General features: G+C 38.0%; 2 protein-coding genes and 1 non-coding gene across 8 annotated transcripts; 1 reads left to right on the forward strand and 2 right to left on the reverse strand.

The window, feature by feature from the left end:
- The first annotated feature begins 9,844 nt into the window (after positions 1 to 9,844).
- DNAJC19 (DnaJ heat shock protein family (Hsp40) member C19) lies at positions 9,845 to 21,801 on the forward strand. Its single transcript, XM_061415080.1, has 7 exons — positions 9,845 to 10,082; positions 10,847 to 10,898; positions 10,978 to 11,051; positions 12,992 to 13,071; positions 13,729 to 13,799; positions 15,118 to 18,328; positions 18,375 to 21,801. The coding sequence occupies exons 1-6, from the start codon at positions 10,080 to 10,082 to the stop codon at positions 15,186 to 15,188; spliced, it is 351 nt and encodes a 116-aa protein (XP_061271064.1). The 5' UTR covers positions 9,845 to 10,079; the 3' UTR covers positions 15,189 to 18,328; positions 18,375 to 21,801.
- Positions 18,667 to 95,767, reverse strand: FXR1 (FMR1 autosomal homolog 1). Of its 6 annotated transcripts, XM_061415036.1 has the most exons (18): positions 95,527 to 95,742; positions 73,188 to 73,240; positions 71,576 to 71,669; positions 51,049 to 51,120; positions 50,473 to 50,621; positions 50,147 to 50,240; positions 49,357 to 49,473; positions 47,886 to 48,056; positions 46,346 to 46,424; positions 42,588 to 42,697; positions 36,193 to 36,279; positions 34,872 to 34,929; positions 34,722 to 34,784; positions 29,749 to 29,952; positions 27,836 to 28,036; positions 27,071 to 27,151; positions 23,485 to 23,576; positions 18,667 to 22,745 (listed from the first exon to the last, which is right to left on the reverse strand). In XM_061415036.1, exons 1-18 carry the CDS (start codon positions 95,575 to 95,577, stop codon positions 22,575 to 22,577), a joined length of 1,947 nt encoding a protein of 648 aa, XP_061271020.1. In that variant the 5' UTR covers positions 95,578 to 95,742; the 3' UTR covers positions 18,667 to 22,574. The 6 variants fall into 6 exon arrangements, with proteins under 6 accessions (XP_061271020.1, XP_061271029.1, XP_061271001.1 ...); XM_061415045.1 differs by lacking the exon at positions 27,071 to 27,151 and having other exon boundaries at positions 95,527 to 95,767; XM_061415017.1 differs by having other exon boundaries at positions 34,722 to 34,929; positions 95,527 to 95,743.
- Positions 95,768 to 109,170: 13,403 nt separating this feature from the next.
- On the reverse strand, positions 109,171 to 109,242 carry TRNAC-ACA (transfer RNA cysteine (anticodon ACA)). The gene has a single exon. It is a non-coding gene; the product is annotated as a tRNA-Cys (tRNA).
- Positions 109,243 to 144,179: the final 34,937 nt, after the last annotated feature.

The following is a 144,179-nucleotide window of genomic DNA, read 5'->3' on the forward strand; positions in this document are numbered from 1 at the left end:
TGTTTTCTATTGTATTAATATAATAAGTTACCACAAATGTATTGGATTATTGCAACATGTGTTATCTCACTAGGTCAGAAGTCTAGGTATATTGTATCTAAATTCTAGTCCCAGGGTCTTGCAAGACTGAAATCAAGGTGTCAGGCAGGGCTGCAATCTCATCTGAGGGTTCAGGGTCTCCTCCAATCTCACTGAAGTTGGGAGAATTCAGTTCTTGCAGTCATAGAACCAAAGCTATCAGCTCTCTGCTGTCAGCTCCTAGGGGCCACCTTTAGGTCCTAGCCACAAGGCTTTTTAAAATATGACAGCTTACTTCCTCAAAGCAAGCAGGAGACTCTTACTCCAGTCTGCTACAATGGTGTCTTACATAAAGTAGTGTAACAACAGATGTGAACTATCACATCACCTTTGCCACTTTGATGTAATCAACCGAGAGGGCCATATTCCCACCATATTCGCAGGTCCAGCCCATACTTGAGGGGACAAAATCATACAGGGGGTGTACACTAGTGCTTGGGAATCTTGGCAGCTATCTAAGCATCTGACCTACCACAGTGTACACTGCAGAAAGGGAGAGAATATAAAAGAATGGGAAAACCTTGAATGGGCAGAGAGTAACTGGACAAGAGGATCGAATTGATTGAGGAGTGAAGGAAAGAGGATAAAGAGCTGGGCAAACAGTACTGGGGGAGAATTGGAGAGTAAAGAGTTTTGTCTGGCAATGGACTTGACGTGAGGCAGACAGAAAGATACAATAAAGAAAGAGGGCTGTAAGGAATTTCTTCTATTAAAAACTTACTCTGCTTATTGATATTTTCTTTAGAGATTGCCATAAAATATCTTAATTTCTTTAATATTTTTTGTAAGTTGTTTTTCTTACATATTTTTAATTTTTTGCTTTGCTGTCATTCAGTTGTTTTTCTTACATATTTTTAATTTTTTGCTTTGCTGTCATTCAGTCCAAAGCAAATTCATGCTCAGAATGAAACTCAACATGATCCAACAATATTTTTATTACATTGTAAAAGATAAGGCTTAAGATACAAACAAAACTTAAGTCAAATCTGCTGCTGCTAAGTCACTTCAGTCGTGTCTGACTCTGTGTGATCCCACAGACGGCAGCCACCAGGCTCCCCGTCCCTGGGATTCTCCAGGCAAGAACACTGGAGTGGGTTGCCATTTCCTTCTTCAATGCATGGAAGTGAAAAGTGAAAGGGAAGTCGCTCAGTCATGTCCACCTCTTAGCGACCCCATGGACTGCAGCCTACCAGGCTCCTCCATCCATGGGATTTTCCAGGCAAAGTACTGGAGTGGGGTGCCATTATCTTTATTTACTAAGTCAGTTATTTTTTTAAACCATGACCAATTATTGGCAGCTTCCCTGGTGGCTCAGATAGTAAAGAATCTGCCTGCAATGCAGGAGACCCAGGTTTGATCCCTGGATCAGGAAGATCCCCTGGAGAAGAGCATGGCAACCCCCTCCAGTATTCTTGCCTGGAGAAGTCCATGGATAGAGGAATATGGAGGGCTACAATCCATGGGGTCACAAAGAGTTGGACATGACTGAGTGACTGAGCACCTGTAAGAAAACAATTATTCAGCATTATATGCCTAGTCTAAATGATGTTGCTTACTTTAGCTTGTGATCAAGATATTGCCTCTAGTTGACTGACTTGTGTCCTTTTATCTGGTTAATTGACAACTGTGATCACCAGTTTATCCAGATTAACAACAAAATAAATAACTGCAGTTAGTTGCTTTATTAATTTCCTTAAGTGGTTGTACATATTAAAATGGATACCTATAACTATCTAAGGTAAACAATCAATGTCAGCTTCTGCTATTATAATTTTATTGTTCCTTGCACCCTGGCAAACCAAGTAGCACAATAATATTATTATTAAGTAAACGATCTGAAAAACCAGGAAAGTAAAATTGAGATATATCAGGAGAAGAGCTAGTATTAAGATCATGCTTCTCAGCCTAGACTGCAAAGTGCCACAGGAGCTATCTTATCCACTGATGTTTTCCCAGAGATTTGCATGTAAAAAGTGCTGAGTGATTCAGTTCAGTTCAGTCACTAAGTTGTATCCTACTCTTTACAACCCCATGGACTGCAGCATGCCAGGCTTCCCTGTCCATCACCAGCTCCTGGAGTTTACTCACACTCATGTCCATTGAGTCGGTGATGCTATCCAACCATCTCATGCTCTGTTGCCTCCTTCTCCTCCCCCTTCAATCTTTCCTAGCATCAGGGTCTTTTCCAATGAGTCAGTTCTTTGCATCAGGTGGCCAAAGTATTGGAGTTTCAGCTTCAGCATCAGTCCTTCCAATGAATATTCAGGACTGATTTCCTTTAGGATGGACTGGTTGGATCCTCCCAGTCCAAGGGACTCTCAAGAGTCTTCTCCAACACCACAGTTCAAAAGCATAAATTCTTCAGTGCTCAGCTTTCTTTATAGTCCAACTCTTACATCCATACATGACTACTGGAAAAACCATGGCTTTAACTAGATGGACCTTTGTTGGTACGAAATGTCTCTGCTTTTTAAAATGCTGTCTAGGTTGGTCATAGCTTTTCTTCCAAGGAGCAAGCGTCTTTTAATTTCATGGCTGCAGAGACCATCTATACTGATTTTGGAGCCCAAGAAAATAAAGTCTCTCACTGTTTCCATTGTTTCCCCATCTATTTGCCATGAAATGATGGGACTGGATGCCATGATTTTAGTTTTCTGAATGTTGAGTTTTAAGCCAACTTTTTCACTCTTCTTTTTCACTTTCATCAAGAGGCTCTTTAGTTTTTCTTTGCTTTCTGCCATAAGTGTGGTGTCATCTGTGTATCTGAGGTTATTGATATTTCTCCCAGCTACAATGTTTAATAAATGAAAACAATATTCTATGTCTAATTACCAGTTCCACTTATGGTGCTCATGGCCATATTAATGGTTCAGGATCTGAGTAGAGGTAGAAGACCTACCTATCAGAAAATTAAGGGCTTGGAAGAGTTGTTGGGAAATAAGCTATGTTCTTGCTGGGAGATCATTTAAATAATTTATGCATTCATTTAATAAATACCGTTTGAGTACTCTCTGTGTTCAGATACCGTAATATATGTTGCAGGGGATAAAGTACACAAGATATGATTTATACTCTCAAGAATCTTTAGTTCAATAGAGAAGATACTTGTATACCAACAATTTCTATACAAGGCTAGGCATGGTAAGTGGTATACATAACACAAATGAAATTGTACAGAACTTTAGAGAGAGCAGAGACCACTCTAGACCACAGATTGGCTAACTATGGTCCATGAACCAGATTTACCCTGAGGCCTATTTTTAAATGGACAGTGAGCTAAGGATAGTTTTCACATTTCAATAAAACAGGAAAGAATACAGAAGCTGTATATGACAAAGCCTAGAATTCTACCGTTACTTTACATAAAAAGTTTGTGGATGCCTATTGCAGACAAATGAACAAAGAAAACTTCACGGAAGGCACATTTAGTCTGGGCTTTCAACTGACAGACACAGCTGGGATGGGGGAAGGGCACTCGGAATGGAGGGAATTACTTTTACTCAAGTCCAAGGGGCAGTGGACTGCAGGACATATCTGGAGAATAATGGTGACAAGTCCATTTGGCAGGACTGTGAGTTTTATAAATGAAGAAGTGGAGGAGTCTGGAAGGGTTGTTTGTGATGAGTGGACTTTGGTACCTGACTATTCATTTACTGAGGACATCACAGTAGCCAGAAGAATTTTATGCAGTTTTTGCAATGGCCTCTTTTCAAGAATTTTAATGATGGAAATGATTATTTTTCATAGTAGAGCACTACCATAATGTAACTTCTATGACAGTTAACCAGAGTGGAATCTCATTTTTCACTCCAGCTACCAAAGAACTCATGACAGCAATGCATATTCTCTGAACTATAGCCAAGGTCACACTGAAACTCCCAACTAGTTGCTTAAAGACACCTTGCTTTATTATTTCTCATCTCCTCCACCAGCTAGCTCCCTGCAAGTGTAATTTAAAATGGGATTTCAGAAAGACCCAGTGTAGCTTTGTTTCACATGACACTATGCTATTAATGCATGACACTATATTATTAATAATATTCACCAACAAGTCTCAGACCCACTATTTCACCCTCATTTAGTGGCAATCTCCAGCAATCAAATAATTGCACTTGTCTGTCTGGCCCAAGCACAAGATGCGCTTACACAGACTGTTCTGTTGGTCAGTTCCATTTGCTGACAGCTCAGCAGGAAGGGTTCGCTTTATTCAACACATAAAGCTGCTGCATACAAGTGGAAATCTGGATAGGGAAGGGAGTAAAGAACTGAGAAAGGCAATGGAAAAAGATGTGCAACAATGGAATGAAATAGAGGGTTGGCTGGGAAATCTCCATTATCTAGTTTTTACCCCAATTTCCAACTTTCCCCTGAAATCCTGAGTGCCTCAATTTTCTTCCCTACAGCCTGAGAAGATAGCAGAGTCTTTATCCAGAAATACATGCCATTACTCCAGTCAAACATATTGCAATTCTTCAGTCCTCCCCTCCACTTACATTCTCTGGACTTTATTAATTAGGACAATGGTTCATGTAATTAGAAAGGAAAGTAGGAAGTCAGACTAAAACAGAAGCAGTGAGGAAAAAATAAAGCAAGATAAAGAAAAAGGAAAGAAAATCACAGGAGAAATAGTTATAAATTATTTTATAACAGGCACAAGGGAGGGTGGGATCACCTAACTTGGATGCAGATGAATCCAACAGGAGGAAAGGGTGGCTGGACTTCAGCCTTCTGATTTTCCAGCATCCCCTCCACTTCCCACTGCCCTAGGCCCTCACATTCCTACCCAGACCTGTCCTCCATCTCACTTACTCTAAACTATCTCCTTTCTTCCATCCATTCTGTACCAGCATTAGAACATTCCTTTTACTAGTTACAACAGCAAAAGAGACTCTTAAAACACTTCATGAAGGAGTCTGTTGATCACAGCTCAGTATGATAATTATACTAAGAATATTGACTTCCAAACAGGGGAAAACAGGAGGAATTCCCAGTGGTATATTGTCAGATCATGGTAGGATCACTGGAGATAAACAGGAAGAGGATAAAAAGGGATAGAATGAAGGAGAAGGGAAAGGAACTAAATATTTACTGAGTGCTATTTAGTTTTACATACAGCAATGTATGAGCAGCTGTCTACAAGAGAAATTGAAAGTGAGGCTCTCAGTCGCGTCCTACTCTTTGTGACCCTATGGACTATACCATCCATGGAATTCTCCAGGCCAGAAGGAGTGGGTAGCCTTTCCCTTCTCCAGGGGATCTGCTCAACCCAGGGTTCGAATCCAGGTCTCCCACATTGCAGGCGGATTCTTTACCAGATGAGCCACGAGGGAAGCCCATCTACAAGAGAATCATGGGTTAAATGGCTGCTAGTCAGGAACTTGGACTTCATTGACCCAGATGTGAGTAAACTCCTAAAGGGTGGTAAGGAAATACAGGAAAAGGCAATTCTATGACCCTCTTATGACCCCAACATTATATACATCTGGAAAGCGGACAATAAGGGTATGCAATTACTGGACACTATCAGGGCTTTGGAAAAGTTAGTCTACCATTTTGAAGCTCAGTTTCTTCATTTATAAAACAAAGCTGTTGTGGGGAAAATGATCTCTATATTTTCTTCTCATTCTTAAATTAGATGATTCAATGAATTTGGTCCAATTTTTTCCCTCTGTAAGATCATTTCTATAGCAGGTAAACATGCTTTTATTTCTTCCATCTGAAAAAAAAACAAAAGCAGAGAAGCATGCTTCTCTCTCTGAGTACTGTCATATTTCTCTAATTCCCTTTTCAGCAAAAATCCTTGGAAGAGATGTCTTATGATCCATATCTCCACTCTTTCTCTTTCCATCCTCTCTTGAATCCACTCCAGTCAGACTTTTGTCCCCATCATGTTGCAGAAACTCGTCTCATAAGTATCACCAATGATGTCTAGTAGTCAATTCTCAGTTGTTTTTTATTGTGGCTATTAGCAGCATTGCAATGGCAACCCACCCCAGTACTCTTGCCTGGAAAATTGCATGGGAGGAGCTTCATAGGCTGCAGTCCATGGGGTCGCTAAGAGTTGGACATGACTGAGTGGCTTCACTTTCACTTTTCACTTTCATGCAATGGAGAAGGAAATGGCAACCCACTCCAGTGTTCCTGCCTGGAGAATCCCAGAGATGGGGGAGCCTGGTGGGCTGCCGTCTATGGGGTCGCACAGAGTTGGACACGACTGAAGTGACTTAGCAGCAGCAGCAGCATTTTATACAGTTCCTCCAATGAATAATGTCTTCACTAGGCTTCCAGGACACCACACTCACCTGTTTCTGGTTAACCATTTTCAGTCTAATTTTCTGGCTTTTCCTCATCTCCCAAAATTTCAAATATGAAAGATATCAAAACAGCGCTTATCCCTCTTCTTTTCTCTCCACTCATCCAATGGATGATTTCATTTGTTTCATGGTCTTAAAGATCATCTATGGACTGATGACTCTCAGATCTCTCTCCTGACACAGGACTTGCATATCCAAATGCCTACCTAAAACTTTTTGGATATCTAGTTGATATTTCAAACTTAACACAACAAAATCTCCCACCCCCTACTTGCTCTTCCTGAAGTGTCTCCAGTCCCATTAAGTGGCAACTTCAGCCTTCCAACAACCCAAGCCTACTGCTTGGGAATCATTCTTGAATCCTTTATTTCTCTCACATACTACATCTCATTCATCAGAAAATCCTATCAGTTCTTCCTTCAAAATATCAGCAGGAGTCCAGCCACTTTCTTCCACTTCCACTGCTACTATCATTTCCTGCTTGACTGTAGCAATCTCTTATAACAGTCACCATTCATGCTGGAAAGAGATGGCATCCCCCAATGGAGTAACTAAAGAAATTTTAATTAGGGACTGTTAACCAGGATACAGACAGGATTAAGGGAAATTAGCAAATAATGATCAAGTGCATAGTGTCCAGCATGGCTTTGGGGGCCAATGGAATCATTATTACCCTTAGCCATACCTGAAAGAAGAAGGAGTGGGAGTAATTACCTAAAGACACACACAACAGGAACTGTACTCTTCAGTGGACAAACTCAGCCAGCCTTTGGCAACCACCAGAAAGGAAGAGGGAGAAATGAAGACCATGAACTCACTCTCCTCCTGCTTTCTGATCTGCTGATCAGACATAACTAAACCCCAAGCTAGAAGACAAGGGAGTCCATTGATGTAGTTCATTAACTTCAGCCTCCTAGCCTCCTATGCTTCTCTGGGAAACAGAGCAGAACAGAAAACAATAGAGAGAGGTCTTGGGGGGTGGGGAACAAATGTATTTGGCAAAATATCCTCATCTGCAAAACAGAAATAAATATTACTGTTATGAAGTGAAATAATCAACACGAAGCATTTAGCACAATGTCTGGCACATGGTTTTTGGGAAAGAAGAAATTTTATATGCCTGGCATTAATTTCCAAAGGTGGATTTTCATGGAGGGATGTTTCCCAAACTTCAGATTATGACCAATTAGTGGACTGCAAACTTAATGGGTTTTCTGGACTTTTTTTTTTTTTTGAATAGGAAAGACAAGCATACATCTCAGGAAGCAAATGCAAGTACTATCTCAAAAACATCAATTTCCATTAAGTTCAATTTAAATTCACATTAAATTCAATGTGTGTGTGTGCACATGCACATTCAAGTAGGTATTTGTTTCCTAGAGTCACAAGCTAAAATATATTTCTTACTATTAATAAGAGTTATGGTCAAAAAGTGTTTGAAAGTCACAATTCAAGACTACTTCTAGATACTCCCTCTAATCTCTCACTTATTCCTCCCCCAAAAGTGACTTACTTGGTCAACAAATTTGAGAGGAGAAATTGAGTAGATGTGCTTGAGACTTTTCTCACTATCTGGTCATTCCAAGCCCCCTCTACTGTCTTCTCTTATTCTCTATGGTAGCCTAAATAATAACCCCCAAAGATACCAAGTCCTAAAACCTGGAACCTGTGAATATTACCTTATATGACAAAATCTTTGCAGCTATGATTAACTTAAGGATCTTAAAATGGGGATATCATCCTGAATTTATACAGGTGGGGCCTACATGCAATTATATATATACTTTAAAGGGGAGGCTGTGAAGATTCAGAGAGGAGAAAGGCAACATAAAGACAGAATATAAAGGGATTTCAAGATACAGACCTTTCTTGAAGTTATGCAGTCACAAGTCAAGGTATACTAGCAGATACCACAGGCTAGAAGAAACAAACAGTGATTACTCATTTATTTATCAGTCAGTAGACTTTTTAAAAAATTGCTTTTAAGGGTTCTTCCCATGCCCTTAGTGTGCTTGCACTCATGAGTGAAGTGTCATGAGAATTGGGAAGAACTTTGCACTCTGACTTCCCTCTGACCTTCTTTAGTAATAATAATAGCTACACACTGAGCAATAAGTATGTATAGAATACACAATATACATCTCTATCCTTACAGAAATTTGGCAAGATAGCCATCATACTCTTGTTTTACAAATGAGAAAAATGAAGAATCAGGAATAACTAGCCCAAATGCACATAAATAGTAAGTGACAAAGACAGATTGTGCCTCTAGTTTGATTTGCATCCAAAAACAGCTATCTGCACTTCAAGTGTCTCCCTATGTTGTCCACCCATGGTTTCCTAAGTCTAGGCTTGTGTTCCTCAAGCAAGCTACATATCATAGCTTGTATATACCAAAACCATATGTTAACAGGAAGTTTTAAACATAGGAACTTTAAACTTTTTTCAGGCCAATTTGATCCCAAGGTCTTATGTCTTACTTATCTTTTGTAGTTGTTGGGTTAAGAACTAGACTTTAAAAAGGCAAAAAAGGAAGATGTACACTTAACACTAGGATCTCAGTTTTGGATAGTTTGTTAACAATAAATTTCATTACAGTTTAGGGTTGCCTTGGGGATCCAAATACAGAATCTTTTTACAGAGGAGGAAAACAAAGCCAACAAATTCACATATTTGTCTAATAACCAAAGAGCTCATCAAAGCAGAATTTTATTGCAATGTAAACAGACTTCTGATACTTTCTAAGTGAGAATTCCAAATTTATTTTCATTATACAAACAACACACTGCAAAATTTTCATTATTGTCTCCATTGTTTTTCTCTTCTCCTTTTATGTATAGATATATGATACCCTGTAAGGCAAAACCAAACATTACTTTTTATTTTGAAAAAGGGAGTAATCTTAAATAGCATTTTTCAGTTGAGGTGATCCTGAGATCCCATGATCAGAATATTAACTGTCCTTAAGTGGTAATTCCATTCCACAAAACCAAACCCCAAACATTCACACAAGTTCCCGTCAAGTCACGTATTTAAATAAAATTATTAAAAAAAAAAAAAAAAAGAATGTCACAGAACAACCCCCAAAACAATATGGCTTGCTCCTTTGATTTTCTAGAACATCTTTTTGCTATACTGTATCGCCACATTTATTTGGCTTTATGGTGGAATCGTAATGGCAGGAATACGGATATTCATTACTTTTGACAGTTACAAAATAAATGCCAAGTGGAGGTGCTAAGATGTAAAGAAAGAAAAACGTTCAGAGTGAAGCTACACAGTATTTGCTCATGCTCTTCTATACCAAAACCCTTCCCTTAGGAATTCCCAAATACTCTAGGCCCAGGGGCAAAGAACAAAACGGGGCCAGACTTGAAGGACAAAACGCCGAGAAGCCCCACCTTTGAACCCAATAAGGAGGTGACCCGCCCACCCACCAACCAATCCAAAGTCGCGTTCTCCACCGCCCACTGCATGAGCGACCTTTTGCTTCCCGTCCGCTGGCCCACTTTTACGACAGTTTTCCGACCTAGTTTACGGCCGCCACTGCCGTATTTCCTGGGGCGCCCTTGCCTAGGTGGTTTGTAAGTGCTGGTAGTGGCTGAATCACTTTGTGATTAAGGCATAAACTTGGTAGGCTGGGATGAACCGCGCTCCTGGTGGAAGCAGGGGAACCGAGCAGGTGCCATGGTGAGTTCGGCCTTCCGGCCTCTTGGGCGATCTCAGGCCCAGTTCTCAACCTCTGCTCAAGGTCTGGGAGGAGAGGAGCCGTTGTCTCCCTAATGCGACTCCGAGCTGGGGGTGTAGCGCCTGGGGGAGTCACCCTCTCTAGGACACAAAGCTGTTGGCTCACCGCTCTCGGGCCTTTGTGCCTGCCGTCCCTAGGGCTCGGAGATAAATGGAAACGCATTTGATTATACCTGCTGTTCCCCTCCATCTCCTCGCAGTCGTTTATCTACATTGCAGTGTCTTCCCCCTTTTCTCTTGCTGACTGACATACTTCTCGATTCCTATACATATTTGGCCGAAGGCGCTATGAAAAGCTAATCTCTTTGTTAAGCTCACGTTTAACGTTGAATCAGAATTTACGGGAACCCTCTGTAAAGTTCTTTCTCTGGCAGAAACTTTATTTCCATTCCTCTTGATAGAATTTAAATGTGACTTAACTTTCCCTGTGGTGAAGTAGAAGTTTTCAAGGGGAAGGAAATCATCCATTGTTGTAAAAGTAAATAAGCAAATCGACTTGCTTTTTTTTCCTCCCGTAGTGAAAGCCGCATACCTTTACAATGCATTGGATGTAAAATTTGCAGGATCCTTGGGCAGAGTATTTTCATCCTCACAGTTGTTTGTCCCGTTGAAATAAAACTTGTAGTGAGTTGAAATCGGAGAATGGGCATGATAGGATAAGGGTGAGAATGAGAGAAATAAATACTTATTCTGCTTCCCTTTACCAGGCCAGTACAGTGGTAGCAGTTGGACTGACCATTGCTGCTGCAGGATTTGCAGGTTTGTTTATGGTTTGGGGATAGAACTGAAGTAGGAGACGTTGAGGACTTTTTAATTATTTTTTTGCTTTTGCTTTTAGGTCGTTATGCTTTGCAAGCCATGAAGCATATGGAGCCTCAAGTAAAACAAGTTTTTCAAAGTCTACCAAAAACTGTAAGACTTATTTAGCACTTTTGCTAATTCTTTGCTGTGTATGAAGCCTAGAGCCAGACATCCATGGCATTCTAAGTGATTGCTTTAGACCCCCTCTCTTGCTTCCTACAGGAGAGGTTTAGAAGTTCTGAGCTTTGTAATGGGGCTAAAGAATCAAATGTTATATATGATGAATTTGGGGAAGAGATGTTAACAGTTCTAGTATCATGAAAGGTAAAGTCACTTTATTGTTCATATATGATTACCTTCAGCATCATCTGCTCTGATCACAAACACAGAAGGATCTAGGAATCTGAAGTGACCCATGGTTACTGTGTGGACGTAGCACTCCATAACAGCTTACTTGGATAACACAGCAGTTAATTGGGCTCTGGGGTATGACTGAATGTGATAATACCCTCTGTGGTCAAAATTCAGAGTGAATATGATTTTGACAGTCTGTAGAGAATTGCCTTTTATTGTTGTGATTGAGTTACATAATGGGTAGGCTTTACCAATATAATTTCTGGTGCATCGAGGTCAATGGACCCAGTAGCCTGATTTTCTTAGTACTATCTTAAAGTCTTGTTTTAGTAGCTGCCTTGAACCTCAAAATATCCTTGAACAACTTGCTCAAAAGATCTCCAGATCCTATAAAGCACTTATTCTAAAACATTTAGTCAGTCTGAGATCAGGTTTTTATTTGAACATGGCTAGCTTGGAATACCTATATGCAGGTCAGGAAGCAACAGTTAGAACTGTAAATGGTACAACAGACTGGTTCCAAATAGGAAAAGGAGTACCTCAAGGCTGTATATTGTCACCCTGCTTATTTAACTTATATGCAGAGTACATCATGAGAAACGCTGGGCTGGAAGAAGCACAAGCTGGAATCAAGATTGCCAGGAAAAATATCAATAACCTCAGATATGCAGATGACACCACCCTTATGGCAGAAAGTGAAGAGGAACTCAAAAGCCTCTTGATGAAAGTGAAAAGTGGAGAGTGAAAAAGTTGGCTTAAAGCTCAGCATTCACAAAACTAAGATCATGGCATCTGGTCTTGTCACTTCATAGCAAATAGATGGGGAAACAGTGGAGACAGTGTCAGACTTTATTTTTCTAGGCTCCAAAATCACTGCAGATGGTGATTGCAGCCATGAAATTAAAAGAGGCTTACTCCTTGGAAGGAAAGTTATGACCAACCTAGACAGCATTTAAAAAGCCAGAGACATTACTTTGCCAACAAAGGTGTGTCTAGTCAAGGCTGTGGTTTTTCCCGTGGTCATGTATGGATGTGAGAGTTGGACTGTGAAGGAAGCTGAGCACCAAAGAATTGATGCTTTTGAACTGTGGTGTTGGAGAAGACTCTTTTGAGAGTCCCTTGGACTGCAAGGAGATCCAACCAGTCCATCCTAAAGATCAGTCCTGGGTGTTCATTGGAAGGGCTGAAACTCCAATACTTCGGCCACCCCATGTGAAGAGTTGACTCATTTGAAAAGACCCTGATGCTGGGAGGGATTGGGGGCAGGAGAAGGGGATGACAGAGGATGAGATGGCTGGATGGCATCACCAACTCGATGGACATGAGTTTGGGTGAACTCCGGGAGTTGGTGATGGACAGGGAGGCCTGGCGTGCTGCAATTAATTTAATTCATGGGGTCGCAGAGTCGGACACGACTGAGCAACTGAACTGAACTGAGCTTGGAATAATCTTCCCTTCACTCCCAGAAGAACTGGGTTTGCGGCACTGTTATTTTGTCTTCTTTGACCTTTTAGGTTGTCTGGCGAGGTGGGAGGTTGGAAATGGATGTTCATTAAAATACCTGTTGCTGCTTATAAGCTAAAATACCATAGAAATTACTCTTAAAAGTTTTCTGCTGGTTCTGTGAACATTTACAGACATTTTTAAGCAACTTTCAGTTTGATAATCTTTTCCTACAAATGCATTTCCTCTTTCAGGCCTTCAGTGGTGGCTATTACAGAGGTGGGTTTGAACCCAAAATGACAAAACGGGAAGCAGCATTAATACTAGGTGTAAGGTAAAATAATTTCTTACATTTTTAATATTTTTCTTTCAAATTTAGAGCTGTAAGCAAATGTAAGAAAGATCTCTCTTTTATTAGGAGTTATTATTTTTGGCCACACTGTGTGGTATGTGGGATCTTAAGTTTCTTAACTAGGGATCAAACCCATGCCCCCTGCAGTGGAAGCACGGTCTTAAACACTGGACTGCCAGGGACTTCCATCTATTATATACATTTTTTAAACCTTAACATTCCCTACAAAAGTCCAAAGAGAAGGCCCACTGACACAGAAGTACTTTTTAACTCACTGGAGGTAGGTTTTTCAACAGATCATCAGTACTCAATGTTGTTCTGTATAACTGAGTGACAAATTTTGTGGTGAAAATTCTTTCATTTCCAGATACTTAAACATGCTTTCCAATAACAGGATTGTTGTCATAAATAAGTTTCAAGTTCAACTCAATTTTTGAGAATATCTTATTTTTCTAAGCTCTGTTTAGTTCTGTGATTCAGAATAGTCATCTTCCTTGTGATAAAGAGGAGGCTCCTAAGTAGCTTTTCATACTGTTTTATTGACTTAATCCAGTTGCACAGTTTTCAACTTACCTTTATAGTTTAATGTGACCCAGAACTAGTCTAAAGTAAACAATACCTTTTACTTTTTTAAATTAGCCCTACTGCCAATAAAGCCAAAATAAGAGATGCTCATCGACGAATAATGCTTTTAAATCACCCAGACAAGGGTAAGTATCATTAGAGTTGTTAAAACATTTTGTTGGGGTGACTAATTGTTATTAATGGGATAATTTTATAGCTAAATCTTGGTTGTTGTAAGGAAAATGCTTCGGTTTGTGAGCAGTCTCCCAAGCTGGGTCTACTTGCTGTTTTGGTATCTTAAAAGAATAAATACTGAGTAGAAAATTTACTTATAGACTGATAAGCAGATTTAGTAACTACTGTCATTTGGAAGTAGTGATAAGCATTAACCATGTTTTCAGACCAGCAGTTGTGATATGTCTTAAACACTGCTAATTACTTTTTGGGGTGGGGCGTGAGGGGTGTCTACATTCTTAGGGAAAATGTTGAATTTCAGTTAATGAAACTAACAACCCCTCCCCCCCTGCCCCCATCCATTTAGACTTCTTAAACTAGTGGTTACCTAGAGAACTATAGGATATATTTATTAGTTTCTGATACACTTCTAAGCAGCCTAGGCTCTGTTGAAAGATCAAATGGAATACCAAAATATAGACCACAAAATCCATTACTCAGTGTTTAAGTCCTTTTACTTTCATGTGAGAGGTCTCTCATTAAGTTTTGGCTTCAATTGGGGTGGTAAATATTTGTATTTGACTTCATAACATCTTCTACAAAACTTAGCTGGTATTAACTGTATACTTGCCTGGAAAATCCCCATGGACAGAGGGGCCTGGAGGGCTATAATCCATGGGATCACGGAGTCAGACACGACTGAGTGACTAAGGGCACACCAGAGAGCTTCTGATTGCTTAGGGTCTAGGATGGAACCCATATATTTTGCCTCTTAACTAAGCTTACTGATTGCTTGATGGTTTGGGTCCACACTTTTTTGAGACTTACTCAAATCACAGCTCCAGTTTAGTGGGAAAGCAGCTGTAGGTGATACCATGAAGGGATTGTTGATAACTGGAAAAAGAACTAGAGGTCTTCCAACAAAGCTCAGAAGTCTCTGACAATTTCATGATTTTATAACAACACAATAAATCAGTGTTCATTTATGAAAAAGGTAACTTACAAACTATTTCAAAGTCACATGAGAATTTTTAAAAATCTCATTTAAGCTTTTTCAAAAGGTGCCATTGTATGTGTGTATAAATCTCCCTCATCATTTCCCACTGATCAAATATATTAACTGTGTTTTTAGTCATCTGGTTCCAATGCCATAGCTATTTTTTAAAAAAATCAAAACTTCATTTCTGCTCATTTCATCTTAGAGTTCTTGAAACAAGGTAATAGCTTTTCACCAGGCAGAAATTGAAAAATCCAGTATTATAACTATTCCTTTTTTCTTTCTTCCTATAGGAGGATCTCCTTATATAGCAGCCAAAATCAATGAAGCTAAAGATTTGCTAGAAGGTCAAGCTAAAAAATGAAGTAAATGTATGATGACTTAAGTTCTTATTCTCTTATGCGTTCCAGCTTTTTATAATAAAATGCCTCAAACCTACAAATTTTAGAAGTTATTTAGCACAAGCTAAGTCAAAGCGTTAGTATAAATCTGTTTATACTTGAGGATTTTAAATCAGATTATAGATTACTTGTAGATTATGGCTAAATACATACCATTTAAGTGTTGTTCACTACTCATTTGACAAATAATTTGGTACCTATTTCAAGACAAAGTGAACAGTCTCTGCCCTAAAGGAATCCCCAATCTAATGGAAGACTGATAATTAAAATGTGATAAATACGATGGTATTAGCACAGGTTATTGGAGAAGGAAATAGCAACCCACTCCAGAGTTCTTGCCTGGAGAATGCCAGGGTCGGGGGAGCCTGGTGGGCTGCCGTCTATGGGGTCGCACAGCGTCGGACACGACTGAAGCGACTTAGCAGCAGCAGCAGCACAGGTTGTTTTAGTAGGGACTCGTCTCACTGGGAGGGAAGGCTGTTCAAGGTACAGAGGACTCCCTACTCACTTAGAGCCCTGAATTTTAAAGTGAGTTTAGCCACAACTTTAACCTAAGAAACTGATACAAGGTATGTTATTTACCTCTTTGTCAGTGATAAATCTGAATTGTTTCAGATTTCATACATTAAAAACCATAACAGCATGATAAAAGATTTGAGTACATGTTTTGTTTTTAATGAAGTATGTGCATTTTATTTAGGTAGCCCCTTAAAGAGACTATTTATAAATTGGTTATTTACATCATCAAGTTAAACATTTGTTAAAACACAGTAGGCAGAGCACTACTTTGTAGATACCAGGTGACTCATTTTTCACAGCCTACTGGGAAATCACAGGTGATTTTGGAGGTATGAACTTGAAAGTAAGAAATCTGCTAATAATGAGATTACTAGCCTTTTATTTCAATCTTCCGGACTAATCAAAAATTGTTTATGAACAAGAGTTTAGTATCAACTAAAAAGCAAATTTTTCAGATACAGAAAATACGCCCAAAGGCAATCACGCATTAAGTTTAAAAGGGAAAAATTCATATGGTAGGTATCCTTGAGTGTTTAATGCAAAAAATAGCATACCTGTTTTAAGAGAGGTATTAAGACAATGGAATCCACTTTAAAATCTACTAAGGAGCACAACAGAGCACATTTTTCTTTGACAATGATCAGTTTTTCTCTAGGCTTAACTTTTAAGCATCTATTCATTTAAAGCTGTTAGACTTACCATTTTTCTTGGGTAAAAAAGTCATGAATTTGAGGGCTCTAGGTCATGATAATTTTTACAAAATACTGTGTATCGTTACTATTTATTGACTATGATGTGCTAGCACTGTGCTAAGCATTTCCCCTCTATCTCCACAGTAGATACTATTAACGTACATTTTACAAGTTCAGCGAGGTTAAGAAACTTGCCCAAAGCAACATGCTGGGTCAAGAAAGCTGATCTTTTGCAAACCCAAAGATCTACGCTGTTAACCTCTACACTGTACCTTTCACAAATATGATAACCCAGGGATGTTTTCCTTGGTGGTCTGGTACTTGTCATTACACTTAAACCTTGGGGCCTTTTATCGGTTGCTCCTTTCAGATGTAGACACTTAAAAGGGAGAAGATTATGGTTGAATATAGGACTAGGGAATAGGAGATACAGGTTTCAAGTCAAAACTTCTGCTATCAATACAGGCAACTTTGAGCAAGGAATCTATATGCCTAGAGCTCTGCTTCCTTATGTGTTGGCGGCTGGGGGGGATGACAAATTGTGACGATTTCTCCACATTTTGTGGAAGGGAAAATGAGAAACTCTGCTGAGTTGCACAGCTACTCAAACTATAAGCCCAGAATATGTTCTCCAGCTTACTATGTTTACTTATAATTTAGTTCTCTATGTATTAGTCCTTAAAAGATGCCTATTTACAGCCATAATATTTAGAACTAGCATACCAGAGGTTGTTTTCCTACTGAGCCCCTTCCCTTTTGCCTTCACTGGGCCTCTGGGTTGTATTAAGATGAGTCCTAACTGCTTCATAAGCTTTATAAACCTGCCTTGCTGGTGATGAAAGTAGGCTATAATGGGTGGTCCTGAAGTTAAATCTATTCCAACCCATAAGAGTTTTAAACAAATTCTCTTGCTTTCAAGTATTTTACAAATGATGGGAACCCCTATGGAAGCATTTAATACAAGTCATGCAGACCAAAACCATTCAAGAAATAATTGATAACCTGTGGGAAAATAGATGGAACACAAGTCCGTATCTATATACTGTGATGTTTGGTTTTATATTTTTCTCTGCAGTTCTTAATTTCTTCTGCTCTAAATTACAACAAGAAGGGTAAAAGGCAACTAGATGTAAAATGAGAAGTGGAAGAAACTACCATCTTAACACAAGGGTAAAAACCTAAACATGTTGGACTATTACACATTATAAAGCTTTATAATATTCAGCACACTAGAAATTTTATGTCCTACTTTAAAGACCTTGTATCAGAAGTCATTTAAATTAATCCAGACAGAATGCCTTCATTTAAGAGATAAGTTTAAACATTTTAGGCTAAAATACTGAGTTTAACTGTTTCAATGAGAATTTATAAGGCATCTTTCTATTGGTAACAACCTGTTAACAGTTTTTTTGCACTTCAGAAGTGTGTCTTGCAGTCATATTTTACTCAGCATAAATGATTCCCCCCAAACATGTTAATTCCAAAGAAAATTAAGCAACTCGCTCCAAAACTTCAAAGGACATAACATGATAGAAAAAAAAATCTATACATCTGAGGTTAAAATTAAAATGCTAGAATACATTTTTAGTTAAAGGATCCTGGACTGAGAGAACCTTCAGTACCGGGAAACTTAACCTTAAGCTCTGCTATTTGTTGTTGGCACTGTTGTTCAGTGCTGTGTATCTGCTGAGTCAGCTGTTGCCTTAGCAACAGGATATAGGAAGAGCTTCTCTCCACCTAATATTCCTGGCCCGATGACAAGGTCACATAGTCCAGTATTAAGATATAATCTTGAACAAGTTAACACTTGCTGTGGCCTTAGTGGTGTTTTAGTTAATGGAATTTCAAGTGAAGTGTTTACGTGACTTTCTTTACAGCCTGCAAACAGCAAGGTGAAAAATGTTTACGTGACTTTCTTTACAGCCTGCAAACAGCAAGGTGAAAAATGAAGCTCAAAGACGTTGCCATACGAGCTCCAGGCAACAGTGAAGCATAAATTAGTTCATCTAGAAAAACTATGGAATAATTTTTATAACGAGAATTGTCTCTAACCTAGAAAATGAGTAGCTACATTTGATAATCCAAGTAAAATAAGGTACAAAATACCAAAACATCCAGAAAATACCCCTGTAATTTCACTCTCCACCCCCCACAAAATACCACTCATTAAAACACAAACTTGAGAAACTGCTAACTAGTATACTTAATAGTGGAGCTTTGACATTAAGAATATTAGTAAAAAATAATTTTGCCCTTTATTTTTAGATTGCATACAACATAGCTGGAAATGCCTGGGATAGATACATATATAAAAACAAACACATTTTAATTCAGCATACTCTTTTAGAGTACATAGGACTATAGTTAAGTGTCACACAGTATCTGACATATGACTAGAACCAAGTTATATTAGAAAGGCCCTTATAGGATCTAGTTGGATAAAACAGAATATAGAAAAGGGTAGTACAACTAAGATAGTCACTCCCAATTCTGTACTTCAGTACCTGAAACATTAATATAGAAGATACAGATGAATCTGAATCTAAAGTGATCCACTGATAAACCATTTTTTATAAAACTGTATCTCCCTTATAGAGTATGCACCTCCCTCATCCAGTAATTAGGGGTTTTCTGGATGATTAGACTCAGAAAAGATTCACTGCTTGGATGTCCAGAGTAAATGATTATACCTTAAAATGTATTATTATTAGGCTGAACCATAAGAAACTTGCTTTTGTGGGTCAGAAGTCAGCTCTTGGCAATTTCCTATGTTTCAGCATAACCGACATTTTCAACTAGCAGCTGAATACAGTTTCAAATTACCACCACTTGCAAAAAGTTTTACTATAGCAGACTGCAGTTATTGCTTTATTCCAACAGTCCTCTGAAATTAAACCCAAATGTTATCATAGGTTAATCATGGGTTATAATGACTATTACACATTCAAGCATCCTTAATAAGAAACTAAAACTTAAAAATAAGGGGTCAGAAAATTCAGTATATCAGATATCCTTATAAAGGGTACAAGGGATCCAAACTGTAAATAGCAAAGATAGGAAGACTGAATGAGACTTTACAATGAACACTCTACTTGCTACCTTCTGGAATATTGCTTAAACGCATAGATCCAGTTCAAATCAAAGTTCCTGGAAACTTAGAAAACATAAGTAATTTTCCTTTGCTCATTTCCAGTAACAATCATTTGACGTAGGACTTACTGCATTATATAACTAGTTTTCCATCCACCTGTCTTTAGTTAATTAATGTCACTGTAGGCACAGCCTATAAGAATACTGACTAGTTGGTTTCAACCTCAAAAGTCAATCTGTTTATAGCAATATTAAATTAACATACCAACTTTGCAGACCATTCTCAGGTTAAACACCAAACTTATAGCAAACAGCAGCTACAAAAATACTTCCAAGGTGATGGGTCCTAGCCACAAAAAAATGGCTGACCAGAAAAAAAGAGTAAAACACCAGCTTAGTGTTTTCCTGTTTAATTTTTTTGCTTACCTGTATATATCTATACTTGCTTTTTAAAGAGTATTTACTTAAGCAATCTCCCTCAGCCTTGTCCTAAGCAGTGTCTCAGTGGTTTGAACTCACTATAATATTCTTTCTCTCATCTTCACATCAAAATACAGTAACTACTTAAGAGTTTTATGTATCCCTACTATAATTTTACCAACGATGACTGACCTGTCAACAGAAACTCCAATACCATTTTGCAAAACAGTTTTAGGCCTAAGGCATCCCAAGTTTCATGAAATGATCATTTTTACCCCCCATGTAATCTCTCCTTTTGATTTTGTGTTTTAGTTCAAATATCATATACAATTTTGTATATATATGCTAGAACAGTATTTAACCTGCAGAGAACCTTTAGAATTGGTGGGGGGATGGGAGGGGGTCATGGCAGCTGGCAAGTTCTCCCATAGCAACATTTCAGGTAACTAATAGCCAAAAAAGATGCACCTCTCTCAAAGTTTGGAAGGCTACCTCTATAAAGAATAGTTACCTTTGGGGACTGGGCTTTTCACTTCTAAATCTGAGCATATGCTATTTAAAAAAAAAAAAAAGCCTATCATGATGCTGTAGTATGTATTCTTAAAGGATACTGGGATTAGTCATTTGTAAAAAATGAAATCTTAATATTTATATCCTAGAATATGGTTGTCAGTTCTAAAAAAACTCCTTGGGCTAACCCCACTTTTAAGATGATTTTGTGTTTCCAGAACAAGGAGGATTTTCATGAATATATTCTACTACCTGGAAGAAAATGAAAAATCATTTTCTTTTTGCCATATTTACCAATTTGGAGATTACTGAAAATTCCCATACCTTATAGTTAATTTATAATTCTATTCTCTTCTATTAAAGAGAAGAATAATAAAGCCAAAATGTTACTTGTTTTTCAAGTCCAAAGACTGCACTGTTCACACTACACCTTACTTTAAAATTTTCCATTATTAGGGTTTTAGGAAAAAGCATTTGATATTTTCACAGCTTAACCTCACCAGTAATAAATTTGAGGGCTAAGGTTTATATACACTGACCTAGCAAATATTTTTAGCTACACCCTGAATTATCCTTCAGTTGTAAAATCACTGAAGTTTTTTTTTATGCACATAACAAATTAACATAAGTTATGCACATAAAAATACTTCTCAGATCCCAAGTGAACAAAAGGGCTCCCTCTTCTTGCTCAGTAGTCTTTATATAATATTGTGGAGCAAAACCCTCCCACAAATCCGCAATTATTATCAGCTTGCAAACTTTTACTTTGTGTAAAAGTTTGTATAGTCCTAACATTAAGCCATCTGGACAAAATATTTACAAAAAATCCAATCATTAATATGAGAACCTTTAAAATTATTTCCTTGAAAGCCAAAAATCAGTGACATTCCTTAAAAACTAACAAAGAATCAAAGGCAAAAGTAAAACTCTGGATTTTACCCCAATGCCTTCCAAAAGTTGCCTATGACTAGAATTTTGTTACAAAGACTTTCCTAATATCAAATCTCTGAGACCAATTCCCTAAACCATTCTATTCTAACATACTAAATTTTTAAGTGCTAAGACTTCAGAGGACTCATTACAAAATGACCAACTAATATTTTAATACTACTTATGAACAAGTATAAATGCATCTTAAAAAGCAATCAGAATACTACTCTAGGCCTTTAGGTAGGTCCAACTACTTTTCAACAGTTGGTTTAAAAAGTAGAAAGTTAAAAATCAGCAAATGGAAGATCAAAAGTTTATTTACTACCTGCATACAAAAACATATTGCACATCAAACAATCAAAACCAAAAAGAAAAAAAAAAGAGAAAAAAAAAAGAAAAAGGAGAAAAAAGAAAAGATACTCTACTGAAGACTAACATGTAGTTTATACAGAATAAACCTTCTGGAAATTGATCTTTTCAGTAGTTCAGGTTATGTCTGAATGGACATGACTAATTCAGCTTAGTGTTTTAACTAAAGCTATGTTTGATTTTTTAAATACTGTACACTTTAATAAATAAACCAAACAAAGCCTCAATGTAGAACAGTCACTGCCAATAACACCCAGTGTCCCTGCAGATGAGTGTTTAACAAATGTATTCCAGTGGTCTGCAGATTTTCCTCTACAATACAGCATTTTAAAAACACATTAAAACAGACCAGTTTCCAGACTAAAACTAATGAAGAAATTACAATTCAGTGCAAAATATCTTAGACTGCATTTCATTCTAGTTTTCCTCAGGTGAAGAAGTGGTTGCATATTATTAAAAATGTAACAAAAGCAGCTAATGCTTTCATAAAGAATATTAGGTTAGGGATCCCACCCCACCCACCTCCCCCCCAATCTCTGCCATATTTTGAAAACAAAATAACATTTCCTATAGCCAGCAACTTTTTTTAATGTTACATATACTATTCTCAAGGCACATCTGATGATATATAACACAGTAGGTGTCAAAGTATGTTTAACATATGATTTCTTCAGGATCCCTCCCCTTTCTGAATTCCAAATGGAGGAACTGAAAGTGCGATGGAAAGACTGGCGATCCATATTCTATCTTTGGCAAGCTTGTACAAGCACTATTGTAAAATGTAATGTAAAAGAACTGTAAACTAGGAACTTCTTCAGTTTATGAAACACCATTCAGGACTGCTGCGTCTTGAGTATTTTCTTCTTTTAAGGTATTAATCTTTTCTTCTCCTGGAGTACGCTGTAGCTTAGAAATTTCATCGCCAGAAGCACTAGTTGGGCCATTTATTGCCTTTTCTGAAGGACCATGCTCTTCAATCACATCTTTTGCCTGCCAAAGGGAGACAACTTTTTCAACTTCTTTATAAATAAAATCTATAACTGAGGAGGAAAATAACTACATAAACATCAATTAGCTAATAAATAATTTTAGTTTCACATACCACAATGATCTGAATTAAAACATTCTTAAAATTAAAAAAGAAAAAAAAAAACCAAACCCCAATGTATTCCACCTCTCTGGGTCTTTCAACTCTTTATCTCTAGTAGCTAGCAGTACATAAGCCACAGGAAGAATCTGTACCTGTTTATTGAAAACTTGCACCTAATTTCATTTTAACCACTGGAAAACTCACCATATAAAAAGACATAAACAGTTAATACCCTAAGTAAGGCAAACAACCACCTATTTACTCACCTTTTTTGGAAACTCAAATTTACGTATCAAATCCCTTAAAATATTTCAAAGAATTAAAACAAAGGTCTTTATCCACCACTTGAAGAGGGTCTATTCAGCCTGTTGCTTCCCAAATTAAGGTTAACATTCTCTATGCCCAATATCTTTTACAAATGCTATTTCTAGTTCTAACTGAAAAATATTTCAGGCTCAAGCATGCATATCTTCAGTTACCTGGGGCCAAAAACAAAATCAAGAGTAGTCTTTAACTAAAATATTACTGGTCTAGTTGGGGAAACAATTGATCATACAAGTTAAGAAGTAAAAAATAAAACTAAACCATAACAAAAACAAAACCAAAAAAGCCAAAACCTACAGGTTAAATTCTCCTTACCATTTCTTTCTTGTTTTTAGCCAAAGTTTCCCTTGGGAGGTTTCTTTGTCTGCTCTGAGACTCAGCTCTAGAAATATAATCTGCAACTGTGACTGTTGAAGATGAGAAAAAAATTACAGGTGTTGAAAAAATATTTCTAAAGTTTATTTATGGATAAAGAGTAATTTTACTTTTAAAATAGACTAATGGTGGGTTACCCAATTTCAAAATTTTCTTAAGATGGGTACCACCTCCAACCAAAAATGAAATTTGAAAAATATGCCTGTGGTTTGGTGCTGACTATAGAATATTTCAAGCTGGATATAGAGGACGCCTAGATTAAAGTCCTCTTTCACAAGAATCCAGCCATTTGCTTCTGGTTAGTCTATAGTTGTGGGATAAGTTTGATATAAAATTCCACAACTAAGAATAGGAAATGCCACATTCTAAGCCCAGATAGTGTTTGCACTTATCAGTGGGGGGAGGAGGGGGAGAGAAAGGGTAAATTGGGTGCAGATCATAGTGTAGCATGCGTCAATATGAAATTTTCATCAAACATGTAATATTTAATAGTTCTTTTTTTTTTTTAAAGCATAGTAAGATTTCCAAGTGTGTTTTATGGTTCCTTTTTAGTATTTCACACTAGAAACTGTTCTGAGTAATATAAAAAAATTCAAGCAAACTAAAGATTTGTCCACCATCTTAAAATGTGGACAATGATCATGGTGGAAAATGTCCACCACTAATTCAGTAACTATCCCCTTTTCACATTTTGCCAATCTTTTAAGGGACTGGCCTATTTGCAATGGTGGTAGGGATTGGGGAAAAGAAGGGAAAGGACTAACCAAAACTAACACCCTACCAGCAACCCAATGGCAACAAACTACCTCTGGTCTGCTGGGACTGGCCTCATTTTAAACCTCAGAACTTTCTCTTCAAGGACTTGCAACTTAGAATTCACTGATTTGAAGAAATATCAAAATAATCAGTCTCTTCCTTTCAAAGAATTTGTTTTCTCTCAGAAACTGATGAAGAAAAATCCCTGATTATGTAAAATATGGTATAAATTATGGGAGCAATAAATTATGTAAGAATTAAAACTTCGATAAACTTAATATAAGTCACTACATACACTGGAGAACTAATCCGTCAAGTTCAAATTATATAAATCATTTTAATATAAGACTGTATTTACATTTCTCTTAGTTATGCATTAAAATGCTAACACCTTTATAAGATTCACGAGTTTCTAGAATTATTATATGCATCTTTTTAAATCTCAAGGAAACAACTTAATTCAGAACTAATAAACATCTTTAGAAACACCACTAAAAGATGTTTCATGTCTTAGACTGTTTCCCTCTATAAGAAACTCAATATGCTCATTTTGGAGTTTTATAAATCATTATTTAAATTCACTGTAAATGAATCTATGAATAAATTTAACAGTTTCCGAAATTGGGGAGAGGGATCAAACCCACTTCTTTATTATGTCTACATATATGGAAGCACAAGCATCCTAGAAAGTATTGTAGTTTGGAGAGCACCATAATGAATTCATACTGTTTCCATGGTTCAGGCTTCAGTGACACCAGGAAGAACTCAGCTACCTGGAAACCTTGATGCACAGGCGCGCACACTGCTAAATCTGAACTTATGGTAATTCTTAGAACGTTCACCCACTATGCAGACACAGAACTTTGATACAGTTTATCAATTAATAGGCACTTAGCTGGAAAGGTAAAAACCAGTGCCCATCCTCCACCAAACAGAGGTAAATTAAAAATAACCTTAGTTGATACAGAGAAAAACCTGTTTATAGCCAGATAATAGTCTGTTTATATGCCTCATAATGCAAGCCACTTAAAAGTTCAAAACAGATAAGCACTTATATAGGAAAAAAAATTGAAGCAATTTGTGTGGCATAATTTGGTCTCCAAAATTTCCTCTAAGGGATCCAAAATTAATCAGTTGTATACCAGTACACTGTTGCACTTTGGTAAGTATAGTAAATACTCACTGCTTAATACTAAAGGCAACAAGAAATTTTAAGTAAATAAGAACAAATTAAATAACTATTTATTTCCAAGAATGCTGACATTAACTTTTAGATACCCTAGAACTGCTGCCAGAGCCAAAGGAGAAAATGACGTGTTTGTTCCACCTATCCTATTTTTTGGGTGTGTGGGTATGTGTGTGTGTTGGGGCAGGCTGAGAAAGGCAATGAGTTCTAAAGAGGAAATCAGTACTTCCAAAGAACAGAGGAAAAACAGGAATAAATGCAGTAGAGAAGACAAATCACTGTCAAATTATTTAAAACTCCAATTACTCAAGTTCTGATTAATACCATGCAGAAATCTCTTCCTCTTCTTTATCAAAGCCTTTTATGTTATTCTCTTTATATCCTTTGACTTAGAAATGAACCACCATCTACCTAGTTACTAAATTATGTTTTAATTTATCCTATCTCAAGCCCATACTAGTAACTTAAATTTCTTTATTTATAAAGTATGGCCAGAAACTGGTATTCAAATACTGCTATGCCAGCTTCAAAAACACAAACTAAATACAATCTCTTCATCCCAAAGATATTTCTAACACTAAAGAGAGAGAAAAGAAGATAAAAATAAGAAACATTTCCTCAAAACCTATTGTGACAGTATTTAATTTCTTTTAAATTTACAACTATCGCTAAAACATGAACTTTTTTTTCCCCTAAGAATGGGAACTAATCCCCTTAATCAGTTTTCTCACATGTCTCAATAACCACTAAATTTAAAATACTAAATAAAGATACTAGAATTTATATTCTTTATTTGGGGGAAAACACAAGAATTTGCTTTGGAAAGAATGCAAAATTGATTAGTTTAACAAAAGGGATTTATTTCTGGTGCACACAATTTCTCCACTGTGAATATACATGTGATTCTCTGTACACAAGAAATGGAATTATGTTCAAGATAGTATAGACACAGCAAACACGTTTCTTTTAAGTTACTAAAAACTGTATCTACTTAAATTAACATTCTAAAACTAAGTAAGTACTATTAATTTGAATAGTTAGTAGGTGTAAGGGAAAAGGCATCACACTACAATAAACAAAAACATAACATGCATTCCTCTTAATAGGAAAAAGACACTTTCAAGTATTTTTCTCATTTATACTTTTTAAACTGTGGGTACTAGAACCCCCACAAAAATGAGGTGCTGAATCCAGATACAGTAGCAGGCACCATGCAAAAGCTGTCCAGTTTTGCCAATCATCCAAAATCACAAGCTACAACATAGTCCCTGGGATGGCAGGTCCCAACTCAAATGTGCAGAATCTGCCAAGTGGACAAAATAATGGTCTTTTCAACAGTATTTTCATGTAAAAAAATTGAGACACAACATTAGTTCAATTAGACAGGTTACATTACGGTGTGAAGGAAGAATGCATTTTCTTAATAGTAGTCTTATTAGTTGAGAAAACAATTTATGCAATGCACATCTTGAATGTATATACACACATGTGTACATGTAAGTATAATATATTTAGAAAGCAGACACATGACATTTTTTTTTCATGCTTATGACCTGGTGGTGTCAACAGGTCCACTCAAGTTACCTGGCTGTCTATCTTCTGCCTGACCCCTGAAACGACGCCTGCGGCTACGATTGCGTCGCTGGGGTTTTTTTTCACTATCATCTGTAATTGCAAAGTTCACCATGAAACTATTCTGACAAAAACAATGCAAAAAACAAAGCAAAAAAAAAAAATTTCTTGCCTTCAAAGATTTAAGGGGAAAGAACTTTTTAATTAAACAGGAAAGATAAAACAATACATGCTATTCACAGGAAAAACACTTTTGTAGTTTTAAACATTCCTACTAGATCAACAGATGGAATTATCATCCAGAAATTAAGAGGGTTTTTGACTCTTGATAAACAAACTCTAAGACTTAATTTATCATTCAGGAATAAAATTTTCCTCTCCAACAGAGTTTAGTTTTTACCAAAGTTAATGACATTTTAGCACTTTGGAAATCAATGCCTACAAAGTATACACACTTTCATTAGTGTCATTTATAATACTTAAAGAGGCAAGACGAAAGCCCAATTCTGGCTTAGAAGATTGAGAGTATTAAGTGCCCTGCAGTTTGAATATCTGTATTGTTTTAATGGCATCAAAGGGCACTTTAATAAACCCTCCCAGTTTCAAACAGTTTGGCTATACAAATCTGAAAACTAGACATTTAAGACAGACACAAAGCCATCTACCTACTTGAACACTAGGAAAAATTCAATTTGTGAATTGCATATTTTTTTAAAGGCATCATATATTAACAATAGTATACAGTAATATAAATCTTTTCCCTAAATGCTTACATACCTAGCCCATTTTCATTAACTGAAGCTGTATCGGATTCAGTCATCCCATCCATCAGAACAGCATCTTCATCAGTCCTTCGTCTACGAGACCGCCTACGACGGTTAGTACTGTGATGAGATTCGCTGGCATCAGTGTCTGCAGTCTGATCTGATTCTGTATTATCAAGTAAGCTGTATGGATTGCTGTCTGGATCTTTGAGCACTAAATGCATGTCAGAGGCAAGAAATATTTGTTTAAGAGAGCTGCAGTTATTAGGAATGTTTTGACCTACATTGAACTATATCAATTAATAATAAACTTCAATTTTCCCCCAATAAAAATACATCCTCTGTCTTCAGACAAAATGTTTTCTGTATCACTATTTTACCTGAAAAATAACAAATATGAAAAAACTTTAAATGGTGATGAAAAATTATAACAGAAAATGAGTGAACACCTTGGCTTTCTACCATTTCTCTTTGACTTGTCTTAAAAACATATTAGGAACTAGTATACATGTTACTTTTTACATTCACATACCTAGCTAATTCTGTACAGAGGCTAAAGAAATAAAAATGAAAACAAATATTCAGCTAATATATTTCCAAATAATACTCAACATCTGCACTCTATAATAGAAATTTATTATTACAAACTGAAGCAAGCAAAAGTCTATACAAAAAAAGGCAAACTAAAAAGTTTGAAATTCTAACTGGTTATAGGAAAATGTGGGAATGAATGCTGACTAGTACTCCCATCTCCAGAAAGAAAGAGTACAGGTGGGATATGGTAGGGTAAGAGTGGGAAAGGAAAGGTTTGTAAGACATAAATTATAGGGGAAAAAAATACCCATCTTACCTATGTGCATTATTGCTTCCAGCAATCAAATTATAGAAGAAATTCACCTAATCACGATTTTTCCTAAGTTTCCTTTGGTAACAGCTAGCAAGCTAGCATCTTTGCAAAAGACACTAAGTTTATCCATTAATCATAAACACTAGGTAAAGTACATTTACTTTGAAATTCAGCAAACTGTAATGTTAAACCTTGGTAACAGTGAGCAATGTTCTAAAATATAAAAACTATTTCCCTAAAAGTCTATAAAATGAACTTAGGACTTAAAGATTATCACTAGAACTAAAGAGTACTTTTTTACAAGTTCTTTTAAAAATGTGATTTGATTCACTTTTTAAAAAAAATTAAGAGTGGTTTTCCTACAAATGCCATGCAATAACTGTTATGGTTATATCCCTGATATAATCTAATCCTTGACAATCTTTCCCCAACTCATTATGCTAAGCAAGAACATTCTGTCAACTCCTACACCACCACTTAAGTTATAGCATTTAAATTTTCAATGAGTAAAAGGTTTCTTATAGTATCTCAAATCTCAGTCTTCTAGACACTCTTTACAGGTGAATTCCTCAAACAATAAAACATTTTTAAAAAAGGTGATTTCACAGTTTTTTCCTGTTCCAAAGTGGTGGAGTAGCAACAAATGCTTTTCAGTTGTATACAAAAGGTATTTAGATCTCTCTATACATTAGAATTATCTGGGTCTCTCTGGGAAACAGAAATATATAACCCAAAAAATTCTAGAGGGGGAAAAAAATTCTAATTACCTAAGTGTCCAAAGTCTGAACATCTGACCAATGAAGCAGAGAAATCAGCTCCAACTAAAATTACTCTGATCTGAATATTCTGGCTAAACTTTCACTAATAGACACTCTATAGTGCCTTTCCTTATGTTGTAGTTGCGTGTGTGTGTGTGTGCATGCATATATATATATATATTCTACTGTTTTCCTGAGACAGTTAAGCAAAAAGAGAAACTTCCAAAAACGGGGGGGTGGGGATCCTGGGAAATGAATTAACTTTTATGAAATTATACTGTTTACAAAGAAAAGATTCTGACAGAGTATATAAAAGACTACCAGAACTGATGGAAGATTTGCCACCACGTGGTCCACCACGACCTCGACCCCCTGAAACACTTCTGCCTCTTCCTCCTGGGCGTCTCCTGCTGTCACGCTGATGCCGACTCTCTCGGTCATCTTCTCCCGCCAGAGACCAATCACTCAGCTCATCTTTACGCTCAGATTCAGTTTCGGATGGGTTAGACAGCTCAGAGTTTGTACCTTGGGAAAGAAGAGAACATAAGCATACTATATTTCTATTTTAAAAAAGGAGTGAAATTTTTCAAAGAATTTCTTGCAAATCATTGTTTAAATAACACTGATATATGAAAATGCATTTAATACAGAAAATATGTTTAAAAAATTTTTCCCACTTTTATGTCTTTAACAAATTGCTAGTATAATAAAAAAAAAAAACACTATCCAAGTATTTAAAAGCCAATTTAATGATATTTAGAAAAATAAGTAACAATTGTATATTCTATTATATCACTTGATTCTAAGGAGCATTTTTTTCCCCACATTTAACAGCTCTGAAATCAGGATATTTCTTACAATTGATTATCTCATAAACTGGGAGTGCATTTTTAGTGACTGTACATAAAATTTATCTCTTTTGCAAAATAATGTCTTAAGTTAGAACAACACAATGTTTCAAATCACTGAACAAATTTTAGGTTGCTCTGGGTAAAGAAAACTTCAACATGACAATAAGAGATGAAGCCATTACCAGTGAGACAAAAATTCAGCATAACTTTGAAAGTTAACTACAGACTACTTCTAACATCCCAATGACTGAATTTAATACTTTTGAAAAATGTAAACACCACAAAGATTCTATAAAAGCCTACAATATCATATAATATCACAATTTATGTGTCAGATTTATATGACCCAATCACTAACATACTCATTTCCACTTCTCTGTTAGTTCTGGGATGGCACTTTTTTATCCTTTCATCGTAGAGATATCCTATGCTTTTCAGAAGTTCATTTTACACCACTTGGCTTTTACAAAAGACTTACACTAGTATCTGTTTTCACAAACCAAAAGAAATCCAAAGAGGATTTTCACTTTTAAGGGAAAAAAGGGCACGAAGAGAAAATAGCCTTCAGTATTCGCTTTGCAGCAAGCCACTGCAATTAAAAGAGGCAGCAAGCAGAGCAAGCAGTGAGAGCAGCATCTCCCAGCTCCTGCTTCAAGAACTAAACTCAGCATCTCAGCATCAAGCCGACATAGCTTTGAACCATACTGGTGAGCATCTATGCTTTATTTTATTTCCTGCATCTATTAGCAAGATGTGTCCTAAAGTAATTGCTTCTTCACTTTATGCCATTTCAGCTTACAAAAGGTCCTCCAGGAAAACTACTTTCTGATAATGTGGGAAACTATATGTGCAAATCTATCTCCATAAAATTAAAAGCCCAGTTCAATGTCTGTAGCTTCAGACCAATTTAACGGAAAACAGACATCTCCCCTCATTTCCTTAAAATTAATGTAAAATTAATAAAGTATTGTCATGTGTTGTTTTCTTTTTCCAATGTGGATTTACTTCCACATTGCTTTACAGTAAAGGGGAGCTCTCTTATACCTCTAAATGCCCACGGAAGCCTAGGAATGCACATACCAATTTTCTCCTGATAAATTAATTTACCACATGATTATGAAGTTCTTATGCTAAACTCTCAAATATGAACAATTTCAAGATAAACTAAAAATACCCTATATTTAACTCCATAGTCATTTAATGATAAAAGCAAAATACAAGAGCTCTTCAAGGACTAAAATGTAAAGTTGAACAAAGCCTACCAACTTCCTTTCTCCTTTAAAGAGGACTCTTCTATCCGTCTTTTTTTTCCATATACCATATAGATGTAGCTAGTAATGAATGGATTAATTTAAGAAAAATGTAGCAAGTTTCTAGTACCGACATTTGCATCTTTGTTAAGATGAGTCTCATATTAGAAAATGAATCAAAACACTTATTCTTCCAAAGGATAAGAAAGAATTTTGTTAACTGATGTCATGGTTTGGAGGAATAAGGGTAATGTATCATTTCATGAGTAGTTTAAAACAAAACAAACAAAAAAGCCTTGGGAATTATAAAAACTTCTGTTGAATTTATTTACAAACCTACATACCCTGCCTGAAAACATTACCAAATTTTGAGGTTAGATGAGTATCTCATTTTAAAAGGTTTTAACAAAAGTTCCTATCAAATTATCTTTAAAAATACAGTGTAGTATTTAACTCAATATCATGAGCAAAAAAATTTTCATAGTTTTAATTTAAATCTAGCATTCAAGATACTTATAGAAGGTATCTAAAATCATAAATAGGTTTCAGGAGATAAACACAACTATTAATGTCAAAAAAAAAAAAAAAAGGCTAATGAACTGCTAAGTTCTCCATTTTCTTCATACTAAACATTTCTGAGATGGCAAAAGGAACTTTGCAAATGCAATTAAGGTTAAGGAAACAGGTTTGGGGATTATTCTAGACTATTCAGGTAAGGCCAATTTAATCACATGAATATTAAAAAAAGAGAACCATTCTCAACTATGGAGAACCAGAGAGGTGGCTGAATAAGGACTCTTTGTAATCTGTTGTTGTTTAGTTGTTAAGTCAAGTCCGGTTCTTTTGTGACCCCATGGACTGTAGCCCACCAGGCTCCTCTGTCCATGGGATTTCTTAGGCAAGAACAATGGAGTGAGTTGGCACTTCCTTCTCCAGGGGATGTTCCTGACCAAAGGATTGAACCCATGTCTCCTGACCTGGCAGGAGAATTCTTCACCACTGAGCCACCAGGAAAGCCCATCTACCTGTAATTATTGGCTTTTTAAGATGGAGGAAGGAGGACCTAAGCCGAGGCTGGAAGTATCAAGCGAACAGATTTTTTCCTAGAGCCTCCAAAAGGGAATATAGACATGCCAACACAGATTTCAGCCCAGTGACATCAGATTTCTGACCTATAGAACCATAAGACAACAGTACTGTTAAAGGCTTTGAATTTTTAATTTGCTGTATAATCAACAGAAAACTAATAATCTGTTGAAGTCATCACAATCATTCCAATCTCAATTTTGTAAAATATAAATTCTTGAATCCAGAAATTAGGGAGGGGGCTACAAGAAATAATGATCCATAAAACCAATCCAATTCGTAATGGCTCCAACAAATGAAAATTGTTTTCAACAGAATATTAAATCAGATTTCCCTAAAACTTCTAAAATCACCTTATGAAAATGGTTCACATTCTTTTAAATGAACATGTATGCTGAACTTAACATTAACAGCTAAAGTACCACATTTTATCAAATCTGCCATGCCATCCATTGTAAGTCACAATATTTTTTGTGCCACTTAAGAAAATCCTGCCAATTACAGTTCTAAGACAGCATCCATTATAAAACACATTGTAAGTTCAGAGATGTTAAATTCAGAAAATGTTTCTTATATAGATTATATATATATGCACCACCTAAAAAATCTTCTGCCATTAAGTAGACAAGAACATCTATAACCAAATTCAAATAATTTTTATTTCTCTGGAGCCCATTTAAGTTCAACAGCTATTTCAGAAAATACAATGTTACTAGTTCAAAAAGACTCAGAGGTAAGAGTGCCATCTACTGAACAATTTGCATAGCGTTCTTTAATCCAAATGTTATTCCTCTACCTTCTCATTTAAATTTATTATCTACTGTCAACAAAAGCATTTTGCCAAAGAGGGAGCTCTCATCAATAAGCTGACTTCCCAGAGGCTTATAAAATTCTTGGATGAATTCATCAACCAAAAAAACAAATCTGATTATTTGCACTAGTAATGTGTACATCTAAAATCATTCAGTGTGTACTTAATCTCTATTTAATTACTATTTTGTATTAAATGTTTTGAGGACCGCAATTCTCAATCCTTCACATACCAAACACATTAACTGGAATTTTTCTTTTCAGGTTTCAATACAAGGTTAACTTTAAAATAATGAAAAAGCAGGAAGGGAAAATTACCATTCAACTCTACAACAAATGAAATATAGTACCAAACTGACTCTGACATCGTTAGATGATCCTTCAAACATGAAATATGGATGTGGAATCTGTACACTATAAGCTTTCATGTATTTCTGTTTTCCCTAAATGCCTTCTATTCTGGAAAAGGCTTATGAAATATTTTCCCAAAGCAGTTTGGATGAGCATAGGGGAGTAGAGAAGAGAGAAGAGGAGAGAGAAGGGAACGCAAAAATCAGGTCACTGCTAAGATCCAAGTCCAAATGCAGAAAAATGGAACAACTCCAAAGCTGAAGAAGAAGTAAGAAATTTAGGATTAGAAAATTGTTGACCATCACCATCCACTGGCCCCTTCCTACATGGGTTAAGTCCGATCTTCAAAGTGAAATGTATTTTAGAAAAATAATGTTCATTTATGTTAATTAAGTTCTAACTTTTAAAGCCCTCATATTATTGAAATCCTGTATTTCACAAAATAACTGCAGATGTGAGATATTAATATTCAAAACTACTAAGTGAACCAATATAGTATATTTTAAAAACTAGTACAGATTTGCTACATATAAACACAGCACAGTGACTAGTGTATTTTTTACTTTTCCTTTTCCTAAAGGGTAAGCAAAAGGTAAATCCTAGTAGTATTACCACCATCACCAGGTTTTTACTGGAAAATGTATATAATTGTACAAGGTAACTATCTGAGAAAACCAGTTGTATATATATTTAAATATTTAGAATAAACATGATTATGAGCTATAAATTTAACAAAAACATGTTTCATTTCATTACATAGCTACTTGAACACTACAAATCTTGTACAGTCATTAATATAAAATACAGTCACTACTATTAAAACGTGTACCTTAGAACTGTCTCCTACCCTCAAAACCAAGATAAAGTGATGAACTGAACAACAATAACCAAAATGTACTGGAGCACCTAAACTACAACTACTACCAAAAAGAAAAAATTTTTTTACCATAACCGGAGGTGTAATTAGGGCCCCGACGACCTCTGCCTCTTCCACTATAAGACCTAGAACCTTGTACAGAAGAGACGGTACTTTCATCAGTGGCATATCCTTTCTCTTTTTCAGGCCCTCTGGTGGAAGAAGGTCTGAAACCCATACCAATCTGTCGAAGTTGTTCATCAATCTGTAGTCGTTCCATTCTTAGCTGTTCTACTTCCTATAATGAAAATGAAAAAGGATAAATCTTACATGTATTTCTTTTTTCTTCTTAAAGCCTAGAGTTGAGCTATAGTCTGGTCCTACCACTGAACGCAGCTGTGATCTTGGGCAGTTATTTGGCAATGTAGACTGTATTCCTAGTGAACATAATTTACAAGGTCAATTCAACAAGCATTTACTAAATGCCTTAGCATCATGTGCCAACCATGCTAAGTACTACAGGTATACATATAAAAAAGACAAGGACTCTTCTCCTTCAGGGGAATGTTTACAGATGAGCATTAAAATAACCTAGGGGATGGTTAACAGACAACTGCTGAAATAATAGCTAATTATCAGACCTAGTCTTTAAGGAGTATCAAACTCTGCTAAATGAGGTAAAGTACCACCTATGACAGGTATTACTAATAAACTACTTCCCTATCAAAATAGTGACAACTGAGTTGTGGCCTAGCTGAACTGGTAGACTTGGTCATTCAGAGATTGAGGTCATTACAGAATGTGAAAGTAAGGTGTCTATGGAGAAAGCTCTTGGCTAAAAAGCAGTAGAGGACTGCAAAGACAAGTTTTTCAAAGAAAGGAAGGACTTAATCAAGGGTGCTTTGAAAATATTAACATAACAATGATCTGAGTGACTAAAAGGAAAACATAACTAGAGACAGCAGTTCAAGTACCATAAACAACAAAAACACAGCAGGAATAAAAAGAATAAAAAATGACAATTCCAGCTTATAATAATTTATAGGGCATTTCTTTTCCAAAACCTTTTCTCTTTATTAACCCAGATAGACTAAACAACAATGGTTAAGAGTTATCAAATGATATATATGGAGGTAGTTCATGTGATTCAGAGAGTACCAGTAACCATCAGGTGTCAACTCTGCTAAGTGCTACAGGTATACAATATAAAAAAGACATGGACTCATCTCCTTCAAGGGAACGTTTATAGATGAGCATTAGTAACCAAGAAAGTCCACATCATTCCCGGTTCTCTCCCCTATTTGCAACAAATTTTAAGAGTGGCCATGTCTTAAACAGAAGGAAAGAAATATAAACGTTCAGCGGGAAAGAGAAAAATGTACATGAGGCCAATCATTTTACAATGGCAAAGGACCTTTTAATATTCTCACACAGAAAGGAAAAAAAAGGGAAATATGAAGCTGAAATAACAAAGATTAAGATTTAAAAATTTACAATACTAATATAAAATTAAAGTTTAATGTGAGAAGGAACAGGATATAAATATGAACACTATACAAACCTTTAGATAAGCAATATGATACTCTAAAAGCACTTGCACATTTCCAATGCTTTCTTTAGTGCCAACAAATACAAATGGAACCATTCCCTGTAAGAAAACACAACATCCCAGTATTTAGTATTTATGTCCTCTAATTCAAGCAAATCTTTTAAATAAATAAACCAACTTTCAAAGAAAATTTTCCATCAAACTGGAATGAATTTACAGATTAGATGTATTTTTAGTAGTGCTTGCCTTAAAAACATAATAAAACACATTGGGCAGGTTATCCCTGTAATATATGCTCATATAGCAAAACTTTCAACATCTGTAGGTTGGAAGTACTTCGTGACCATTAACAGAAGTATCATGTACAAACTTTCACAGTGTAAAATAAAGAAATTACTGATATGGGCAAATAGTCACCTTAAGTTATTAAACCAAATGAAAGGATTAACCCTGACCTGTTTTACTTAGTTGAATTTCAAAAGGTGGTTTTAAAAAGTGAGAAGGAAGGGAAGTAAGATACCTAAATGATATGTTTTTTTTTTTTTCTTTAAAGAAATAAACTTTCAGCTTCCTACTAGCTAAAGAAAATGAACAGTCTAAGGAAACTCACCCAATCACTTTCAATGTCCTTCACTTTCTTGATTTTATAGAATCATTCCTAACAGTTATTTAAATAACCTGGCTTAAGAACTTTGGGTTCTAAATACAGAAATAAGTGTGGCTTAACTTTTTATTCTATATAGGAAACCACTATGTGACTTATTTTCAAAATAATTTTTAAAAAATTTAATTAGTGAATTTTAGTATGGGAAATTAAAAAGAAGAAAGGCACTAGGGCAGGTGCTAAAGCTACAGTACAGAGTACAGCTATCATGGAGCTGAAAGCTGCAGGGACTCTAGAAGAAGTAATTCCAACTAGGAAGGTATGAACAAGGGACTCTACCTTAAGCTTAGGAAGTGAGAAAGCCTTGAGCTATCTTCAAGAATTCATATGCAGAAAACACAGGATGCAAAGTGAACAAAAGATAGGAGGGGAAAAAAAAGAGCTAGAAAGTTTTAATTCATAATGTAATTCTGGGACTATATTACTTACAGTCATTTTAAAGAAATATCCCAATTCTACAGTTGAGAAAAAAATGTGCTCAAAGTCATAAAATCAGCAATTAACCCAACACATTTCGTATCCAGTTACTTAATTCCAAATAATATCCACTTGTTAACTGCCATAATCTATGTTAAAGAAAAAGGTAAAAAGAATCACAATCTCAGAAAAGATATCAAACGCTCCTGTAATAATTTCACTGTAAAGTATTTGTGGAGGTGATGGAATTCCAGCTGAGCTATTTCAAATCCTAAAAGATGATGCTGTTAAATATGCCAGCAAAATTTGGAAAACTCAGCAGTGGCCACAGGACTGGCAAATGTCAATTCTCATTTCTATCCCAAAGAAAGGCAATGCCAAAGAATGTTCAAACTATCGCACAATACGAAAGGCAGAGGAACCAGAGATCAAATTGCCAGCATGCGCTGGATCATTGAAAAAGCAAGAGAGTTCCAGAAAAACATCTATTTCTGCTTTATTGACTATGCCAAAGCCTTTGACTGTGTGGATCACAATAAACTGTGGAAAATTCTGAAAAAGATGGGAATACCAGACCACCTGACCAGCCTCTTGAGAAACCTATATACAGGTCAGGAAGCAACAGTTAGAACTGGACATGGAACAACAGACTGGTTCCAAATAGGAAAAGGAGTATGTCAAGGCTGTATATTGTCACCCTGCTTATTTAACTTATATGCAGAGTACATCATGAGAAACGCTGGGCTGGAAGAAGCACAAGCTGGAATCAAGATTGCCAGGAGAAATATCAATAACCTCAGATATGCAGATGACACCACCCTTATGGCAGAAAGTGAAGAGGAACTAAAAAGCCTCTTGATGAAAGTGAAAGTGGAGAGTGAAAAAGTTGGCTTAAAGCTCAACATTCAGAAAACAAACATCATGGCATCCAGTCCCATCACTTCATGGGAAATAGATGGGGAAACAGTGTCAGACTTTATTTTTCTGGGCTCCAAAATCACTGCAGATGGTGACTGCAGCCATGAAATTACAAGACGCTTACTCCTTGGAAGGAAAGTTATGACCAACCTAGATAGATAGCACATTCAAAAGCAGAGACATTACTTTGCCAACAAAGGTCTGTCTAGTCAAGGCTATGGTTTTTCCTATGATCATGTATGGATGTGAGCTGGACTGTGAAGAAGGCTGAGTGCCGAAGAATTGATGCTTTTGAACTCTGGTGTTGGAGAAGACTCTTGAGAGTCCCTTGGACTGCAAGGAGATCCAACCAGTCCATTCTGAAGGAGACCAGCCCTGGGATTTCTTTAGAAGGAATGATGCTAAAGCTGAAACTCCAGTACTTTGGCCACCTCATGTGAAGAGTTGACTCATTGGAAAAGACTCTGATGCTGGGAGGGATTGGGGGCAGGAGGAGAAGGGGACGACAGAGGATGAGATGGCTGGATGGCATCACTGACTCGATGGACGTGAGTCTGGGTGAACTCCAGGAGTTGGTGATGGACAGAGAGGCCTGGTGTGCTGCGATTCATGGGGTCGCAAAGAGTCGGACACGACTGAGCGACTGAACTGAACTGAACACATTAGCAAAGTAATGCTCGAAATCCTCCAAGCAAGGCTTAAACAGTACGTGAAACCAAGAACTACCAAATAGATGTTCAAACTGGATTTAGAAAAAGGCAGAAGAACCAGAGATCAAATTGCCAACATCTATTGGGTCACTAAAAAAAGCAAGAGAATTCCAGAAAAACATCTACTGCTTCACTGACTACTCTAAAGCCTTTGACTGTGTGGGTCACAATAAACTGTGGAAAATTCTTCAAGAGATGGGAATACCAGGCCACCTGACCTGCCTCCTGATAAATCTGTATGCAGGTCAAAAAGCAAGTTAGAACCAGACATGGAACAATGGACTGGTTCAAAATTGGTAAAGGAATACGTCAAGGCTGTGTACTGTCACCCTGCTTATTTAACTTATATGCAGAATACATCGTGTGAAATGCCGGGCTGGATGAAGTATAAGCTGGAATCAAGATTGCCAGGAGAAGTATCAATAACCTCATATATGCAGATAACACCACTCTTACGGCAGAAAGTGAAGAGGAACTTTCAGAAAGTGAAGAGCCTCCTGATGAAAGTGAAAGACGAGAGTGAAAAAGCTGGCTTAAAACTCAATATTCAAAAAACTAAAATCATGGCATCTGGTCCCATCACTTCATGGCAAATAGATGGGGAAACGATTTTAACAGCAAGAGATTTTATTTCTTGGGCTGCAAAATCAATGCAGATGGTGACTGCAGCCATGAAATTGAAAGATGCTTGCTCCTTGGAAGAAAAGCTATGACCAACCTAGACAGCATATTAAAAAGCAGAGACATTACTTTGTCAACAAAGGTCCGTCTTGTCAAAGCTATGGTTTTTCCAGTAGTCATGTATGGATCTGAGAGTTGGACTATAAAGAAAACTGGCACTGAAGAATTGATGCTTTTAAAATGTGGTGTTGGAGAAGACTCTTGACAGTCCCTTAGACTGCAAGGAGATCCAATCAGTCCATCCTGAAGGAAATCAGACCTGAATATTCATTGAAAGGATTGATGCTGAATGTAAAACTCCAATACTTTGGCCACCTGATGCGAAGAACTGACTCATCGGAAAATATGCTGATGCTGGGAAAGACTGAAGGCAGGAGAAGGGGAGGAACAGAAGATGAGATGGTTGGATGGCATCACCAACTCAGTGGACATGAGTCTGAGCAAGCTCTGGGAGTTGGTGATGGATGGACAGGGAAGCCTGGCATGCTGCAGTCCATGGGGTCGCAAAGAGTCAGACGCAACTAGTCGAACTGACCCCACATAAGCTCTATCAACTTTGAGATTTATTTTCACGTTCAATGCTTTGAAAATTAAAATGTTCTGTTTATTTAGGCTTTTGACTTTTCTTTAAAATATTAAAAGATACAGCAAAACAATACATGCATACCTACACAGCGACCAGATTAAAACTGAGCAGCATTGGTTTCTTTTATAGAAAGGCACAGTGTGCCCTCCCCTTCCTCTTTTTTAATCCCAGTCTGTTTGATAATTTACATAATCTACTTGGTGTCTTTTAGCATTTAAATTTCTTAATTCTGGCACAGAAATGGGAGGTAAAAATGACCAAAACTACAAAGTAAAGTGTACTAATTTATGAAGGACATCCTGAAAGAATCAGCTTGCAACAAGGTGGTAAATACTGGAAAGCAGCTAGGAATAAGTCAAGCTAAGGGAAGACTAGATATTACTACCAAGCTAAGATATTTATAATTGAGTCATTTAATGACCTTGCTCAGTAAACACCTTAATATTCAGACCAATTTTATCTAGGACTTATAAGCCAAACTGTTATTGTTGTTTAGTTGTTAAGTCATGTCCAACTGTTCTGCAACCCCATGGGCTGTAGTCCACCGGGCTCCTCTGTCCATTAGGATTTCCCAGGCAAAACTACTGGAATTGTTTGTCATTTCCTCCTCTGGGGCTTTTCCCAACCCAGGAATCAAACCTGCATATCCTGCACTGGCAGGCAGGTTCTTTACGACTGAATCACCAGGGAAGCCTTGTATGCCAAATGGGTCACCATTATTTTACACGTTAAATATATCAACAGAGATGGTGTCAATAGTATGACACCCTTGATTTTAATGGGGTCGTCACCAACCCTCCAGGTGGGTATGGTGTTTGCTTAATACGAAGTTAAAATTACTTAAGGTTTACATCAATTTTTAAAGCTGTGTAGGATGTAATCACGAAGGCAATGGCACCCCACTCCAGTACTTTTGCCTAGAAAATCCCATGGATGGAGGAGCCTGGTAGGCTGTAGTCCATGGGGTCGCTAGAGTCGGACACGACTGAGCAACTTCACTTTCACTTTTCACTTTCACGCACTGGAGAACGAAATGGCAACCTACTCCAGGACAATCCCAGGAACGGGGAAGCCTGGTGGGCTACAGTCCACGGGGTCGCTGGAGTCGGACACGACTGAGCGACTTCACTTTCACTTTTCACTTTCATGCATTGGAGAAGGAAATGGCAACCCACTCCAGTGTTCTTGCCTGGAGAATCCCAGGGACGGGGAAGCCTAGTGGGCTGCTGTCTATGGGGTCCCACAGAGTCAGACATGACTGAAGCGACTTAGCAGCAGCAGCAGGATGTAATCAATCTACAAGTACTCATTTGCAAAACAGTCATTTGTTTTTCCTCATTCGTTTTTATCACCACATTCTTGATTCTAAAAGAATCAAGGAAATGTTGTCTTTCACTGGGACCTTTACAACATCCAGTATATGGTGTGAGGCTGTTTATCTTAGCAAATGTCTTCAGTTTCCTCCATGTGCCTCTTTAAAAAAAAAAAAAAAAAACTTACTTTGTCCAATAGCAAACAAACTCCCCAGTTACCCACTGTGCAAAACTGAAGAAGTTGTGAATGTACTGTTTTCTGGGAGATAATTTTGGGGGTGGGAGAGGGGGAAGTCTTTGCCTTATATTCAGACATATAACTATATAGAGTTGACCACTACAGCCACAAAGGTTAGTGATGCTTAAAGTGGTGGATAAGAAGTTTAAAAAAAAAAAAAAAAGCACAGTGGACAAGACATTAACATGTAGCAAAAAGACTGAAAACAAATTTCAGAAAGTTGGCATCAGCTGCTGCTGCTAAGCCACTTCAGTTGTGTCCAACTCTGTATGACCCCATAGACAGCAGCCCACCCGGATCCTCTGTCCCTGGGATTCTCCAGGCAAGACTACTGGAGTGGGTTCCCAGTTCCTTCTCCAATGCATGCACTCATGCTAAGTCACTTCAGTTGTGTCCGACTCTGTGTGACCCTATGGACAGCAGCCCACCAGGCTCCTCTGTCCATGGGAGTCTCTAAGCAAGAATACTGAAGGGGGTTGCCATTTCCTTCTCCAAAGGCATCAGAATGACCAGCAATGTTAAAGCTTAAAGATTTCATTTAAGAAATGGTCAGAGCTTACCAAAAAAAAAAGTCAAAAAACCTTTATTAAGAATTCCTTTACAGCCAACTGTTTTGTTTAGAGTACCAAATTCTTTATACTCTAAGTACAAAAAAAAAGAAAAAAGAAAAAAAAAGAACTGATAAGATTATCAAACTAGAGTCTTTTTTAAATCAAAAATTGGCCTTTTTACTGAAGCACTGAGAAACAGACCTTTAAAAAAAAAATTTCACTGCAGAGGCAGAGTAGTTCACTGGATGTAACTTTCTTAAAACAATTTTCAAAATATAAAAGAATGGGGGGGGGGGTGGACACAGGCAAATTATGTTTTAAATACTTACATCTTCTCTAGGTAGTTTATTTTCATTGTCTCCTTCAATTCTCACCCGAACCACACCAGATTTGTCTACTATTTCTTGAATAACTTTGCCATTTTTCCCAATTACTTTTCCTTTAATAAGAGAAAACATATATAATAATAAATTAAAAACCAACACTGCTATCATTTCAACATCAGCCCAAATAATTTATGACTTGCTATCAAATTATAAAAACCAAGCAAAACTGCATCTTTTTATTCTCAATTAACTCACCCTAACGACAATTGAGAAACATATCTTTGGTATGAAACCTCCTTCTCTTCAGTATGGCTAAGGTTGCTACTATTAACTGAGATCAATAACTCTACTCACATGTAACATATTTTCAAAGTCCAACTATTTTTTAATATGTTCTATACCATTTTTATATTTTTAAAATATCAAGTCCAACCCATTTATTCCAAAAGCTTGAATTATAGAAATAAAGGCAAAAAGAAAACTTTTATTTTGGCATTAATTACATCAATTTGTTTACATTTATGACATATTACATATATTATTATTAAAACAACTAACAATGTCATCAACCTGGCTTTTATTTTCAAGGTCCTACTTAAAAGACAACTGTGACTTGAAGATTCTTTTTAAATGAATATTCTCTTCACTGAAATAAAATATTTACCTTTAACAAGTATTACATTTTACACCTATAAGTGTTTAAAGTACTTTAGAACTATACAACTACATACAAAATATATATGGGTTGCTGTCTTCTTCCTAGATATGAAATACTGTGAAATGACATAGAATTCAAATTATTTACCTTCTCCACACTTAACTTGTTAAGTCTGTCAAATAACAGAGTATCTGACAATTAGAGAAACTAAAAGGAGGATATGAAGATGCTCTTCACCTAGGGAACTCACTTTTTATAAAGCTAATATACACCCATAAAATAACAAAGCAATACTGGGTAGTGTTACTTGGTAACAGAAGTAAATGTTCCAGTAACCATTACTATAAATAGATGTATACTAAGTTAACAGTAACATCTTACTTGTTATTAAGTTCAAATCCTCAGTTAAAATGTTACACTATACCAGCAATCTATTTGCACAATAAATTAATTTTGGCTGAAACAGGTTATAATGTAAGTTCCTCCTACTGTATGCTTGACAGAACAGCTTCCAATAAAGAATAAATAAGGGGGGAGGGCGACAAACAAGGGAATAATGGCAACAGTAAGCCAGTCAATACAACAGACGCTATTATAGGATTTTCAAACCTCCTTGCCCAATAACCCTAAATTTAAAGCAGCAGCGACTGAACAAGAGAAAAAACAAAATAGAGTAGGACAGGGAATTCACATGTTGCATGTCTTCTCAGAGCAGCCCTAGCAGCAGCATATAAAAGCAACCTTCATGTTAACACAGTGAAGCTCAAGCAGCAACTCCATCCTTGACCCTGCTAAAAATAAGCAAATATCTTTTCGAAAAAAACAAAAATCAGATTGTTACATCATACCCCCTCCCCAAAATCTCTGCCCCTTACTTCTTGTGAACTATACCAGTGGTGAGTGAATATCCATCACCCTTCTGGGGTCTGTGGCAAGGACCTACCTGCAAGTTTTATTTAGTCCCACCAGAGACCGTCAATATTTTAACTGATCATTTCCACAGTTTAAATTCCAAAGCATATTGACAAACTGAAGCAGACCTGTGGTATAATTTGAGCACTGAGCATAAATGCTGAAGGGACAGAGTAGAGAAGTGATTAAGGAAGGCTTCCAGGAGCTGAAGTTTCAATTCATTTTCAAATCAATGTTCACATAATAATACTTTTGATTTGGGAGGGGTGGGAATGGTCAACAAGTCTAGAACTCTTGGAACCTGAATATATGTGAGAATTCTCTCTGAAACTTACCCACCAAGTAGTCCTCATTTCCTTTTACTTCTCAGTCCTCTTTTTCTCTTTCACTTTGACTAAGAATGTACTATTTTTCAAAAGACTGCTTCACCCAGAAAACATTTTAGAGAAAGATGTAGTGCTACTATAAATAGACAGCACTCAACTCAGGTCTTTATACTACTTCTGAGTATTTAACCAATGTATAACAGTTGCTGCTAATATTTATTTTCTAAATAGTAAACAAATAACCCAAATAAAGCCAAACAAGCCAGGGTAGAGGAAAACAAGAGACATGTTAGATTCTCACATCACTGAACAGATAAACAAAGAGAAGAATCTGAGAACTATAAATATATCCAATTTCCTGTTTCTCAAATATGAGAAATTTTTATTTAAGGTTAACACTACCACAAACTCTGTAAGACCAATGCTATCTTCTACAGAATTGTTGGATTGGAAAGAACCATGACTCCCTTGGACACACTCACCTCCAAATGATTTTTACAAGTGAAGAAATCTAAGTTAAATTATGTTCTGTGAAAGCAGCAACCAAAATGTTAGTACTGATAGCTGTCAATAATGGGAGCATTATATAAACAATCAAGGGGATCATTTTCAAAAGCATCGTTCTTGCCAAAGGATTTCCCTTGACAGAAATGAGTATTTGGTAACATTTTGTATCTTACCATTTATTTAAATTATATAAAATTCATAAGACTTATATTTAATTTTAACCTCTTAACTCATCATCTCCAGCCACTCAGTACACAGTGACTGCTAACAATACATGTTAACAAGTGGAGCTAAATTAGTAGTATATCATAGACATCCAAATGTTTAGGCAGAAGTGAAAAGCTTTTTCTATAGTTGAATACCAACAGACTGTCCAAATTCTTGTAGTGTACGCTATTATCGCAAATACACTACTTGTTATTGGCCAAAACAAACATTTTTAATAGCACAAGTGTGCTGTTGTTTTTTAATTTTCACCTATTAATGTTTCAGACTCTGACAAGTAAAATGTATATAGAATCTTTTCCTAAAGGTAGACAAGGTGTACTTATATATAAATGGAGCCCAAGGGGCTCAATTTCATTATAGTCAAAAAACTAAGGAGACTCAACACATGACCAAAAGTCATAAAAAAATCATCCCCCTAGAAAATGTCATTACTTTGTGTTGATGCTTATATTAAATATAGAATCACTAAGTATAATTTAACATGTGACCAAGATTTCTCTGTTTCAGACTGCATCTTAAAGGATAGATCACACAGATATAGAGAATATTATTAACAAAGCTATTAAACAACTGATCTCTTAAGTTATAATGCTCATTAACTGCAGCTTCAAAAGCAAAACCTGTTGTCACTTAACTCAGAACCCACGGGCACAGCAGTTTTCATCAAAAGTGTCAAAAACTTAATAGTGAAACCTCCCCTAATATCATCACCATCCTTCTCTTCTGCCCACGACTTCTTATGACTTCTTATCCTTATTCGAGGTTTTTGCAACAACTATCACTTCTCAAACCCTACTGTGTAGAAGTTTATTACCCTATTGTTAGTCCACTCAAACTTTTTCTTCTGCACCAAACAAAAGAAAACAATTACCACAAATACCTTCTCAAAAAAGTACTACAATTTTGATGGATGTATGAAAGATAAAAAGACACCAAGCAAATGAAAATATTAAGAAAGAAGCGAAGGGGATGAAAAAGCTTAAGAAAAACTGTAATGCCAAACTGTTATTAAAAAAAAAAAAATTCCACATAACTTAGAAGGTAAATGTTATCAGGAAAGGCTAATTTTTAATTAAGTCATCATATGTAATTAAATAACATTTAACTTAACATTTAGTAGAAGTACTTACCAACAAGATTCCTAGGAACCTGAATAAAATCCTCCACAAATTCCAAGAAACCTCTAGCCTTTTTTACAGCATCAGCACTCTGCGGAGTAGGGTGGGGGAACAAACATGAAATTCAATCTTGAAGAAACCCACAATCCACAACAAAAATACAAGAAAGAAAAAAGAAACTGAACTGTCATGCTCCAGTACAAGATTCTGCTTAGACGACCAAAGTGCTATTTCAAGTCAAGTATTCATAAAGTACTTTTCCAAAAAAAAGAGTAATCATTAAAGAGCTAGGGCAAAAAGGCTTTTACAATCAAAATGTTAGACATCTTTACAGTCCCTAAGACATCTAAAACTGTCTAAACATTAAGCTCCTGAGAAAACTGAGAGAGTTTAACTTACTTATGATAGCGAAATTTTAACCCCATCCTAAATACATCTGGCCCACACTTCTATGCTGGTTTCTCCAGGTGAATTAAAAAAAAAAAAAGAACTGTTTATACTGTATGTGCTGTCTGCATTGTTTTCTCCTTCTCAATGTAAGAAACGATTTAAAAGGCTGTTTTTGTAGGGATGCATTTTAAAAATTACCTACTAATATGATCATTAAAATTCCTAAGCTCTAACAGTTAAAATTTAAAAAAACTAGAAGACGGGGGGGAAGGTCAGGTTGTGTTCTGTAAAAGGAATTTATAGTTCTCAGTAACAATTAACTTCCACTTTTAATGTTTGTCCTTTAATAACCATAAAGCAAGTATGTTGTGTGCTCAATACATCATACATAGCAAAAATTTAAACTCCATATTCAATCTTCATAAACTGTTATGGTAAGCACTGTTATTTTCATTTTACAATGTGGAAAACTATGCAGGGGAACTGCCTAACTTTCTCCAAGTCTTCTCAAAGTGGTAGAGACAAAATTCCAATTCCAGTAATATGGCTCTTAAAGCCTTTCATCTTAATCACTTTGGTATATTGCCTACTTCTAAAGGTTTCAAAAGTAAAAATCAGACCTCCAGTCACATTCACTATATGACTTAAATGAAAAGTCGAGACTTAAAATTATCACACCCAAAAACTCATCTATTTTACTCTAATGTGAAGGATGGTCTTAATGAAGGAAAGCTTGTTTTATTTTTCAGATTATGTTCATGCCCACACAACTGTCACAATTAACCAGTGACAAAATATTTAAAATTCAAGGTCTACAAAAGGTATTATTTACTATTTACAGCTGCCAGTACCTGACATAATAAACACTCAAAAAATACTTGAATAAATTATTTGTAATGCACATAAAGCTGAGAAATTCAGAAGCAGTTGATTAAGGAACTTTGGAAAACAGTACACATTAAATATCCAATAATCTTTCAAGGCCCTGTAATTATATATATTAGCATATTATAATATATATACTAATACAGTATCTTTAATCAACCTACATGTAATGATACTAGACTTGCAATTTTAAACTATTCCACCCAGAAACTAAAATTCCAGACAACCGTTAATATGCTATAGTAAAATTACCCAAGGTGGGGGACAAGCAGCATACCTCTCCGTAGATTCTAAATGTTCCAGTATCTTCATCTAGCTCAATAGCTGTAACTCCAGGAACCTTTCTAGCTTGCTGTATGTTACTACCATGTGTTCCTATCGCCAGGCCCATCAAATCTTCTCTCACAACAAATTCCTCATGAAAAGCTGCTGCAAGTTGCTTTGTGCACTAGTAAAAGAGGCAAATTAGTATTATAAAAGATAAAAAAAAAAATTTATACACCCATGTTCATAGCATTATTTACAATAGTCAAGAGGAGGAAGCAACCCAAAGGTCCACTGAATGATGAATGGATAAACAAAATGTGATATATGCATACAATCAGAATTATTCAGCCCTAAAAAGGAAATTCTGATACATGCTACAACATGGACAAACATTGAGAACATTATGCTTAGTGAAATAAGCCAGTCACAAAAAGATAAATACCATATGATTCCACTTACAAAAAGGTTATCTAAAGTAGTCAAATTTGTAAAAAACAAAGTAGAATGGTGATGGCCTGGAACTGGGGGAAAGGGAAATAGGAAGTCGTTTAAATGGACACACAGATTCAAAGATGAAAATGTTCTGAAGATTGATTGATCAACAGTGTGAATATATTGCTCAATACTATGAAATGCACACTTAGAAATGGTCAGGATGGTAAATGTTATGTTTATTCTACTACAATTAAAAAAAAGAAAAAAGAAAAGGGAAAAAAGAAAAAAGGTAGTTCACTTGGTCATGTAGTGAAAGGGGGGAAGTCTGATCATTCTATTTAATGATGGTCACAGAAAACAGTAATTCTAAAACAATTTTCCAGAACTACTCACACAGGGAGCTCTCCAACTCAAATGATTTCCTATCTCAAAACTTATTCATGTATCACTTGTTTGGAAGTTTGAAATTAGTTAAGGGCACTCATGTACTTGTTATAAAGGTAAACAAACCTCAATTTCCCTAAGACTGTGTGTGGGAGCACACGTATGTATGGGAGGGAGTAGGGGCAACAAATCACCTAATGTGGCAGTGAAAAATAAAAGAAAACAGGAGTACCTCAGGACAGAACAGAGAGAAGCAATGACAGGCTCTTTTTTAAAACTACAACCCATGTGACCTCCTCTCTTCTTACCCAAGAGTTGTTATACTAATGAACTAGTTACTGAGAAAGTGCATTGACTGATAGCTCACAGGACAATAAAAAAAAACAGAGTAAAGAACTAGCAATAAAGTTCTGCTGGAAATCCCTAGCGAGTTTTTAAGCTCTTTGGCACCATTCAGGTATTTAGCAGCTAAAAGGCTATGTCTGATAAAAGTAATAGAGAAAAGTAACTCTAAGGACACAATAATTTCAGTTATTAGCCACAAAACAGTTCCCAAGTTGCCTTACCTAATAGTCATATAGTTTCAGCCATAGAACTTGAATAATATACTCAGGAAACTAAATGAGAAGCACAAAAAATCTTTTACATGTGAACCCACTTACTTCTAAATGCTTAGTGGCCTCTTCATTTCGGGACATAAGCATCAATTTTGTACGAATACTTCGCAAATGCATGTCACTCAAAATATTTACTCTCTTCACAGTTGCTTCACTGGCAGACTATAAACAAATAAGTTACTCATTCAAAAACTTAAACCCTTTTTTTAATACAAACACAACCTTCCAAATAAAGCCTCCCTTGATTTTCATCTACTGTATTCTCCTCACCTAACATGCACTGCTTCCCACAAGTAATCTTACTTGCTTTCTTAATTTCCATATTACTTAGATCTGCTCTTCAAATTATAATGGGGGGAGGAGGGATATAGAATCCCAGATCCCATATGTTAAGAATTTTATGATGTAAAGAATGCTGTATTCAGATTTTTCCTCCTTTCTCCAGGAAAGATTTACAAATTAACAAATTTATAACTGCAAAATTTTTTTTATTCCACATTGTATTCTAATAAAGTCACCATAAAACAAGTTATCTTTTATCTTTGAAATATTTAATTATAAAATATGTACAATGTACAGTTTAATAAAGTGAAAAGTGTTAGTCACTCAGTCCTGTCTGACTCTTTGCAAACCCCATAGACTGCAGCCTGCCAGGAGCCTCTGTCCGTGGAATTCTCCAGGCAAGAATACTGGAGTGGGTTTCTCCAGGCAAGAATACTGGAGTCGGTTGCCATTCCCTTCACCAGTGGATCTTCCCCACCCAATGCTGGGTCTCCTGCATTGTAGGCAGATTCACAATATTCATGCTATACCTTAAAATATGGAGTTATCTTACCAGTATCATTAGCTGTGTTGTTTCTGGATGGTAAAAAATTCTGCATGCTCCTACGGCTTTCTTAAAATCTTTATGTGCATTTTCATTAGCACACCTAAGGAGAGAGTAATTCACGTGTAAGACCTAAACAACAGGTTAAATTTAGAGGGCAATTATAATGAAAAGTCTTGTATTTCATACTGACACCACCCACTGAAAACTTTTGTCTGTTAAAAACATTTTCTATCAAAGTTTTAATCGGGTGTTTGGGGTAAAAAAAGATTTTTGTAGCACTGAAAAATCCCCTTAATTCACAAAGCAATTCAACAGTAAACAAAATTACTCACGCCTCTCTCAAATCCTCAGGAACATCCACTGTGCATTTAAAGAAGGTATTTTTTTTGACAGTTTTATTTTGATTGACAGGCCGAAGTCGTTCAAATGTGACTATTTCATTGTAAGTGGCATCACAAGCAGCATATTCAATGACATAAAACTAAAAGACAACAAAACACTTTAAAAATCCCATCCGAACAAAAATAATGAGCTTTAAATGAAGTTCTAATTACTTTGCTTGGATTAAGCAGTAGACCCTCCCCCTTGTGGCACACGTACTAAGCACAGCTTAGTTACATCAACCTGATTTGCCTAAACTAGATTAGAGGTTCTTACAAGCAAGAACTCTGGTGGTCCTCACATGCTTGCAAAATACCTCTGGAGATACCTCTGGAGAGCAGCTTTGGTGTTTGCAAATCCAGAACACAAACAGAAATTAATGATCTGATGAATTTTTGAAATACATGATTATTTCTGAAACAGGCTTTTTAACAACAAAACTAAGAGTTGGAGTAACAGTTACAGAAACCAGGAGTCAACATATTTCCTTGAAAATTAATCACAAAGCAAGTTTTAACATAACTTACTTCTCCTTTCATCATTCGAACTTTAGCCAACCACCATCCACATGGTTCTTGATCATTTGCTCTTGAATATACCTGACAGGAAAATTTAAAAAAAGTGCCCTTATTCATTTATCCCAAAAGATTAACACTGTAAATAATGACTTTTTATAAGTGCAAAATTATGTTAAATTCAAGAATCAAAAAATGTTACTGTGAAAAAGATGAAACTGCTACATAAGTGTAATGTAATAAGAACTATATATGCATAAGGCAGAGGAATCAGAGATCAAATTGCCAATATTCACTGGATCACAGAAGCAGCAAGAGAATTCCAGAAAAACATCTACCTCTGTTTCATTGACTATGCTAAAGCCTTTGACTGTGTGGATCATAACAAATTGTGGAAAACGCTTAAAGAGATGGGAATACCACACAATCTTATCTGTCTCCTGAGAAACCTGTATGTAGGTCAAGAAGCAACAGGTAGAACCTTCTATGGAACTGACTGGTTCAAAATTGGGAAAGGAGTACAACAAGGCTGTTTATTGTCACCCTGTTTGTTTAACTTATATGTAGAGCACATCATGCAAAATGCTGGGCTGGATGAGTTACAAGCTGAAATCAAGATTGCCAGGAGAAATAACAACAACCTCAGATATGCAGATGATATCAATTTAGTGGGAGAAAGCAAAGAGGAACTAAAGAGCCTCTTGATGAGGGTGAAAGAGTAGAGTGAAAAAGGCAGCTTAAAATTCAATATTAAAGAAGCTAAGTCAAGGCATCCAGTCCCATCGCTTCATGGCAAATAGAAGGGAAAAGGTGGAAGCAGTGACAGATTTCCTCTTCTTGAGCTCTAAAATCACTGTAGATGGTGACTGCAACCATGAAATTACAAGACAATTGCGTCTCGGTAGGAAAGCTATGGGAGAAGGCAATGGCAACCCAATCCAGTGTTCTTTCTTGCCTGGAGCATCCCAGGGATGGCGGAGCCTGGTGGCAACCTACTCCTGCCTAGAAAATCCCATGGACACGGGACCCTGGTAGGCTGCAGTCCATGGGATCCCGAAGAGTTGGGACACGACTGAGTGACTTCACTTTCCCTTTTCACTTTCATGCACTGGAGAAGGAAATGGCGACCCACTCCAGTGTTCTTTCTTGCCTGGAGAATCCCAGGGATGGCGCAGCCTGGTGGGCTGCCGTCTATGGGGTTGCACAGAGTCGGACATGACTGAAGCGAATTAGCAGCAGCAACAGGAAAGCTATGACAAATCTAGACAGCATATTAAAAAAGCAGAGACATCACTTTGCTGACAAAGATCTGTTTAGTCAAGGCCATGGTTTTTACAGTCGTCATCTATGAATGTGAGAGCTGGACCAAAGGCTGAGCACTGAAGAACTGATACTTTCGAACTGTGGTGTTGGAGAAGATGTTCTTGAGAGTCCCGTGGACAGCAAAGAGATCAAACTAGTCAATTTTAAAGGAAACCAGACCTGAATACTCATTGGAAAGACTGATGCTCAAGTCCCAATATTTTGGCCACCTGATGCAAAGAGCCAACTTAATGGAAAAGACCCTGATACTGGGAAAAATTGAAGGCAGAAGGAGAAGGCAGCAACAGAGAATGAGATGACTGGCTGGCATCACTGATTCAGTGGACATGAGTTTTAAGCAAACTCTGGGAGATGGTGAGGGACAGGGAAGACTGGCATGCTGCAACCCATGGGGTCACACAACTTGGTGACTGAATAACAACGTATATGCTTCAATTTTACTACTGAAAAATAGAATTGAACTTGTGTGGGCAATTTGGTGCCCTGAAAATTGAACTTCAAATTCAATTTCAAAGTCTAGTCTAGTGAAAGTGTCAGTCACTCAGTTTTGTCCAACTCTTTGTGACACCATGAACTGTAGTCCGACAGGCTCCTCTGTCCACAAATTCTCCAGGCAAAAATACTGGAGTGGGTAGCCATTCCCTTTTCCAGCGGATCTTCTAAACCCAAGGATTATACCCAGGTCTCCTGTATCGCAGACAGATATTTTACCATCTGAGCCACCAGGGAAGCCCCAAATTTATGAGTGTCTAATAAACATAAATGTCTCTGCTTTTGAATATGCTATCTAGGTTGGTCATAACTTTCCTTCCAAGGAGTAAGCATCTTGTAATTTCATGGCTGCAGTCACCATCTGCAGTGATTTTGGAGCCCCCCAAAATAAAGTCTGACACTGTTTCCACTGTTTCCCTATCTATTTCCCATGAAGTGGTGGGACCGGATGCCATGATCTTCGTTTTCTGAATGTTGAGTTTTAAGCCAACTTTGTCACTCTCTTCTTTCACTTTCATCAAGAGGCTCTTTAGTTCTTCTTCACTTTCTGCCATAAGGGTAGTATCATCTGCATATCTGAGGTTATTGATATTTCTCCTGGCAATCTTGATTCCAGCTTGTGCTTCCTCCTGCCCAACGTTTCTCACGATGTATTATGCATAGAAGTTAAATAAGGAAGGTGACAATATACAGCCTTGACGTACTCCTTTTCCTATTTGGAACCAGTCTGTTGTTCCATGTCCAGTTCTAACTGTTGCTTCCTGACCTGCATACAGATTTCTCAAGAGGCAGGTCAGGTGGTCTGGTTTTTCCATCTCTTTCAGAGTTTTCCACAGTTTATTGTGATCCACACAGTCAAAGGCTTTGGCACAGTCAATAAAGCAGAAATAGATGTTTTTCTGGAACTCTCTTGCTTTTTCCATGATCCAGCAGATGCTGGCAATTTGATCTCTAGGTTCATCTAGTCAAGGCTGTGGTTTTTCTTGTGGTCATGTATGGATGTGAGAGTTGGACTGTGAAGAAGGCTGAGTGCCAAAGAATTGATGCTTTTGAACTGTGGTGTTGGAGAAGACTCTTGAGAGTCCCTTGGACTGCAAGGAGATCATTCTGAAGGAGATCAGCCCTGGGATTTCTTTGAAAGGAATGATGCTAAAGCTGAAACTCCAGTACTTTGGCCACCTCATGTGAAGAGTTGACTCATTGGAAAAGACTCTGATGCTGGGAGGGACTGGGGGCAAGAGGAGAAGGGGATGACAGAGGATGAGATTGGCTGGATGGCATCACTGACTCGATGGATGTGAGTCTGGGTGAACTCTGGAGTTGGTGATGGACAGGGAGGCCTGATGTGCTGCGATTCATGGGGTTGCAAAGAGTCGGACACGACTGAGCGACTGAACTGAACTAATAAACATATAAAAGTATTATTATAAAGAAATGTTTCTCACAGACAGTTTCACATAGTGTAAAGCACACGTCTTTAAGCTTATGTCAACATGGTTCATCTTTGAGCATGGCATTCTGATGCTTTACGTATCAGAAGTGAGGATAAGCTAGAACTTTAATAAGATGTATTTTAAATCTGATATCAGTGTTGATAAAATGCTGAAATTAAGAATTGTTTTTAGAAAGTACAGGCTGTATATTGTCAACCTGATTTTTAACTTCTATGCAGAGTACCTCATGAGAAACCCTGGGCTGGAGGAAGTACAAGCTGGAATCAGGATTGCCGGGAAAAATATCAATAACCTCAGATATGCAGATGACACCACCCTTAAGGCACAAAGTGAAGAAGAACTAAAAAGCCTCTTGATGAAAGTGAAAGTGGAGAGTGAAAAAGTTGGCTTAAACTCAACATTCAGAAAACTGAGATCATGGCATCCGGTTCCATCACTTCATGGCAAATAGATGGGCTAACAGTGGAAACAGTGAGAGAGTTTATTTTTCTGGGCTCCAAAATCACTGCAGATGTTGACTGTAGCCATGAAATTACAAGACGCTTACTCCTTGGAAGGAAAGTTATGACCAACCTAGACAGAGACATTACTTTGCCACCAAAGGTCCATCTAGTCAAGACTATGGTTTTTTCAGTAGTCATGTATGGATGTGAGAATTGAACTATAAAGAAAGCTGAGTGGCCAAGAATTGATGCTTCTGAACTGTGGTGCTGGAGAAGACTCTTGAGAGTCCCTTGGACTGCAAGGGGATCCAACCAGGCCATCCTAAAGGAGATCAGTCCTGAGTGTTCAATGGAAGGACTGATGGTGAAGCTGAAACTCCAATACTTTGGCCACCTCATGCGGAGAGCTGACTCATTTGAAAAGACCCTGATGCTGGGAAAGATTGAAGGTGGGAGGAGAAGGGGATGAGAGAGGATGAGATGGTGGGATGGCATCACCGACACAATGGACATAGGTTTGGGTGGACTCTGGGAGTTGGTGATGGACAGGGAGGCCTGGCATGCTGCGGTTCATGGGGTCACAAAGAGTCGGACACGACTGAGTGACTAAACTGAACTGAAACCCTATTTTTAAATTCCTTCAAGGTATCACATTTAAATCCCTTGCTAAGGAACTTAGATGTACTAAAAGTCTATAATTAGTCATTCAGTTGTGTCTGACTCTTTGTGATCCCATGAACTGTAGCCCATCAGGCTCCTCCCTTCATGGGGATTCTCCAGCCAAGAATACTACAGTGGGTTGCCAAGCCCTCCTCCAGGGGATCTTCCCAACCCAGCTCTCCCACGTTGCAGATTCTTTACCATCTGAGCCACCAAGGTCCGCTGCTGCTAAGTCGCTTCAGTCGTGTACGTCTCTGCACGACCCCATAGACAGCAGCCCACCAGGCTCCCCGTCCCTGGGATTCTCCAGGCAAGAACACTGGTGTGGGTTGCCATTTCCTTCTCCAACCAAGGTCTAGCCAACAACAAAAATATTACGAATGGCATCCCACTCCAGTATTCTTGCCAGGAAAATCCCATGGACATAGGAGCCTGGTAGGCTGCGTTCATGGGGTAGCGAAGAGTGGGACACGACTGAGCGATTTCACTTTCACTTTTCACTTTCATGCATTGGAGAATGAAATGGCAACCCACTCCAGTGTTCTTGCCTGGAGAATCCCAGGGACAGGAGAGCCTGGTGGGCTGCCGTCTATGGGGTCGCACAGAGTCGGACATGACTGAAGTGACTTGGCAGCAGCAGCAGAGTAAGTTATCTTACAAAACCACTTATTCAAAAACAAAACAAAACAAAACAAAAAAAACCCTGCTATCTTATATACTCTACAATTATCAAGTGTTTCAAAATATAACAGATTAGAAAAGTTTCCATTGAGGATTAGAGCTGTTTCTTATGACACAGCAGCGTGATATATTTTAAATACATGGAAAACGACGTGCAGAAGGGAAGGCTGGGAAAAGATGACCAAGAAACACCTACAAAATATTGATTAAAGTAAGGCTGCCCCTACACATGTAGGTGGAGATATTTACCCATCAATACATGTTAACAGCCATTTGTGAAATAATGCAAACAATTACTGATAGGCAAACAGTTTTGGAAAAGTCTGAAGCCTGTATCAAGATGATATGAAAGTAACCATGGAAGTGGTGAAATTACTGGAACTAAAAATAAATAAGCCAAAATTTCATGTTCAACTTTAATGTATACCATGTTTAGAGAAAAGCTATGAGAGGAAAAAAGCGTATTTACCACAAAGCTTCAGTGAACTCAATTTTAGCTTTTGCATTTCTTATATATCTGTTTCATGACTATCCTTTCTTACAGATCTTCCAAAAAGATAAGAAACTTCACCTTTCTTTAGAATAGAATAACTCATTGCAGTTACTGTATGTATTCAGGGGAAAAAATGAAAGTCAAAGTGTTAGTTGAGTCGTCTCCAACTCTTTATGACTTCGTGGTCTGTAGCCTGCCAGGCTCCTCTCACGGAATTCTCAAGAAGGCAAGAAAATTTCCTTCTCCAGGGGATCTTCCCAACCCAGGGATTAATCTAGGTCTTCTGCATTGCAGGCAGATTTTTTACCACTAGCGCCACCTGGGAAGTCCCTTCTTACAGATCTTCCAAAAAAATAAGACACTTCACCTTTTTTCAGAATGGAATAAAACTCACCGCAGTTATTATATGTATCCAGTGAACCCTTACATAAATCTAAGCTAGAGTCAGGAACCTTATTTTTCCTATATTCTAAATATTCAATACTTTGCTATCCTGACTAGAAAGGAAATGATGATAAAGAAATGCACAAAATGCAATGGATTAGTCAATCCAATTGGTTATATGAACTGGTGTAATTATAGCACAAAGATGACAATACTAGGGCTTCCCTGGTGGCTCAGCAGTAAAGAATCTGCCTGCCAATGCAGGAGACAAGGGTTTGACCCCTGGTCTGGGAAGATCCCCCACACGCCATGGAGCAACTAAGCCTGTGTGTTTCAACTACTGAGCGCACCTGCTGCAACTGCTGAGGCCTGTGTGCCTGGAGCCTGTGCTCCACGCGAGAAGCCACTGCAATGAGAAGCCCATGCACCACAACTAGAGAGTAGCCCCCTGCTCACGACAACTAGAGAAAAGCCCAAGCAGCAATGAAGACTGAGCACAACCAAAAAATAAGTAAGTAATTTTTAAAAATGACAATACTCAAGTCCAGTGATCCCCAACCTTTTGGGACCAGGGATGGGTCTCGTGGAAGACAATTTTTCCACAGACTGGGGATAAGGGAAAAGGTTTTGGATGATTCAAGTGCATTACATTTATTGTGCACTTAATTATTATTACATCAACTCCACCTCAGATTACCAGGCATTAAATCCCAGAGGTTGGGGACCCCCGTGCTCTAGTCAATAAAATTAGAAGCCATTAAAAATTCCAAAATACAACTGACCCTTGAACAACAAAAGGGTTAGGGGCTCATTCATCCTCTATGGGGTTGAAAATCAAGTGTTAACATAGCCAGCCCTCTATATACAGTTCCACATCTGCAAACTCAACCAACCACTGATCATGTAGTACTACCGTATTTTCTATGAAAATATGAAAACAATCTGAGTGGAATTCCCTGATGGTCCAGGAGTTAGGACTTTACACTTTCAGTGTCAAGGACCCAGGGAGTTCAATCTCTGGTCAGGGAACTAAGATCACACAAGATGCTGGAGGTAGGGTGGGCAGGGGTAGACTGGATGTGTGTAGGGTGTGTGTGTGGGGTGGGGAGAGTGTCTGTAGAATCTGAGTTTAAACAGACTCATGCAGATCAAACCCATGTTGTTTAAGTGTCAACTGCATTCTAACCTAAAAGCATTGATGCATTCTGATAATTCCAGGGTAAGATGAAACAGAAGATAAACTAGAACTTACAGAGACAGACTTTAAATTTGGTATCAGTACTTATTACAAGATGTGTATGTTCTGGGTTTATACATGATAGCTGATAAGCAGTAAATAATACACAGAAAACTTTGCTCATTTTAGGTATGTGTGTGCTAAGACACTTCAGTCACATCTGACTCTGTGACCCTATGGACTGTAGCCTGCCAGGCTCCTCTGTCCAAGGGATTCTCCAGGCAATGTTACTGGAGTGGGTTGCCATGCCCTCCTTCAGAGGATTTTCCTGGCCCAGGGATCGAACCCAAGTCTCTTCTCCTGCATTGGCAGGCTGGTTCTTTACCACTACAGCCACCAGGGAAGACCCACTGTCTTAAACCCTATGTTTAAATGCTTATTAAAATACCTAATAATGGTGATCTTCACCACCCTTTTATTCTTACTTCTGTAAATTTATATGTAAAATGACTTTAAAATACAAAAAATTTTTTTAAATGGTCCATTAGACCCAAATGGTAAATTATGACTATTTCCCCTAGTATGAAAATTAAAAAAAAAGAAAACCTTGAGAACAACAAGTGCCCTTTCCAACTACTACCTTAGAAAGGCAGTTCAGCTAAACAGACTAATGTTTTTTCTCTCTTGTTGGTCTATAGTGGATGGCTGCCTCAAGCTTGAATGCTGAAAAATGGGTCTTAAAAACATCTGTTCTATTTCTATTTTCACCAAAGAATAACTGTCTAGAATGACTTCCTATGTAATTTTACCTACAAAAAAAGAGAATAAATCATTGTGGACTGCCTTGCAGCTTTCTCATTACATTTTATTCATCTCTGTAAACTTCAATAACAACTGTATCCCTGAAAGACAAAGCCACTCTCATAAAGCCAAATGAAACTAAGTTCCTGGGGTCTAAATCAAGGTGCTATGAATTTGCCTCCATTTTAGTACTGTGAGTCAAAGCACATCCTTCACAAACTGAACACTGTACTCAACACAATAAAAACTCATTTTAAAAACTCAGCATTAAAAACGTGTCCTAGTGTACAATGGCACCCCACTTCAGTACTTTTGCCTGGAAAATTCCATGGACGGAGGAGCCTGGTAGGCTGCAGTCCATGGGGTCGCTAAGAGTCAGACACGACTGAGCAAATTCACTTTCACTTTTCACTTTCATGCATTGGAGAAGGAAATGGCAACCCACTCCAGTGTTCTTGCCTGGAGAATCCCAGGGATGGGGAGCCTGATGGGCTGCTGTCTGTGGGGTCACACAGAGCCGGACACGACTGAAGCGATTTAGCAGCAGTGTACCATGCCCAAAATGCTGATTACTGGATTTATTTATGACTATGTTGTTGGAGTAAGAGCACCTCATAGAAATTCTCTTACTTCAGATTTCAATTCACTTAAATCTCCAAACTATCTCAAAGAAGCATTTCACACTCTAAGGCAATGGCCCTCATTTCTCCAGTATTTTAAGTTTCTTCAAATCTAAGAAAGAGTGTTAGAAAGCATTAGACTAAGGGGTGCCCATGAGACATCTAAAAACACAATAGTAACCACAGTGAAGAAGGTTATAATATCATGGAATAATAAAATTCCAAAAGTCTATACTATACAGTTCAGTACTCTTTCTACCAGATTAATTGAAGTCAACCCTTGCTGCTGCTGCTAAGTCACTTCAGTCGTGTCCGACTCTGTTCGACACCATGGACTGCAGCCTATCAGGCTTCTCCGTCCATGGGATTCTCCAGGCAAGAACACTGGAGTGGGTTGCCATTTCCTTCTCCAATGCATGAAAGTGAAAAGTGAAAGTGAAGTCGTTCAGTTGTGTCTGACTCTTAGCAACCCTATGGACTGCAGCCTACCAGGCTCCTCCGTCCATGGGATTTCTGGGCAACAGTACTGGAGTGGGGTGCCATTGCCTTCTCTCCAAGTCAACCCTTATTGGCCTCCAAATTCTAGCACATAACCAAATTATGACTTAAATAGCATTCCATTCCGGATCCTAATGTGATCAACTTTTCATTCACGTTAATAATGTTCAACAAGGCCTTTCAAAGTTATAACCAAATAGAAATAATGTGAAAACCTAAATAGAGAATTTTTTACCAGTTTTTATCAAGTTCTAAATGATGTCAAGCATTAATTTGAATACTTAATCATAATGACCTATTTTACAACTACATGAAAAACATTTGTTTACTACTGTTCACATCTATTTCATCTCATTACAATCTATGAATAGAAAATATACATTAGGAAAGCAAGCTTAACATCTAGAAAACACTAAGGTGCTTATTTACTTACACAACAAACAGTATTATCTCATTAGCATTCGTGGCTGATACTTTAACAAATCATTTCCCCCAAAGAAAAAGATGTAAGTAATAAAGAATATATTCATTCATCCTTTAACATATGAGCATTTCCAACCACAAGGACTAACAATGCTGACTTGGTATTATGAGAAAGACTGATTCTAACTACACACAGCTATAATTTTCAAAGTGGTTCCAAGAACCAAACTGACACATTTTTAAAAGTAAGATGTAGGACTTCTCCTGGTGGTCCAGTGGTTAAGAATCCACCTGCCAATCAAGTGGACAGGTTTGATTCCTAGTCCTGGAAGATTCCACATGCCTTGGGAGCCTGTGTGCCAAAACAACTGAGTCCTGCACTCCACAGCCCTCAGAGTGCAACTACAGAAGCCTGCCTGCCCTAGAGCCGGTGCACCTCAACAAGAGAAACCACTACAATGAGAAGCTCGAACACTGCAACTAGAAAGTAGCCCTTGCTTACTTCAACTAGAGAAAGTCTACATGCTGCAACGATGACCCAACACAGACAAAAACAAAAAAGAGAAATACATTTTAAAACTTTTAGAAAGGCAAAATGTAAATTATACATGTATATTGTACTTTTTTATAAGTAAAATATTAACTTAAAAATTACAGTTAAAAAATTGTACAGTAAAGGGACTTCCCTGGAAATCCAGTGGCTTATGTATGACTCAGTGTTTACACTACAGCAGTGTAGGCTGGATCCCTGGTTAGGGACCTAAGACTCCACATGCCACATGGTAAGGTAAGGGAGTATCCTATCAAATTATTCTTATTCCTTTTACCAAATCTTTCAAGGGACTTATCATAAGATTATAACTAAATTATAAAGATGTAGAACCATAATGTCTATCTGCCATAAAAGATGGAAGAAAATGTATATGTCACAAGAATAAAAACCTGTTAATCTGTATTTCAACCAGATTTCACAATTCCAAAAGAAAAAAAAGTTTTAAAATATCAAATATGTTAAACTCAAGAGGAAAAACTTGTCTTATAAAATTACAGACTAGCTTGAAATGTCAGGCTTCCTATGTAACATGTTTGCTGCTGCTGCTAAGTAGCTTCAATTATGTCTGACTCTCTGTGACCCCACAGACGGCAGCCCACCAGGCTCCCCCGTCCCTGGGATTCTCCAGGCAAGAATACTGGAGTGGGTTGCCATTTCCTTCTCCAATGCATGAAAGTGAAAAGTGAAAGTGAAGTCACTCAGTCATGTCCGACTCTTAGCGACCCCATGGACTGCAGCCCACAAGACTCCTCCATCCATGGGATTTTCCAGACAAGAGTACTGGAGTGGGGTGCCATCGCCTTCTCCGTAACATGTTTATGTGTCATTAACTTGCTAAATAAGATAATAAAAACAAAGCATCTCACACGTGAACTCACTGGGAAAACATTTTTTCTACTGGCTTTTCAATATGCCAGAATATTATGCCATATATCCAGTTTAAGAGAACCTAAGGAACTCCTCATTTTCCCATCATCTCCAACTTTATCAGCTGAGAATTATTTTTTGGCAATGTTTTTTTTTTTTTTTTGCCACGCCACATGGCTTACGGGGTATCTCAGCTCCCTGATCAAGAATCAAACTCAGGTCCTCAGCAGTGAAAGTGCAGAGTCTTAACCACTGGACCACCAAGGAATTACCAATTTTCTTAGCAATCTTTAGTTAGCAAAATCAACTGTTATGCGAATACCTAATCAAAAAAATTAATTATGAAACTAAAAAGATTTTAAAATATACACCATTACTGTTTAAGAAATCAAATACAAAGCCACTAATTAGGTTTAAAAAAAAAACTTTGAATCTTAAGACTTTTCAAAACCAACTTTCTAGTATAGGCCGTATAGTGTCTTCTTGAAGCCATTCCTGGGCATGCTAACTTATGTTTTATAATATCATGTAAATCTCACAGGCTGGCTGAAAAGGCAAATCTCAAGGAACCAAACACGTTTGTAAAGTGGTAAAATTTTAGAGTAAGCCAGGTGAAATTGTGACTTGACCAATAAGAATGGAAAGTTCAGATGGCTGAATTTTTTTAAAACAAAAGTATAGCTGATTTACAATACTGTGTGTCAGATGTACAGCAGTGATTCAGTTTTGTGTATATATATATACACACACACACACTTTTTTTTTCAGATTCTTTGTCATCATAGGTTATTACAAAATACTGAATATAGTTTCCTATACTATACTAAACAGTAAGTCCTAGTTGTTTATTTTATAGATAGTAGTGTGTATATCGGAGAAGGCAATGGCACCCCACTCCAATACTCTTGCCTTGAAAATTCCATGGATGGAGGGGCCTGGTGGGCTGCAGTCCATGGGGTCACTAAGAGTCGGACACGACTGAGCAACTTCACTTTCACTTTTCACTTTCATGCATTGGAGAAAGAAATGGCACCCCACTCCAGTGTTCTTGCCTGGAGAATCCTAGGGACGGGGGAGCCTGGTGGGCTGCCATCTACGGGGTCGCACAGAGTTGGACACGACTGAAGCGACTCAGCAGCAGCAGCAGCAGTGTGTATATGTTAATCCCAAATTCCTAATTTATCCTGTCCTCCTTCCCAATTGGTAACCCTAAGTTTTGTATGTCTGTGAGTCTGTTTCATAAATAAGTTCATTTATGGCATATTTTAGATTCCACATACAAGTGATACCAAATGTGGAATTCCCTGGTGGTCTAGTTTAAGACTCTGCACTTCCAATTCAGATGGCATGGGTTCAATCCCTGGTTGGGAAACTAAGATCCCACATGCTGTGCAGCACAGCCAAAAAATTAAAAGAATTTTTTTAAGTGATATAAAATATTTGTCTTTGGCTTACTTCACTAAGTACTATAACGTCTAAGTTCATCTATGTTGCTGCAAATAGCATTATTTCATTCCTTTTTATAACTAATACCCCGCTGTATGTACATACATACTGAAGTGTGCACAAATACACACGCATATATATAATCCCATTATCTTCTTTATCTACTCACCTATCAATAGACACTTAGGCTGCTTCCACGTCATGGTTATTATAGTGTTGCTATGAACAATGAAGTGCCTATTATCTTCTCAAATTAGTTTTCTCCAAATATAAGTCCAGGAGTGGGACTGCTGTATCATATGGTAGTTCTATTTTCAATTTTTAAAAGAGCCTCCATAGGGGCTGCACCAATGTGAATTCCCACCAACATGCAGTAAGGTCCCCTTTTCTCCATACCCTCTATTTCTTCTTGATGTGTGCTCAGTCATGCTAGACTCTTTGCAATCCCATGGACTACACCGGCCAGGCTCCTCTGTCCGTAGGATTCTCCAGGCAAGAATACTGGAGTGCGTTGCCATTTCCTTCTCCAGGAAATCATCGCAACCCAGGGATCGAACCCAAGGCTCTTATGTCTCCTGAATTGGTAGGCAGGTTAAAACTAGTGCCACCTGGGAAGCCCATACCCTCTTCAGTATTTATCTGCAAACTTTTGATGATGGTCATTCTGACCAGTATGAGGTGATATCTCATTGTAATATCTCATTGTAATTGTGATTTGCATTTCTCTAATAATTAGCCACACATGATGGTGTGGGAACTCACCTAGAGCCAAATACCCTGGAACGTGAAGTCAAATGTGCCTTAGGAAGTATTACTATGATCAGTTAGTGGAGATGATGGAATTCCAGCTGAGCTATTTCAAATCTTAAAAGGTTATGCTGTTAAAAGTGATGCACTCAATATGCCAGCAAATTTGGAAAACTCAGCAGTGGCCACAGGACTGGAAGAGGTCACTTTTCATTCCAATCCCAAAGAAAGGAAATGTCAAAGAATGTTCAAACTATTGTACAATTGCGCTCATTTAACATGCTAACAAGGTATTGCTCAATTCCTTCAAGCAAGGCTTCAGAATGACATGAAATGAGAACATCCAGATGTACTGGAGAGCTTTCAGATGGATTTAGACAAGGCAGAGGAACCAGAAATCAAACTGCCAACATCTGCTGAATCATAGAAAAAGCAAGCAAATTCCAGAAAAACGTCTACTTCTGCTTCACTGATTATGCTAAACCCTTTGACTGTGCAGATCACAACAAACTGTGGAGAAGTCTTAAAAGAGACAGGAATACCAGAACACCTTATCTGCCTCCTGACAAACCAGTATGCAGAAGCAACAGTTAGAAGTCGACATGGAACAATGGACTGGTTCAAAATTGGGAAAGGAGTATGTCAAGGCTGTATATATACTGTCACCCTGGTTATTTAAATTCTATGCCGAATAAATCATGTGAAACACCGGGCTACATGAATCACAAGCTAGAATCAAGATTGCCAGGAGAAATATCAACAAGCTCAGATATGAAGATGATACCACCCTAATGGCACAAAGCAAAGAGGAACTAAAGAGCCTCTTGATGAGGGTGAAGGAGGAGAGAGGAAAAGCTGGCCTAAAACTCAACATTCAAAAAACTAAAATCATGAATCCAGTCCCACCACTCCATGGCAAACAGGGACAGGCTTTATTTTCTCGGGCTCCAAAATCACTGTGGATGGCAACTGCAGCCATGAAATTAAAAGACACTTGCTCTTTGGAAGAAATGCTATGACAAACCTACACAGCGTATTAAAAGGCAGAGACATCACTTTGCTGACAAAGGTCCATCTAGTCAAGCTATGGCTTTTCCAGCAGTCATGTATGGATATGAGAGTTGGACCATTAAGAAGGCTGAGTGCCTAAGAAATGATGCTTTTGAATTGTGGTGCTGGAGAATGAGAGGGTAACAGGCAGGAAGGTCAGGGGTCTCCAAACGGAGAAAATAGGCTACAAGTGTCAGACATTTTTTTTATTGGAGAAGGCCATGGCACCCGACTCTAGTACTCTTGCCTGGAAAATCCCATGGATGGAGGAGCCTGATGGGCTGCAGTCCATGGGGTCGCAAAGAGTCGGACACGACTGAGCGACTTCACTTCACTTTCCACTTTCATGCATTGGAGAAGGAAATGGCAACCCACTCCAGTGTTCTTGCCTGGAGAATCCCAGGGACGGGTGAGCCTGGTGGGCTGCCGTGTATGGGGTCACACAGAGTCGGACACGACTGAAGCGACTTAGCAGTAGCAGCAAGCGGCAGGAAGAAACAAGCTAGTGTTACATTTTTTTCCCCTTCTCTATACAAATTTAAAAAGAGGTTTCTCTTAAAACTGTGTTGCCATAATGACAATTGGTTCCACCTGAACTTAACTTTTCTCAAACCTTGAGCTAACCAATGCATTTTTCTTATGGAAATATTTCGTCTCAAACTATGTTAATGTACCATGCATTTACCTCAGACTCTATTTTCAAGTTGGTTCCAACTAAAGGCTCAGAACCATCATGACAAACCAGTATGTTATACTCATACATTGTTCTCCTAATCTATGTTAATAAAACTATATATTTGTATGGGGATCTGCCTTTCTTCAAGATTCATGTCAACCATTTTATGGCCTGGCATGACAAGATTATCTCAAAATGCATCTTGTGGGTGAGGGGCCTGGTGCCATTCTGAGTTTTAAGACATTTCCTTTCTTTAATTAGCAGACTGCTAATAGCTACATAACATCCAGCTAAAGACTATCAGGGGGGTACTCTTTCTGCCCCGTTCTGATGTCTCTGTCAGAAGCTTTCTCTCTTTTATACTTTAATAAAACTTTATTACACAAAAGCTCAGAGAGATCAAGCCTCATCTCTGGCCCCGGACTGAATTCTTCTCCTCCAGAGGCCAAGAATCCTGGCGTCCTTCGTGGTTTAGCAATAACCTTTCAAGAAGACTACTGAGAGTCCCTTGCACAGCAACACAATCAAACCAGTCAATCCTAAAGGAAATCAACTCTGAATATTCATTGGAAGGACTGATGCTGAAGCTGAACCTCCTATACTTGGGCCACCTGATGTGAAGGGCCGACTCACTGGGAAAGACCCTTAATGCTTGGAAAGACTGAAGGCAGCAGGAGAAGGAGACAACAGAGGATGAGATGGTGGCATCACTGACTCAATGGACATGAGTTTAAGCAAACTCTGGGAGATGGTGAGGGACAGGGAAGCCTGGTGTGCTGCAGTCCAGGGGGTCACAAAGAGTCGGACACAACTTACCAACTGAACCACCAACATCATTCTAATGGCAGAAAGTGAAGAGGAAATAAAGAGCCTCTTGATGAGGTCAAAGAGGAGAGTGAAAAAGCTGGCTTAAAACTCAACATTCAAAAAACTAAGATCATGGCATCTGGTCTCATCGCTTCAATGGCAAATAGATGGGGAAAAAGCACACAGTGCCAGATTGTATTTTCTTAGACTCCAAAATCACTGCAGATGGTGACTGCAGCCATGAACTTAAAAGATGCTTGCTCCTTGAAAAAAATCTATGACAAACCTAGACAGTGTATTAAAAAGCAGAGACATCACTTTGCAGACAAAGGTCAGTATAGTCAAAGCTATGGTTTTTCCAGTAGTTATATACGGATATGCTAGTTGGACCAAAGGCTGAGCACTGAAGAATTGAGTCTTTCAAACTGTGGTGCTGGAGAAGACCCTTGAGTGTCCCTTGCAAAGCAAATAGATCAAGCCCAGTCAATCCTAAAGGAAATGAACCCTGAATATTCATTGGAAGGACTGATGCTGAACTTGAAGCTCTAATACTTTGGCTACCTGATGCAAAGAGCCAACTCACTGGAGAAGATCCTGACGCTGGGAAATACTGAAGGCAAGAGAAGAGGGTGACCGAAGATGAAATGGTTTGATGGCATCACCAACTCAATGGACATGAGTTTGAGCAAACTCTGGAAGATAGTAAAGGGCAGGGAAGCCTGGCGTGCTGCAGTCCACAAGTTCACAAAGAGTCAGACACAACTTAGCAACTGAACAACAACAATAATAATTAGCTGAGGTGAGTATCTCTATGTTGCCCATCGGTATGTCTTTTGGAGAAATGTCTTTTTAGGTCTCTGTCATACAGCTAGATTTTAGATAAATGCCTGAATAGCTAATGAAAAACTCCCTCCTGTATCATTTCTGTTCTAAGTCAATTAATGATGGCCAAGTCAAAGTTATCTTTCTGTTCTTCAAAAAGAAATGGTTCCTAGAGCTGTAAAAGTAAGAGTTGGTAATTTGGCACAAAACTGACAACACCCTGCGAATATAGCACGATATATCAGAATAACATATAGGACAAAAACTTAACCTGGTAACCAACTTCCTAACCATCAAGCTATAGGAAACTTGGAAAGGTTAGGAAAGATATTCATAGAATTTCAAAGAGGCCCTCAAGAAACTGTTCTTTGAAACTGATATAAGTGTTTAAAAAGTCAGTTAGTTATATATTTCATGGTTAATGTCAGCTGTTGTTGTTTGGTCACTAAGTCGTGTCTGACTCTTTTGAGACCCCGTGTACTGTGGTCCACCAGAGGGTCCTGTGTCCATAGGACTTCCCAGGCAAGAATACTGGAGTAGGTTGCTGTCTCCTTTTCCAGGGGCTCTGCCCACCCAGGGATCGAACTTATATCTCCTGCATTAGCAGGAAGATTCTTTACCACTGAGATTCTTTACCACTGAGACACCAAGGAAGCCCAGTGTCAGCTGTTTTCACTGCTACTATAGTACTGACAACTAGCAGAAAGACAATAGTGGCCAAAAAAAATGATACAAATCAGCTTATTTATAAAACAGAAACGTAGACTTAGAAAAGGAAAATGGGTGGAAGGGGTAGTTACAGAATTTGGGATGGACAGGCATACACGAGTATATTTAAAACAGATAACCAACAAGAACCTACTGTATAGCATAGGGAACTCTGCTTAATGTTATGTGCCAGTCTGGATGGGAGGGGTGTTTGGGGGAGAATGGATACATGTATATGTAAGGCTGAGCTGCTCTTCTGTACACCTGAAACTATCACAAGTGTTAACTGGTTATATTCCAATATAAAATAAAAAGTTAAAAAAAAAAAAACCCTAAATGCTCTTTAAAAAAAGGAAAAAAAAGGGGCCACATCTGTGGAACTACTAAAATGGGTTATCTTGGAGGCCACACTGGGGAAACTGGCAGACCTGAATAAGTGAAGAAATAAGTTCTTAATGGCAAAAGTCACTAAGCACAGACGGCCTGGGAGAAAACACAATATACAACAGATAGCAGCTTACCCATAAAATGTAAACATATTTGACATAAAAAACTACATGGATCAAGAAGTAAAAACAGACAATAAACAGAACAAGCAGCTAATAGTCATAAAACTAAAAGACACTGTGTATCACTAGCATTCAAGGTTCAGAAAATATAAAAGACTTCTTCCTTCTACCATGTTTATGAAATCTTACAGATTAGATTAATATTAATCCAGGTCAGTCAATCTATGAGGAGCAAACATCTTGAGCATTAGCAAACTTATGAAGTGGTCATTCAAGAATCATTTCTGGAGGACAAAATGGTACATTTTGGTACTATCAATAACCAAGATTTAATACTATCATAAGAAGATGATTTACATAAGAACACTAAATGTGGATTTGAGGTGGGGGCGGGAGGGGGAAATAAAAGCAAAAAAACTGAGTAATTTCAATGTTTTCTAATTATAATACATCTGTACCACCCAATACCATGGGGTGATGAGGAAAATAAGGTTAAATCTGTATGTGCAGATAGGAAAATGTCTATGATATATTAATTAACTGAATACAAAAATTTATAAATAAGGTATAGTCCCAATTTTTATAACTTAAAAAAAACACATATTCTTTATAAATGCAAGGAAAAAAACTTGAAGAGACTCAACTTTGGTAAATGAGATTTAAGCTGGGATAGGCAGATAAGCACACCAACATGCCTACAATAAGAGGGAAGTTCACTTGTTACCTTAAGGAATTCTGTACCATTTCACTTTTTATATGAAGCTTTGTGACTCTGAATTTAAAAGAGGCGGAGCTTACGTAAAGTTATATGGCTCAAAATATAAAGTACTAATAACCATAGTCCTTAAACATTTCATATCCTAAGGATAAATTCCTAAACTCATGGTGGCAAAAACTAAAAATAAATAAATAAATCCACAGGTGGCAAGATTAATTTTAAACTTTTTCCTTATATGAATTTTCAAAAATTAAAGTTACATCTTAATTCCAGACTACCATTCTCATATTTTTAAGGAACAAATTTTCCGAAGACTGAACCATAAAACAAAGTGAAATAAAACACCCTGTAATCATTAATTTCCAAATCACTTAATAAAGTTTTGTATACAACTGGCTGGGAAGTAGCGGGGCCCAAGCCATAAAAATGGTCCAGCAACTGGACATGATCTTCCAAGACTGAGGAAAGCACACTGTAACAACAATACCCTCAGCATTCCGTCAAGTTTTCCCTTTAACCTGAGCCTTTACACTACCAATAACTGAACAACAATTTTTTTAAATACGAAAAGCACTACTCAACAGAACTGATGGCCACACATGTGGCACCCTGACACAATGAAGTTATAACCTGCTTTGAAAAAAGTGTTAGTCGCTCAATCGTGTCTAACTCCATGGATTGTAGCCCGCCAGGCTCCTTTGTCCATGGGATTTTCCAGGCAAGAACACTAGAGTGGGTTGCCATTTCCTTCTCTAGGGATGCTCCCGACCCAGGGATTGAACCCACGTCTTCCACATTGCAGGAAGTTCTTTATCATCTAAGCCACCGAGGGAAGCCCATAATATACTTTGCTTTTAGCAAAAGCAGAAGAATGCATGCTTAGTCACTCAGTTGTGTCCAGCTCTTTGCGATCCCATGGGCAGTAATCTGCCAGCTCCTCTGGCCATGGGATTCTCCAGGCAAGAATACTGGAGTGGGTTGAAATTCCCTACTCCAGGGGAGCAGAAGAATTAGATCAAGTAATTAAAATCTAGGCAGAATTTCAGAATGTGAATTAGGGGTTAAAGTCCTACAATCTGACTTTCCAACATAACATCTACAATTAACTCAAAAGAAAATTTACCATTTAAAAAATTATGAAGCATAAAAGTGGCAAGTAACTAAATTAGCTCATATTCAAAGCACTCAGGACAATGTGTGGCACAAAGTACGTACTGTTAAGTGTTTATAAAAACATTTAAACAGCTGTTTCATCACTAAAGATTGACCTGTGTCCCCAGTTCTCCCACCCTAGCCTACATAAACTAGGCACAAATGACATCTGAAAATCTTTCAACACTATCAAGACAACTGTTTATGAGAAATACAGTTAGCATATTTGAGCTCCTTGGAGGTATCAATTTCTTAAAAAATCAAAAATCAAATTTTCTCTCTCCAACAAATTCATACTTCTATTTCACAATTATTTCAAAATTTCTGTTACATAAGAGCAGACATATTAATCAAAAATAAATATGTACTGAAGACATTCAGGAGCTAACAATTGTGACAAAAACAAGATACAAAGAAATACAATTTTTATTTTTTAAAAGAGAGGAAAGGAAGAGCCTGGGAATATGTAAACCATGAAATATAGGATTTTATCTCTAGGAAGTGATTTTTGCTTTTTTCCCTTTTAAATCTTTCTGAATATCATAATATTCAAAAAGGCAGTATGCTTATTATAACATTTCACATTGTTACATATGAACTATATTAATGATCACTATAATAAAGGATAAATACTAACATTTTACAAAAATACTGAGGAAAATACTGAAGACAAAATAATTAGCAAAAAAAAAAAGGAAAATAATGACCAACATCATATAGTTCTCTCTACCAGATTCTGTGGAAAACAACTCAAATGCACTATCATCTTTAATTCTCAAATTATTTTTATTCTAGTGGTTAAAAAAAACAAACTTGACCAGGGCTATAAAGCTAAAAACAGGAGCATTGAGACATTAATCCCAGTTCCGTCTTCCAAAACTCAAGTACTGCTACATTACACAGCCATTACCAATAGGAAGAATAGAGAAAAGGAATTTAGACTTATTCTCTATCAGCTAACAGATTTTCCTACAAGAATATCTATTTGAAACAAAAAAAATAGGTACACAAGAAAATAAACTTATAAATACATACCTCTACTTCATCTCCTTCACTAATTTCTTTTTTTATATCAGGTGGTGGTGGTAATCTAACTTCATTGAATGGAACCTGGCGTTCTGGTTGCCAACTGAAGGATTAGAAAATGAATGAACTTTAATATATACTATTCTAATACTCCTTAATATAGAAGCTATATAGTCTATGCTTAGCACTGTAAATTTTTCAAATCAATCATTTAGCTTCCCTCCCCCCCCCAAAAAACAACCACCTCAGCAGACTGTTGAGCTAGAACAGATTTTGCATAGCTCTTGATGAAGTTCATAGGTAATTAACGTCATTGATAATAATTACATACTACCTTCCTAATCATTCATCCTAAGGTGACAGCACATACATCATTCTGCAAATGAAAAAGGCTAAGCTCACAGTAATGACTCAGATTTAAAATAATGTCATTCTACACTGCTACACTGTGATCAATTTACTGCAAACATTTTTACAACTAAATGACCTGTCAAAGGAACACAATTCCAAAGATTATAAAATATAAACTGCGTAATTCCTTTTTAGTGTACATGTTCACAGAAATACAGAAAACTAGTCAATATTATTCTGAACAGTAAACTACAAAAAGATTTATTTTTCTTACAATGTCTTTTCTACAATGAACCCATACACTTAAAACTTAGAAAAAATTATTTTAATCTTTGTAGTAAATACAAATGTATTAAAACTACTGCTTTAGCTGTGCTTTTTGTGTGCTATATTTTATAACTAAGTTGATAAAATTAAAATGCTTTCCTATTTTAGGTTCTAATAAATCATTCATATGCCTGGGAGGTACAACAGCACATAATATATTCCTACGACTTCTAAGAGTCGGACATGACTGAGCAACTGAACTGAACTTAACCGATGGGCTTCTATATGCCAACAATGCGCAAAAAAGAGACAAGTAAAAGATATTGGAGTGCTTTCTTTTCATCTTTACTGTCTAAATAACAGGTGCTCAAAGACAGGAATCATCTCAACGCTTGTTTCTACATGAAACAGCTATTGGGCAGATAGCTCTTCAGGCAGTTCCAGAAACAGCTTAAAAGGGAAAGCTGCCCAATTCTTTTCTGACCTTCAATTATATAGTGCTTCTTTATAATCCTTCCTAACCAAGCTCAGCACACATCTTTGACATTTTTAGCACAACTTTATCTAACCTTTACAATATCTATAAAACTGTTTATTATTCTTTAAGACTAATCAAGCAATTTAAGGCAGCCTAATATATTTATTTTATTAAAAGGGCATTTGGAAGGCCTTATACAGTGTCATTTAAAAATTCTGGGTTTTAAGAAGTATGCATGTTATAATTACATTCATGCCGTCTTTTTTTGCAAAAACTGATTCATGTTCACATGTAATTTGGCAATGAAAGGAGTCTTGGAAAAAAGTGACAAGTGAATGGTGAGCAAAAAACCAGGTGAAGTCATCAAAAACCAAAAATCATTTTAACTCAAAAAGATAATCAAACCAAAGAACCCCCCACCCAAAAGCACATTCATTTTCTGACTGCAAGAGGAATACCCAAAAGCAGCAGTTTGGTACTACCAATCTTCAAAATTAGGATCTCTATCAATAAAAAATAACTTACTTGTTCTCAAAAACAACTGTGAGGGAGTCTTCATGAACATCTTTGATAAATCCCTGTAAAAAAAATTAAAAGGAAATAAATATTCAATTAAATGTTACATTAACTCTAAACCACTATATTAGAGATACAAAGACAATATGGAATACTGATAACAACTCAGCTTGGAATAGGCTGATCAGGTTTTGCTTTCCATCTCCATCATTTATGAGTTGTGTTGACCCTGCAAATTACTTAACCTCTCTTTCATGATCACAACAGATATTAAATGACACTGTATTACTGTCAATCAGAATTGCAATATTCTCAACATTTTGCCATTCTCATTTTCAGCATTTTGCCAAATGCTCACATACTCTGAACCACTAGGCACTTAAATTTTTTTCTAAAATATCTTTATCACACTATACTCCATAATATACAGTATCAACTAGCTAAATAAACACACACACAAACTTGTAGTACTTATTTAAAACATGTCCTCATCAATTTCCAAAAATATTTAAACACTATGTGTCAGATATTATTTTAAGCAAATTAGCAAATTAAAGACTAAGAAACAAACTGACAGTGGAGAAACCAAAAGCAAATACATCAGCACTACCACCTCGGAAAATCTTTGGAACTAAAGAAAGTCTTAAGAGAGGAGAAAGTAACAGATGAGGCTGAAAATCATTTTACTTTCTTTAATAATGCAGGATGATCAATCACAAAATGTGTAAGTCATGTATCTAGTCTCTCAATGCCCTCCTCCCACATTTGCTACTCAATTGCATGATTCCGTAATTTGGCCTGGATCGCTCTTCAGCTCCAAATGCCTGTGATCAATTGAGTGCAATGGGGTATTTCAATGCATATACCTTCATGCAAAGCCTAAAACTCAAAGATACTTTACAGAGTGCAGTAGTAGCTCCTGACATGCAATTCTAAAGACTGTTCTCTCAAAGCTAGAGATGCCATTCAGTTCAAGCTGTGATTTTTCTAATCACACTACAAAAATGACTTCTCGGCCAGTCTCTACTTCTACTAGTTTATCTGCACATCTACTTTCAGCAATCATTTTGGTCACCAGCAAATCTCTATTATACTCTTGCCATTTGTAAGGTAAAGAATTTGTAAGGTAAGGAATATTTTCAAAAGCTGAGAATTACCAAATTCATGAATATTAGAGAGTAAGACGTATCTTTCCATAGGAGATTAGCCAAACTTTCACTAATGCCTTCTAGTACTTAACAAACAAAAATAAAAGAGTTTGAAATGTTCCATTAATCTTCATCATTTCTATATAATTTGTATATTGGGTAAGTTCAACCAGAGCTCCAAATCATTGGAAAATTCTACTATTATAACAAAAATCTTTTCCTATCTAAAAATCAGTGCTTATACCTCTCCCCACTCCTACTTTACATACACCACAAACATCAGCATCAGTTTTGAGTGCACACATTTTTAACACTTACAGGAAAAAGGGTAACTCTGGAACCTACTCTTATTGCTAGTTATCTTTCAGGTATGAGATTAAATAAATTAAAAACTTGATACCCAGGTAAAGTGTATGTGGACTGTAATGAACAATTAAAGGACATGTTCTAATCCCTATACCCTAGATTCTTGGGATAAAGAACTTCTAATGGCCAGATCTCTATAAAATTGACACACTGATACAGAACACAGTAAACACTTCTCAATTCACGAGAACAACGGTGTTCCCTAGATACTCAAAGAGATGGCAGGTTAGGTTTCTGCCAAAATGAGAGTCAGGAGATGCCAAATAACAATGGCAACATTTTCCTGCACACGACTTTATGACTAAGTATCCATAACTTCTCTCTTTCTTGTTAGTCCAACCTTTGGGGACTTGGTCTCTCTTCCTATTCATACGCATCTGGCCCAGAACCCTATTTCTCAGAATACTCTGACGTTTCCTTTTCTTCTCTTCACGTATATACAAACGCAGAAGATTCCAAGCCATCATAAAATGATCCCTTAACTTGTTCATTCATACAGCTGGGTATATATTTACAGTTGAATCTCTTAATTACAATTTAAAATAATCATGGATAAGTGACAAGGCACTTTAACATATTTAAAGTATAATCAAAACGTTTTAGAAAGCCATCCCTAAAAAAGCATTATACAGTAAAATAAATTAAAAACTTGATACCTGATCAAGTATCAACTTGATACTTGATGAAAAAAGCATTATACAGTAAAAACCCAGGAATGCCAAAAATTATATGTAAACCAGGACTAAGGGAGAGATGAAGGGAATAGGAGGACTATCTGAGCACTTGAACTAATTGAAGAACTGTTTTTTTCAAAGGCAATTCAAAATAAAATAACCTAAAATAAAAATTTAAAAGACAACTCAAAGATTCAGTAAGGTCCCAAGTTAACCAAAATTAATTTTCCTTTCTAGCTAAAAATAAACAGCTGAAAAATAAAACAGACAAAAAAAATACTCTGCTAACAACAGCAAAGTCCTAGAAATACCCTCAACAACACAAAAACTGCACACAACCTATGTGCTGACATGTGTAAAACTTAATTAATGAATTAGAATATTTAGGAAAATGTTAACCACATCTCATTTTTACATCTTGATATTTTAAACTTGTCAATGTACACTTAAATGGAATTCCACTGAAACACTAAGGACAGTAATTCTGTTGAGGGAAAAAGTTGTTGAACTTTAATAACAAACAAGAAAGCATTCAAAAGGACAACTTTTAAATGACAGTAGGGAAAAACAAGGAAACACTATCCGTACCAGATACTAAAATTTATTTTAAAGCTACAGTAATAAAGACCAAAGAAAGACAAGGTATTTGGTAATTTTTAGGTGGGAGCTTAAATAGCCAGTAGAAAGAACAAGGTGCAGGCTCCAAATATCTGCCTAACTGAAACACACATTTTTCAAGTTACAGAACACTACAGCTGAAAAACAGGTTTTTCAATTTGATGAGGGTAATCATAAGGGTGACACCACCCTTACAGCAGAAAGCGAAGAGGAAATAAAGAGCCTCTTGATGAAAGTTGAAGAGGAGAGTGAAAACCTGGCTTAAAATGCAACATTTAGAAAACAAAGATCATGGCATCCAGTCTCATCACTTCATGGCAAATAGATGGGGAAACAATGGAAACCATGAGAGACTTTTATTTTCTTGGGCTCCAAAATAACTACATATGGTGGCTACAGCCATGAAATTAAAAGACACTTGCTCCTTGGAAGAAAAGCTATGACCAACCTAGACAGTATCTTAAAAGGCAGAGCTTGCCAACAAAGGTCCATCTAGTCAAAGCTATGGTTTTTCCAGTAGTCACGTATGGATGAGAGAGCTGAACCATAAAGAAAGAAAGCTGAGCGCCGAGGAATAGATGCTTTTGAACTGTGGTGTTGGAGAAGACTCTTGCCAGTCCCTTGGACTGCAAGGAGATCCAACCAGTCCATCCTAAAGGAAATCAGTCCTGAATATTCACTGGAAAGACTGATGCTGAAGCTGAAACTCCAATACTTTGGCCACCTGATGCGAAGAACTGACTCATTGGAAAAGACCCTGATGCTGGGAAAGATTGCAGGCGGGAGGAGAAGGGGACAACAGAGGATGAGATGGTTGGATGGCATCACTGACTCAATAGACATGAGTTTGAGCAAGCTCCGGGAGTTGGTGATGGACAGGGAAGCCTGGTGTGCTATGGACCATGGGGTCGCAAACAGACACGACTGAGCGACTGAACTGAATCATAGGGGGGAAAATCCTATAGTTTAAGCAACAATGAACACGGTATGAATGAATTTCAGGAATTGAAAGGTTGAGGTTATATAGTCAAAAATCAGAACAGATGCATTACGGACCCTGGCTATGGGAAAGCCACTATGAAAATAAGCAGACCTTCCACATCCCACAATTTCTTTTAAAGACCTTCCAGATGCCTCATTCTCACTGTAGAGAAAGGGAAGCTGAAACTACACACATATATACAGCCCCCAAGTTTTACTCCCTAGAAGATTATAAATGCTGAACCTCAAATTTCATCTTCAGACTTCCTGGTGGTCCAGGGGCTGAGACTCTGCTCTCCCAATGGAGGGGGCCCGAATTTAATCCCTGGTCAGGAAACTAGATCCCATATGCTGAAACTAACGACTCCACAAAATATTTATTTTTTAAATAAGTGTTAAAAAAATCTCTTCTGTCTGGAACACTTTCCATTAAATCCTTATAAATTAAATGACAGAACACTTTTATTAATTCATATTTTTAAACTCCAAAAAGTCAAGTCTGATAACAATACCATTTTGAAGAAATAAGGCACCTTTCCTAAAAAACCTATTTAAAGTCCCAGAACAAAACATCAAAATCTAATTTAGCTACCTTGTCTAAAATACTGATTAATTTATCAGAGGCTCTGCTTGAGTGATGGCTTAGAAATCTACAGAGATCCATAAATCCCTTTGAAAACATTCCCACTAAATTCATTAGCAACACATCATACTAGTCTAAAAAAATTTCTTGGCCTGCAAGGTGTCATTTCAAATTCACATGCTACTTAGGTTTCTCAAAAATGCTGTAATGACCTCCTATTACTGCAATTCTTTACAACACAAAAATGACTTATAAGGAGGGAAACAGAAACTTAAAAAAGCATTTAGGGTCTTCCCTGGTGGCTCTGTGGTAAAGAATCCACCTGCCAATACAGGAGACACTGGTTCGATCCCTGGTCCAGGAAGATCCCAGATGCCATGGAGCAATTAAGCCCGTGTGCCACAACTACTGAGCTTGTGCTCTAAAGCCAGGGAGACGAAACTAGTGAAGCCCAAGTGTCCCAGAGTCCACAAGAGAAGTCACCACCACAATCAGAAGCCCTGATGCTGCAATGAAGACTCAGCACAGCCTCCCCCTAAAATAAGTCAATCGATCAATAAATTTAAAAAATCTTAATACTCAACAAACTACTAACAGAAGTCTTACAGCTTGAATCCTTAAAACAAGATATAAGTGGAAGCCCATACCCCAAAATCCGAGACTTACACCCTAAAGCTTTTAACTCTTAAACTTCAAAATTCTTGTTAGAAGCATTTACTGATGATCAAATACTGAGCAAAAAAGGCCATCAAGAAACAGAATAATCTTCATAAATGCAAACTATATTTTTTCCTTAATATTTATTTGGCAGGGTCAGTTCTTTGAGGCAGCACACAAGATCTTCACTATAGCATTTGGAATCTTTAGCTGTGGCATGTGGAATCTGGTTCCCTGACCAGGGACAGAACCCCAAGTGCAGAGTCTTAAGCCACTGGACCTTCAGAGAAAACCACCATAGAAATCTATGTTTTTAATGACTCTAATCCCAAGTGTCTGAGGAGGCCTTACAAATAGCTGTGAAAAGAAGAGAAGCGAAAAGCAAAGGAAAAAAGGAAAGATATAGGCATCTGAATGCAGAATTCCAAAGAATAGCAAGAAGAGATAAGAAAGCCTTCCTCAGCGATCAATGCAAAGAAATAGAGGAAAACAACAGAATGGGAAAGACAAGATATCTCTTCAAGAAAATCAGAGATACCAAGGGAACATTTCATGCAAAGATGGGCTCGATAAAGGACAGAAATGGTATGGACCTAACAGAAGCAGAAGATATTAAGAAGAGATGGCAAGAATACACAGAAGAACTGTACAAAAAAGATCTTCACGACCCAGATAATCACGATGGTGTGATCACTCACCTAGAGCCAGACATCCTGGAATGTGAAGTCAAGTGGGCCTTAGAAAGCATCACTATGACAAAGCTAGTGGAGGTGATGGAATTCCAGTTGAGCTATTCCAAATCCTGAAAGATGATGCTGTAAAAGTATTGCACTCAATATGCCAGCAAATTTGGAAAACTCAGCAGTGGCCACAGGACTGGAAAAGGTCAGTTTTCATTCCAATCCCAAAGAAAGGCAATGCCAAAGAATGCTCGAAATACCGCACAATTACACTCATCTCACACACTAGCAAAGTAATGCTCAAAATTCTCCAAACCAGGCTTCAGCACTACATGAACCGTGAACTTCCAGATGGTCAACCTGGTTTTAGAAAAGGCAGAGGAACCAGAGATCAAATTGCCAACATCCGCTGGATCATGGAAAAAGCAAGAGAGTTCCAGAAAAACATCAATTTCTGCTTTATTGACTATGCCAAAGCCTTTGACTGTGTGGATCACAATAAACTGTGGAAAATTCTGAAAGAGATCGGAATACCAGACCACCTGACCTGCCTCTTGAGAAATCTGTATGCAGGTCAAGAAGCAACAGTTAGAACTGGACATGGAACAACAGACTGGTCCCAAATAGGAAAAGGAGTACATCAAGGCTGTATATTGTCACCCTGCTTATTTAACTTCTATGCAGAGTACATCATGAGAAACGCTGGGCTGGAAGAAGCACAAGCTGGAATCAAGATTGCCAGGAGAAATATCAATAACCTCAGATATGCAGATGACACCACCCTTATGGCAGAAAGTGAAGGGGAACTAAAGAGCCTCTTGATGAAAGTGAAAGAGGAGAGTGACAAAGTTGGCTTAAAGCTCAACATTCAGAAAACAAAGATCATGGCATCTGGTCCCATCACTTCATGGGAAATAGATGGGGAAACAGTGGCAGACTGTATTTTTTGGGGCTCCAAAATCACTGCAGATGGTGACTGCAGCCATGAAATTACAAGATGCTTACTCCTTGGAAGGAAAGTTATGAGCAACCTAGATAGCATATTCAAAAGCAGAGACATTACTTTCCCAACAAAGGTCCATCTAGTCAAGGCTATGGTTTTTCCAGTTGTCATGTATGGATGTGAGAGTTGGACTGTGAAGAAGGCTGAGTGCCAAAGAATTGATGCTCTTGAACTGTGTTATTGGAGAAGACTCTTGAGAGTCCCTTGGACAGCAAGGAGATCCAACCAGTCCATTCTAAAGGAGATCTGGCCTGGGTATTCTTTGGAAGGACTGATGCTAAAGCTGAAACTCCAGTAGTTTGGCCACCTCATGCGAAGAGTTGACTCACTGGAAAAGACTCTGATGCTGGGAGGGATTGGGGGCAGGAGGAGAAGGGGACGACAGAGGATAAGATGGTTGGATGGCATCATCAACTCAATGGATATGGGTTTCTGCGGACTCCGGGAGTCGGTGATGGACAGGGAGGCCTGGCGTGCTGCGGTTCATGGGGTCACAAAAAGTCGGACACGACTGAGGGACTGAACTGAACTAGGACATTACAACTGATGGCTCAATTACTGAAGCAAATTTGTGATAAAATATTCCATTTCTAAATAAATAAATGTTGTATTTCTGAACATAAATTGACAAAGAACAGACCTGTGGTTTCCAAGGGGGAGTAGAGTGGAGGAGGAATGGATCAGGAATTTGACATTAGCTATGCACACTATTATATACAGGACAGAAAAACAACAAGGTCTTATAGTATAACACAGGGAACTATATTCTATATCCTGTAATAAATCATAAAGGGAAAGAATATGAAAAAAATATATATGCAAACCAAATCACTTACACTTAGCTATACAACAGAAACACAACACATTGTAAATCATCTATACTTCAATAAAATATTTTAAAAATAAACTAAAATAAATTATCAATATATTAAGGTGGACAGGCTTCAGTTTGTTAGATCATATAGGGCCTTTCCTCTGATTGGGTAAACTCTCCATTTTCCAAACCTCCACAGTTCACTGCTGCAGATAAATGTAATTATAAAAATATAACCCCTGAGAAAGGAAAAGGTTAATAGCATAATTTATGCAAAATTTGACCTCAGGTTTTTGTTTTTAAAAAACTGACAAAATGGATGATCACTTGTTAGTCTTTGATCAATTATCAGTTTAGTGATTCTCTGGCCCCAGTCTACCTTCCCAGCTCATCAATTCTAACATTCTGAGTCCCTAAAATCAGGATGCTTCCTAGAATTGATGGCATCTTAAAATAGCAAACAGCTGAATGGCTGCCAGGATATAAATGTCACTGTTAAGCATGCTCAAACTTGGTTTGCTTGCAATTTTCTGTGGCACTTGACTGCAACCCCTTGATAATTCAATCTGCAAACCAATGAAGTACCATTTTAGGAAGGATTTAGGTTTCTTACCAGAAGGTTGTTATGTTGACACCTTCTGATAAAAATCAAGAAAGCACCAGCATCAAAACTTGCAGAGTGAGTGAAAATTCTTGGAAGAAAATCCTGGAGATAATAGAGGAGAGCTCTTTTAACGTATGCTTGCAACATCAATGCTCTCCGTGGCTCTGAGGAAAATATTGTAAGAAGAAACACGATCATCTGAACATAAAGATGTCACAGCCAATTTATTTTGCTTGTACTTTCCTTTTTATGAATCCAAGTGTTCAAAGATAATCTTTCAGTAACTATACAAGAGTTCTAAAAGATAAAACTATGACTACTCATAGATCAATTGGCAACATTTGTTCTTAGTGCCTCTTACAACTGATGCCATTCTAAAGAAATCGTATAACTCTTCCACTGATTTCCCAAATCTACTTACAGAAAAATAACCCATTCTCTGGACTCTAAGACCCAAATTTCAACTATACACACATCTTCACCCATGGCTTACTTTTGTACCTAAAAACATATCAATAGTTAGAATCATCTGCTGTCCTGTTTTTGCACTTTACACTTGTATGATCCATTTTACAGAATTAAAAAAAAAAGTGAATACAGCAAACTATTTCTTAATCAGGGTTCTAAGAGAATATAATATAGTTCAATCACTAAGGTATTCATTGTGTGTAATGAACTAACTCCTCACCCAGGCATATAGAAAAATACTAGCTATGCACAATCCTTGGAAAAACTGAAAAAAACAGCGTTTCTCTGTTTTATAATTCAGATGAGAAACTCTATTAGGTTGAGGAAATTGACTTAGGGACTCCCAAACCTAGGTGGTGATATTTACCTAAACAATTTTACACATAAGGGTCTCATTCAATCTGCAAACTGAAGGAGCTGAAACTTCAATTAAGGTCATTTCCAGGCACTCAAAGACATGCCAGAAGTACTTAAAACTACTCCTCCCCAACAAAATACCAGATATTCTTTCTAGAATTCTTAATTCAAGTAATTTATAAAGAATTTACAATGAACACCTTTATGTTTCTGGACTGTGTATATTGGTAACAGATACAGAGAGAACTCCTTATTAGAGAAAAGAAAAAAAAACTTAAGTGTGTAGTATTACTGGTTTTACTGTTAAGATTGGTCTCAGATCCATTACTTATTATGTGGTAGGTAAAACCAGAGAGGGACCAAAGCAGTAAGGTAAGGAAAATAAGACTCCTAACTGGCTTTATCTGCCCAGAAGCAAGTCACAATATCCTCCTTTACGGACTTTTTATGGTATTCCCAGAGCACCCTAGAGACTTTTGGGAACAATTTTCAGAAGGTTCTATCAACACTGAACGGGACCCATCTCTCCGAAATGCTGGACATCTTCCTCTCCTCCCAATCCCAGACAGTACCTAATTTCCGTATGTGCAAAAATAGAAAAAAATCTTTTTAAAACAGAGATTATGTAACACATGGTGCTAGCACAACTGCCTATGAATAGTCAAAATAAGTTTTAATGTAGTAAACATGAAATAAATGAATAAAACACTACAAGCAAATCTAAGGAATTATATGTATAACCTGGACACTGGCTGTCTTAACCAGGCTGGAGACATGGAAGTCTTAACAGGGAAATAGTTTGGTACATAAAAAATAGAACTTTTCTATGGACAGGGATACCATAAAGTTAACAGATTACAGACGAAGAAGGGTTACTCTTACAATGAGTCCTTAGTTCAGTTCAGTCGCTCAGTCGTATCTGACTGTTTGCGACCCCATGAACTGCAGCACACCAGGCCTCCCTGTGCATCACCAGTTACTCAAACTCATGTCCATTGAGTCGGTGATGCCATCCAACCATCTCATCCTCTGTTGTCCCCTTCTCCTTCTGCCTTCAACCTTTCCCAGCATCAGGGTCTGGAATGAGTCAGCTCTTCGCATCAGGTGTCCAAAGTATTGGAGTTTCAGCTTCAACATCAGTCCTTCCAATGAATATTCAGGACTGATTTCCTTTAGGATGGACTAGTGGGATCTCCTTGCAGTCCAAGGGACTGGCAAGAGTCTTCTCCAACACCACAGTTCAAAAGCATCAAGTCTCTGGCTCTCAGCTTTCTTTATAGTCCAACTCTCACATCCACACATGACTACTGGAAAAACCATAGCCTTGACTAGACAGACCTTTGTTGGCAAAGTAATGTCTCTGCTTTTGAATATGCTGTCTAGGTTGGTCATAACTTTCCTTCCAAGGAGTAAGCATCTTGTAATTTCATGGCTGCAGTCACCATCTGCAGTGATTTTGGAGCCCCAAAAAATACAGTCTGCCACTGTTTCCCCATCTATTTCCCATGAAGTGATGGGACCAGATGCCATGATCTTCGTTTTCTGAATGTTGAGCTTTAAGCCAACTTTGTCACTCTCCTCTTTCACTTTCATCAAGAGGCTCTTTAGTTCCCCTTCACTTTCTGCCATAAGGGTAGTGTCATCTGCATATCTGAGGTTATTGATATTTCTCCTGGCAATCTTGATTCCAGCTTGTGCTTCTTCCAGCCCAGCGTTTCTCATGATGTACTCTGCATAGAAGTTAAATAAGCAGGGTGACAATATACAGCCTTGACGTACTCCTTTTCCTATTTGGAACCAGTCTGTTGTTCCATGTCCAGTTCTAACTGTTGCTTCCTGACCTGCATACAGATTTCTCAAGAGGCAGGTCAGGTGGTCTGGTATTCCGATCTCTTTCAGAATTTTCCACAGTTTATTGTGATCCACACAGTCAAAGGCTTTGGCATAGTCAATAAAGCAGAAATTGATGTTTTTCTGGAACTCTCTTGCTTTTTCCATGATTCAGCGGATGTTGGCAATTTGATCTCTGGTTCCTCTGCCTTTTCTAAAACCAGCTTGACCATCTGGAAGTTCATGGTTCACATACTGCTGAAGCCTGGCTTGGAGAATTTTGAGCATTACTTTGCTAGTGTGTGAGATGAGTGTAATTGTGCGGTATTTCGAGCATTCTTTGGCATTGCCTTTCTTTGGGATTGGAATGAAAACTGACCTTTTCCAGTCCTGTGGCCACTGCTGAGTTTTCCAAATTTGCTGGCATATTGAGTGCAGCACTTTCACAGCATCATCTTTTAGGATTTGAAATAGCTCAACTGGAATTCCATCATCTCCACTAGCTTAGTGATGCTTTCTAAGGCCCACTTGACTTCACATTCCAGGATGTCTGGCTCTAGGTGAGTGATCACACCATCTAGATTATCTGGGTCGTGAAGATCTTTTTTGTACAGTTCGTCTATGTATTCTTGCCACCTCTTCTTAATATCTTCTGCCTCTGTTAGGTCCATACCATTTCGGTCCTTTACTAAGCCCATCTTTGCGTGAAATGTTTCCTTCGTATCTCTAATTTTCTTGAAGAGCTCTCTAGTCTTTCCCATTGTATTTTTTTCCTCTATTTCTTTGCACTCATCACTGAGGAAGGCTTTGTCTCTCCTTGCTATTCTTTGGAACTCTGCATTCAAATGGGTATTTCTTTCCTTTTCTCCCTTGCTTTTCGCTTCTCTTTTCTTTCACAGCTATTTGTAAGGCCTTCTCAGACAGTCATTTTACTTTTTTGCATTTCTTTTTCTTGGGGACAATGAGTCCTAGGAAATCTCAATAAGTGAAAAAGGATATCCCAGAAGTAAAAGGGAGAAAAACAAGCAATATATGGAAAAGCAAATCCAAATGGCCAGCAAACATTAAAATTCACAAGTACGGATTTGCAAATCCAAGTTGTAATCAAATAATCCTTTACACCCAGTAAACTGGCAAAAATGAAGGACTATAATAAAGTCTATTTCTGGCAAGAATGTAGCGAGGCTGGGATTCACTGACTGAGAAAATACTAAAAAAAAAAAAAAAAAAAGCCTTTTGGAATGTAATCTGTTAACAAGAGTTAACTGATAAATTTCCCTTCCATCAAGCTATCTTATTACTCTTTGAAACCTATCCAAGAAAACATACATGGAATGGCATGTATGTTTGAAACAAAGTGTTTATTAACTAGGGATGGCTGGATTTCATGGTAATTATGTGAAACATGTAACCATTAAAAAATAAATTACATTCCCAGAGAAAATGGCCAAGATGTTAGATTATCTTATTTTTATCCAGCAGTACTGAGAAACAGCTACAATTGTATCTGAATTTGTATCTATTACATTCTGCTGCTGCTGCTAAGTCGCTTCAGTCCTGTCTGACTCTGTGGGACCCCATAGACGGAAGCCCACCAGGCTCCCCTGTCCCTGGGATTCTCCAGGCAAATCTGGCATGATGTCTACTTGGCTATGAACAGGCTACCTAAATGATGGATTGTGGATGGACAGAGTGAAGGGAATCCAAATATGCAGGGCAGGGGTGGGAGCGGAGCGGTGGGGGCAGGGGGGAGTGGCAGGGATTTAATTATAATAAAACAAGTCTGTATATGCTCAATAAAACTATACATTTGCATATGCATGTATAAATCTTTTTAAAGAGTTGAAATATAGCTTTAATACTGTCAGTCAGCACTTTTTCCAGACAGCACATATATATACATAACCACTCTCTACATCTTTTTAATTTTTCCATCTCAAGAGACCTCAAATCCACATTCTAGGTAATAAACTTGTTTGTTTAATTTTTACATACAACACCTAAAAGATCTGAGTTGTAATTTGATCCCAGTAACAAGCACATTCAAGTGTGCAATTGCAATCAAAAATTTTCTTAACTTCAAACAATATACTTTTATTTAAAGGATCTACAAGTTTTGAGAAATAGTGTATTAAAAAGCAGAGACATCACTTTGCCAATAATGGTCAGTACTGTTAAAACTATGGTTTTTCCAGTAGTCATGTACGGATGTGTGACTTGGACCACAAAGAAGGCTGAGCACAGAAGAATTGATGCTTTCAACTGATGCTTTCAAATTGGTGCTGGAGAAGACTCTTGAGAGTCCTCTGGACTTCAAGGAGATCAAACCAGTCAATCCTAGAAGAAATCAACCCTGAATATTCACTGCAAGGACTGATGTTGAAGCTGAACCTCCAGTACTTTGGCCACCTGCCGCAACAGTCAGCTCACTGGAAAAGACAATGATGCTGGAAAAGACTGAAGGTAACATGAGAAGGGGGCAGCAGATGATGAGATGGTAGACAGCATTGCCAACTAAATGAACATAAATCTGAGCAAACTCCAGGAGACAGCAGAGGACAAAGCCTGGCATACTATAGTACATGGGTTTGCAAAGAGTTAAGACACAACTTTGCTACTGAACATGAACAACATCTACATCTGAAAATTATTACAAATCAATGGACACATGCTATATAAATAAAGTCCACAGATTTACTAATTACATGATGCATTACAGAAATTATTGCATCATTATGCATCAGGTTCTATTAAGGAAAAAAGTTACTCAAAGCAAGCCTTCAGCATCCATTAGAACTGCTTAACTGTTAACTGTTCTGAATGAAAAATGGCAATGAAAATGTGAGGATTTCATAAAAATACTTAAGTATCTACTAATACATACTAGTAATGTTCTAGGCTTATTAATTACACAGGTTTATAATATCCAACAGTTTCTGAAATGGAAAGACTTGCAGGTTTCAAATGGCCACACTAAACTATAATGACTTAGTTTTTGCCAAGAGTTGAAGTTCACTTTAGTCCTATATTTTCCCTGTTGGCTCACACAGTAAAGTCTGCCTGCAATGCAAGAGACCAGGGTTCGATCCCTTGGTTGGGAAGATCTCCTGGAGAAGGAAATGGCAACCCACTCCAGCATTCTTGCCTGGAGAGTCCCACAGACAGAAGAGTCTGGTGAGCCCCAGTCCATGGGGTTGCAAAGACTTGGACACAACTGAGCAACTAAAACTTCACTTCATAAGTTCTGAGACAGTATCTTAACTTGAATCAATGCATTAAAAAAATTTTTTTAAGTTCAGTTTGAAACAAAACTCAGAAATAATGAAGTTAGTTTTGTATATATGTTGTTTATGGACTTTCCTGGTGGCTCAGACAGTAAAGCGTTTGCCTACAATGCGGGAGACCCAGGTTCAATCCCTGGGTTGGCAAGATCTCCTGGAGAAGAAAATGGCAACCCACTCCAGTATTCTTGCCTGAAAAATCCCATGGACAGAGAAGCCTGGTAGGCTACAGTCCATGGGGTCGCAAAGAGTCGGACACGACTGAGCGACTTCACTTTCTTTTCATTGTGTTTATATAAAGATTAAAAAGTCAGAGTGTCCAAAAACCAAGAACAACTGATTCATTTGTTCATTCAACAAATATTTACTGACAGTCTACTAACATACTATTTATATATATATATCAAGTCACTAGAAAACATGGCTTGAAAATAACCTGAAAAACTATTAAAGCAAAAAGCAATGAATCAAGAAAGAAGTTTTATTCTGGGGGAGGTGGAGGGCAGCACTGTGCAGCCTATGGGAATCTTAGTTTCTGGTCCAGGGATCAAACCCCTGCCCCTTGCACTGGGAGAGCGTTGTCTTAACCACTGGACTGCCAAGAAGTCAAGAAGTTTTACTACTATTAATTAACAGAATAAGAAAGGCACAAAGACAAGAACCTGAAAGATGAAATTCCTGATTCTGAAGAAATACTGACAGGGAAATGCCATGTAGCTTTGTCAACAATAACTATAAATATCAGTTATCAGTGGGGGAGACCTCTATTCACGCTCCCAAAAAACCTAAGCAAAAAATGCTGAGGCCAGAATATGGAAGACAAGTTATAACAACTGATATTTAACTTAGATTTAATTTTGGTTCCATTTTTCATGGCTTCTCAGCCTCTTTAATGTCAGGAAAAATAAACTGAAGAGACTATTGTACATATAAATATATGTTCAGATTAACAAAAGTAATGCTTTGCATTGCTTAATTTTGTTTTGTTCAAGTTCTTCTTTATGAAGATTTGGTTCAAGAAAACTTCGTACAAACATCACAACAGAACTTACTACTATTAGCTAAACATTTGCCAAAGAATTTTTTTCAAGCCTTTGATAACTACCATGCAAATATTACCAAGAGGTGCCACATCTTAACAAAATTTGAACAGGAAGTTTCATTATATATATATACATGCATTTCAAACATTTCCCCAAATACCTAACATAACCAATAATATAAAGCTAACAACTGAGGATGTATAAATCATAACTATCCAGCACAAATTATAATCTGAGCCATCATCTAGTTTTTAAACCTCTAAGTATATTTAAGTAAAATGTTTATTTCAAATGTAATCAGTATTTTAAAACAATGGAGTTCCAGGTGGTGCAAGCGGTAAGAATCTGCCTGCCAATGCAGGAGAGAAAAGAGATGCAGGTTCGATCCTTGGGTCAGGATAATCCCCTGGAGAAGGACATGACAACCCACTCCAGCACTCTTGCCTGGAGAATCCCATGGACAGAAGAGCCTGGCAGGCTGCAGTCCATGGGATCGCAGTGTCAGACAAGACTGAAACAACTCAGCACGCACACATATGGGAGTCTTGCATTCCTTTTTTTCATATTAGTATGACTTCTCCAATTAAAGCACATGTCAATTCAGACTACATTTCAGCCCCATGGATAGTGCTTACCAAATTGGAAAGGGCAGATTTTTGTAATAGTAAGACATAGTTCAAATCATTTCTCCAAGAATCCTCCCAATGCAGTCCTCTTGACTCCCACTGTATTCACCAGAATAATTTATAATTTAACAATAATTTGGTAAGCCATATATTCATACTTAAAAATCGTATAAGGGCTAAAGAGATCAGGCTCTCTGGGAGTCAGAAACATCAATCTGAATCTTGAATCAGCCTATTCATTTTATGGATATATTCACTTAGCCTCAGTTTCCTTAACTGCGGTAACACCATCTCTTTCACTGTGATTGAGAGGAGTAAATAAGATAATTTCAGGTAAAGTACCTGCACAGTATAACAGTCTGAAAAAAACTCAGTCTTGTCAGACTTTTTACAACCCCATGAACTGTAGCCTGCCAGGCTCTTCTATCCATGAAATTCTCTAGGCAAGAATACTGGAGTGTGTCGCCATGCCCTCCTCCAGGGGCTTTTCCCAACCCAGGGATTGAACCTGGGTCTCCAGCATTGCAGGCAAATTCTTTACTGTCTGAGCCACAAGTGCTCAATAAATTGCTGCTATTGTTAGAGCTAGATAGAACCTCAGTGAACTAAAGACCTAGTAGATTCCACCACTTGATGAACTGTCAAAAAAAAATCCAAGTGCCTCATACTGCAGATGAAAAATCTAAGGCTTCACAACTAGCCAGTACAAGATTTAGGGGTCAATCATAGAAAGTATACTGCAGTTCAACTACAAAAAAGCAAGTTTGCTACATCCTTAACATTGTGGTAGAGAACTCAGTTCCTGAATTATTATCCAGTCAAAACGTATAAGCCTCAAAGAATACACAGTAAGTAACAAACATTACTTTGTTCGTATAGTCAAAGCTATGGTTTTTCCTGTAGTCGTGTACAGATGTGAGAGCTGGGAAATAAAAAAGGCTGAGTGCAGAAGACTCTTGAGAGTCCCTTGGACAGCAAAGAGATCAAACCAGTTAATCCTAAAAGAAATCAACACTGAATATTCATGGGAAGGACTGATGCTGAAGCTAAAGCTCCAATACTCTGGCCACCTGATTCGAAGAGCCAACTCACTGTAAAAAGACCCTGATGGGAAAAGATGGAAGGCAGGAAAAAAGGATGACAGAGGACGAGATGGTTGGATGGCAGTGCAGACTCAATGGATGCGAGTTTGAGCAAACTCCTTGAAATAATGAAAGACAGGGAAGGCTGCAGTCCACGGGGTCACAAAGATTGGACACGATTAAGCAGACTGAACAACAACAACAAAAAACAACGGTGCTTCCCTAATGGCTCAGACTGTAAAAGACTCTGCAATGCAGGAGACCAGCGTTCAATCCCTGGGTAGGGAAGATCCTTGGGAGAAGGGAATGGCTACCCATTACAGTATTCCTGCCTGGGAAACCCCTGGAGACAGAGAAGCCTGGTGGACTAGTTCATGGGGTCACAGAGTTGGACACGACTGAGCAACTAACACTACTACTACCACCACTTAGTTCAGTTCAGTCGCTCAGTCGTGTCCAACTCTTTGTGACCCCATGAATCCGAGCACGCCAGGCCTCCCTGTCCTTCACCAACTCCCAGAGTTCACCCAAACTCATGTCCATCGAGTAGGTGATGCCATCTAGGCATCTCATCCTCTGTCGTCCCCTTCTCCTCCTGCCCCCAATCCCTCCCAGCATCAGAGTCTTTTCCAATGAGTCAACTCTTCGCATGAGGTGGCCAAAGTATTGGAGTTTCAGCTTTAGCATCAGTCCTTCCAAAGAACACCCAAGACTGATCTCCTTTAGAATGGACTGGTTGGATCTCCTTGCAGTCCAAGGTTAATGGACAATAGTAATAAACAATAGTAAATTATTATTTTACTTGCACAATACCCACAAATATCTGATGATGTATAGAAAAAAATATGGAAAAATATGTTTTCTGTAAGTAAAGCCAAGGTCTTGACATTGTCTCTAGATAGGGAAGATCAAGGCTTACTTTTTTGCTTTTGTGTTTTCAGATTTTTCATTAATTACACATTGTTCTTGTAATACAAAAACAAAACTTCATGGGAAAATTAATTTTAAAAAATTAAGTGGTCTTTTCACTTAATTAAATCCTAGTTCTTTTTAAAAAACTTCATTTTAAAACATTTACAACTAAAAATAGCTTCAAAATATCTTAAACTATGTTTTTAACCTAATAGTGTCCATATTATAGTACAGCAACCATCTTCTTCTCAATTACTAATCTCCACAAAGAAATCAACAATCTTCTATACCAACTTTGAAAAGTAAGCACATTTTCAAAATACAACTCTTTTACTATAAGTCTATTGGCCATCATCGTTAGCAATAATAAATCCGGTGTATCATTTAATTACTCTCAAATTTCAATATTAAGCTAAAGCAAAAAGCAAATTTTGGAAATATCATGGTACTTTAAAATGTTTTGTAGTTGATCAATTACATAGTCAAAAGCAGAAATTACAGAGCTTTAAAAGTAATTCTGTCTTCTAAAGAGATGAACTGAAAATTCCTTCAGCCATCTTAGAGACCACACCTTTCCATGGAATACCATGGAAACTTTCCTCTCCAAGTGCAAGAAATTGAGTGACTTACTTTCAACTTCTATTTAAAATTATATTCTGCCCACGGCTATGCAAGCTGCAGTGCTATTACAAAGCTTAAAATCATATACATCAGTTAAAAAGCATTTTAATGACTCCAAATGGGTACAAGGCTTTTTGAGGGGGTAACGAAAATGTTCTAAAATAAAACTGTGGTAATGGTTACACAATTCCGTAAATATACTATCAATACTATCAGAGAATGTAAATTCTATCTGAAAGCTTTAAAAAAAATAAATAATAATAAAAGCATCTTAAATGGCACAGTAGTATAAACCCTATGATGCTGCGCTCCAGATAAAAAAAGGCTATAAAAAAAAGTTTTGTATATAAAATTACAACCCCTATCAAGTGATTAATTACCATATTTCCTATTTTTTCAATCCCTATAGTTACCTAGCTTCAAACAAGAGTTAAGTTATCTCTTTGACAACCATAGATCTACTGTTTTTAAGTAAAAAGAGATGGATGCAAAAGAAAGTATTTGTGTAAATATTTAGGGGAGGAAAAAACACTATCCTATTTTAGATTCCATCTTCAGCTTTTCACTGGTTCCAACTAATTTCTGAAATGAAGTTTCAGTTCCAGTAAAAACCTTTAATCAATGTCTACAGAGCACTGCCTCAACCATGATGATACTGGCCACTAACCCCATGACTTTGAAACTCTTCAATGGTAATTCACATTCACAGTCAAGTGTGTGGTGGGAGGGCAGGGCAAAGGGGGAAAATGACAGGAAAATCAGAACCACCAGTATATTGAAAACCACCGCTGAAAGAAAAAAAATACACCAAAATGTTAACTATTATTCTAGCTTTTTCTGATAGTTTCTAAAATCCCTCACTGACCATGTATTACTTTTTAAATTTGAAAAAATTACTTCCACGTTAAACTAAAGGACCCAAACTCAAAACAGCATTCTGTATGATTCTATGTTTAGGACATTATGGAAAAGGGAAAGCTATGGGGACAGAAACCACCCTAGGTTCCAGGGGTGAGGAGAGAGGATGACTACAAAGGGACAAGATAGAAATTTAGGGGATGATGGAATTATTCTATCCCTTTAACCTACTGGTAGTGATTACACACTACACAGTGTTACATGTTACACAGTGTTCTTGCCTGGAGAATCCCAGGGACGGGGAAGCCTGGTGGGCTCCTGTCTATGGGGTCGCACAGAGTCGGACACGACTGAAGTGACTTAGCAGCAGTGATTACACAGCTGGGCTTCCCTTGTGGCTCAAAGGTTAAAGCATCTGCCTCCAATGCGGGAGACCCGGGTTCAATCCCTGGGTCGGGAAGATCCCCTGGAGAAGGAAATGGTAACCCACTCCAGTATTCTTGCCTGGGGAATCCCATGGACAAAGGAGCCTGGTGGGCTACAGTCCACGGGGTCGCAAAGAGTCGGACACGACTGGGTGACTTCACTTCACTTCACACAACTGTTAGCATTTATCAAAGCTTACATATCGTCAAAGAAGATGTTTTTAAAAACATGCATTTTACTATAAGCAAATTAATCTAAAAAAATTTATGAAGCTACAATTAATAAAGTGCTTATGCGGTGAGACAGTTTTTTCCAAGTGGACAGTTTCATGGGATAAAAACATTACAAACTACTGAACTACTTCAAACGTCTTACTTTACACAAAACAATACAGGACCAGGGATATTTGGTCAACAGTGCATTGCTAGATAACCTTAAATAAGCTGAAGTATGTAGAGACCTAAAATTCCTATTTGTTTAACTTCAAATGTAGGGCTCCTTCCACTTAATCATCCTTACTCTTCCAGAGTTCTGAGGACCATAGCTTCCACAAAGTACAAGTGGATTATTGCAGGACATAAAATTGAAAACATTCAACTGCTACCTCAGTAGATTCAAATGTGGCTAGGGTCCTTCCCAACCTCTGCCAAAGAAACCACCTTACTACACTTTGTTAGCAAAATAGGTGTAATGGACTCAAAAAGTCTAAGAATCAAGCAGATTTTGTAGAGTATGGATAGGTATCATCGATAAACTAGAGTTCCAAAACAAAGACCAAAGCAAAAAAATAAAAATAAAAAACTAAAACTATGCAAAACCAACGTAAGATGGTAAACAATCTTTACTAAAACTTGCAAACTGTCGACATTATTGAACCTTTTAAATTTTTTTAAAATGTAAACGTTTAGCAGATGAACATAAAATATACTTGCATAAAAAGAAATGGTGTTGTATCATCTATTATCGACATGCTGAAAATAATTTGTTAAAGCAAAACAATCTTTCCTGTGTTTCGATATGCCAGGAAAAAATGCGTATCTCCACTACACAAAAATTCAACACCCAAATGGTGAGAATAATGCAAAACTGATGAACCTCATCTACCCTTGACAGTAAAGTATGATAAGCCCACCCTTTCTGCAGTGTGCCACAACTGTTATCTGCAGTCTTTCAAAGAAGGCAACCATTAGAACAGGCTAATGAAGTACCTACTCAAATTTTACTCAGGGCTTTTGTATGACAAAAAGTTGTAAACCTAGACTGATAATGGAACTACTCACCAATTAGGACTCCTTTCCACTAGTCACTGTTTTCACTTTATATTAACCACCTAAGGAGATTTAAACTTGTAAAAAGCTTAAAGAGATCCTTTAGACGCCAACAGTGAGTGATTCTCCACTATGCTATAACCACGTGACAGCTAAACCAATTTCACACAGCTAATTAGAAAACTAGAAAAGGAAAACACTAAAAATAGGAATTACGACCACCAAGTAAGAGAAAATTCCGTGCAAGATACGAGGTACGCTGAAACTAAACTCAGAATACATTCTGCGTACTCACAATACTACTCCTGTATTAGGAGAAGGCCCTTCATAAAAATAGCCAGGACTCTCAAACATTTGAGATGCTGGCTTAGTGAGATTGACTGACAGACAACAGCTGGGAAGAATTTTGTATTGATCTTGTAACATCGCGGCATTACTTTGGGAGAAAGGGAGAATCGGGAGAAGGGACTGTTATAATGGCAAGACTAAACTTGTAAGGATTTCATTTTCAACTATGTGACCCCTACACTGGAAACCCCTAATAAATTCCTCTACTCTCGAATTCCTCTTCCGTTTCCCAGACTCAATCCCACAATAATGCACCTCCTTCTTCCCGAAGAAAAACAAAAAACGTGTGTGTGTGTGTTGGGGTGGGGGGGAGGGAGGGAGTGAATCAACACCCTCCAAAAACACTGGATAACTGAAAGACAAACTAGTTACCTCCCCACCTGTGTCTTCGTAATCCCTCTCACATTTTAAATCTTAAAGCCTAGAACTCTCCCCTTTTCTTCCGTAATAGAGGGGCTAAGGCGCCGCCCAAATTCCCAGGCAAAAAAAATAAAATATTTCTACCCGCCACATTTCAAGGTTTTCTAGTTTTCTCTTCGAGCCTCGTCTTCAATCCTGCACTCGCTCTCTATTCAGACACTTAAGTTTATTAGCCCAAAACCCTAGTACAAAGGTGAATTCCTAAGATTCCGCAAGGCACCCCCCAAGGGTGTGGGGAGGGGTCGTCGCCGCGGGCCGAGGCGCTCTCGCTCGGCCCAGTCCGAGGGGCGGGGGAGTGGCTGTGACCACACAATCCCACCACCTCCTTTTCACGACTCCCCCCACCTCTCGGCGCTCGGGCCTGCTCCCAGGAAGCTCCCTGCGGCCACTCGGCTTCTCCTCACCGGCCCGCGAACGGCCACACTAGCATCCAAGAAAAAGGTTCATAAGTAGGAATACGCAAGAGATGTCCGACGTGTTGTTTCAAAACATAACGGAGCCCGGGCCCCCGAGACCGTTAAACCGCGGGTGGAGCGGGGAGAAGCGATGAACCCAGTGGCCTCACGCTTTGTCCTGGCCGCCTTTTTCGACCCCAAACCCCACTATGTTGAACCACCAACCCTCCCCCAAACCGACCCGAGCCCCCAGAAGAGCCAACAAAGCAGCAAAAGGCTCGGTACCTTGTAGAAAGCCCCGTTGGAGCCGCGAACCTCCACCGTCAGCTCCGCCATGTTGGAACCGCAAAGGCCGCTGGGAAGAGATTCTAGAAACTTTCCAACCAGAGGGGAGGCGGGGGGAGGGGCGTGAAGGAGGCGGGGGGAGGGGCGGGGAAAACAGGGCGGGACTGGGATCCCCGCCCCACACCCCTAGGGTCTCACCGTGCCGCCCCGGCTCTCCCAGTGGGATCCCTCCGTTCCTTACATCACTAGCCCCCAGCTCCGCCCGCCGTCGCCAACGCCCCGTTCGCCTCCCGACACAATCGCCCGACCTTTGGTGACCCGCCCTACGTCTCCGCCCCTAAGTGCCGGGTGCTTGCCCGCCCCAGCCAGTCGGGGCCTCCTGCTGCCCGGGAGTGAACTGCCCCGCACAGCTTGCCCCACGCATCTGCGTTCCGCCAGGCTGGGCGCCTTGCCCTGAAACTTCCTTGAGGTGCTGGAAGCCCTGGAGTAGCTTCCTTATCTGGTGAAAAGCGACTCTGGTGGCTTCAGTTGCACACTAGCACAAACTTTAGGGGAAAGAGGGAACCTAAAAGTGTACATACTATGTGCTGTAAATTCTGTAGCCTCGCTTTCTTAAAAAAAAAAAAAAAAAATTTTTTATATTGGTGGCTTCCTCCTGACTCCCAATTCCTCAGTTACACACCTCCTCACACAGTTCAGTCCAGCCCTCTCCCCACCTGTTAACCACTTTCAGTTCATTCAATCCGACTCTTTACGACCCCGTGGACTGCAGCACGCCAGGCTTCTCTTGTCCATCATGAATTCTGCTGTTTAAAAAGTTAAACTAAGTATTTCCAGTTCAACTTAGATGTATTCATAACCCGGGAGGTAATACCATTGTTAGAAGTAATCATGAAAACAATAGAGCTGTAGAGCACGTTTTTCCCCTACTGCAGTGCGTGGGAACTTCCACACACAGGATCAAAGCAGAACCAATTCGTATGGCTTTTCTACCAGAAAATCCCATGGACAGAGAAGCCTGGTAGGCTACAGTCCATGGGGTCGCAAAGAGTCGGACACGACTGAGCGACTTCACTGTACTTTCTACCAGAACCTACAGCAATACCATTAAGTGTTATAATGGAGATACTTTGAATATTTAACAATACTGAAACTTTTTCCGAAAGCAAGGCCTTTGGAAATAGTACTGGAAGTATTCTTTTCTGTGTGTTGTATTACCGTTTTGACAGGAAAACCCTAGAAAAGGATGCTTTGCTGGCACACTACGCTCTTAAGGAAACGCCCACGGGCCTAGCCCTGGCCTTTGTGAGCAAGGGAGTCCTTTAAAATGCACATAAAATTCCAAATTTATGGACATTTCTAAGTGCTCCATATTGCTATGGATGGAATGTTCTTTTTAAAATGTTCATCATTGTGAGGAAAACACAAGCACACTAATACATCAATGAGTAACAGCCACCATTTATTAAGGGCTTCATGTGTGTATGACACTTTTTATAATCATTTTGCTATGATCCTTCAGAATTAAAATATCCTAGTTTCCTTTTCCCCCCACAGCTTTATTGAAGTATAAATCACATACCATAAAATTCATCCATTTAAGGTGTACAATTAAATGTACAATTCAGTTTTTAGTACATTTACATAATTGTGTAATCATCAACCACAATCAATTTTAGAACATTTTCACCATCCCCCCCCCAAAACCCTCGTATCTGTTGACATTCCCCATTGCACCCTGTTGTAGCCACGTGTTCCGATAAACAAACTCACTTGGACAATGCAGATAGTGGAGTGCGGTTTATTACACCTGCAGGCCCAAGCCAGAGTCTCCTCTAAGCCAAGGACCCCGACCAGTCTTTGTGAAAGCCTTATATACCCTAAATGTATGAGGTTCCCTGAAACTAGTCTGAACAAAGGAAAGAGAAAGATACAATCAAAGTTAACCCCATGATTCATATGCCTTAAGCCTAGGTAGTTAGTTAAGAGTGGACAATTATCAATAGGCTTGTGGTCATACCCCAGTGAGCATAATAGAATGTATGATTCTATTTGGTTACACATATAATTAGGGTATTCTTTTAGGCATGGAGAGCCCTGGGGCTCTTCCCTGTGGGGGCCTGGTTTTCCAGTTGGTATGTCATTTCCATAGGTACTGGGCATATAGCTCAAAGTCCACAGTCTGGCCCAAGATGGAGTCCTGCTTTCAGACAGAGCCTGTTCTGTTTCCTCCTTCAACCCCAATCCCCAAAACCCTAAGCAACCACTAATCTACTTTCTTCCTTTTTTCTTCCTTCTTCTTTCCTTGGCCTTCACATTTGTTCCTGAATGTCAGTCACTTTGGGTAGGGCTATGAAAGTTCCATCTGGACTAAAGTCAAGTTATTTTAATTTTGAAGAATAAAGATTGTTCCTCTTCAGGCCTTGGATGCTAAAAACATTTTGAGTTTGGACACCCCCAACCCATCTCCACTAACTCCTGCTATTAATAGATAGAACTATGACTTTCATTAAACAACAGAGATTTATAGCAACCAGTCATATATCTGAGATCACATAAGATCTAAATTAGTAGAACTGGAATTTAAGTCACACCTCTTTCCATTTCCAAAACTCATATCATAACTCTTGTTTGTTGTCGGCATGTTATGTTCATAGTGGAATAGTACACAAGCTTTAAAATTTTGATATAGATCTATATTCATCATTTTGAAAAGACAATCATTATTAAAAGGAAAAGAATTACATCTAAATAAAACCGGGAAATAAGTAAAATTTTTAAAAATTTTTTACAAAGGAAAAGTCATAAAACAGCAAGCATGCTGCTGCTGCTGAGTCACATCAGTCGTGTCCGACTCTGTGTGACTCCATAGACGGCAGCCCACCAGGCTCTCCTGTCCCTGGGATTCTCCAGGCAAGAACACCGGAGTAGGTTGCCATTTCCCTCTCCAATGCATGAAAGTGAAAAGTGAAAGTGAAGTCACTCAGTCATGCCCGACTCAGCGACCCCATGGACTGAAGCCCACCAGGCTCCTCCATCAACGGGACTTTCCAGGCAAGAGTACTGGAGTGGGTTGCCATTGCCTTCTCTGAAAACAGCAAGCATGCTGCTGCTGCTAAGTCGCTTCAGTCATGTCTGACTCTGTATGACCCCATAGAGGGCAGCCCACCAAGCTCCCCCGTCCCTGGGATTCTCCAGGCAAGAACACTGGAGTGGGTTGCCATTTCCTTCTCCAATGCATGAAAGTGAAAAGTGAAAGTGAAGTCACTCAGTCGTGTCTGACTCCTAGCAACCCCATGGACTACAGCCTACCGGGCTCCTCTGTCCATGGGACTTCCCAGGCAAGAGTACTGGAGTGGGGTGCCATTGCCTTCTCCTAATGAATGTGCTCATGTGTGTATGTGTATATATATGGTGATGGTGCTGGAGAAGACCCTTGAAAATCCCTTGGACTGCAAGGAGATCAAACCAGGCAATCCTAAAGGAAATCAACTCTTAATATTCTTTGGAAGGACTGAAGGTGAAGTTCCACTATATGGCCACCTGATGCAAAGAGCTAACTCATTGGGAAAGGACCCCAATGCTGGAAAACATTGAGGGCAGGAGGAAAAGGGAGAGATACAGGATGATATAGTTGGATGGCATCATTGGCTCAATAGACGTGAATTTGAGCAAACTCCAAGAGCTAGTGCAGGACAGGGAAGCCTGGCGTGCTGCAGTCCATGAGGTTGCAAAAAGTCAGACACAACTTAGCGACTGAACAACAGCAAATGCACTGTTGTGTTGTTTAGTCCATAGTGAAGTGAAGTCGCTCAGTCGTGTCCGACTCTTCGCGATCCCCTGGACTGCAGCCTACCAGGCTCCTCCGTCCATGGGATTTTCAAGGCAAGAGTACTGGAGTGGGGTGCCATTGCCTTCTCTGTCATTACTCCCAGACATAACCAATTAGATCATATCTTCTTCTTTTCAATAAGCAGTCAGCACTCCTCAAATAAGGCAGAACATTGATTTCCAGGTACTTATCTCTGTATGCTATTTATCCAAATAGATTTACATTGGAACTGAGCACTTTAGAAATGTATTAATAGCAAAAATATATTAAACACTCATAATTGGACCATGTATGCCTTTCCTTGTCTTCCATATAGATATACTTACTCATTTATTAATTCACTTATAGTAATACCATCCAGACATATGAATATTAATAGCCTGAGAACAAAATCCTGAGCATTAACTTCTGTTGTATAGGCATTAACTAGGTCTCTGACCTCAGAGGTACAGGATTTAACCAAATCATTTATTCACACACATCTCAGATATGCATTGGTTCAAACTTTGCATCTTTCCATTCATGCATACCTTTGTTTACTGATCCCCTAATTAAGTCACTAATAATAATAAAGTCAATGTGTAAAATTTAAAAAAACCCTGAAAACAGTATCCTAGAATATTACTAAGGTCTATCTATAGGCTTATTTTTCATAAAACTAAAATGTTACGTCTTTTTTGCAGCAGATCACAACATTATACACAAAGATTATCAGCTTACTTGCTTCATGTCAATCCCATATTTATACTTTATCTACTATGCCTGTCCTTCCTTCACTTAATTTTTCCATGTTTTAAAGATGGTACAAATGGTAGCCATCCTCCAAGATGGCACCCAAGGATTCCTGGCTCCTAGTACTCATAGCCTTGCAGTCTCCTCCCATATTAAATCATGACTGGCCTCTATACCCAATAAAATACTTGACAGGCTGACAGTGTATGACCTCTGAATCTTAATTATACGTACATTGAGCTTTCTGCCTCCCTTTCTCTTGTATTGATTGCTCTTGGGGAACTCAGCTGTCATGCTGTAAGGACACTCACAGCATGACAGTAGGGACTCACAGTCCTGAGGAGAGGTCCATGTATAAAGAAACCGTGGTCTCCCTGCCAACGACCAGCATGAACTTTCTAGTCCTCTGAGTAACTCATGGAGGCAGATCCTCTAGCCCAAGCTTTCACATATCTGCAATCCTACCTGACATCTTGACTGCAACCTCACAAAAGACCCTAAACCAAAACTGCCCATTAATTCTCTCTAGATTCCTGCCCCATAGAAAATGTGATGCGTAACAAATATTTACTGCTGTTTTCAGTTGCTCAGTTGTAGGGTAATTTGTTACACAATAAAAAAACTGATACAATACAATGATCAACCACCAAGTGTCATATCTCACAATGAGGACATTGATACTATATTCTCTCATCCTATTTACTCCCCTTTCAAGGAGTTATGACCTAGCTCTTTATCACTAATGAAAGGTTTAAATTAACCATGGTAAAAATAAAATATAATGTTAAAAACACTGAAGATGAATAAAAGTTCTCCATCATTTTTAATGGACCTCAGGTTACTCATAAAACTTGGTTAATTACCACTTTTGGCCCTGCATGGCATCCTTTGGTCTTCCCCAGTGGCTCTGTTTAGTCCATAAGTCGTGTTCAACTCTTTTGCGACCCCATGTACTGTACCCCAGGAGGCTCCTCTGTCCAAAATCATGTCTCCTGCATTGGCAGATGGGTTCTTTACCACTATATATATATATATATATATGTATATATATGTGTGTATATTTATATAGGAGACTTGGGTTCGATCCCTGGGTTGGGAAGATCCCCTGGAGGAGAACATGGCAACCCACTCCAGTATTCTTGCCTGGAGACTCCCCATGGACAGAGGAGCCTGGCAGGCTCAGGTCCATGGTGTTACAGAGTCAGACACAACTGAGTGGCAAAGCATAGCACAGAACATATACAAACATGTATCAGTTCAGTTCAGTCGCTCAGTTGTGTCCAACTTTTTGCAACCCCATCAATCACAGCACACCAGGCCTCCCTGCCCATCACCAACTACTGGAGTCCACCCAAACCCATGTCCATTGAGCCCGTGATGCCATCCAACCATCTCACGCTCTGTCATCCCCTTCTCCTCCTGCCCTCATTCTGTCCCAGGATCAGGGTCTTTTCAAATGAGTCAGCTCTTCACATCAGGTGGCCAAAGGATTGGAGTTTCAGCTTCAGCATCAGTCCTTCCAATGAATATTCAGGACTGATTTCCTTTAGGATGGACTGGTTGGATCTCCTTGCAGTCCAAGGGACTCTCAAGAGTCTTCTCCAACACCACAGTTCAAAAGCATCAATTCTTGGGCGCTCAGCTTTCTTTATAGTCCAACTCTCTCATTCATACATGACCACAGGAAAAACCATAGCCTTGACTAGACGGACCTTTGTTGACAAAGTAATGTCTCTGCTTTTCAATATGCTGTCTAGGTTGGTCATAACTTTCCTTCCAAGGAGTAAGCGTCTTGTAATTTCATGGCTGCAGTCACCATCTACAGTGATTTTGGAGCCCAGAAAAATAAAGCCTGACACTGTTTCCACTGTTTCCCCATCTATTTCCCATGAAGTGATGGGACCAGATGCCATGATCTAAGTTTTCTGAATGTTGAGCTTTAAGCCAACTTTGTCACTCTCCACTTTCACTTTCATCAAGAGGCTTTTTAGTTCCCCTTCACTTTCTGCCATAAGGGTGGTGTCATCTGCATATCTGAGGTTATTGATATTTCTCCTGGCAATCTTGATTCCAGCTTGTGCTTCTTCCAGCCCAGTGTTTCTCATGATGTACTCTGCATAGAAGTTAAATAAGCAGGGTGACAATATACAGGCTTGACGTACTCCTTTTCCTATTTGGAACCAGTCTGTTGTTCCATGTCCAGTTCTAACTGTTGCTTCCTGACCTGCATACAGGTTTCTCAAGAGGCATGTCAGGTGGTCTGGAATTCCTATCTCTTTCAGAATTTTCCACAGTTTATTGTGATCCACACAGTCAAAGGCTTCGGCATAGTCAATAAAGCAGAAATAGATGTTTTTCTGGAACTCTCTTGCTTTTTCCATGATCCAGTGGATGTTGGCAATCTGATCTCTGGTTCCTCTGCCTTTTCTAAAACCAGCTTGAACATCAGGAAGTTCACGGTTCATGTATTGCTGAAGCCTGGCTTGTAGAATTTTGAGCATTACTTTACTAGCCTCTGAGATGAGTGCAATTGTGGGTAGTTTGAGCATTCTTTGGCATTGCCTTTCTTTGGAATTAAAGAGTAGTAATTAAAACAACTTTATCCATAAAATTGATTAATATGTGCCCGTTAAAAGGAATGGGATAGAGTTACAGTTCCCAAATTGTGCCAACAACAGACACCAGGACATGACAGTGAATTCACAGAAGTACCTGAAGATACGTTACATTTTTGGATAAGCATAGTAATGTTTAACACCTGTTGGACTTTGTGCACACTGCTATCCCAACGTAGTTCAATTTCAATATTAAGTTATGCTACATTCCATTTGGTGATTCTGTATCTTTCAAACATGAGTTTTTAGCAATTCCTGTAACAATAAAGCAAAAATAAATATAGAACAGGAAATGAGGGTGGTGATGTCCACTGTGATTCCAGGAGAGGTGTGTAGTGACCACTGTGGATGCATATCCCATTAGCAAGAAATTGGATTATTCAAGAGTGAGGTTAAAGTATTTTTTCTATTAGTTTACACTTTATTTTCCACCTATGTATTGAATTGTTATGACATAAATGCTTCCTAAGTTTTGACATCTTACTACTTAATAACAGAATCATTAGGTATTTATTTAGGCAGTGTAGTGAGCACTGAGTTACTGAGAATGCTATGAACCAAGAATGCTTGGAAAGTTTTGAGGAAAAGAGTACGTCTATATTTGCAAAGATGAAAAGCTCTTTTACATATATTGTTAAGAGAAATAAGCTGCAGAATAGTGTGTTTGTGGGAGAGGGGAGAATTGGTTTCTTATGTTTTACTTTTATGTGCATATACTACCTTTTGTAATTTTTTTAAATTGTTATTTTTAAAATAAAGTAACATCCTCCCCCACAAAAAAATGATCAAAATATCAATCACCAAGATCCTTACTTGGGTATGGTAAGGTATTTCAAATTTGTATTATTTTTCTCTTGCTTCATAAAAAACAAATTACCACAGATTTAGAGTTTTAAAGCAGCATTTTTTCTCCCGTCAGATTATGTATTCTACCACACCTTCCCTCCTGTGCGTAGATCTTCTCCATCACTGAAGCCTTAAAAGACTGAGGGTTCCCCAAAAGGAAGGAATTTGTATCCAGACTGCCCTCTGACTCAAGACTACCACATCAACTACTGTCAAGACTTCCAGCTTGAGGGGTGGGAAAATGTCTTTGGTTATTCAAAAGAAGACTTAACACCAGAGTATATGCTAATGAATTTGGCAATAAGGAGCTCATTATCTGAACCACAGTCAGCTCCTGGTCTTGTTTTTGCTGACTGTATAGAGCTTCTCCATCTTTGGCTGCAAAGAATATAATCAATCTGGTTTCGGTGTTGACCATGTGGTGATGTCCATGTGCAGAGTCTTCTCTTGTGTTGTTGGAAGAGGGTGTTTGCTATGACCACTGTGTTCTCTTGGCAAAACCCTATTAGCCTTTGCCCTGCTTCATTCCATATTCCAAGGCCAAATTTGCCTGTTACTCCAGGTGTTTCTTGATTTCCTACTTTTGCATTCCAGCCCCCTATAATGAAAAGGACATCTTTTTTGGGTGTTAGTTCTAAAAGGTCTTGTAGGTCTTCATAGAACCATTCAACTTCAGTTTCTTCAGCGTTACGGGTTGGGGCATAGACTTGGATTACCGTGATATTGAATGGTTTGCCTTGGAAACGAACAGAGATCATTCTGTCCTTTTTGAGATTGCACCCAAGTACTGCATTTTGGACTCTTTTGTTGACCATGATGGCTACCTCATTTCTTCTAAGGGATTCCTGCCCGCAGTAGTAGATATAATGGTCATCGGAGTTAAATTCACCCATTCCAGTCCATTTAGTTCGCTGATTCCTAGAATGTCGACGTTCACTCTTGCCATCTCCTGTTTGACCACTTCCAATTTGCCCTAATTCATGGACCTGACTTTCCAGGTTCCTATGCAATATTGCTTCTTACAGCATCGGATCTTGCTTCTGTCTCCAGTCACATCCACAACTGGGTATTGTTTTTGCTTTGGCTCCATCCCTTTATTCTTTCTGGAGTTATTTCTCCACTGATCTCCAGTAGCATATTGGGCACCTACTGACCTGGGGAGTTCCTCTTTCAGTATCCTATCATTTTGCCTTTTCATACTGTTCATGGGGTTCTCAAGGCAAGAATACTGAAGTGGTTTGCCATTCCCTTCTCCAGTGGACCACATTCTGTCAGATTCTCCACCATGACCCGCCCGTCTTGGGTGGCCCCCGGGCATGGCTTAGTTTCATTGAGTTAGACGAGGCTGTGGTCCTAGTGTGGTTAGATTGACTAGTTTTCTGTGATTATGGTTTCAGTGTGTCTGCCCTCTGATGCCCTCTTGCAACACCTACTGTCTTACTTGGGTTTCTCTTAACTTGGACGTGGGGTATCTCTTCACGGCTGCTCCAGCAAAGTGCAGCCACTGCTCACCTTGGATGAGGGGTATCTCCTCACTGCTGCCCCTCCTGACCTTGAACGTGGAATTCAAGGTCAGGAGAGGCGGTGGTGAGATTTAGTTCAGGGGGGCGGTGGTGAGGAGACTTAATTTCAATTTAATTCAGACTTAAATTTGAAAAAAAGTAGGGAAAACCACTAGACCTTTCAAGTATGACCTAAATCAAATCCCTTATGATTATACAGTGGAAGTGAGAAATAGATTGAAGGGACTAGATCTGATAGAGTGCCTGATGAACTATGGAATGAGGTTCGTGACATTGTACAGGAGACAGGGGTCAAGACCATCCCCATGGAAAAAAAATGCGAAAAAGCAAAATGGCTGTCTGGGGAGGCCTTACAAATGAAAAGAAGAGAAGCGAAAAGCAAAGGAGAAAAGGAAAGATATAAGCATCTGAATGCAGAGTTCCAAAGAATAGCAAGAAGAGATAAGAAAGCCTTCCTCAGCGATCAATGCAAAGAAATAGAGGAAAACAACAGAATGGGAAAACTAGAGATCTCTTCAAGAAAATTAGAGATACCAAGGGAACATTTCATGCAAAGATGGGCTCAAAAAAAGGGCAGAAATGGTGTGGACCTAACAGAAGCAGAAGATATTAAGAAGAAGTGGCAAGAATACACAGAAGAACTGTCCAAAAAAGATCTTCATGACAAAGATAGTCACAATGGTGTGACCTAGAGCCAGACATCCTGGAATGTGAAGTCAAGTGGGCCTTAGAAAGCATCACTACGAACAAAGCTAGTGGATGATGGAATTCCAGGTGAGCTATTTCAAATCCTGAAAGATGATGCTGTGAAAGGGCTGCATTCAATATGCCAGCAAATTTGGAAAACACAGCAGTGGCCACAGGACTGTGGTCAGTTTTCATTTAAATCCCAAAGAAAAACAATGGCAAAGAATGCTCAAACTACCCCACAATTGCACTCACCTCACATGCTAGTAAAGAAATGCTCAAAATTCTACAAGCCAGGCTTCAGCAATATGTGAACTGTGAACTTCCAGATGTTCAAGCTGGTTTTAGAAAAGGCAGAGGAACCAGAGATCAAATTGCCAACATCCACTGGATCATGGAAAAAGCAAGAGAGTTCCAGAAAAACATCTATTTCTGCTTTATCGACTATGCCAAAGCCTTTGACTGTGTGGATCACAATAAACTGTGGAAAATTCTGAAAGAGATGGAAATACCAGACCACCTGACGTGCCTCTTGAGAAACCTATATGCAGGTCAGGAAGCAACAGTTAGAACTGGACATGGAACAACAGACTGGTTCCAAATAGGAAAAGGAGTACGTCAAGCCTGTATATTGTCACCCTGCTTATTTAACTTCTATGCAGAGTACATCATGAGAAACGCTGGGCTGGAAGAAGCACAAGCTGGAATCAAGATTGCCAGGAGAAATATCAATAACCTCAGATATGCAGATGACACCACCCTTATGGCAGAAAGTGAAGGGGAACTAAAAAGCCTCTTGATGAAAGTGAAAGTGGAGAGTGACAAAGTTGGCTTAAAGCTCAACATTCAGAAAACTTAGATCATGGCATCTGGTCCCATCACTTCATGGCAAATAGATGGGGAAACAGTGGAAACAGTGTCAGACTTTATTTTTGGGGGCTCCAAAATCACTGCAGATGGTGACTGAAGCCATGAAATTAAAAGACGCTTACTCCTCGCAAGGAAAGTTATGACCAATATCAGTTCAGTTCAGTTGCTCAGTTGTGTCTGACTCCTGCGACCCCATGAATCGCAGCACGCCATGCCTCTCTGTCCATCACCAACACCAACCTAGATAGCATATTGAAAAGCAGAGACATTACTTTGCCAACAAAGGTCCGTCTAGTCAAGGCTATGGTTTTTCCAGTGGTCGTGTATGGATGTGAGAGTTGTACTGTGAAGAAAGCTGAGCGCTGAAGAATTGATGCTTTTGAACTGTGGTGTTGGAGAAGACTCTTGAGAGTCCCTTGGACTGCAAGGAGATCCAACCAGTCCGTTCTGAAGGAGATCAGCCCTGGGATTTCTTTGGAAGGAATGATGCTAAAGCTGAAACTCCAGTACTTTGGCCACCTCATGCGATGAGTTGACTCATTGGAAAAGATTTTGATACTGGGAGGGATTGGGGGCAGGAGGAAGAGGGGACGACAGAGGATGAGATGGCTGGATGGCATCACCGACTCGATGGATGTGAGTTTGAGTGAACTCCGGGAGTTGGTGATGGACAGGGAGGCCTGGCGTGCTGCGATTCATGGGGTCGAAAAGAGTCGGACGGGACTGAGGGACTGAAGTGAACTGAAGTACTATGCTAATGAGGTGATTTTTACCTGGCGCTCCTAGATAGCCTCAGGATAGGGCTGGTTTCCAGAAAGACCAAGGAACAATAACAGAAGGTTAGGGTTTTCAGCCCCAGCTCAAACTCTGGGAAGGAGAAAGGACAGAGAGGGAGGCTGGAAATTAAAGCTGTTTAAAAACTCTTGAACAAGGGCATTTGATGATTATCCTGGTTGGTGAACACATCCCACCGGCTGGAAGAGTGGAGCATCTTAGTTCCCTAAGAACTTTTTACCTCTTCATGTGGCTATTCATCTGTAATATACTTCATAAGAAACTGGTTGTAGTTCAGTCACTCAGTCATGTCTGACTCTTTGTAACATCATGGAATGCAGCACGCCAGGCTTCCCTCCCTGTCCTTCACCATCTCCCGGTGAGTTTGTGATGCCATCCAACCATCTCGTCCTTTGTCATCCCCTTTTCCTCCTGCCTTCAGTCTTACCCAGAATCGGGGTCTTTTCTGATGAGTCAGCTTTTTGCATCAGGTGGCCAAAGTATCGGGGCTTTGGCTTTAGCATCAGTCCTTCCAATGAATATTAAGGATTGAGTTCCTTTAGGATTGACTGGTTTGATCTCCTTGCAGTCCAAGGGACTCTCAAGAGTCTTCTCCAACACCACAGTTCAAAAGCATCCATTCTTCAGTGCTCAGCCTTCTTTATGGTCCAACTCTCACATCCATACATGACCACTGGAAAAACCATAGCCTTGACTAGACGGACCTTTGTTGACAAAGTAATGTCTCTGCTTTCTAATATACTGTCTAGATTGGTCATAGCTTTTCTTCCAAGGAGCAAGTGTCTTTTAATTTCATGGCTGCAGTCACCATCTGCAGTGATTTTGGAACCCAAGAAAATAAAGTCTCTCACTGTTTCCATTGTTTCCCCAGCTATTTGCCATGAAGTGATGGGACCAGATGCCATGATCTTTGTTTTTGAAGGTTGAGTTTTAAGCCAGCCTTTTCACTCTTTTCTTTGACCTTCATCAAGAGGCTCTTTAGTTCCTCTTCACTTTCTGCCATTAGGGTGGTGTCATCTGCATATCTGAGGTTATTAATATTTCTCCAGACAATCTTGATTTCAGCTTGTGCTTCATACAGTCTGGCATCTCACATGATTTACTCTGCACATAAGTTAAATAAGCAGGGTGACAATATACAGCCTTGATGTACACCTTTCCCAATTTTGAACCAGTTCGTTGTTCCATGTCTGGTTCTAACTGTTGCTTCTTGACCTGAATACAGGTTTCGCAAATTGGTAAACATAAGTAAATGTTTCTGTGAGCTGCTCTAGTGAATTAATAAAACTTGAGGAAGAAGCTGTTGGAATCTCCAATTTACAGGCTGATCTGAAGCACAGCTGACAACCTAGACTTGGAGACTGGCATCTGAAGTGAGGGCAGACTTGTGGAACTGAGTCTTTAACCTATGGGAACTGATGCTATCTCCAGGTAGTGTCAGAATTGAGTTAAATTTGCAGGACATGCAGTCTCTACTCACTTAGAATTGGAGAATTGTTGGTGTTGGAAAAAACATCTGAGAGAGTAACCTGTTTTACTAAAAAAATCTATCAGCATTTAAATGTTAATCATATCTTTAAATGAATAAATCAGGTCCATTGGGTTGCAAAAGTGAAAGTGAAGTTGCTCACTCATGTCCAGCTCTTTTCTACCCCATGGACTATAGCCTACCAGGCTCCTCCATCCTTGGGATTTTCCAGGCAGGAATACTGGAGTGGGTTGCCGTTTCCTTCTCCAGGAGATACTCCCAACCCAGGGATTGAACCTGGGTCTCCTGCATTGTAGGCAGACGCTTTACCATCTGAGCCACCAGGGAAGTCCCTGGGGTTGCAAAGACTTGGACAAAATTTAGAGACTGAACAATAGCAATGCATCTTTAAAATACTTTCACAGTCACATCTATACTTGTGTTTGATTAAACAACTGGGCACAATAGCTTAGCCAACTTGACAGATAAAATTAACCATTATAGTCTCTGACCTTTAGACTCCCTTTTAAAGGGCTCACCTGATTAGGTTAGGCCCACCCAGGATAATCTTTTTTTTTTATTAATTTTGACGTGAATTTCTTCAAAACCTTAACTGCATCTTCAAAACTTTACCTTTGCCATATTCTATTGGTTAGCAGTAAGTTATTGGTTCAACCCACACAAAAACATGGACAACCAGGGAACAAGAATTATGAAGGCCATCTTAGAATTCTGCCTGTGTGCCTGTGTGTGTGTGTGTGTGTGTGTGTATGCTCAGTCGTGTCTGACTCTTTTTTGACCCTATGGACTGTGGACTGCCAGGCTCCTCTATCCTTGGGATTTCCCAGGCAAGAATACTGAAGTGGGTTGTCATTTCCTTCTCCAGGGGATCTTCCCAATCCAGAGATTGAACCCATGTCTGTTGCATCTCCTGCATTGGCAGGCAGATTCTTTACTACTAGCACCACCTGGGAAGCTCCTAATTTTGCCTGCTGCTGCTGCTGCTAAGTCTCTTCAGTCATATCCGACTCTGTGTGACCCCAGAGACAGCAGCCCACCAGGCTTCCCTGTCTCTGGGATTCTCCAGGCAAGAACACTGGAGTGGGTTGCCATTTCCTTCTCCAATGCATGAAAGTGAAAAGTGAAAGTGAAGTTGCTCAGTCGTTCCCGACTCTTAGTGACCCCATGGACTGCAGCCTACCAGGCTGCTCTGTCCATGGATTTTCCAGGCAAGAGTACTGGAGTGGAGTGCTATTGCCTTCTCCGAATTCTGCCTACTACAAAGTAAAGAGAGCAGAACCTAGTGGTGACTCTCAGAATCTGTGAAGCAGTTTTTACAAGCCAACCTCTCTCCAGACTATTTCTCTCATTTATTCATTCATTCGTTTACCCATTCATTCATGTGCAAGAAAACCAAGCACATAGTAAACAGTATTGACTGCTGTCATTTTTATTTTTTATGGTTTAAACAATTATTGATAGTATATGCCCAGTGCTAGGTCTAATATATACCATGTACTCAACAAATGATTGTGATGGTGTCAGATAATCAACAAACCATTGCAAGTTTAGAAGTAGGGACATCACCTGATCACCTTTGGGTTTTAGAAAGAGAATTTTTATCAGTAAAGAGGAAGATTTAAAAATCATAGTACAGAAGGCAGAAACCAGTTAAGTCTATTGCAAGCATAGAGGAGAGATAAGTAGAGCCTGAGCTAAGTCAATGAAAGTGGAGAAAAAGAGATAGAACTGAGATATTTAAAATGTTGAAGAAATGGAAACTAGTGGCTAGACCTGATGAGCAATGAGCAGAAACTCAGGATAAACTTACTTAGATAATTGGATACATAATTATGCCATTAATTTAAAACATAAGGGAAGATCCCTGAGGGAGATAAGAAGTTCTGTTGGAGAAATAATTGCTTTGGAGGGGTCTTCAAATATTCAGTGAAGATTTTAGTAGAAGTCTACAGTAGAGATTAAGTTTCAGGAGACTCCAGTGAATATTTAGCATTTAAGGAAAGCTGATGAGATTTCCTAGGTAAGGTTTTTAAGACAAATTTTAATAAGAATAAATGTAATTTATCAATGGGACTATTTGGGAAAAGGGGCTATAGACCACAGGAGAATATATTATCCTATTAATATAGACTAAACAATGCAATGCAGGAGACACAGGAGACGAGGGTTCAACCCCTGGGTCAGGAAGATCCCCTGGAGAAGGAAAATGGCAACCCTTTCTGGTATTCTTGCCAAAAATATCCCATGGACAGAGGACTCTGGTGGGTTACAGTCCATGGGGTCACAAAGAATCAGACACAACTGAGCGACTAAGCAGCAGCAAGTATTTAATAATAATATCAATACAATAGGAAATGAAGTGTCTGACTAATATAAACTAGACATATATTCCCCTACAGCAATGATTTATTTCTGCTTCTGCACATTAGCAGGCTTAGTATTCAAAATATTATGGGTGGGCTCTAAATATGAATGAATGCATTCGATAGGACAGGGCTTCCCCGGTGGCTGAAGCAGTAAAGAATCCACCTGCAATGCAGGATACACAGGTTTGATCCCTGAATCTGGGAAGATCCCTTGGAGAAGGAAATGGCAACCCACTCTGGTATTCTTAATCGGGAAATCCCGTGGACACCAGAGCCTGGTGGGCTACAGTCCATAAGGTTGCAGAGTGGGACAAGACTGAGCAAGCGCACACATAGGCCATGCAACAGAAATAATAACAATAAATACCTAATCTATGTAACAACATGGAAAATGCTTAACAAGATATGAATAAAAACTAAAGTAGGATGTAAAAGTCAATCTGCACAGTGATTACAACTATGTAAAACATGCACAAATAGATACGAATAAAATGAGCTTAAACAAATGAAAAAAGTTTGTTAGGGTGATTGGAATGTTGCTTTTTTCTCTGCATTTAATTGCAGTTAGATTCATTCCCTGGTGGCTCACATGGTAAAGAATTCACCTGCAGTGTGGGAGACCTGGGTTCGATTCCTGGGTTGGGAAGATCCTCTGGAGAAGGGAACTGGCTACCCACTCCAGTGTTCTGGCCTGGAGGATTCCATGGACAGAGGAGCCTGGCAGGCTACAGTTCATGGGGTTGCAAGGAGTCGGACACAACGAGTGACTTTAACTTTCACTTTACATTCTATAAGTAAACTGTGAAAGCATATCGGACCAGAAGGCAAGAGAACTCTCCATGCAGGCCCAATTTTATTGTGATGTCAATTCACCTCTCTGAGGGAGTACTGCTGTGCTGAAACCCAAAAAAGTTGATTTCAGATTTAATCAGGTAGAAAGAAGACAGTAGTAAAGGGGACAATATACTAGTCAGAGAAAAAAAGATTGTGTGAAGGCCTCAAGGGCAGAATGACTGGAGCACAGAGTACAGGGAAGATGTGGCAAGACATGAACTTTGCTAGAGATCCCAAGCAAACAACCAAGGGCTTTAAATTTTATATGAAGGACAATGGGAACCTATTAAAGGTAGAATAAACAAAGATGTGGCTCACACAAGACTAGAAGCTCAGAAACTAGCACACAGTTTCATCAAAATGTATTACTATATGATGTTCCACATTCATTTTATATTTTTCTATAGCCCTAAGAATAACAATATTTTTCAAAAATGTTTTTTGATTCATTGTTTGTCCCCAGATTTAGCCAATGACAACCTCTTCAAGTGGGCTTGTGAGTTCTTTTAGTATGGCTCATCAATGTTTGAGCAAAATGTACTTTCTTGCACAAGTTGTTCTAGCTTCACTTTATGCTTTCCAGTGGTGGTAGAATCAGCTATTTCTCCAAGGAACCCTGGCTCCTTTTATTAGGGAATTGCACTTAAAAATTGAGGTCTGGGTGGTAAAAATGTATCTTATCATTTTATTTATTTCAGTTCAGTTCAGCTGCTCAGTCGTATCCAACTCTTTCTGATCCCATGGGCTGCAGCACGCCAGGCTTCCCTGTCCATTGCCAACTCCCAGAGCTTGCTCAAACTCATGTCCATTGTGTAGGTGATGCCATCCAACCATCTCATCCTCTGTTGTCCACTTATCCTCCTGCCTTCAGTCTTTCCCAGAGTCAGGGTCTTTTTCAACGAGTCAGTTCTTTGCATCAGGTGGTCAAAGTATTGGAGTTTCAGCTTCAACATCAGTCCTTCCAGAGAATATTTAGGATTATTTCCTTTAGGATTGACTGGTTTGATCTCCTTGCAGTCCAAGGGACTCTCAAGAGTCTTCTCCAACACCAGAGTTCAAAAACATCAATTCTTTGGCACATAGCTTTCTTTCTTTCTTATTAAAAAAAAAAAAAAGTATATTTGGAGGCATTGCATGGGCTGTGGGATCTTATTTCCACAACCAGTGGTTGAACTCGTACCTCTTCCAGTGAAAGCACAGAGTCTTTAACACTAGGCTGCCACAGAATTTCCAAATTCTTTTAAAATACGAAATTTCATCAAAGATAGTTTTAGAGACTAAACTTGTTTTTAATACTGCAGAATTTTATTCTTAGGCATAAAAGATGAGCTAGGATGCTATGGACTCCAAAAAGTTTCTTTTTCGGCTTTGGAAGTTCTGAAAACTAGAAGTTAGCTTGTTGTAAACATGGACTTGACCTTAGACTTTCATTGTAGCTTAGTATTGTAGCAAAGACTTTGAGAAACACATGCAATTATTTGTATCAACTTTAACCTATTTTCCCATAACTATTAAAGAAGAAAAACACAACTACCTTCTAACAGTGTGCTTTCCTCCCATCAACACAGGCTAAAGCTTCTTAACATTTAAATAAATCCTTCTTAGTACAAAGTACTTTAGTCTATTCCTTATTACTTTGTTTTACAGTTTTAAAAATGTTAATAATGATCCGGTGAATTGATTCTATGATCTGACAATGAATCAGATACTGAGCAATTTTTTAGAAGTACAAAGTGCCCATGATGATTTCAAATAATTGAGTTTCATATTTAAAATATTGATTCTAACAGTAATACTCTTCTCGAGTTTATTAATAATGGCTGCGTACTCATTACATGCCAGACACTATACTCAGCACCTTTATGTATATTGCTTCATTCAATCCTCTCATTAGCCCTTAGAGGTGGCAATTATTATTTTTCATTTTAAAAAAACAGAAAACTACAGCTCAAAGATGTTAATTAAAACCATCTAACAAAATGAAGGATCAAGTTAGACTTTAAAATCAGTCTTTCTGATTCTAAAGTTTATGCCCTTAACTGCTGTATTACAACATCTTAGTAGTATTAGCAAGCTAATTAAGGTGGAATGTGCATAAGAGTTAGATGATAAGAGTTGCCTAAAGAAGATGGTGATGGAAGTCAGCTTATGAGTAGAAAAATGATGTGATAACTTGAGGTTAAAATAGGAATCTAAACTTGAGAACCATATCTTGTCTATTGACCTTCTGAACATTCTTCCACTTTTCTTAATCACCACTGGTGCTACCAGACCTCAGACTTTCAGTCCTGGACTCTCCTCAGAACACATAGGATACCCTCTCTTTCTTTTTAAAAATTATATAGCCTCTCTTTTTAAAAATTGATTAATTTTATTTTTGGCTGTGCTGGTCTTTGTTGCTGCTCTCAGGCTTTCTCTAGTTGTGGTGAGTGGGGGCTACCCTTCATTGTGGTGCACAGGCTTCTCATTGCTGTGGCTTCTTTTGTTGAGGAGCATGGGCTCTAGAGTGCATGGGCTTCAGCAGTTGTGGCACATGGGCTTAGTTGCCCTGCAGCATGTTAAATCTTCCCGGATCAGGGATAAAAACCATGTGCCTTGCGTTGGTAGGCAGATTCTTAACCACTGGACCTCCAAGGAAGCCCAGATATCTCCTCTTAAACTTTTCTTTTTCCAAGATTTTATCTAATTTGAAGAATCAATTAGTTCTCAAGGAATTTTAGAAAACTGCTGTGCTCCACTTCCACCTATAATCATTTCCCCTTTCCTGTGGACAACTGCTTTTAATTTTTTAGCTTATTATTTTGCCATCTTTTATATTTCTAAATCATATGTGGGCATTATCTTTTGACTTCTCTCTGTTGAAGAGGAGGCCTTGGGTCTCTTCTTTTTCCTGCCTCACCTACAACATGCATCCTTTCTGTTGTTTTTCCTTCCATTTAATCTTGTTGAAATTTAGCTTATATCAATTATCTATTTATCTACTCATATATTCAGAGCTGAGACACAAGATAACGAGGATTTAAGGATGACTTTATACTTTTCCTAGAGTTTAATTTTTTTAATTTAATATTCTGACTACTTATCAGCAATTCAATTCCAAAGTCTCTCCCAGAGATGCTTTTACCTTCTCTAAACTAGACTGGTTATACTCTTGACCAGATACACAGCTATCATCCTGAGATCTCCCTTCATCAACATCCTGGAGATTCATTTCACCTCTCTTCTGTATTAGTGTTCCTTGTTTACCTCAATTGCTTCCTCAGAAAGGATGCAAGGAAGAAAATATTTCTATGTTTTAAAGTATTTTTATTCTACATCATAGCTGATGACAGTTTGGCTGGCTATAAATTTCTAAACTGGAAATCATTTGCTTTCAGACATTTGAAGTGCATTGCTCAAGTATCTATTTGTTTCCAATGCTGCTACTGAAAAATCTAAAGAAACCCTAAGCCCCTATCTTTTGTGTGGGGTCTTTTTTTTAACTGGAGAAGGGAATGGCAAACCACTTCAGTATTCTTGCCTTGAGAACCCCATGAAGAGCATGAAAAGGCAAAAAGAAGGACACTGAAAGAGGAACTCCCCAGGTCGCTCGGTCCCAATATGCTACTGGAGATCGGTGGAGGAATAACTCCAGAAAGAATGAAGGGATGGAGCCAAAGCAAGAACAATACCCAGCTGTGGATACCACTGGTGACAGAAGCAAGGTCTGATGCTGTAAGAGCAATATTGCATAGGAACCCGAAATGTTAGGTCCATGAATCAGGGCAAATTGGATGTGACCAAACAGGAGATGGCAAGAGTGAATGTTGACATTCTAGGAATCAGTGAACTAAGGTGGACTGGAATGGGTGAATTTAACTCAGACAACCATTATATCTACTACTGTGGGCAGGAGTCCCTTAGACGAAATGGAGTAGCCATCACGGTCAACAACAGTCCAAAATGCAGTACTTGGATGCAATCTCAAAAACGACAGAATGATTTCTGTTCGTTTCCAAGGCAAACCATTCAATATCATAGTAATCCAAGTCTATGCCCCAACCAGTAACACCAAAGAAGCTGAAGTTGAATGGTTCTATGAAGACCTACAAGACCTTTTAGAACTAACACCCAAAAAAGATGTCCTTTTCATTATAGGGGACTGGAATGCAAAAGTAGGAAGTCAAGAAATACCTGGAGTAACAGGCAAATTTGACCTTGGATACAGAATGAAGTAGGGCAAAGGCTAATAGAGTTTGCCAAGAGAACGCCCTGGTCATAGCAAACACCCTCTTCCAACAACACAAGAGAAGACTCTATACATGGACATCACGAGATGGTCAACACCGAAATCAGATTGATTATATTCTTTGCAGCCAAAAGTGGAGAAGCTCTATACAGTCAGCAAAAATAAGACCGGGAGCTGACTGTGACTCAGATCATGAACTCCTTATTGCCCAATTCAGACTTAAATTGAAGAAAGTGGGAAAATCACTAGACCCTTCAGGTATGACCTAAATCAAATTCCTTATGATTATACAGTGGAAGTGAGAAATAGATTTAAGGGACTAGATGTGATAGACAGATTGCCTGATGAACTATGGACCGAGGTTTGTGATACAGTACAGGAGACAAGGATAAAGACCATCCCCAAGAAATAGAAATGCAAAAAAGCAAAATACCTGTCTGAGGAGGCCTTACAAATAGCTGTGAAAAGAAGAGAAGCTAAACGCAAAGGAAAAAAGGAAAGATATACCCGTTTGAATGCAGAGTTCCAAAGAATAGCAAGGAGAGATAAGAAAGCCTTCCTCAGTGATCAATGCAAAGAAATAGAGGAAAAGAATTCAATGGGAAAGACTAGAGATCTCTTCAAGAAAATTAGACATACCAAGGGAACATTTCATGCAAAGATGGGCTCAATAAAGAAAAAAAATGGTATAGACCTAATAGAAGCAGAAGATATTAAGAAGAGATGGCAAGAATATACAGAACTATACAAAAAAGATCTTCATGACCCATGTAATCATGATGGTGTGATCACTCACCTAGAGCCAGACATCCTGGAATGTGAAGTCAAGTAGGCTTTAGGAAGTATCACTACAAACAAAGCTAAGTGGAGGTAATGGAATTGCAGTTGAGCTATTTGAAATCCTAAAAGATAATGCTGTGAAAGTGCTGAACTCAATCGCCAGCAAATTTGGAAAATTCAGCAGTGGCCACAGGACTAGAAAAGTCCAATCCCAAAGAAAGGCAATGCCAAAGAATGTTCAAACTACCACACAATTGTACTCATCTCACATGCTAGCAAAGTAATGCTCAAAACTCTCCAAACCAGGCTTCAGCAACACATGAACCATGAACTTCTAGATGTTCAAGCTGGTTTTAGACAAGGCAGAGGAACCAGAGATCAAATTGCCAACATCCGCTGGATCATGGAAAAAAGAAGAGAGTTCCAGAAAAACATCTATTTCTGCTTTATTGACTATACCAGAGCCTTTGACTGTATGGATCACAGTAAACTGTGGAAAATTCTGAAAGAGATGGGAATACCAGACCCCCTGACCTGCTTCTTGAGAAACCTATAGGCAGGTCAGGAAGCAACAGTTAGAACTGGACATGGAACAACAGACTTGTTCCAAATGGGAAAAGGAGTACGTCAAGGCTGTATATTGTCACCCTGCTTATTTACCTTATATGCAGAGTACATCATGAGAAACGCTGGGCTGGATGAAGCACAAGCTGGAATCAAGATTGCCAGGAGAAATATCAATAACCTCAGATATGCAGATGACACCACCCTAATGGCAGAAAGTGAAGAAGAACTAAAGAGCCTCTTGATGAAAGTGAAAGAGGAGAGTGAAAAAGTTGGCTTAAAGCTCAACATTCAGAAAACGAGGAACATGGCATCTGGTCCCATTACTTCATGGCAGATAGATGGAATAACAGTGGAAACAGTGTCAGACTTTATTTTTCTGGGCTCCAAAATCACTGCAGATGGTGATTGCAGCCATGGAATTAAAAGACGCTTACTCCTTGGAAGGAAACTTATGACCAACCTAGACAGCATATTAAAAAACAGAGACATTACTTTGTCAACAAAGGTCCATCTAGTCAAGGCTATGGTTTTTCCAGTGGTCATGTATGGATGTGAGAGTTGGACTATAAAGAAAGCTGAGCACTGAAGAATTGATGCTTTTGAACCATGGTGTTGGAGAAGACTCTTGAGAGTCCCTTGGACTGCAAGGAGATCCAACCAGTCCATCCTAAAGGAGATCAGTCCTGGGTGTTCATTGGAAGGACTGATGTTGAAGCTGAAACTCCAATACCTTGGCCACCTGATGCGAAGAGCTGACTCATTTGAAAAGACACTGATACTGGGAAATATTGAGGGCAGGAGGAGAAGGGGACAACAGAGGATGAGATGGTTAGATGCATCACCGACTCAGTGGACATGAGTTTGGTTAAACTCCGGGAGTTGGTGATGGACAGGGAGGCCTGGTCTGCTGTGGTTCATGGGGTCGCAAAGAGTCAGACACGACTGAGCGACTGAACTTAACTGATTGTTTTAACTATTTTTGTCTCAAATATTCTGGAATTTTATGATGATGTACTTTGATGTGACTCTATTTATATCTATGGATGCACAGAAGGTATTGTGTGTCTTTCTTTTTAGGTCATGTTCCTGAATTAATTCATGACACTCTCTCCTTTTTCTCTGTTCTTGCTCTTAGAATTAATACAATGCTTACTATTTGGATGTGGTATCTCCTAAACTTGTATTCTAATTTTCTTATATTTTGTCTCCTAGTGCACATTTCTTAATATTTTTGCTCTATTTTCTGGAAGATTTCTCCAACTTCTCTATTGTGTTTTTCATTTTTACTATCATACTTTTCAATTTCAGAGGCTCTTTCTAATTTTCTAAAATAAATAAATTATATAATTGCCTTAGCCCATTTGTGGTATAATAAAATATTACAGACCGAGTGGCTTATAAGAAACAAATTTATTTCTCACTATTCTGGAAGCTAGGATGTCCAAGACCATGGTGCTGACGAATTTGGTGTCTGGTGAGGGCCCACTTTCTCATAGACAACTGTTTTTTCACTGTAACCTCTTGTGGGGACAAGGGCATGGAATCCCTCTGGGACCTCTTTTATAAGGGCATTACTCCCATTCATGAGGGCTTAGTTTCAGGATCTAGTCATTCCCCAATGCATGTATGCAATATATGTAATATAGTATATATATATATGTTTTTACATTCTTCAGATAAATATACATATATATGCAAACATAAACATTTCTGTTATGTTTGGCCATATTAATATATTATTAAGTAATGATCTTTTGTAAGTTTGTCCACGTTGCATCGTCTCTGTATCTTTCAAGTTAACCTACCTTACTGTTCCAACAGATGTTTTACCTATTTGCTTATGGCCTTGGTCACTGACTTCTTTAAAAAGGGCTCATTTACACTCTCAGTGAAGCTGAAGCAAGATCATATCATACAATCCCTGTACAGTTTCTATTTTCCTTGGAAGGTATATGTAACAGAGGCAATACAGCCTTTTCTGTATACATCTAGGTTCAGGGTTTTCAAAACTAAACAAGAAACAGGAAATTGCTTAGGGATGGGTGATATAAACTGTAAGGAAAAGCAAGGGAATATTTAGCAGAGATGTCAGGATAGCAGTTCTTGGGATGGGTGAGAGAAAGATTTTCAACCTGGGAGGGATCAGAAAAGAGCTTCTAAAACACTAATGATGTTTATGTTTTAGGTTAATGGCCTTCTCAGTGTTCATTCTATTGTTACTTTTATTCTCTAGATTGACTTATTTTTACATGCTTTATGAATGTATGATACATCTGAAATTTTTAAAGATGATGTGCAAACTTAAAACATGATAGGCATTTGCAGTTTTACTGTAAAATTCCCTGTATTTTGAATTTAACCGCTTTTGTTAATTTTGACTATACTATTTATAATGCATTTTGAAAGATAACTGCAGATGATGTATACTTTGAATTAGTTTTGAAAAGGTTTGGGATATAACTACTTTGTAACACATGTGAAATTTAATAATATTTTTTTTTCCAATTTCCAATATAAAGGAAATTTTGAAGCCCAAAAGATGGAAATACATATCTTTTAAACATTTTACTATCCAATACTCTCAAGAGTTAGTAAGACAGGAGAGAGAATTGATTTTATAAAATATTTTTAAAACAGGCCATATCATTTCTAATGATATGAAATGTGCATCAAAGAAAATTATTCTAAAACTCTATAAAGCATGACAGTATCAGAGTTCTGGTCAATTATGATAAGAGGAATTGGTTAGAACCCATATAATCTGCATGTGAATTTGATTAAAATTGTTTTGCTTCAAATCTATCCTTGGTGATGTAAAGAGGAAGATACTCCTAAATAAACATGTAGATGCAGTTGAATCAAAATGGGAAATAAGATATCCACTTTAACTGAGGGTAGATAAGAAGATTTTTCGTTTTCTTAGGTTCAATGAATTTTTTATCTGGTTTAACTGTTCTCGTTTTTTGCTTTTCTTATGAACTCACTTATTCATTCTGCTCCCTGTGAATAAGTTAACAACTTTTAAAAAGGAGTTGCAGTAATACTAATGGTACCTTGATATTAAGAAGTCTTAAAATCAGGGGATGTACAGGGTGTAATGGATTCTGTCCACTGAATAAAGCTGATTTTTATTCATAAGTAGGTTTTTTTCCCTCCCTCTGCCAGGCATTATTAGATATACTGATTAATATAATCTAACCAAATATAAATTTGTATAGAGTAAAAGATAGGATTTTTGAAAATTCTAGTGTGACATTAAGAGTAACTGATACTTATAATTTTTTATTCACTCATCAATTAAACGTTTCTAGAATATATACAACATGTTAACTATTTGCTAAGTGCTAGCTATGTAAAGAACAAGAAAATACATGGTCAATTTCTTTCAATGTCATATTCTTTTTTTTCCCCATTTTTATTTCAATAAACATTTTAAAATGTTTACAATGTCGTGTTGTTTCTGCCATACAACAATGCAAATCAGCCATAATTACACATATGGGCATACGTTGAGTAAAACTTTAAAATTCTGTGGATTCTCCATCGTCTGGGGAGAAAAGTGAAAAAAGGATATAATTCTTGAATCTTCAATTTCCATTGAATTCTTTATGTATTTACTAACTACATTGTACATAGCTTTAATATGAAAATAGTAACCATGATACTGTTATTCATAGATGATATTGTTGCTGAGTGGCTCAGCATTCATAATGAGAAAGAACAAATAATATATAACTTCACTTAGGAAATGGCTTGAGAACTTATTATTAATATACCCAAGCAGTCTTGATATTTTATTATAATTTTGTTTCCTGAAAGTCACTTACAGATGTATTTTATTTCTTCTTCTGATCTTGCTTTGCAAATTCTTCTTCTACCATGACAGGAAAATAGAAACATTTTTTTCTTCTCTACTAAGAATTATCTTCTTTGGGAAAAGGTTGTCCTTGGTAAGGTGACATTTTGGGGGAATAATACATAATTAATTGATAGCAACTCAACAAGTGTACTAACTCTGACTTTCATCTTCTCGATAATCCCTCATTCAAAGACATTGGTTTTCCAGGTAAACATACTGTGAAGGCATTTTAATGATACTGTTTTGTTATTATTATTATTATTATTGCATCTTTCATGCAAAAATTTTTTTTTACATATCACACAGCTTACAGGTTCTTAAGTTCCCCTACAAGGGATGGAATCTATGCCCCGTGCAATGGAAGTGCAGACTCTTAACTACTTCATGAGAATGTTGTGAGACAAAAACACCTTAATACTTAATAATTATAATTCAATCCTATCTCATGAAGATACATATTCTTTGTACATCATGAACTCTTTGGGAGAAGAATTTTATATTAATCAAATGTCTAATTTAAACACCTAGCAAAATGCCTGGCCTGGCATATAGTATATAGCCAATTTTTTTCATTTGATTGAATGGTACTAACAATGGTAACGGGTCTCATAAATAACAAGTTGGAGACCTATTATAACTGGATATTTCATTTAAATGCTTCTTTTTAGTTATCATTACTTTCATTTTTCTTTAGTTACATAGATGTCAAGACTCTGGTCAGTATATACTGGATATTAGTGTACAGTCTGTTTTGAGGCTTTCAATTATGTTGGTTCAATTGAATTGTGAAGCTGTTACACAAAAGGTAAATGAGTACCTCCCTTCAAGAAATTACCATCTAATTGAAAACGTACAAATGCCTTTACAAAAAGGACTAAGAGAATTTTGAAAACAACAAATAAATGTAATGTATTAGAGGGCTCCCAAATTGCAGATTGCAGAATTTTAAAAATTAAACAGTTCAGTTCAATTCAGTTCAGTTGCTCAGTCGTGTCCGACTCTTTGTGACACCATGAATTGCAGTATGCCAGGCCTCCCTGTCAATCACCAACTCCCGGAGTTCACTCAGACTCATGTCCATCGAGTCAGTGATGCCATCCAGCCATCTCATCCTCTGTCGTCCCCTTCTCCTCCTGCCCCTAATCCCTCCCAGCATCAGAATCTTTTCCAATGTACTGGAGTTTCAGCTTTAGCATCATTCCTTCCAAAGAAATCCCAGGGCTGATCTCCTTCAGAATGGACAGGTTGGATCTTCTTGCAGTCCAAGGGACTCTCAAGAGTCTTCTCCAATAACACAGTTCAAAAGCATCAATTCTTCAGCGCTCAGCCTTCTTCACAGTCCAACTCTCACATCCATACATGACCACTGGAAACACCATAGCCTTGACTAGACGGACCTTTGTTGGCAAAGTAATGTCTCTGCTTTTGAATATGCTATCTAGATTGGTCATAACTTTCCTTCCAAGGAGTAAGTGTCTTTTAATTTCATGGCTGCAGTCACCATCTGCAGTGATTTTGGAGTCCCAAAAAATAAAGTCTGCCACTGTTTCCACTGTTTCCCCATCTATTTCCCATGAAGTGATGGGATTGGGGTATAGCTGATTATTATTGCCAGTTCAGGCTTAAATTGAAGAAAGTAGGGAAAACCACTGGGTCATTCAGGTATGACCTAAATCAAATCCCTTACAACTATACAGTGGAAGTGAGAAATAGATTCAAAGGATTAGATCTGATAGAGTGCCTGAAGAAATATGGACGGATGTTCGTGACATTGTACAGGAGACAGGAATCAAGACCATCCCCAAGAAAAAGAAATGCAAAAAAGCAAAATGGCTGACTGAGGAGGACTTACAAATAGCTGTGAAAAGAAGAGAAGTAAAAAGCAATGGAGAAAAGGAAAGATACATCCATTTGAATGCAGAGTTTCAAAGAATGACAAGGAAAAACAAGAAAGCCTTCCTCAGTGATCAGGGCAAAGAAATAGAGGCAAACGATAGAATGAGGAAGACGAGATCTCTTCAAGATAGAGATACCAAGGGACCATTTCATGCAAAGATGGGCTTAGTAAAGGACCGAAATGGTACGGACTTAACAGAAGTAGAAGATATTAAGAAGCGGTGGCAAGAATACACAGAAGAACTATACGAAAAAGATCTTCATGACCCAGATAATCACAATGGTATGATCACTCACCTAGAGCCAGATATCCTGGAATGTGAAGTCAAGTGGGCCTTAGGAAGTATCACTATGAACAAAGCTGGTGGAGGTGATGGAATTCCAGTTGAGCTATTCCAAATCCTGAAAGATGATGCTGTAAAAGTATTGCACTCAATATGCCAGCAAGTTTGGGAAACTCAGCAATGGCCACAGGACTGGAAAAGGTCAGTTTTCATTCCAATCCCAAAGAAAGGCAATGCCAAAGAATGCTCGAACTACTGCACAATTGCACTCATCTCATACACTAGCAAAGTAATGCTCAATATTCTCCAAGCCAGGCTTCAACAGTATGTGAACCCTGAACTTCCAGATGTTCAAGCTGGTTTTAGAAAAGGCAGAGGAACCAGAGATCAAATTGCCAACATTCGCTGGATCATTGAAAAACCAAGAGAATTCCAGAAAAACATCTGTTTCTGCTTTGTTGACTATGCCAAAGCCTTTGACTGTGTGGATCACAATAAACTGTGAAAAATTCTGAAAGAGATGGGAATACCAGACCATCTGATCTGCCTCTTGAGAAATCTGTATGCAGGTCAGAAAGCAACAGTTAGAACTGGACATAGAACAACAGACTGGTTCCAAATAGGAAAAGAAGTACATCAAGGCTATATGTTGTCACCATGCTTATTTAACTTGTATGCAGAGTTCAGTTCAGTTCAGTCACTCAGTCGTGTCCGACTCTTTGCGACCCCATGAATCGCAGCATGCCAGGCCTCCCTGTCAATCACCAACTCCCGGAGTTCACTCAAACTCACGTCCATCGAGTGGATGATGCCATCCAGCCATCTCATCCTCTGTCTTCCCCTTCTCCTCCTGCTCCCAATCCCTCCCAGCATCAGAGTCTTTTCCAATGAGTCAACTCTTCGCATGAGGTGGCCAAAGTACTGGAGTTTCAGCTTTAGCATCATTCCTTCCAAAGAAATCCCAGGGCTGATCTCCTTTAGAATGGACTGGTTGGATCTCCTTGCAATCCAAGGGACTCTCAAGAGTCTTCTCCAACACCACAGTTCAAAAGCATCAATTCTTCAGCGCTCAGCCTTCTTCACTGGGCTAGAAGAAACACAAGCTGGAATCAAGATTGCCAGGAGAAATACCAATAACCTCAGATATGCAGATGACACCACCCTTATGGCAGAAAGTGAAGAAGAACTAAAAAGCTGCTTGAGGAAAGTGAAAGAGGAGAGTGAAAAAGTTGGCTTAAATCTCAACATTCAGAAAACGAAGATCATGGCATCTGGTCCCATCACTTCATGGCAAATAGATGGGGAAACAGTGGTAACAGTGACAGACTTTATTTTGGGGGGCTCTAAAATATCCGAAGATAGTGACCGCAGCTAAGAAATTAAAAGACGCTTACTCCTTGGAAGAAAAGTTCTGACCAACCTAGACAGCACATTAGAAAGCAGAGATATTACACTGATGACAAAGGTCCGTCTAGTCAAAGCTATGGTTTTTCCAGTGGTCATGTATGGATGTAAGAGTTGGACTGTGAAGAAAGCTGAGTGCCAAAGAATTGATGCTTTTGAACTGTGGTGTTGGAGAAGACTCTTGAGAGTCCCTTGGACGGCAAGGAGATCCAACCAGTCCATTCTGAAGGAGATCAGCCCTGGGATTTCTTTGGAAGGAATGATGCTAAAGCTGAAACTCCAGTACTTTGGCCACCTCATGCGAAGAGTTGACTCATTGGAAAAGACTCTGATGCTGGCAAGAGGAGAAGGGGATGACAGAGGGTGAGATGGCTGGATGGCATCACTGACTCGACGGACATGAGTCTGAGTGAACTCCGGGAGATGGTGATGGACAGGGAGGCCTGGCGTGCTGCGACTCACGGGGTGGCAGATTCAGACACAACTGAGCGACTGAACTGAACTGAATTCTCACTTATCTCTTGTTTACTTTCCCTTAGCCTTTATTGAAGGCTACTAAACAACAGGCAACTACTTTGGGTATATTTTCACTGACATGGAATTAATTTAGTACTGAAATAGAATTAACACCTACTCTTCCTGATTCCTAACACCTCAGCATAAATAATCTTTCCAAACTGTCCAATTAATTTGTGCTTCATAAATTTAGAATTCTAGGCAGGAGTTCATGATATTCAATATCAATTTAGTTCATATTTCATAAAACTGAACTTCTGTATTGAGGAGGTGAAAGCAAAAATGTAACTTAACAATAAAAGATCATAGAGATTTAAAAAAATATCTACCATTTCTTGGATGATTATTTGATTTCACCAAGAAATTTTTAGAAGAATCATGTGAAAAAGAATTAAGAATATTTTGATTCATTTAATAATATATAATTCATCTCATTCACAGGAAAACATTTGAAAATAACAATATTAAATACATTAAGAAATTAATAAGAAATCATTCTCCACTGGTGTTATTTTGTTTGTTTCCTTATTCACTAGTTAAATAAATGAAGAAAAAGTATGTAATACAATATATAAAGAACATATGTGATATATAGTATATGCAATATAGTGTATATGAATGTAATATATACATGTATATATTTCAGAATCTAAAATTAACAGAATGAAAGTTGAATGACTATATGATATAGAATTTACCTTCATAAGTACAGTAGCTCTTTATAACATAATTTACTGTATTCAGTAGGGATATAGCTATGATTGCTTCAGGTGAGTACTTGGAAACTAGTGTTTTTTTCAGTATGATGTATATATAGCATTTTTAAAACTTTGTTGTAACATCCAAGATCAAATTTTAAAATACTGTATCATGTAGCAAAGAAAATCTTCAAGTATAAACTTAAGAACATTTAAAAATTAAACCTGAATTAAACCACACGATGAATAGTGTATTGTTCACATATATGTCTGGAAGATATTTGAAACATTTATAAAGATTAGTACCTTTTAAATATGGAACAATATAAGTTATCTTTTTGATAATGGATGATATTAAGTCAGAAATATGAGTCACCCTTGAAAGAAGTGAATCAGTTTTTAATTAAAGGGAGATTCTCAAGCAGTCATGTGACCCCCTGGTTTATTTAGCTGCAGTGCAGTAAATTCCCCTGCTCCGGAATATTTATAATACCTTTCAACACTAGCTGACCATTAGGTGTAAGATTCAAAGCCCTGATGCAGACTGTTTTTTGTTATACTCTAATTTCCTTTAAAGGCTTTCTCCTCTTTCTGTCATCTGTATACTCAAGTTATAAAAAATAAAAAATCTCTCAAAAGTACTACAAAAACCATATCTGAATACAAATATAAACACTAACCCTTATTCTTGGTTTACTTTGTTTTGTGATTCATGCTTTAGATACTTTTTGAAATCATAAGACATGGCTGGTATTGGAGATAAATATAGTTTACATACTGTAATATCATCTGTCCCCAAGGTCTGTTTTTATTTTTTGTTTTGTCCCTTTTTCCACCTTCACATAAGTCTTTTGTTTTCACAGTCATTAAAAACAAATAAGCAAATCCACCTCAATGTAACTTAACGTTGCTTGAGAAAGCAGTTCCCTATAGTTTTTTCTTTGAATGAAACTTAAAGATTCCTCAGCTGTTTTTTGAACTATAATGTAACAGAAGCTGAATATAAGTTTCATGGCAACAGGAATTTTTATTTTGTTTACTAGTATATTCCAAATACCTTGCAGTAGAACTTCAATAAATGTTTGTTGACTATCATATGTTTTGGATAGAACACATACAAACAATACAAAAATGTTTAAATTAAAAAATAAGTCTTTCCTTCCATAATCCTGATTCCCAAAGGTAACTACTATTAAGTGGTGTGTGTTCTGGTAGACTTTTTCCATGTTTATCTACTTTTTTCAGAGCTTAGTGATGGTGTCTATTTTTATATGTTAATTAGCTATTTATATTTCTTATTCTGTTTATATACTTTGCTCTTTCTTTTCCTCTTAGGAAAAATGATAAAAATAACAAGACTCTGCACTATTGCTGTACGGCATCAGCTACAGTGTATTTCTATTTTCAGTCACTGCATTGGTATTTTAAGATCATTTGGTGGATTAAGTCACATCCCAGAAATTTCCAGAAAGCTAATTCTGATTTGTTACTAAAATGTTATGTGAGCTTAGGAAAGTTATTCAACATCTCTCTGCCTTTTACTTTTGTCTACAAAATGGAAGCAGCCAAGAGGTTCATGGTGAAATTTGGCAAACTGTGGTCAAAGAAAATGAATAATGAATGGAACCTCCATCTCTCACAGTCCCAATCTCATGCCAAGAATGAGCAGGAATCAATAAATTGCATATGCTGCAAAATTAAGAGCCAATAATAGCCCTCACTTATTTTTTTCCTTTGTCATTAATAAAGCCATGTTAAACTCATACTTCAAAAATTTGATAACACTGATAACAAAAATCTCGATAACGCTGTCATCATACAATCAAAATTTGAGAAAGCATCTATGATTTATAAATGATATGAAATGCTTGTGACAACTACCTAAGATTATTTAGAGTGGAATCAGAATTAAAATGAATTCTTTTCTGGATTGAAAATTCTTCCTAATTTAAAGCACCTTTGCAGATACAAATGCAAACCTTAATCTAATTCATTACATTTCAAAAAATCTTTGGTCAGAGTTTGAAGAGATTGCTCTGGATATTAGTACAAAAGTGCTAAGAGAGTATAATTAAGATTTCCAAAAAGACTCAACAAGAGAGACTTAATCCAGATTTATAGCCTTCTAAGAAATCTGTTTACAAAGTCTCCAAATGTTTTCGTCCTTTAGTACGGTTAAGTTAAATTCAACATGACTGGATGTTTTGTTTAGCAAAGTTCCTTACTTATACAAGGAATGTTATCTAAATCTGCACTTGTGTGTTCAAAGTCACTTCAGTAGTATTGGACTCTTTGCGACCCTATGGATTGCAGCCTACCAAGCTCTTCTGTCCATGGGATTCTCCAAGTGAGAATACTGGAATGGGTTGCCATGCCCTGCTCCAGGGAATCTTCTCCACCTAAGGATGGAACCTGAGTCTCACCTCCTGTGTTGGCAGGCGGGTTCTTTACCACTAGTGCCACCTGGGAACTCCTAACTGCACTTGACTGACATCTAACCTGGCCTTTGTGCTAACTGGAATAACTTCGTGTGGGGCTCTTGCACTACCAAATCACAGAAGGTTTTTACAACCAGCTGCCTGGAAAGACCTAGGACACAGCAGTAAACAAGCAGAAGAACTGCTGAAAAGAATATTGGAATTAAAATTAAAATGTGTCTTTTGTAACTGTTAGGACCCCAGGGAATTTTTCATCATGCATTTTGTCTTAGGGGCTTTACGAAGTTGGGAAAACTAGTTATTGAATTTTAATACCTGAAATCCACACCTAAAAAGAGCAGATCATGACCCCACAGAAGTCTAAAAATACCCTCTGATGCCTTCAGACCTTGATTCTGTTACAATATTCTTCTTAGGTTGCTAAACTAAGAATTACTGCTAATGCAGACAGCAATATGTGAGGGACACTTGGTGTTGGTTTGTTGACCCATGAACCTCAGGAATATTTGATACCTTATGTAAAACTTATCAAATTTCTGCTTCCTTTCTGCTGAATGAGAAAAATCTATTTATAGACTACATGATAACATGAAAAGCATGGCACAGGTTTCTTTCAGGCAATAAAAATATAATGCAATTCTTTCCTTGTAATGAAAAACAAATAGCTTGACAAGTATAATTCTGTAGCTGCTTAAAAGAGAACCGCTTTTTAAAAACTGATCTTTTAGTCTTCTGATGGTGAAAATTAGAAACACCTCTTAGTATTAATAGTTGTCTGTATGTAATAATTATTACACAAATATACCTCAGTGGGTAATGGAAATACCAAGACATGGGAGATGTATTCTAACATATTTAATAAATGGCTAGTGATATTGACAAGTATGAGAAGGAGAGGGAGGGAGGCAAGAAAAGAAGGAAAAAAGAAATTTGGTCTATTAGGCCATGCCTAAAGTCAGCTTGCATTCTCAATTAGGTTAGTCAGCTCATGAACTTGTCTGTTGCAGTTCCATTTTGAGACATGAGGCATTTATTAAGTGTACTATTTTAGGTAATGTCCATACAGGCAGTAACCTATTTGTTCAAATGATATATCATTACACCCTGTTTTAGATAATTCTTTACATGCAGTTGAAGCAAGAACTTTATGCAGGCATATGGGAGTGAGTTAAAGGATATTTTATTGTTCCTGGTATATACTGTCTCCATTTTTAAATATGCTACAGAAAAATATGAATAAAGAAATGTTTATGGTTCACTGAAATATAGTAACAATTGAAAATTGGAAGGAATCTAAATATCAGTTACTGCTGCTGCTGCTGCTAAGTCGCTTCAGTCGTGTCCAACTCTGTGAGATCCCATAGACAGCAACTCCACAGACCCCATAGACGGCTCCCCGTCCTTGGGATTCTTCGGGCAAGAACACTGGAGTGGGTTGCCATTTCCTTCTCCAATGAATGAAAGTGAAAAGTAAAAGTGAAGTCGCTCAGTCATGTCTGACTCTTAGTGACCCCATGGACTGCAGCCTACCAGGCTCCTCCATCCATGGGATTTTCTAGGCAAGAGTACTGGAGTGGGATGCCATTGCTTTATCCATATCAGTTACTAGATATGGAAATTACATGTACTCCATTATTGAATATTATGTTGTTGTTAACATGAGCTCTGTATTGTTTAGTCAAGTTGTGTCCAACTCTTTTGCGATTCCATGGGCTGCAGCCTGCCAGGCTACTCTGTCTATGGGATTTTCTGCAAGAATACTGTAGTGGGTTACCATTTCCTTCTCCAGGGAATCTTCCTAATCCAGGGTTCGAACCTGCGTCTCCTTCACTGCAGACGGATGCTTTACCACTGAGCCACCTGGGAAGCCCAAGCCCTGTATACTGACTTGGAAATTTTTTTCAAAATAAATTATTAAGTAAAAATGCAAACCGCAGAATAGTATATTCATGATGACTACATTTATATAAAATATTTAAAGTTATATGTGTGTATGTATGCAAATAGTTGTAAAAAGGAAAGGAACTTGGAGATTGTTTGAATCTTTCATAATAGAATACATTCATGTGTTACTTATGAAATTAAACAGACATCTGAAAATAGCAGTTATATTTGGGTTCAAATTGGCTCATTGTGTGTTTAGCATGCAGCTGGGTACAAAATTAGTGCTCTTTGTTCTAGTTCTTTTCGTTTCTTGTCAGTTTTTAAGGGAAATATATTACAGTTACTGCTTAAAACACATGGGCATTACATCTAATTTTCAAAATACAGTGAAAATAAAATCTGTCAATCTCAGAAAAAACTCACTTAAGAAGGTTTTAGAATAAAAATCTGGGAACTCTGCCCTTAGTTTATTTTTAGATAAGGTTCTCAAGACTTTTAAAAATAATTCATTACTATAATTTTTATTCATAATCACGATCAACTTATTAGTTTTCTCAATATTCTCTGAGGACTTGAAGGCAATAAGCTTAGGGTTTCCAAAACAGGACCACTGAAATTTCCTGAAGAGAAATCAAACATAGAATCAGCCACTCCCTGTCCATAAATGAACCATACCACGAAGAGAAAAAAGTTAACATATCAATATTATCAGTAAAAGTGCCTTTGGTTCCAGATAACATAAATGAAAACTCAATTAACTTAAATAATAAGGAAAATTCATAATTTCACAGAGGACGACATCTGTCAGAGAAGGTTGCCTGGGAAGGTAATTGGTCTCCTGAAGAGAATCTGACAAGCAGACTGTTGTTTCTAGTCACAGTTAAGGGTAGATCAGTAGCTGTAAATACAGAAAGAAAGGTGCATGTCATGGTTGCTGCAGTTGGAGGGGTCTATCAGGTTAGTCACCAAAGGACTCAGAAAGCCATCTTTATGAATAGGGAGTTCCCTGGTGATCCAAGGGTTAGAATTCTGTGCTGTCACTGCTGTGGCCTAGATTCTATCCCTGGCTGGGGACCTGAGATCCTGCAAGCTGCATCGTGCTGTAAAGTGTGGCCAAATTTTAAAAAACAAGCAAACAAAAGACTCGGTTTTAAGTATCCACCAAACCAGAGAATGCAGACTTCTTTTTTCTTTTATTCTGGCCACGCCATATGGCTTGCAGGATCTTAGTTCCCTGACCAAGGATTGAAACCTCACCCTCGGTAGTGAAGTGCAGAGTCCTGACCACTGGACACCGGGGAATTCTCCTCAGTATTTTATTATTTTTGATGTTACTATAAGGAAATTTTAAAATTAATTTTGCTTTGGGTTTTCATTGCTGGTGCATATAATTGAATTTTGTATATTGATCTTGAATCTTGCAAACTTGTAGAGTTTGTTTAATGATTCTTGTAGTTTTTTGGTGTATTTGTTAAAATTTTTTACATATAAGAGTATATCAACTTCAAATGCAGAGTTTTGCCCGTCCTTTCTTATCCAGATGTCCTTTATTCCCTTTCCCTTTATTCCCAATTGTCATGGCTACATCCTACATTATGTATGAGGTTGAATAGAAATGAAAGAGCAGATACATTGCTTATTCCTGATCTTAGGGAAAAGAATCCAGTCTTCAGTCTTTCACCATCTAGTTGATATTGTGTGTGTGCTCAATCACTCAGTCTTGTCTGACCCTCTGCGACCCCATGGACTATATCCCACCAGGCTTCTCTATCCATGGGATTCTCCAGGCAAGAATACTGGAGTGGGTTGCCATTTCCTTCTCCAGGGGATCTTCTGGCCCAGGGATCAAATCCACATCTCTAGTTGTACTTTATCTGGTTGAGGAAGTTCTCATCTGTTTCTAGTTTGTTGAGCAATTTTGCCACCGAGGTTGGCAAAACTCAAATGCTGTTTCTGCATAATTGAAGTACATCCTTGCTTCATTGTATATGCATTTTATTTTTTATTTTTTTGTATATGCATTTTAAACTTTGCTAGATAATGTTAAACTGCTCTTCTCAAGCTATAACAATTTATATCCTTAAAAGAAAATTTGAAACTTCCTGTTTCTTCATTAAGAGCAATGATTATTATTATGGTCCTTTATTTATTGTCAATCTAATGGATGAAAAATGCTATCTCCTTATTTTACTTTGCGTGTTTCTGATAACTAGTAAAGTTGAGGATGCTTTAATAATTTGAAGTTTATGGATGTCTATAATGTTTCTTGTGAATTATCATAATATCAATATCCTTTGATTATTTTTATATAGCTTCATTTTTCTTGTTAATTTGTGGAAGCCCCTTATACTCATTTCATATCATTTATGAATATTATAGATATTTTTCCAAGTTCATAAAAAGATAATTCTGGAGCATATAAGAATTATTAATCTTACCTTAATCACTGCATTAACATTACTTTTTACATAAGATGTTATATTAACAGTATGTAAAACAGTGACTCCCTTTAGGTCTTAAAAAAAAAGACATGCTTTCTATCACGTCTTTGACACATTTAAAATTATATTCTCAAATTCTACTGATGCTTTTTGCTAGAGAACTGATCATAAAGGAACTAAAAATTTCTGTATGTTAAAAACTATCATTGTAACTATGCCTTATAATTTTCCATAATTACTTCTGTTCTCTTTCAATTCTATACTAACCTACTTTGCCTGAGTAGAATTGAAATTTCCAAAGGAAATTGGTAGTTTGTATCTTTCAAGGAGTTTTAATATTTCATCTAAATTGTTGAATTTCATGGAATAAAGTTGTTCATAATATTCCCTTATTATTCTTTTAGTATCTGCTTTTACTAGTATCTGAAGTTTATTCACCTCTCATTCTTGATCTTTCATTTGTGTCTTTCTCATTTTTCCTGATCAGTCTCACTAAATGTTTGTCAATTTTATAGACATTCACACATAGCCAGCTTTTGTTTTTATTGATTATTCTCTAATGTTTTTTTTGTTTCCTATATTATTAATTTCTGCTGTGGTCTTATTATTTCCTTTGTTCTGATTACTATGGGTTTCATTTGATCTTGTTTTCCCAGTTCCTAATGGTTGAAGCTAAGATCATTTATTTGAGAGCTCTTATCTAGGGTAGGTATTTAATGCTAAAAATTCCCCTCTAAAAACTGCTTAAGGTGTATTTCATAAATTTTGCAATACTCTACTCATATTATGTCAGTTGCAAAGACTTTATAATTTCCCTATTGATTTCTTTGACCCATTGGTTATTTAGAAGCATGTTTTTTAGTTTCCAAATTTATATTCAGAGAACATACTTTAAATGATTTTAATTCATTCAAAATTTTTAATTTTGTTTTATGACCCAGGATACACAGTCTAGCTTTGTTAATATTTCAGATTCACTAAAGAAAATGTGCATTCTGCTGTTGTGTTTGTTCAATAAATGTCAATTAGGCCAAACTGGTTAATAGTGTTGTTCAAGTTCTCTATATGTTTGCTGATTTCTTGTCTACTTGTCAGTTATTGAGAGAGGGTAATTGAAATCTCTGAAATCTAATGGCAAGCTTTTTTCACCTTGAAGTTCACCATTTTAGCTTCATGTATTTTAATGTGCTGGCACTATGTATACACATATTTAGAATTATTCTGTCTTCTTAATGAATTGATCCCTTTATGGTTACAAAATGACCCTCTTTATCCTTGGAAACTTTATTTACTCTGAAATTTACTTTGTCTGATATTAATATAGTCTCTACAGCTTTTTCATTAGTGTTAGCATGGCATATTTTTCCTTTTCTTTAATATGAAACCTATTTGTAATTTTGCTTTTAAGTGAGTTTAGAATATTGTTGAGTCTTCTTATTTTATCCAGTCTGACCATCTCTGTCTTTTAGTTGGGATGTTTAAATTATCTACATTAAGTGTGAGTATTGAAAAGTTTGTGTTTAAATCTGTCATCTTACTATTTGTTTTCTATTTGTGCCAACTGTTCATTGTTTATTTTTTCTGTTTTTCTGCCTTATTTTAGATTAACTGAACATTTTTATTTTATTTTATTTTTTTCATTTTTATTTTATTTATTTAACATTTATTTTATTTCTTTGTTGGTTTATTAGCTGTAATATAGTGATTGTTTTAGAGTTTGCATGTTTACAGCATACATATTTAAGACATCATAATCTGTCTTAAGTGATATTAAATTACCTCTCATAGTATAACAACTTTGTAATAATATACTTCCATGTGTTTCAAGTGTTTGTACTATTATTGTCATATATTTTACTTATACATATTTTGTGAAACCCAAGACATTATTATTTTGCTTTAAACAATCAATTATCTTTCAAAGGGATTTAAATAATAAAAGAAAATATCTTTCTAATTATCTATATAGTTACCATTTCTGGTATTTTTCATTCCTTTGTGTAGTTCTAGATTTCAGTGTGCTATCATTTTCCTTCTGATTGAAGGACTTTAACATTTTTTTTAATAGTGCAGTCTTGCTAGCTTGTAATGAATTCTTTCAGCCTTTGTATATCTGAAATAGTTTTTATCTTACCTTCATTTTTGTGACTTAGCAGCAGCAGCATTTTTGTCAGACATTTTTGCTGAGTTTAGAAATCTAGGTAAACAGTTTAGTTCTTTCAGTATTTTAAAAGTGCTCCTATCTTCCAGCTTCCACTGTTTCCAGTGAGAAATCTGTAGTCTTTGTTTCTGTGTACATAATGTGTCTTTTTCCTCTGGTTGTTTTTAAGGTTTTCTCTTTATCAATGATTTTAAGAAATTTGTTTATAATATGTCTTGCTATAGTTTTAATTGTGTCTCTTGTTCTCGTAGTTTACTGGGAATCTTAGGTTCATGGTTTTGCAATATTTATCAAATTTGCGAAATTTTTAGCCATTATTTCTTCAAAAGTTTTTTCTGACCTCCCATCTATCTTTTCCTTTGGGGACTTCAGTTACACTTAGGTTAGGCTGCTTGAAACTCTTCTGCAGACTGGATGTTCTGTTACTTTTTTTTACATCCTCCCCCTTATCCTTTGTATTTTTCATTTGGCTAGTTTCTATTTCCACATTATTTCATTAACTAACTTTTTCTTCTGCAATGTATTCCTCTAGTTAATTCCATCAAGTGTATTTTTTATTTCAGATGTTGTCCTTTTTCATCTTTAGATATTCAATTTGTGTCTTAAAAAATCTTTCATATCTTTATATGTTCAGTCTTTCCTCTAACTTAATGAAATTGTGGAATATAGTTATCAGTTCAGTTCAGTTCAGTCGCTCAGTCGTGTCCGACTCTTTGCGACCCCATGAATCACAGCACGCCAGGCCTCCCTGTCCATCACCATCTCCTGGAATTCACTCAGACTCACGTCCATGGAGTCGGTGACGCCATCCAGCCATCTCATTCTCTGTCGCCCCCTTCTCCTTCTGCCCCCAATCCCTCCCAGCATCAGAGTCTTTTCTAATGAGTCAACTCTTCGCATGAGGTGGCCAAAGTACTGGAGTTTCAGCTTTAGCATAATTCCTTCCAGAGAACACCCAGGGCTGATCTCCTTTAGAATGGACTGGTTGGATCTCCTTGCAGTCCAAGGGACTCTCAAGAGTCTTCTCCAACACCATGGTTCAAAAGCATCAATTCTTCGGTGCTCAGCTTTCTTCACAGTCTAACTCTCACATCCATACATGACCACTGGAAAAACCATAGCCTTGACTAAATGGACCTTTGTTGACAAAGTAATGTCTCTGCTTTTGAATATGCTATCTAGGTTGGTCATAAGTTTTCTTCCAAGGAGTAAGCGTCTTTTAATTTCATGGCTGCAATCACCATCTTCGGTGATTTTGGAGCCCCAAAAATAAAGTCTGACACTGTTTCCACTGTTTCCCCATCTATTTCCCATGAAGTGATGGGACCAGATGCCATGATCTTCGTTTTCTGAATGTTGAGCTTTAAGCCAACTTTTTCACTCTCCACTTTCACTTTCATCAAGAGGCTTTTTAGTTCCTCTTCACTTTCTGCCATAAGGGTGGTGTCATCTGCATATCTGAGGTTATTGATATTTCTCCTGGCAATCTTGATTCCAGCTTGTGCTTCTTCCAGCCCAGCGTTCCTCATGATGTACTCTGCATAGAAGTTAAATAAGCAGGGTGACAATATACAGCCTTGATGTACTCCTTTTCCTATTTGGAACCAGTCTGTTGTTCCATGTCCAGTTCTAACTGTTGCTTCCTGACCTGCATATAGGTTTCTCAAGAGGCAGATCAGATGGTCTGGTATTCCCATCTCTTTCAGAATTTTCCAGTTTATTGTGATCCACACAGTCAAAGGCTTTGGCATAGTCAATAAAACAGAAATAGATGTTTTTCTGAAACTCTCTTCTTTTTTCCATGATCCAGCGAATGTTGGCAACTTGATCTCTGGTTCCTCTGCCTTTTCTAAAACCAGCTTGAACATCTGGAATTTCACGGTTCACGTGTTGCTGAAGCCTGGCTTGGAGAATTTTGAGCATTACTTTACTAGCGCGTGCTGCTGCTGCTGCTGCTGCATCGCTTTATTCATGTCCGATCCTGTGCGACCCCATAGACAGCAGCCCACCAGGCTTCCCGCCCCTGGGATTCTCCAGGCAAGAACACTGGAGTGGGTTGCCATTTCCTTCTCCAATACATGAAAGTAAAAAGTGAAAGTGAAGTCGCTCAGTTGCGCCCGACTCTAGCGACCCCATGGACTGCAGCCCACCAGGCTCCCCCATCCATGGGATTTTCCAGGCAAAAGCACTGGAGTGGGGTGCCTGAGGGCAATTGTTTGGTAGTTTGAGCATTCTCTGACATTGCCTTTCTTTGGGATTGGAATGAAAACTGACCTTTTCCAGTCCTGTGGCCACTGCTGAGTTTTCCAAATTTGCTGGCATATTGAGTGCAGCACTTTCACAGCATCATCTTTAAGGATTTGAAATATGTTATAGTATTGGGTATAATACAGACTTTAATGTCCTTATCTACTAATTCTATCATCTATGTCATTTCTAGATCAGTTTCTATTATATTTTCTCGCCAGTCTTATATAAGGTCTGAGGATTATCGAATGTTTTTTCCCTCAGTCTCTAGTAGTTTTCTTAATGTATGTACTGATCAGTACTCAGCTCCAGGTGGAACCTGTATAGACCTCTGAAATTCTCTCAATGCAGATTTCTCCTCTCTGGGACTCTGCTTTGTAAACTGTAGTTCTTTTGGTCATTCAAAAGCCACACTTTAATTCTTCAAGTCAGGAAGACAGACTGCTTGAGTATTTCTCCCTATGTCACAACCTGGAAACTTTCTCAAGGCAGTAAGCTGGGTAAATGTAAAACTCATTTTATTGTTTTCTGACTCAGAGTTCACTATTCTTTCTCGCCTAATGCTCAACATCTTTAAAACTATCATTTGATATATTTTGTCAGAGTTTTGGTTATTTCAGAAGGGAGGGTATATCTGGTTTTATTTATTCCAGAACCAGATATACCTTGGTATATCTGTCCAGAAGCAGACATCCCTTATACTGTTTAGTTGCTACCAAGTTAAAGCTTCAGCTATCCTCTCCTGTGTAATTCATCTTCCTCAAAGTAATCTCAGTTCTAGGAATTCCTGTTATCTTCCTTCCCACCACATTAAATTACCTACTCATTCTTTCTTTGTGTTGCATATTAGTTAACTCATTAAAGGACCAGTGCTCATGAAGAAATGAATCTCTTATTCTAAGCAATTTTTCAAAAATTAAAAAAAAAAACTCCTTTTTTGCTTATAATAATAAAAATGCTCAGTCTAAGGAGAATGTGTTAAGAAGAACTTGAAGGGACTTTCCTGACAGTCCCATGTTTAAGACTCAACTTCCACTGCAAAGGTATGGGTTTGACCCCTGGTTGGGGAATTAAGATCCTGCAAGCCCTGCAATGCCGGGAAAAAAAAAAAAAATCACCTGTTGTCAGTTTATTCCAGGATTTTTTCAATATATTTTAATGGAATCATGTAAATATGCAATTCTGCATTCTGCTTGTTCCACCCAGCATTTTAGTGAGCTTTTGCTCTACTAGTAAAACTTCTCTGAGAAGCAATTTAAGTGATGCATAGTATTTCATTTCACTATAATCAGATGTTTAGATAGTTTCCAATGTTTACTATTATATATAACGCTATGCAAATATTTTTCTGTATCTCTGATTATTTTTAGAGTAAGGTCTCGAAATGGAATTACTAAACCCAAAGATACAAACCTGTTTAAGACTTTTAGTGAATATTACCATTTTTACCTCCAGAAACATTATATCGTTTACACTTCCACCAGTAGTGTGTGAAATTATCTCTCATCATCTTCTTATTTTCCTTGCGTATCAAAATAGTAGGGGTTTCCTAGAGAGAGGAAAAAGCTTATTCACAAGGAATTATTTGAATGATAGAAATTTATGTGCTGTAGTTGATAGTACCTCTTAAGGCTTCTAAGTACAGTTGTGCAGTTTGTACACTGTACAGAAGCACCTGGCTGGGGGGCCAGAGGAGGTTAAAATCCATTTCATGCTCTGCTTTCCAAATGGAGTCCCCACAGGGCTTTTTCTAATTCAAAGGACCTGTAAAGTCTGTTGGTGGCCCTGATAGCTACCATTTATCCCTGTAATTACTACGTGTCTGACATGTGCTGAGGATTTTAAATTTATTATCACATTTAATCCTCATAACAACCCTGTGTTGAAAGTATTATCATTTCATTTTAGAAATGAAAAAACTGAGGATTAAAGAATTTATATAATCTGATCTAAATGTCCAGAATTTACACAGAATTTATAGGTATTGTAGTTTGAATTCAAATTAGATTTGTTTGATTCCAAACCTAGTGCTATTTTGACAATGACTAATGTTTAGTTAAGTGGGCCATCAAGCGTTCATCAAATGTCTCTGATAGGTCTTTTAGGCAGGTAAAATGATCACAGTTTACCAGTCACTAAGAAAAATAACACAACAATAGCATGATTGCTTGAAAACATTTGTACTCTGGGGGAAAAAATTCGCTACTTTCGTTACCCAATATGCATACAGATAAATAGTTTGAGTAATATTAATATTAGGTGATACACATTTATGAAAGTAGGTAATCTAGGAAAAGCATATTCTCACTGCAGATTACCGTCTTCCATTGTATTTTATAGTGAGACCACTTATAGTATAGTGCTTGTTCACATCCCTCACAGAATATTATGGCCACAGCAATTTTAGTAAAGGGCTGTGGGAGAAAGCTTTATGAACAATATAAAGACTTGGTAGGAGAATGATTCATTTAATATCCTAACTTTTTTTAGTGATAGTCATGTTGGACTATTACTGTAATCATTAGTGAAAGCAGTGATGACCAGAGTTACTCAATCTAAGGAGAAAATTTGGCAGGGCCTAATATGCCTGTCTTGTAATCTCCATTAAATCTTGTTTGGCTCTCAGTTAATGCAAGACATTACCTGGAGGAAGCAAGTCCTGGAGTGGAATATCATACTCTTTCATATGTCATTTATCTTTTATGAGTTCTAGTCTAGCCAATGGAGTGTGACTCAGAGGTCATGTTGCTGCTACCTAAATACTCTATTCATTGATATTTGACCTTTGGCAAAGAGGTAGGTTTTCCATAGATACTATTCTCTAATGAACTCTGGTTGTAAATATCTCCCTGTTCTCCTTGGCAATAATAATTCCTACCTGTTGGGAGCTCCAGTTGACTCTGAAGTAATCATCTTATGAAAGGTAGAAATCATCAAAATTTCACTTGTTGGTAGAAAGGTAAATATAAAGAAGATACTTGTTATCATTATGGAAGGAAAAAAGGCATAGCTGTTTAAACTGCTTTAATTAAAGAAAAGATGGTTGCAAATGAGTTGATTTCTGTGTTTGGACTTCTCATGAATGATATGTTTTATATAAATATGTTAACAAAAATCCAGTCAAAATTATGTGTTGATCCCTGGGGGAGACAAGGACATGGATGTAATATAAACTCAGCATCTTTTTAGTATGTATCATATAGCTTGATGAAAGGGTTGATGTACATAAGAATTTGGGGCTTCCAGTTTAGTTCAGTTGCTCAGTTGTGTCCCACTCTTTGCGACCCCATGGACTGCAACACACCATGCTTTCCTGTCCATCAGCAACTCCTGGAGTTTACTCAAATTCATGTCCATTGAATTGGTGATGCCATCCAACCTTCTCATCCTCTGTTGCCCCCGTCTCCTCCTGCCTTCAATCTTTCCCAGCATCAGGGTCTTTTCAAAAGAGTCAGTTCTTTGCATCAGGTAGCCAAAATATTGGAGTTTCAGCTTCAGCATCAGTCCTTCCAATGAACACCCAGGACTGATTTCCTTTAGGATTGACTGGTTGGATCTCCTTTCAGTCCAAGGGACTGTCAAGAGTCTTCTCCAATACCACAGTTCAAAAGCATCAATTCTTTGGCACTCAACTTTCTTTGTAGCCCAACTCTCATATCCATCCATGACTACTGGAAAAACCATCAGTTCAGTTCCATTCAGTTCAGTTGCTCAGTCTTGTCTGACTCTTTGTGATCCCATGGACTGCAGCACACCAGGCTTCCCTGTTGATCACCAACTCCTGGAGCTTACTTAAACTCATGTCTATTGAGTCGGTGATGCCATCCAACCATCTCATGCTCTGTCATTCCCTTCTCCTCCTGCCTTCAATCTTTCCTAGAATCAGGGTCTTTTCAAAAGAGTCAGTTCTTTGCATCAGGTTGCCAAAATACTGGTGTTTCAACTTCAGCATCAGTCCATCCAATGAATACTCAGGATTGATCTCCTTTAGGATGGACTAGTTGGATCTCCTTGCTGTCCAAAGGAGTCTCAAGAGTCTTCTCCAACACCACAGTTCGAAAGCATCAGTTCTTTGTCACTCATCTTTCTTTATCATCCAACTCACATTCATACATGACTACTGGAAAAACCATAGCTTTGATTAGATGGACCTTTGTGAGCAATGTCTTGGCTTCCAGTTTTGAGTAAATGAAAGTTGGCTTAAAGTGTGGTACTTTTAAAGGACATTTACCCTCTAGTCATCATCTAACTAGGGCTTATGTTTTCACTGATTTGTATTCTAGGTGATTTATTTATAAAATTGTGCAAAATTTTGGAAACTGAGAACGGGATTATTCTTATCAGGTAACTATATCTTGATGACAATTCTGACATTTCAAGATTACCCATTGATGGTATTATATCTTGTGGGGTTTTCTTTTAATACTTAGTTTAAAGATTAAGAGAAAGGGCCTGTAATAAAGCTCAGAAATGCTTCTGTCTAAAAGATAAATATGGTGATTGCTCTTTACACACAATCTGCAATCAGGAACAATATGACCAGCTAAGGATATAGAAATTTAAATCATAAGTGCAGAGGGTTGCATCCTGGTGTACCCGAAATATGTTCCATACTACCTTGGCTTTAAAATTCTCTAATTTTTCTATTTTATTAGAAGTTATTCACTTTGGGAGCAATAAAGAAACTCCAACTTGAACTGCCTTGTATCTTTTAGTTGGAATTTTCCCAAAGCTCAAAAGTTAAAATGTAAAAGTTGCTGTGTTTCATTAGTTTTATTCTTTTGAATGCTGCTACGGTGAAAGCTCTGTGTGAAATTATTAGAAGGCAAGTTTTCAAGTGATTGTAAAAGAAGATGCATATATGGGGACTCACTCAAAGGGCATTATTTAAAAAAGAAATTTTTCAGCCACCTATATCTCAGGGTATCTGTTCCCATTCAAGGATAGAGAAGCCACCATCTGTATGATTATTTTTACATCTGAACTTTTTTTTATACACCGGAGAGACTCAAAACTTTCAGGGTCATTTGCTCAGCATGTAGTGGAATGTCCTGTGCAATAGATTCCAATTAATATGACCGTGTTCAATAGCTCTGTACCACCAATGATGTTTAACTGCTTTCCACTTGGCTTTATATGGCACTTCTTTGTTGCAGCTGCAACCAGGTCTATCGCCCCTTTGATAGAATTTCAGTTACCCCAGGGAGAAGCTTTCAACTTTATTAAGCATTGAAGTCTGCACATTTATTCTTCTATGGAAGAACAGATCAAAAGCACACTTTCTGAGGAAGTAATCTGAAAAATTAGGATAGCACTTGTGGACTTTGGCAATAATGTTTTCCTGTAATTGAAACCTAAGAACCTGTGTCAAATGACTAGACTATTATGAACTTCTTAGCATTTAACAAACCTTCTATCTTGCTCTCTCTCTTTTTTTAAGTAAATAGGGTTCTTTAATTCGACTTAACTAATTCTTTAGCATGCTGTGTCCCTTTTGTTGTGGTTAGAAAGCCTAAATCTAGGTTTAGAGATAGGGAACTGACAATCAAGGAAAAAAACAATTAGATGATTAAGTTATGAAATAGAAAAAATGCCTGTGGTTTTCAGTCCTTCTCTAGCATTAACTCATTGTAAAAAATTGAAAAAGACACAGGTTTTCTGGGCCACAGTTTCCTCATCTTTGAAAACTGAGGATTAGCTGAAGTATCTGTAAGACTTCTGCTGAATCTGAAATTCTCTGAGTCTAAATGTTGGTCAGGATGTGATCAGACAGAGACAATTCCTTATATTTGTACACAGGCATTTTTATTTTGCATCCTCTGTGTGTTTTGATTTCAGGTTTGGCTTGGCAATGGAATAATGCAGTACATTTTTATTGCGAGTTGAAATGATATGTACCTGGAACACAGGTAAAGCCAGAGTAATACTGTCTTTACAAAGGAGATTAGACTGAGTCCCATTTCTCCCATAAATCCCAAGAAGCTAGAACTTTGGAAAGATATCACATAGACACCTCTGAGAAGTTGTCTCAAATACATACACATACAGGAGGGACAGCAGCTAGACAGCCAGCCGGGTGGTGTGAAGCTGCAGCAGGCACACAGTGCTGGGCGGGAGAGGGCACTGGACCCCAGGCCCTGGTTGAGGCAGGCAAGTGAGCAGGACTGCCCAGTGATCTGCCTCTGAGCATGCAAAACCTTGTGCCTCCTGGGGGACGGTCGAAGTCTATGCTATGGAAGAGGAGAAGCTAATGGCAGAGAAAGATAGCTTGGATCCATCTTTTATGCACTCATCTTGCCTTTTGGCAAAAAGATGGGAGACTAGATAGCAGAGTAGAAGGAACTTCAGCTCATCTCCTCCCAAGAGAACACTAAAACCAAAACTAACTGCTGAATAGCTATTGATAAAAAGGACTGCTGCTGCTGCTGCTGCTGCTGCTGCTAAGTCGCTTCAGTCGTGTCCGACTCTGTGCGACCCCATAGATGGTAGCCCACCAGGCTCCCCGTCCCTGGGATTCTCCAGGCAAGAATACTGGAGTGGGTTGCCATTTCCTTCTCCAGTGCATAAAAGTGAAAAGTGAAAGTGAAGTCGCTCAGTCATGCCTGACTCTTAGCGACCCCATGGACTGCAGCCCACCAGGCTCCTCCATCCATGGGATTTT

The sequence above is a fragment of the Bos javanicus genome, chromosome 1, assembly GCF_032452875.1.
Source record: "Bos javanicus breed banteng chromosome 1, ARS-OSU_banteng_1.0, whole genome shotgun sequence".
Lineage (NCBI taxonomy): Eukaryota > Metazoa > Chordata > Mammalia > Artiodactyla > Bovidae > Bos > Bos javanicus.

Coding starts and splice junctions, on each gene's coding strand:
- DNAJC19 (XM_061415080.1), top strand. Junction 11,052..12,991: donor TTCAAAGTCTACCAAAAACT/GTAAGACTTATT, acceptor TTCCTCTTTCAG/GCCTTCAGTGGTGGCTATTA. Junction 13,072..13,728: donor GCATTAATACTAGGTGTAAG/GTAAAATAATTT, acceptor TTTTTAAATTAG/CCCTACTGCCAATAAAGCCA.
- FXR1 (XM_061415017.1), bottom strand. CDS start 95,577: ATGGCGGAGCTGACGGTGGAGGTTCGCGGCTCCAACGGGGCTTTCTAC. Junction 46,425..47,885: donor CATTTAGAATCTACGGAGAG/GTATGCTGCTTG, acceptor CCTACTCCGCAG/AGTGCTGATGCTGTAAAAAA. Junction 29,953..34,721: donor TAATTACACCTCCGGTTATG/GTAAAAAAATTT, acceptor TTCTTTCCCAAG/GTACAAACTCTGAGCTGTCT.